The sequence below is a fragment of the Numenius arquata genome, chromosome 6, assembly GCF_964106895.1.
Source record: "Numenius arquata chromosome 6, bNumArq3.hap1.1, whole genome shotgun sequence".
In the NCBI taxonomy this organism is placed as follows: domain Eukaryota; kingdom Metazoa; phylum Chordata; class Aves; order Charadriiformes; family Scolopacidae; genus Numenius; species Numenius arquata.
Window position 1 is genome coordinate 11,512,189 of NC_133581.1, and position 144,179 is coordinate 11,656,367.

At 38.8% G+C, this 144,179-nt stretch overlaps 4 protein-coding genes across 5 annotated transcripts; 3 read left to right on the plus strand and 1 right to left on the minus strand.

The window, feature by feature from the left end:
• The first annotated feature begins 2,020 nt into the window (after nt 1-2,020).
• Nucleotides 2,021-6,584, plus strand: LOC141466252 (alpha-1-antiproteinase 2-like). Its single transcript, XM_074150083.1, has 4 exons — nt 2,021-2,686; nt 3,644-3,914; nt 5,540-5,687; nt 6,337-6,584. Exons 1-4 carry the CDS (start codon nt 2,038-2,040, stop codon nt 6,529-6,531), a joined length of 1,263 nt encoding a protein of 420 aa, XP_074006184.1. The 5' UTR covers nt 2,021-2,037; the 3' UTR covers nt 6,532-6,584.
• Nucleotides 6,585-28,010: 21,426 nt separating this feature from the next.
• On the plus strand, nt 28,011-34,087 carry SERPINA10 (serpin family A member 10). Its single transcript, XM_074149741.1, has 4 exons — nt 28,011-28,719; nt 30,168-30,441; nt 31,173-31,320; nt 33,881-34,087. Exons 1-4 carry the CDS (start codon nt 28,011-28,013, stop codon nt 34,070-34,072), a joined length of 1,323 nt encoding a protein of 440 aa, XP_074005842.1. The 3' UTR covers nt 34,073-34,087.
• A 3,543-nt stretch (nt 34,088-37,630) lies between these two features.
• Nucleotides 37,631-107,474, minus strand: PPP4R4 (protein phosphatase 4 regulatory subunit 4). The gene is made up of 25 exons (XM_074150081.1): nt 107,385-107,474; nt 106,827-106,900; nt 81,011-81,113; nt 73,055-73,202; nt 72,295-72,368; nt 70,045-70,151; nt 67,449-67,556; nt 62,851-62,972; nt 60,162-60,284; nt 57,424-57,593; nt 56,260-56,379; nt 54,334-54,411; nt 52,751-52,834; nt 51,292-51,474; nt 50,425-50,530; nt 49,469-49,616; nt 47,476-47,620; nt 46,526-46,567; nt 46,360-46,434; nt 44,008-44,083; nt 43,529-43,609; nt 43,094-43,187; nt 42,564-42,634; nt 41,326-41,464; nt 37,631-37,655 (listed from the first exon to the last, which is right to left on the minus strand). Exons 1-25 carry the CDS (start codon nt 107,472-107,474, stop codon nt 37,631-37,633), a joined length of 2,586 nt encoding a protein of 861 aa, XP_074006182.1.
• An 11,218-nt stretch (nt 107,475-118,692) lies between these two features.
• On the plus strand, nt 118,693-135,842 carry DDX24 (DEAD-box helicase 24). Of its 2 annotated transcripts, none has more exons than XM_074149264.1 (9): nt 118,693-118,812; nt 119,243-119,980; nt 123,017-123,394; nt 125,179-125,332; nt 125,721-126,236; nt 128,386-128,461; nt 128,754-128,942; nt 132,784-132,913; nt 134,687-135,842. In XM_074149264.1, the coding sequence occupies exons 2-9, from the start codon at nt 119,260-119,262 to the stop codon at nt 134,929-134,931; spliced, it is 2,409 nt and encodes an 802-aa protein (XP_074005365.1). In that variant the 5' UTR covers nt 118,693-118,812; nt 119,243-119,259; the 3' UTR covers nt 134,932-135,842. The 2 variants fall into 2 exon arrangements, with proteins under 2 accessions (XP_074005365.1, XP_074005364.1); XM_074149263.1 differs by having other exon boundaries at nt 118,696-118,812; nt 132,784-132,917; nt 134,691-135,836.
• The last annotated feature ends 8,337 nt before the right edge of the window (nt 135,843-144,179 follow it).

The window sequence follows — 144,179 nt, forward strand, 5'->3', positions numbered from 1 at the left end:
AGTACTGAGTAACAGATGAATGATTCAGATTGCATTTAATTATCTGTGAATTCAGAGCTGTAATAAAATGAAATTAATTCCATGAAAGTACATAAATTAACCGCAAAATGTGAACACGTCATAACTACATAGAGCAAAAATATCAGGTTAGGAAAAAATCCTCAGAAAACTGTAACCTATATTTTACAGAACCCTTACAGCAAAACCATGCTATATCCATTAGCCATAATTTTGAGGATAGGTCGGTCAAATTCCATGCCTACTTTGCATTCCAAATAAATAGAAATTGGCAGTTCAGTGTGTATATAGAAAAGTCCCTCTATCTGCTGTGTTTTGTTATAAATATTAAATGTAATGAGATAGGGAACAGGTGGTGACTTATGTTTAAAATGAAACGTTTCATTCTTTGGTATTCATGTTACTCTTAATAAATTATGACTGCAGCTGAGTAAATAGTTCACAGTGAATAATTTATCCAGAGGCAGCTTCTGAATTAGCCTGCTGGATATGTGGAAATAGGTTAGGCTTAGCTCTGATGCTTGTGTTTGGGAGTTGATTTCTTTCCAAAGTCTGACTGATACATTGGCTCACTGATAGTTGGTTTTAAATATTTAGAGCTGGAGCTCTTATGCTGAGTTACAAGTAGCTAGATATATTGAGAAGTATCATTTCAATGTCAAAATCAGAGGAGGCCAAACTATAATTTAAAACTACTGTGCACGGTAGTTAAAAATGTGGTTACCAAGAACCCTTATGGTTCTTCCATTTGTCAGTAACACAGTAGGTGTTATTGCAAATAGGCCTGCTTTTTAGAAATACTTATATCAAACACGTAAATGTTTGAATATTTGATTATAGTTCAAAAATGTTTTGTTGTTCTTATGCAGGTCTAACTGTAATTGGGTATTCAACTACAAATGCAAATTACTCCCTTTGGTGTTAGGGAGAAAGCAGGGCCGTGAGCATAGCACTTTCTGACGACGGTCTCTCAAGTTGAATCATGGCAGAGCAGAAACGTGCAATGGGTTTAATATGTCTCTCCTTGCACAAGTTTCAGCAATTCTGGCTCATTATCTCCCCAAATCCTTTGCAACTCTCCCACCGTTTCTTTGCCCTAGATTCCTCCTCAGAAATGAGACCCACTGGGACATTCGTATCCACATTGCCAAGGTCCGTTTGTAAGATCTTATACAGTGCAGAGTGTCAGCTCTGCAAAGGAATGTGGCTACCACGGCCAAGTGTAACAGGTTGATAAATGTATTGCCCTTTGACCACTAGAGCATCTGATAAAAATAAGGCCTTGTTCTTATTCATGACATTGACTCCTGCTGTGCTGAAAGAAAAGCCACTCCAATGATTTGGCTTGTCTCTTAAGATTCAACGTATTACTTCAGGTTCATATTTAAAGTGTTACATCATTTTTATTCATAAAGGGCTATATTTAGTTTGCTACTGAAAAGCAGCCACTGCCATTTGTCCTCTCTTGAAATAGGGTGCCTTATCAATCTGACCAAATTTATTTGAAGATCTCCTCCATGCCTGTTTGCTCAAACTCTGGTTGAATGTAGCTACTGATTGCTGCCCACTTGCATGAATTTCCTCTTTCTCCCTTTACTCACAAAAAATCCAGACTTCTTCTATGATGAGCTTTCCAGGAATTACCTTAGACCATTAGTGACAAAAGCACAGTGGTACCACAGCTGTTCAGTATTAGACATGGTGTGTTTTCTGATGGGATATGCTCAGTTCTCTGGCCTGCTGAGGGTGCTGTGTATTCAGCTAATCCATGCTGAATTTTGCCTTTGCAGGTATTTAGGGTGAGGGTGGCAGAACAAGTTAGCGGAGACTTGCCAGGAGGCCTGGGAAAATAAAAAAAAAAAAATCTGGCAAGAGTTGGAGAACATGGAAACTGAGGACGAAAGAAAGAGATAAGATTTCATATTCAGTGGGAATGACAGATTAACTATTTCTACTTAATTAATTTACTTACCTTAGTAATAGCTTCTCCTTTTCTCCATAGGATTTTAATACAAGAAGATGAAGATCACAGTCTACATAAGTTTGCTGCTGGCTGGGCTTCATGCTGTTGCCCATAGTCAGGTCCCACCCAGCCACCACAATGGACATGATCCAAATGAACATAAATACCGCATGCATCACAGAGGTGAGGCGATCGCTTGCCTCAAACTAGTGCCAAACAATGCTGACTTCGCATTTCAATTTTTTAAAGAGGTTACACTGGAGGCACCTAATAAGAACATTTTCTTCTCTCCTGTAAGCATCTCCACTGCATTTGCAATGCTGGCCCTAGGGGCTAGATCAACCACTCAGACTCAGATCCTGGAAGGACTCAGCTTCAACCTTACAGAGATTCAGGAGAAAGAGATACATGAAGGCTTCCACAACCTCATCCACATGCTGAGCCATCCCGAGAATGGGGTCCAGCTCAACATGGGGAATGCCATCTTTCTAACAGAGAAGCTGAAACCTCTAAAAAAGTTTTTAGATGATGCCAAAGCTCTGTATCAGCTGGAGGCTTTTACCACTGACTTTAGCAATCCCACGGAGTCTGAGAAGCAGATCAATGACTATATAGAGAGGAAAACACATGGGAAAATTACTCATTTGGTCAAGGACATGGATCCACAGACTGTAATGCTTCTGGCTAGCTTTGTTTTTTTTAAAGGTAAGTCCTCTAGGATTCACATTCACATTATTCATTCTTATCAACAGATCTAATGTCAGCTACCTCATTTGGAAATTGCTCTGGAGGAAATGCCAAACGCTCTTTGCTGGGCGGGGAAAGCCCCTAATGGCATATTGGAGGTGGTGAAGAGATGGCGAAGAGGTGGCAGGACCCTGCTCGGCAAAGGAAGGCAGCCAGAGGCCACACAGGCTTGTGTTCTCTTTGTGGCAGCCTGAGCTCGCTTTCATGAGTTTAGCTGTAACTCTGATTGCCCCATATTCTTCATTTTTTTCAGTGAAGGCGCTGAGACACACGCATGACCTAATCCTTTTAATGCCTCTCTTTAAAAGTCTGCATGATTCAATGGCCTAATTTACTACATACTCCTTTGGGTTTTTTTCATGTCAGTCTCCTTTATGTATGCACACTAACATTTATGTATGGAAGAAGCTAATAATGAACAGGGCAGGACATTTTAAGGAACAAAGTGGAAACATGGTGCATTTCTGATGTGAGTTAGATGATGTGCTCTTAAGCCAAACACAACAGCACTCAGATATGAGATCCTACATTAATTTTATCTACAAATTGAGGCTTATGATTAAAGTCAATAGAAATGAAATTCATACAGTATATGAGTATATAGATGGTGTCAGGTAAGCCCTTGACAACTTACAGAAAGGCCACTTAGATCACCTGAACAGAAAAGTAGTGGTAAGTACAAAGAAAATGCCTAATTAGTTCATTACTAGCATCTGAAAAAATAAAGTGAAATTGGAGTCTAATGCACTCTTTTGATCAGGTAAAGATTCTTGCCTTACTGTGTTTGAAAATTCTGAATTTAACAAATGGAGGAATTTTGTTCCTAGGAGGAATATAATTACTAGTTATAAATAACTCAGTTTATGATGGGATGGGACATGGGACATTCAGCTGCATTCTCCTTCTTTGTATTAGGCAACTGGGAAAAGCCTTTTAAACCAGAGCACACCGAAGAAAGAGAGTTCTTTGTGGATGCCGAAACTACTGTGAAAGTCCCTATGATGCACCAGACAGGCAGATTCGACTTCTATTTTGACAAGGAGCTGTCATGCACCGTGATACAGCTTCATTATAATGGGAGTGCTACTGCATTTCTGGTTCTGCCAGCAAAAGGGAAAATGAAGAAGTTAGAGCAAACTCTGGTCAAGGAAGTCATTCAGGAATGGTCAGACCACCTCTTCCAGAGGTAATCTTCTGCCAGTCAGCTGCAGCAGCACCTAGGTTTATAGTCTTCTTTCTTTTTTGGGAATGCAAACACTATGAACTTGCTGATTCTGGGAACTGAGTGGGTTATTTTTGGCTTGTGCACCCTAGCTGTAAAAATCTTGCAGCTGGTTGGTATTTAACTACTCTCTTGTTGATGCCTGAGTGACTTGCTGCTCCTCCCAGCAGAGCGGAGACCATCCTGATGAGCTCCCGGGAGTCCCAAATAGCAAGCCTAGATTGGCATTTCTAAAACAGCCCCTTGACTGAGTGGGAAGGTGGCAATTCTAAGGCAAATCGCCTACACTGAGGTTTCAGCTAATGTGTTTTACCTCTCATATGTCACTGACACACTGTGACTCAGACCTATGTCTAAACCTTAAATAAACCATAACTTAAACACTTTGTAGTAATGCATACATGTGTAATATGTCCTACACAAATATCTTCCTTGCAAGAGCCCTTGCAGCACACAGTGGTTGCTAGAACCGGCTAGTGATTAATTGTGGGTGTCCTGATTTTCTGGCATTTTGTTTTTGAAACTATAAAAATCTAATGAGGTTCTGTTAGTTCCTACCATTGACACTAGCATCAGCTAACACGTTTTACAACCCTGTTTGTCTGGGAGGGAAGAGACCTTAGCACCAGTTGATGAGTAATATCAAGTTAATACGTGCATAATTTACCAAGCTCTGCCCTGATTCACAACTAATAAGGCTGTGCAGTTCACACCCATAATTCTTGGTGCATCATTATAGAAATGCCAGCACAGTTAATAAAAAAATAATGAGTAGCAAATTGGATCTGAGCTAATAACGTGATACCTCAAATATGAAAAATAAAAATGTATAATTCTCAGCTGCAAAATCAGGAAAATCCTTATCTAAATGAATTTTTGGTGCAAGGTCCTTCAAGATCAACATAGGAATAAATTCTTCATGGGAGAAGCTGTAAGAACCAAATGGCAATTTCAGTTCTACTATTATGTTGATGCCAGTGCTAATACATTTGATCCCTTCATCTTCTAGTGCACTGGGCAGTATCACATAAAGGGTACAGCAGTGGGGTTTGGATCGCTTTTGTTTTGCTGTTCAACCCAAGCCGTCTCTGGGTGAGACAACAAAAGACTTGAGCTACCTAAAGGGTAATCACTGCAGTAGGTGACTTGGAAGCTCCAAGGATCCCTAGGCAGGGCACAAAGAGAAATCCAACAGGAAGCGTGCTAAGCAGGAGCTGCCTACAGATAGCCCACAGTCAAAGGCAAACTCGATCATGGCCAGGCTACAGGAAGAAGACATTTAGAGGACAGGGTGTCCAAAGGTGCAGGCAGCAGGGCACAGACCTTCCCTGGAGCCATGCCAAGTGCTACAGTTGTGCCAAAACCACTGCTTTGCTTCAAATTGCTGGGGTTTGCCACACATCTCCCCAAGCAGACTGTGTCCCACCTGAGGTCTCCACCTGCTTGAGCGACATAGGCTGTCACCGCCATACCTCATCTTCTCTGGATGTGAGGGGACACTCATGGGAATTAGAACAGCTTTCTTACTATCGTTTACCTCGGTGAAAAATCCTTCTCACGACCTTCTGTGTTTCTCTTCTACCTAACAGACTGTTGAGTCTCTACTTCCCCAAATTTTCTATTTCCGGGAACTATGAGATAACAAACACCCTTAGCAAGATGGGAATTGTGGATGTGTTCACTGACCAGGCAGATCTCTCTGGCATCACCGGAGCCCCAGAGCTGAAGGTTTCTAAAGTAAGTCCATGGCTGTTTGCCCTCTCCTTTCCTTCACGAACGTGTGGGAAAACCCCTCTGTGGTAGCATCCAGAAACACCAGCTAAATACAGCTCCCAGCTTCCCAGTTTGCCTGCAGCTAGGCTCACCCTGGCCTCAGCCTGCAAGCTTACAAGAGGAGTTTGGCCCTTGGTGGCAGTGGTTACCAGATCTGATTAGTTTACTGCACATCTGTTTTCTTTTTTTTTCAAGACTGTATCACCCAAGATTTCTTTGATAGTACCTGGAACATGAGAGGAACATCAACCCCCAGCTCCTTGAGAGGAGCTGCTAACACTCCCAGGCACACCACCGCCTGTCCTCTCACCCTGGAGACTCAGTTTCAGAGGTGCAGACAAACTCTTGGAAGCGGAGCCTCCAGTCTCCATCCAATCTTTGGGGCAGAGGAAAAATAGTCTGGGACTATTTTGGTGTTTGAGGAGATTTCTGTAGCTCTGTCCTGGTCCTCATTTAAAGCAGCCATGACTACAACAACAGAGCTCACATCTCTGCTGCCCCTAATCACTCGTCAGTGGATCCTTCCAAAGCACGGCTGCTTTAAAAGGGGTCTGATTCATCTCTCCGGTGGCTGTTGTCTGCCCAGAATGACTGTTTGGTTTTTCCTTCCCAGGTTGTTCATAAGGCTGCTCTGGATGTTGATGAGAAGGGTACTGAGGCAGCAGCAGCAACCACTGTTGAGATAATGGCAACGTCTCTTCCTCCAACCATTGAATTCAACCGCCCCTTCCTCATGCTGATTTTCGATAGAGACACAAACAGTACCCTCTTCATAGGAAAAATAGTTAACCCGACTATCACTAGCTGAAGTGACATATGAATTCTGCTTGCTATTACTGATTAAAGAAGATGCAAAACTGCATGACGTGATTTATTTCCATTTGTAACAGCTTAGTATATGGTTCTTTTTTAGCAAGAGTTTTCATTCTATGCCATTATAAAAATCTATTGGTATCGACCATGACACTTGCTTAAAAGGAAGCAAGGAAAATGTTTTAAATTCAGCTAGCAAAGAATGTCTTTTTTACTTGACTGGAAGCCAAGGAAAGACTTACGAATTGCCAGCATTCAGAGAGAGGCATTTGTATCACAACTGAAGACTCCTGCTTAATATGTGGTTGTCAACCAGAACAGCAGATAAAATGATTAACAGTCTTGCAAACAAAGCAGAAGTGGTTGTAACTTACCATAAGTAAGTAAACAAGAGATGGGAAGAGTTGGATCAACAATGCAGGGTCATGGGAAACTGAAGCTTCTAATGGAGACAGCACTGGGAATGTGAAAAGCTGTTTTCAACACAGAAAGAAATCTGCTTTCTTCAGCAGAAACCTTTTATCATTTTTGGTATTAATCTAGCAGCAAATATTCCTGAGTTTCTTGCAGCTCAAAACAGAGCAGGAGGATCAAATCTTGAACCTGAAGACTTTCAACCTCATATTGCCAATTCGACAGACTTGGATAGCCCATGTGAGTAGCTGACTTCTCACAGGTGTATCCATCAGTGGTCAGAAGGAGGATGTAGCTGGATGGGCAGGTATTTAGATGAGCTATTTAGATGGCAATTACACAACCATACCATCAGCTAAGATTTGTGGAAAATGTATAATGAGGATCTAGAAAAATGTAGATATTTCAAGCACTGTCGTTTTACAGCCAAAAAAGTAAGTAGGGAGCACCCAATAAGCAGATCTCCTGACCTAGGGGGTGGTGGCAGGCACCCAGGTAGGACATAGGGTAGCTTGAGGGCTGGCTGGTAACCACTTTCAACATACTTTTCTTGGCAACAGGTACCAGAAAAAGCACAGTTGCCCCTTTCTTACCTATAGTTGTGGTTTTTGGAAGGAGATGAAATGGTGTCACGGCATCTGGAATCGCACTGGGAGCAGTCAAAATGCTTGGGAAGCTAACACAGTCTCAGCAAGGTCTTGTGTGTCCTCTGTGAAATTGAGAGCAAATGTGATTTCATCGGTCTGGCACAAAGCACTGTCTCCCCTTTCACAGTCAAAAGGAAAGCCCCCTTTCTGCTCTTTATTCCTAGTAAAAAGCTCCTGTTAACTCTCACACATGGTGCTTGATGGTGGTTTTTGACTAAATAGGAACAGTCTCTGTATTGATAAGCATATGAACAACTCGCAAGCATTGATGGCAGGACTCCCAGTGAAGGAGATGCATGTGTGGTATTTCATCTTCCTGGCTCCTTCCTGCAATCACGTCCATCTGTTTGGGCGGCTTTGTGGCCCATCAACAATAATTCACAAAGCACTGTATCTGACTGTGCAGGTTTCTTGTCTTCCCGAAACAGGACCACACAGTGCAGCATCGATAGGGTCAGTCTTAGCCATTATCGCTCCTACCGTTAACTGCTGTTAAAGAACAGGCATTCAGCAAAGCAACAGTAAAACCTTTAGGGATGAGGGAGCTCAAAGAGGTGGGATCCCTACCTATGTATTGAGTTCCTTAGAGGCACAACAATTTGCACCAGTTGAAAAACTGACATAATTGATTTTAGTAGAGTGATCTTCAGTTTACATCGAGAAATGTGGAAGAAACAGAGATCCCAGATGCAGAGTTACCTGTGGCAGCTGCAAGACTAAATATTGCTCGCTCTCTTGTAAAGCATTGTGAGTGGATGGAGACATATACATAGAAATGCAGCATAGGAGGAGGAAGGTTGTCCCCATGTGGTTCTGGGAGAGATCTGAAGATCAAGATAATCCCTCACATTAGCCAAATCAGCTTTTGCAGGCTGTTAATCCATATTTTGGGAAAGAGATTCCTTTCTTTCTTACCCTCAGTATGTTGGTGCTCCCACAGACACATGTCCCCTTCAGAAGCAGGATGTGGGAATTCTGTTTTCCTCCCATATTCCAGGAAAATAAGCCCACAAGGCCATAGAAGGGAGGTGCAGGGGCAGATAAAGCTGCCATGCAGAACTGGTACTTCACAGCTTGTGTTGCCACTCTCACTGCATCTCCTGTATGATCTCTCTGTGTTTCTAAAATGCGTTGGAGAGGTTGCAGGGGTAGCGTGTGACACAATACCTGTGTGCTGGCCATGGGAAAACAGATCAGTGGTGACGAGAGGTGTCTGCCGTTCCCACAGAGGATCTCCTCCCAATGTTAAGATCGGTGCCTGGGAGCCATCTGCCAGACTTGCTTCATCAGGCAACGGCTCCTGGTGTATTGACATCGTGCTGTAATTTTCCACTGCAGGATCTGCCAGAGACAGTGTTGAAGAAGAGGCAGGCACCACACTTAGCACAAAAGAGCAGCAGACAGCTTGCTCCCTGCCTACATCCGTGCTGTGCTGCACCATTTGTTATGTGGCCCGTTCTCATTCCTCCCCCCCCCCAACAATCCACCAAGTCCTACTCTCCTAATCCTGCTCTCGTCGCTGCAAGCAACACCAAACAGATTTTCCCTATTACGCTCGCTTTTGACGTTTCCTCTCTGCACCAAGATCTTTTTCACAGCCTCCCACTCTCCCTCCTGCAGACTAACATTTTATCCCTCTCACCCATCCGCACCATTTGTTCATGAGGGAGGTGGACGCTGCCAGCTCGGCTGTAGCGCCTGCTCCACCAGCAGGTCCTGGTCTCCTCCTTCCCAAGAAACGGAGGGCGAGAGGCAACTGGGCTCCTCGCCTCCTGCGGAGCACCTCGAGGGCACTTACAGCAGAGCAGGGAAGGCTGGGCAAAAGGGCAGGACTTCAGGCCACTACACTATTCCCACTCAGTGTGATGGGCAGCATGTGGATATAAATGAGCCTGAGGTGCATCTCGGGAGCAATTAATGACCAGGTTCCTTAGCCATTGACACAGCTAATGAGCATGGGGACAGGACTCAGCTGTGCTTGTGGTGATCCCAGGTTTGGGCGACCCGGTTGTTCCCTGGCCAGATGTAATGCCCCGTTTCATTGATTGCACCAGGGCTATGCCATTGGCTGCAGCCCAACAGCCTCCAAGTGCTCCAAATATTCCAAGGACTTGGGGGTGTTGGTTGATGAGAAGCTCAACATGAGCTGGCAATGTGTGCTCACAGCCCAGAGCGCCAACTGCATCCTGGGCTGCATCAAAAGCAGCGTGGCCAGCAGGTCAAGGGAGGTGATTCTGCCCCTCTGCTCTACTCCCTGGCTCATACACTGTTTCTTGAAGGAGATTTTTTGGGTTACATTTTTCTCTTTTCTCACCATCATCCAAGGCTGTACCTGAAGGAAGGGAACAAAAACTCCCCTCGCTTCCTGCCCCACATCCTTCAGCACCCTTACAAACGGGAGTCAAGGGAGGAACTCCTCATTTACACTTCAGGTAAGTGTAATCTGATAGCTCTTTTTCAGCATGAAGTCATGTTTCAGCATGGGTCAACATAGCCTTTAGCCTTGCAAATACAGCAGCGTCGTTGCTTTTAACACAGCTACATGCTTTGTGTTAAACAGCACAGGCCTCAGTTCTCTGTGCTTGTCGGGCTTTGCTTGGACTTGTCTCCTGGCCTGCCTGGGGTTTTGGTTTAGCTTCTTTGTTTGTAACAGTAATTATTCAGCAATCAGGTGCTATTACCTAATTAGTTTAACTTTTTCCGTAGCTTTATACGATTGCATAGTGTAACATTTACATATTGTTACACATACAGATATTTCTGTAACTAGAAGCTATTAAGAACAAGTAGTTATTCTGCATAGAGTGAAGTGTTTATGGCCCTGAAATGAAAAATGAAGGAGCACAGGCATGGCAGGATGACAGCAGGGGACTTGAGAGTACAGGCGCAGGATGACACTGGAGGCCTCAGGACTATAATCAGCTCTCCAGCACTCACTGGTCATCACAGGATTGCAGCCTTGGGAGCTGGGTAAAACCAGCTTAGGGGACAACTAGGAGAACAGAGATTGAGTACCCAGTTTATGTAAAACACAGCACAGGTAGTAAACTCGGGTGTAATGTGGACCTGTGAACCAATGAAGGAAGAGCAAGGGGTAGAGCATGTGAGCAAATGTATAAAAATGACCCCAAGCAGACCCCAGAGCACAGAGGTTGCACCCACCACCCTTGTACTGCTCCCAGCGAGGATGCAGGACGGCCGTCATACCGGCCCCTTCCATCGACCTGAGGAACCGGTGGGGCAGAGAAAGGGTGAGCAAAACACCAGAGAATGCGGAAAATACTAAAAAGTTTGTATTAGTTTTAACTATACATAACCTGAGATATAAGCCTTAGTATTGTAAAAGCTCATGGATCAATATGGGACAAAAAGCAAAAGTTGGTGCAAGAGGAAGAGGGACTCAAAGCAAGGAGACAGTCCTGGGTGTCAGCCAGGTCCCCATCCTCCTCCAAGGACCTTTGCTTGGCCAGCCCTCTCATTAAGCCCCCACCACATGTCAGACCACAGGACTTCCAGCTCTTCCCCACAGCTGGGCAGCAAGACCGCAGGGGAAGGCTGACAAAGGGCCAGCCACGTCCTGGAGGGAGAAGATCTGTGTGGCTGCAGGGAGAGACCCTGAATGCCCCAACTCCCTCTGGGTAAAAGGGGACATCCCCAGGCAGGAGGCTGTGACCCACGCCCCAGGGACCTTCTGGCTGACCAATCTGAGGATAACAGGCTCTCCTCCACTCTGTTGAGGTAGTCAGAGGAGACCTGTCCAGTATTTCAAACCGCTTTGTTAATCTGGAAACCAAGGAAGGCAGTACAACAGGCATCAATATGACTCTTTTTATCTTATCTGATACACTGATACTCTGTTATTCAGTCACTAGGTATTTAGCAATTTGACCACAAGCACCTTTCCCTCCTTCCCCCCCCCCCCCCCCCAATAGCCATAAGAAATACGATTTCATCATTATTTATTCTGTCTTATCTTGCCTCTACTCACTGACAAGGGACAGCAGCTCACCAAGAGGAATTGAAATCACAGCTAAAAACTCTTGGAGGTTGCTTTCTTCATGGTTACACGGAAAAACTATTTAAAAACAAATCTTCCCAGCTATAAATGACTGTGACTGTCCTTCTGTGACAGCTACACAGAAGTTGCTGTGGCAAAACCCCTGTGCGCTCATTCATGTATGTAAAAAATCACCACTCCCAGAGCATCCAGCCCCTAAACGCTTTTGTTGCTGCTGGGGCACTGATGACAGCCAGCTTTTTTAAGGACAGCTTGTTGCAGGCCAGGTGCAAACGTGGTGGTGTGGTTTATTAGTTGTAGGAGACCAGCGTGAAAATCTGTTTGTGTTTGTGATCGTACTCCAGGCAACCTGAGTATTTGAAGTACTTGTGTTACAGCTTGATCTATTTCTATCCATTCCTGGGTTTGCTATGGTTTTTTTACACACAGAAGCTATTTACCTGTTAAACGATGCAGCTAAGAGATTATCAGACCACCTAGTGTGTTGAAATAGCTGGCTTCAAAGTGGGGGAGATAACTTTAACTAACGTAACATGTTTGGCCACAGGTAAAAGTCTAGCGTGACTTAATATTTGTATAATATCCAAAAATTTAACACAAGCTTTAACAATATATACTAGAGGGATTTATTTCTCATATTCTCAAAATGTATCCTGAGTTCCTCATACAGCAGTGGGGAAAAGATACACTTCTGGAGTGGCTTCGCAGTGGAACTGAGCTCAGCCCATCACGCTGAGCAGCGAGGGTGATGTCGTCCCACGTAGCCCACCAGCATCAGTCAGGGAAGCCTGTCTGAGTCAGTAGCCTTCCCAAACAGGCAGATCTCATATGTGTTTTCCTTTGTGAAGTCGACTTCCTCTGGTCACAGACGAAAAACTTCCTAATGATTCCAGATTTTAGTGAAATACAAAAGCTCAAAAGAAAAGCTCAAAAGTTCAAGAAACAGAGGGTGTGTTTAACTTGGTAGCTGCAGAAAAGCTCAGCCGCCCTGGTTAGCACGACGTTAGGTCCCAGTCCGATTGTTGGTCCAGGAGGGGTTCGTAATGATTCCGAGGGTGCAATTAAGCAGCTCAGTCTGCTTCTGCCCATGGCCACCAGGACTGACGGTGCTGGAGCCAAGCCTGGCTACATTTGAGGCCACTTAGGTTGAGAAAACAGGGGTATCCCTACAGTGGGGGCTGAGGATAAATGGGAGCTTGGGGTGGAAGGAGGCACGGGGTTGTGGCTCCCAGCCTCACAGCCAAGTGAAGAGCCACAGGCTGTGATGCAAGAGCCCCGGTGTCACCTGCCCCATGCTCCTGCCTGTGCTGTCCTTCCCCAGGCAGCACAGATGAGGATGGCAGGGAAAGGAGAGACTTCCATGAAGCTGAAAGTCTGAAGTCAGGAGTACAAGTGTGTTTGCTGCTACAGTCAGAGGCGCGATCTCCCCTGCAGAAGTACTGACTTCCAAATGTCCCCTTTAACCTGATGAGAGCAAACCCCACATTTTTAGGATGTGACAAGTGGGATCGCCATATCATTGCAGAATCAAAAATAGACACTTCCAGACTGCTAGCACATTGTGTTTCAGCTTAGTTCTGCCTACCATGTATATCATACCGTAACCAATGCAGGCTACATTTACCAACACGGGACATATCTCAGTGGCTCGTTAACCACTTACTTCAAGACAAGGTGAATCTCACACCCCATGCAGATGGAGAAGTGACCAGGACCATATGACAAGGTAGCACAAAATCTGGACATTTTTGAGATTACTGGGAGACTGTGATGATACCACTTTATAATAAAAGATTCTCCCCAGCTCAAATGCATCCACCAATGCATGACTCCTCAGCTTCCTTCCCCAGATCTGCAATTTACCACCATTCCTGAACAAACCCTGGCTAACAGGCAAAAGGACACAGCCCAGGTCCTGCCAGCTCTGCACCTCTTTGCTCGATGTCCTGGCATTTAGCTATGTTCAGTGTCATTGTATTTGTTTCCTACAGATGCATTGACACAAATGCATATGCACCTGCACATACAAACACACACGCTGCCCTCTGTTGTATGTTTTGTGGTCACAAAAGTGTTAACTGCTGTTATTATAATTAAACCAAATGACTGTACAGAAGATTGTGGCTAAGACACTCCCAACGTGCAGTGGACATTCTATGAAAAAATGCTTTGCTAGCTTATATCATTGTTTTCCAGTCTCTCAGGGTAAATTTAAGATAACCCTCATGTTTGCATTGCAGTGAGCATGCTGACTTTGCATACTTCTTCCACCCCCATGCCCTATCGCTTGGTTTTAAACTAGGAGATAAAACTCCGGGCAAAGACTCCATTGTACATCTTATTTTTCTTTTCAGCAGAACTGAAAAAGGGAAGAGGCATCTACCTTTCATGAGTGCTTAGGACCAATTTTCCAGCCTGGTTTCAGCTTTTGCTTTTGCAACCTCATCTGTTAGAGCTTGTTTGCTTGCAGGCTTTCAGTATCATGCTGGAGACTGGCCTCAACACCTGCATCTATCACATCTACTTGAACTAGATGTGCTCTTACCAACATAAACTCCAGCATGTGCATAATTAATTACTAAATTTGTCCTTGCCTGGGTAAGGACAGTAATACAGTTATGTCATTATACAACTGCTTCATGCGGAGACTGTTTATGCCACTTCCCCTGAGCAGCACGGGCAATACTGCTATAAGCACAGCTGTACCAGTACAATTGCTCCTACAGGGACTCTTGCACTGGCTCAGCTCTCAGTGAGAACTCAAAACCCATCACAGCATGGCTGGTCTGGGCATGCCTGGGGTAAAAGCTGCTCTGTAAGTCAGGGGTATGGGAGTCACACAGAGACAGGGCGGGCAACATATCCACTCCTGTGATGCCAGCTAGCAGTGGATGCTATGAGCTTTGCAAGGCTTCACATGTTGAATTTTGGTCAAAAAGGCAGAAACAGTTGCACTGATTTCCAAAAATTATATTTGATTAATAATTCCACCTTCACATTAAAATTGTATGCAAACAAGAAGGTTCTGCTATGATCTAAAGGATTTGTTTAAAGCAATATAGTTCTAGAGTCAAAATGTTCCATACCAAAACTTTTGTTCTAGTATAAGATATCCTTTTAAATTTGTCACATGGCAGAGTTCAAGCTGAACCAAGAAGTCACTCTTATGCTGGAATGAAAGTCCACACAAGGATTTAGGGCGGTAACATTTTCCCATCACAGTTCCAGTGCATTATTTCCTCATGTAGACAGCCCTATGTCAGTTAAATTTTACTGATACAATGATAAAATATATTCACACTGAAAAGGACTATTCATTTTCCTTTCTTTATTATTGTAATGGTCTGTAACTTACAGGTTTCTTTCTTCAGATGAAAAACATCAGTTCTCTATTTTTCATGTTTTCTTTAGTGCTTCCAATGTGCCTCTGCAGACGTCCCTCTTTCTGTAGCCCATCATGTTACACATTACCTGAGAAGAACAATTTGGTCTGGTACACAATAGCAGGAGTCTGAGCATCTGAGCACATTGTCACATATGGTCTACCTTACTCATATATATACAAGTCTAAGAAGGAGTTGAGACCTGACATCTGGAGCAAGTCAGAGGCAAAGACATTTGCCTATACAGTCCAACCTGTATGGAGTACAGACAAGATGGATTATCAGTGGGTCTGACCTACCACAAGTATCAAAGTAGGTCTAATGACTATGTTCTTACTATACAGTAAAGGGATCGCAGAACATCTTTGTGTCCAGCTTAGATTTTCCAATGCATATTATGGATATGATATACTTAAGCTATAAGATAACTAAGGTCAAGCCGAAGATGAGAGTTTGGGTGGCAAGTGTATGAGCCATGATGCTAAAGACTAAAGTCTGTTCTCAAGCTCTCTTTTGATGCAGAGTCCTCAATTTCATGCTATTACCGCACTGGTGTTCACAAAAGCACTTGCTTTCCTGTTGGTCAGAGAGAGGAAAGTCTTGTTAAATATAGCCACTCGCTCAATAAAATGTAGTTGAAATATCATATTCACCCTACGTTTATCTTCTACTGAATAGAAACGTTGGTTGACAAGAAGTCTGACCACAGGACTGGCTGTCCTTTAGAAGGACAATGACTGGAACTTGAAGACACCACTGCTCACTGAAGAAGAATGGGTGGTGAATTGTAATTTAAACCTCCTGTCAATGCAAATGCTTCCATGCTTATTACAATGCCAAAAAGAAAAATGAATACCCCCATCAAAGGCAAATTATATGATGCAGAAATCTCATATTCATTCTATAATCAGCTGCTGACCAAGGTTACTATCATTCAGCATGGAGTGACTTCAGTGGGATCCAAAAATTGTTTCATTATACAGGGAGGAAAATAGGTGCTTTCAATCAAAAATGACTAAGAAGGAAAAACGGAAGATGCAAGATGAGGCCTTCTGGGAGGTAAGAAGGATGTCTTCGTGTTCAGTGTGTTCAGTGACTTATTCTGATCTGGCCACAGACCCGGGAAGTGTCTGAAGACTCCAGCTCCCACGCTGGAGACACCACTCTCTTTAAAGGAATATATAATACAGTGTATTACAGGCTTTTAAATGCTTCAGTTTGGCACAAAACCCTGACTGTAGGAGACCGGGAATCTTTCCAAGAAAAGGGATATAGAGTAGTGCTGATATTGTGCTTATGGCTGTAGCACAGAAAAGCAAGACTAACCTAGAGCTGAATCTTCACAGAGGCGCTAACAGCAAAGGTACTTTAAGCTGGCCCATGGTCCATGTCCTGTGGGAACACAACTTTCTACTCCAAGTGAGTCAGCGTCCAAAGAAACTGCACTGCCAGGGCCAACCATGTGGCAAAATGCTGTTGTCACTAGCCATGTAACAGACCTTGAATGGCCAGTTATGCTTCATGGACTGGTGAAATCTTGAGCCACGTTTTGAGTGTCTCCCAGGGCCATTATTATTTCTGAGCACTGTTTGATAAAGTCTCAGCTTCCTGCTTCCTTGACTGTCTTCCTTTTCTTCTCCCTTCCTTCCAGCTGTCCTATCACAGTCCAGGTGTGGATACTTCTACAAAAATTGCTCAGCCTGAACACACCTCAATGCACTTTGTTATCCAGCAAGTCAGTATTAAGGCCTAACTTACCAGCATAAAAATAAATATCCAAAAGCAAACCTATGCACTTTTTTTTGTATATCTAAAAAAGATCTACAGATTCAGTGAAACCTGGTTTTCATAGCTGCTCTGGTGTGGATTCTCTGATGTCTAGCTCATTAGCTCCTCCCACAGTGCAAGCTGTAAAAGCATCTCTGTCCTAGATCAGGTCATTAAACTTCATGAAATTTGTATGAATTTGGTATGTTTCAGACCCGTATTGTTTTGTCAGATTGGATGCAAAAAGAGAATACTTTCAAAATATATAAAATGGAATGGAGGCAAGGGAGAGAGAATGAGACAGAGAAAGTATAACCCCAATTTCCTTTTAAAAAAAAAGCTTAAGATTCACTGAGTCACGACTGCAAAGTTGGATGGCACTTAAGTCAGAAAATATCAGGAACTGAGAAGAGCAACCAAATGCTGTAGTGGTTTAATGGAAACCTCTTGAAAGAACTATGAACTTTTCACCTACTCCCCATCAGGAGTAAAAGAGATTCATGCCTTCACTCCATTTCTCAAATCATTTTTCTAATATAAATTTTATTCTCACCGGCGATGTATGTGCATCCTTAAAAAGTTCCATTTCAAAGATGAGCAAGGTTGCTAAGTGACATTAGTGCTTAAATCAAGGAAACGAATAATTAACACCTCACATCTGGCACTGCCCACATATTAAATGCAATATTCTTATGAAACATAAAGAAAACCATATCTGAGTCCCCAGACAGCTCATAGACCAGGTTTGCTGTCCTTTTAACTATTTCACTGTCTAAATATTTTTCATTATGATAAAGAAACAATGGAAATATGTTACAAATTTGCAATGACAGTGGATTTTTAGTGTAATATGTCTGTTTCTTGAAAATTAATATTTTATATATATGAGATTGAGTGATAGACAAAAGTATCCAATGTCTCTGGCCTAACATTTGAGACTGATCATTATAGATGTCTCTTGTATGTAGCAGCATGTAATTTATTATCCTTTTTAACTCAAACTCACAAGAACTATGCTGTTGCTATATGACAGCTTCATATGGTGTTTGACGAAAATGTTCACATCTTCTTAAAGATTTGTTTATCTGCCCTTGCTTCCTCACTTTAGCTTTATTGTTTTCAGGCAAACTCAGCTATCGTCTTTAAAAATCTCAAGATTAAATATCCCAAGACCAGCATATAGAAATGAATAGAAGCAAACTAATTGACCTGTCTCACTGAAGACCAGGTAGAATGAAGTGCTGAAGCAGTTTAAACAAAGACACGGAGTCCTGTATGAAAACTGACCCCTCCTTAAATACTTTGTGAAAGCGCAGCTGGGTAGATACATACTTTCTCTAGGAAGAAGAGTTGCTTTTGAATACCCACCACACGCAGCCTACAGGAAGCCCACGCTCAAGCCATGGGAACTCGTTCCCGACCTGTAGTAGGTTACTGTATTCATATCCATGTTTAAATGGAAAAAAACCAAAAACAAAATACAAAAAAACCCAACAAAAACCAACAAAAAAAACCCAACAAACAAACAAACAAACAAAAAAACCCCAAACAAAAAACAAAACCCCAACCCCACAATGCAGAGCTCTTTGCCAGCCACTCCAGGCAATGTGGCTAACAATAACTTGCACTCATTTGGTACTTTAAGTAAACCTCAGCATGTTTCACAAGTGCAGGAGGGCATCTTCTGCTTGTCTTTACAGAGGCCAAAGTGCAGAGATTTCTTCATTACATCAGGTAATTGCTTTGGGCCAGACAGTCAAAGACTGCAGGTCACAGAAACTCAACTTGATTATCGTAGCAGTAAGGAGATGCACATGCAGTGCATGTACACACAGAATGCAGGTAAGGAATAGTGGGAAAATACATCATATTCCAAGTTCAGGTGATCAGATCATTGATGTCAGTATGTTCTGCCACTTTGAAGATGCAATAATGAGTTTTTTTCCCCTTAGACATACCAATCTCTTAGACACTTTGGAATTCCTGCCTTTCAGGAATTTAAAATAGAAATGCACTTCCATTTCACATCTACTGGAGAAACTTTGAGATGTCCTCCCAGAAGAACAGAAATATCTTCCAGTGCTGGTTGTTTAAGTCTGTGTTCTCCTGCCTGCCTAAGTCCAGCCTCATGATACAAACTTAGTAAGGCACAGAGAAGGGCAGATGTCCAAACACACAAAATTATCCTGCTTCCCATCAGAGAAGTAAAGGTTCTGATGACACCTGCTGGCTCCACAGGGACTAGGCAAACACCAGCTACCCCTGCTGCAGCTCCTGAATTCTTGTATGTAAAAACGCAGGCAAAATAAATTATAGGGAATGAAAATGTTCCTTTGCTGTGAGTCAGCGAACCACAAGAAACAAGGCTGGAAGTGACTTTAAAAGGTCATTTACTCCATCCCCTAGAATATAGCAGGATTCATGCTACTTCCATCATACCTCGTGGATGAAAGTTTTACCTGTTACTGAAAATTGATAGTACTTCTCTAGACACACTACTATAGCGTTTCATCATTTTTGCATTCCCCATAAAAGCTTCCACAGTAAGATGTCCTATTAACAGTCAACTATAATTGACAGGACAATTAGACAGCACCTGACTATGAAGCTGAAAATATAAAGGAGATACTTCAGCCCTACGTTATGAAATATGACGGCTTTACTTTTTTGTTCATCTGGTACAGTAACTCATTCATCCCACCCCAGGTGAGATGCAGGAATACACACCTTTCAAAGATGCTTTCACTACAGGAATCCTCCCATATGAACAAGTGCATAGGCCTAGTTCTCTCTGAAAAGGGTCGGGCTTCTGAACAGTCTAGGTATGGAGCCATCAGGGTGTTCGCATCCAGTTGATTTCAATTAGTGTGCATTCTTTGAGTGGGAGAAGCAGCAGCCACCTTGATGAATCATCTTGTTGACAAACTAAGTATGTTCAAGAGACTGTATAACGAGCTGTTTTATCACTGTTAGAGCATGTTTATGTGTTAGGAGTCATTTCACAGTCAGACTTCAGAAGAAATACAAAAAAAATCATTTCTGTGCACCTATCTATCTCCTGCACTACTCAGGGTATACTGGTATTTTGTTTAGTCTAAGAAACATGGAAGATGTTAGATCACATTCAGCCCAAATATTTTCCTAAATTAACACTTTTAACCTTAATTACCCTCATCAGACTCCAGCCTGGAGAGTACTTCAAACTGATCTCAACTAGCTCCATCAAGACAGGTGTACATACCCTGTGTCTCCCCTTGAGAAACCAAGTGGGTAGCCACTTTTTGGGGTCAAAAATTCACAGGGCCCTGAGTAAAACTTACCTATTTAGTTACTACCTTGTTTGAGCAAGGCAAGAAACTCAGTTCCAAAATTCTCTTACTGGGAACCTGGTACAGATATACTTAATTAAACCACCAGTTTCCCTCCTGGAATCTGATCTCTTGGTACTGCAGTCATGCGCATCGTATCTCATAGCCCGCTTTGAAGCTCAGCTGTGGTCAAGTCACAAACATTGCTAAAATGGGGCATGGCATGTGAAACAGATGCAGTACCTAAGCAAGCACTATTGCTGTACCAAGGAGCTCGTAACTGGAAGGAACCATAGTTAGCACAGGGAACCTAAGCCCAAAACAAACCAAATATTAAGATGACTGGTTGCTCCACAGTCACCGAAGGTTTCCTAAACCAAACTTGGGAAAGTAAATAAGATGAAGCAGGGGTGTTGCCAGCCCAAGAAGAACTGTAAAAGAATGAAAGGGGCTTATAATTATTCAGAAATCCTCTGAATATTTGGAACAAGCAGCTGAGCCTGCCTCTGCAGTACCTACCCCCAGGTACTCAAGAGTCACAGGGCTTTTTACAAACACATTGGGGAGAACCTGGACTACATAATCACTGCCAAGTTCTGCAGAGTTGTATATCCATCCAAAAACACCTTGTCTATTAGAGAACAGACAGTCTTTAGCTCAACTGCTGACAGACCAGTGCCCAGCCTCAGCGCTGTGCTGGCACAAGCTCCAAGAGAGATGCAACTGGGCACCAATACACATGTACTACCCTCATTTATTTTGGTCTCAGGGGTGGTTTTGTCTTAAACAGCAGAAAAGTGCAATTTTGCCACTGTGACACACCGGCAATCCTCTCCCAGTAAATCACTCCATGAATATGTATAGTTTGGCAGGGTGTTACCCATATGCTGTGTGGTGTTTTACTGCTCAAATCCAAGGGGCGACTTACAATATAAATAGTAGTTGGTGGGAGGAATACGTTACTCTCAATAGTATGTGGAAGATACTCTCAGCAAGGTGTTACCCAGCATGAAAAACTAGCAAGGGCTTCGTGAGTAACTAAAGAGGAAGACAATTCCCTCAGACCTCTGTACACAACCAATACATCTCATAGCAGCCTCCTTCTTCTTCCAGATAAAATGGGATTGATGTGGGGGTTTTTTGGTCCAGAAAAGATTTACCTGAGAGATTCAAAGACTTTAATATTTCTTCAAATCCTTTTTTTCACCACCATCTATATACAAGACTTCACCTTTTGAATATCAAATATCAATATTTTTACTTCTTAACTTAGCCTGGGCTGCCAGTGGTGACCATGCATGTCAGGGTCCTGGAGCGAGGGCTAGGAAGATGCTTAGTTGCTGTTATTATTGCTAATAACAATGCTAGTTTTACTGAGCACAAAAGTCAGGTATGGCTTTGTATGAATCAGGCTTTCTTTGTATTGTCTCCTTGGGCCACAACCACTGTACCACACTCTCCAGAAGACACACAGATTCAGAAGCACGTTGCAGCAATGCAGCTTTTTTCGACTATGATCAGATACAAATTCCTTCCACATAATGAAAATAAATTTGAATTTCAAGTCCAACTGAATTAACCAGAAACAACTATAGACTAGGAAGTAGAAAGAAAATATCCAGTTATCTGGACAGAGAACTGAAGTCCTGGAGTCACCGGAGCATTCACAGCAGAGCTTTTTATGCTTAGGGAATAGGCCATGTCATGTAAGGACTTTAATTAAGTAACTCCATCTTATGTTCCTATGTTCTTTAACACAATGTCTACACTTGAGGCCTATTATGACCGGGATTAGGAAGAATATTTTAAAAGAAATTAAACCAAGGAAGAATTTAGGTACATAGAATCTGCAACCCTTCATGTCTCTGTTGAACTTCTAAAGTGCACATCTCCGACAAGCGTCCTTCAGTAACGTGTCCTTGCAACGTGGACATACACCCGGACAGACCATGGGGGGCTACGTTCAGATCTTAAGCACTTCCTAAGCAAACCTTGCACTTGGTAAGCAAGCACTGTTCTCACTTCTATAGAAGTAATACTCATCAGCAACAATCAAAAGCCTTTTTGCATTGAGTCCTGGATGCCCAAGCCCTTTATGAGCTTTCTAAAATGTCCTCCTTTCCTCTGACAATACTTCCACTTAGACTGAAAATAATAATTCTTTTTTTCAGTTCAGTCGAAAAATAAAACTTGAGATAAGGGGACTAGTCTCTAAGGCAAAATTCTTTTTCTTGTACAATCCAAATCAGAATGAAACATTCTGTTTAATTTGGGAGTATTTTAAAAAGTAGTTTAAGAACACGAGAGGAAGATAAGGAGCTCCATGTTTATATCTTCTGTGGAATTAGGCCAATGATTAAAATAGTGAAGAGTTTAGATCATGCCCAAACTAGAGAAATTGCTGAATAAACTGTCTTAAAGAATGTGTCTTGCCCAATTAACAATGTTCAAGACCCAAAACAAGCCTGTCAAATCTGTCCAAGGATGACCAATTCAAAGTTTAAATTTTTTTCTTATTTCTCATAGCTCTGTACAACATTTGCAGGAATGTCAGCTTCCTCCATTTTGTCTTTTATAGGAGAAACATCACTCAGTGCTTATCACTCAGTTAGTTTTGACATACTGATATGTCACTGAATAGCTGGCATGCTCTTGAAACAGGGAGTGGAGCCCTGGTCTCTCCTCCAAAAGGAATGGCTGAATTGGAGGGCGAGGGAGCCGACAACACCCCTATGTACCTCCTCCCTCTCTCCCTCCCTCATGTTCCCTCCTGCTTCCTTGAACAGTGACCTATTCTTTTACAAAAGGTGGTATTTTAAGCAGGATTGGATACTGCTTCCACCACTGAGTAGCTCAGAGCCTGCCTGTAAAATAATTCTCATGGGCAATCGGATGTGCGGGGCCAAATCCTTTCAGGGTGCTGGATGCAGAGTTTACTGTTCTCTTGTTTTTCATGAAAAAATATAACTTATTTACTGGAATAAAACCTTCCCTCATTATGCCATTTATGGGAAACACAACACGTAGTGTTTATAAAGCAGTTAATTTATAACAGACAAAACCAGATTATCACTCTTTGGAAGAGCAAATATTTGTTGAAAAACTTCTATATGGGAGAGACATCTTCATCTCATTTTTAAACATAGTTGGTTGAGAAAAGTAACAGAGGAGCTACCTAATAGGTAAGACAAGATTTATATGAAGCATTTAGATTCTAAAGGGAAGGAATTTTATGTTTTTATATATACATAATTATATAGACTTATCAGCTATTTTCTAGATGTGATGTTTTAAATGGTTCTAGATCTTAATCAGCATTCTAATATATTTTTTCTCTTGCTCTAACACCTTCAGAAAAAAAATGCATTTGAGCAAGAAACTTTATTTCTTTGGTATCTGAGACTAATAGAAACAAATATATCTTAAAATTGAAAGAACATTTACTTTAACACTTGAACTGTCTACTATATGCATAAAGTGAGTTCTCTAAAATTAGCGGAAAGTTTCACTCAGGTCTAAAAATACAAGCCTATAATGTGCAAAAATATCACTTTATTGTTTCCAGAACTGTATTTCCTAGTCCTAGAGGACATGCTTTATTTCTAACTGTTACTAAAGGTGAACGATAAAGCTGCTGTAATGTTAACTTTCATTTGTGCAATCTCAAATTTGCAGTCAATGCTTAGCGCAATTGCGAGGTTCTTACCAGTAGCATTTGTGTTTGCCTGAGGATGCAGGACTCTTAGAGTGTCGAATGGTCTGGTCTGGGATGTGCCTGCAAACAAGGGCTTCTGTGTTTACCCTGTCCTTTCAGTTTGAAACCCATTTGTGTCAGGAAGAGCTCTCTGGAAGGCAACTCACTGCTTTCCCCATTCAGTCCATTCACTTCTCTCAGGGGGAATCTTGTGGCCCACCTGAGCCAAGGACTGTCCCAGAGCTCTCAGAGAGAGATGCAACTGTGACATCTGCCAAACGCAACACTCAGTTGTTGCGCAGGAATTGCACTATGCCCAGAAAAGATGGGGAAGAGCTGATGTTCTGCAACCTCTAGTGAGCAATGAGGCCTGATGCTTTTTTAGAGGGACTGCTGCTGTCAGAGAAAGCCCTTTCGCTGTGACTCAATGCAACCAAAAGCAAAATTTTCCAATCCCTGTCACTGTGCTAGAGCTGACTCACCAGTGTCCAAGGATACCTCTTCGAAGCAAGGATGACTCCCCAGGGAAAGGACCTCCTCCTTTGCTGCCAGGGCAGGCACAGCATTGCACAGTACAGGAGCAGTACCTCAGTGCCTGTGTTACTTCTCACAGAAGTGGGTCACTACGTAAGGAGCAGAAATGCCTTGCAGTTACTGTAATAGCTCTTAAGAGCACAGCTTGCAGTCTGTCAGGGGACAGTAAGCATCTCAACCCTGCAGAAAATCATACAAAACCGTTTGGCCAGCAAGGCAGCAGCTGAAGTCAGGTCATCCCCTTCCCTGTGCCAGCCCTGCATAATCCAGACACTGGGAATCTCATTGAAAATAAAGCAAGAGTTAATGGGAAAGAAAAATAAAGAAAAAATATTCACAACCACAGTGCACTGCATATTCTATTCTGTTCCCTGGCTGCCATGCACTTGAGAGGAGGCATAACACTCAGGGATTTCACTGCCTCCCGATTAAGTCATTACAGCCCATCTGTGTTGCACCAAGTACAGAACGTGACCTATTATCTCAAAAGAAAATAGCACACCACCTGAGTGCCAAAAACACCCTGTGACTTGGCACCCAAATGTCTCAGTACTCACATCAACATACCTTTTCAGGACTAACTCCCACAGCCTGAATCAGGCAACTGTGAAATTCAGCTGAACTCTGAATAAACGGCAATCAAATAAAACCAGCTTTCCCATATGCCAAATCACAAATTATACAAGGACCGTAATTTGCTGTTACAGATCCTTAACTTAAAAGGAGTAGTTAATAGTTGCCACGTGTTTTCTAGATTCTTGAATCACTAGTGATTCTTGAATCACTACTTCAATGATGGGCCATATAATCCATCTTTTCATCTCACTTATCCATTTGCGTGCCACTGCTACACAAAAGGATTCTCTGCAGGCTTGGTGGTCTTGAACATCCTGTTTAATTTACAATGGGAAAGCATGTCTCCAAAGACTACGGCCATTCAGGATTTTTCCATAAGGTGCAATTCGACACTGCTGTATGGGAGAGAAATTCATATACTGCTTTGATGGACAGATACATGATAAGCATATTTGCACTTTATGCTTTAAAAGTACATTTGCACATGCAAATTTACACAAGCAATGTCTGACACTAAAGTCTGCTTGAGGTCTTCTGTAAGATGCATCCCGTTCTCTCTAAATATTTTGTTGGACAGATGAAGAGACCGTTACCAACTTTGCTCAGAAATCACAACTTGGGTACAACTTGTATCTTTAGCACAGAACAACTGCTTCATCCTCGTGCTATGTGATGTTGAAGCATGGCATTTTCAGGGAGGAGATGACACTGACAAACCTTCAGCATTTGCTGGACAGTGAAGCATAAACGAACAGGGAATCCCATGGCATGTGATCAGGACAACGATCTGAACGGAGTAACAAGCAAGCTATAGCAGAAGGATGAGAAGTGAAATGAAATGATGAAAGGCAAGAATTCCTCACAGTTACATTGTATTTTCATTCCTGGGCCCCATAATCTTTCCAGGGCTTGGGCAGTACGGGCAGTAACATAGAAACTTCACATCGACTTACCAGAAAGAACAGTACACAGCAGGCTCTCGACAGAAGTACACTGTACAGAGCAAGGTGTTGCAGCTGCTAGATACTGAAGTCAGAACTTCAGCTTCTTCTCTTGCTGAGCTAGTGGCTGGCCTTCTTGAGGCAGCCATATATTATGATGTTATGCCTAGGGATTCAAACACAGTCACCGTAATGTCTCCTTGACCACTGCTGTGTACATTGCATACAAAATCTGGTATGTCTTAACAATATGTATCTAGGTTTTCACAGAACTTTGACGTTCTTTCTGAGGTTGCTTTTGGCAGTGGAGCGACAATCAGGTTCACTGGCAAAAGCTTCCTATGTCTAAATCATTCCGGTTTCTCCAGGGTCACATCAGCACACTCCTTCACATTTATAGAAATGCTTCACCTACTCCTTTTATACTAAGCTCTAGACATTTTATCAATACTAAAAATGAACTAGATAGGAGCTTCTTTATACTTGTCATGAGAGCATCTGAAGCCTAGCTCTCCAACAACCTACAAACCCAGTGTATCAAGGGAAGAGTTGACTGGGCAAGAGCTATGATTACAGATACCACTACAATCTGCACTGTCTCATTTATTCCCCAATTGAACTTCTCTGTAAGTGAACCAAAGAGCAAGATAAAGTATAAAAGCACTTAACTCGGTTTCTTTGAGCACAACAACCTTTTGATAGTAGTATCCCTGAAAGAACAGTTGCTTGACAAAGAGCTACTGGTGCCACATTAACATTAGGATCTTTGTTTTCCTTCACACATGGGAAAATAGCTCACCTTGACTAAGTGACATTACTGTGTGGTTCCCTGTTATGCCATGGCTACCTATTTCAAGACTGGGTGTTTTACTTGGTAAAATGAAAGAATAGGTAAAAGTCCCATAGGCACACAGTCTGCCTTGACTTAGACCAGCTTTGTGCAATCTGTATGTCAGTGGAGTTAATCCTGATTTATTCTGGTGAGTTTGGCTTAAGGCAGACTCTTAAAGACAGACTGGTTTTGTCTGATTTTAATTTTCTATATAACCAGATAAATACATCCTTCTAAAAAAAATTACTGGGAAAAGGCGTAAGTTACATTGGCAAGGCTCTGCTTTTCAAAGTTTGTAAAAGTAACACGCAGTGTAGAACTCCAGCATTCTCTGAGTTACATCTGAAACATTTTGAAAATACTTACATAAATAAATATTCTTCTGCATGGTTCTTCAAAATTGCCATTTCTGGGATAAAACCTAGTGGCTGTACTTTGATTTTTGTGTACAACAAAGAGGTATTAAAGTGTGTTTTAAAAAGATAATGTTTAATATAATATTCTCTTAACTGTCAAAACCAGATTGTTTTCTGGGTTGGCATTTATGATACTAGGAAAATCAGACACCTTCTGTGCTTCTCAAGTGGTTTCTTTTCCTAACGAGTTGAATCTTGTTGAAACAGCAAGCCACTAATATAAAACATGTAAGGTAACAAATATTAAGGGTTAACATTTCTGCAGAAGGGATGATAACTGCCAGGCCACTACCATTATCCAGAAAAAGATGGATCCAATAGGAATGTCAACCATGATTAAGATGAATACCATGGAGAACAAAATCCACGCACCAATGCCAGTGAAGTGCAGACAGGGAGCTACAGCTCTCTCAGGTTTCAGTAGGTCACCATCCACATTTTATAGGATTAGTCTGTGTTAGTGCTCTCCAGGGAAAATGTCATTTCCATAACATGCTGCCTAGAATTCTTGAGCGCATAGATGACATCAATTTCACAAGAGCGAAAGCTGCAACACAGGTCCAACAAGCTGATTTTTCATCTTTGAGTAGCATATTGTACTTGAAATCTGGGTTTTTGTAAAGGAATTATGAGTTAGCAAGGGAAAAATCAGTGAAACACTTCTGATGTGAGCCACCAGAAGATGATGTTATTTCTTCTGGGTTCACTTAATGATGCTGGAAACCTCTCTCTCTCACTGATCTAAATATGACCTTTCATATAGGAACCAGATCTTAAGTTTAGGGTATATTCACTGAAGATGCAGAAAGACCACCTTGCTACATCTATAACCTTTTGCATTGGGAATAGATGAACAAACTAAAAATTCATTGTGTTGCTTTCTCTTTTTTTTTATTTCTCCATTTTCTTTACTAGAAAAAAAGAGCTCATTATTGGATGTCAACATGAAAACAGGAATTTATCTACTTCTTTTAAGTGAAATATGTGTTGAAATCAGCAAGGCTGGCATCAAACCTGAAAGTCCAAAGAATGAAAAAGAGAATAATTTAATTGAAAGAAATAAAAATGTCAATATTTCTGAAGAGTGGCATTCTCATAAAAATATCTCCAAGCCTTTTGAACAGCGAGGTCTCGAAGACTTCACTCTTTACAACTTCACTGAAAATACTGCAAATTTTGGATTTAACCTCTACAGAAAAATTGCAATGACACATGATAACAATGTAATCATCTCTCCCCTTTCTGTATCAGCTCTCATGACTGCATATATGCTGGCAGCCAAAGGGGAAACACACAGACAAATAGTAAAAGGTCTAAACCTCCATGCTTTGAAGGACAAAGTAGATCACCATCATCTACCAGCTTTGTTTAAACAACTGAAAGATAACATCACAATGAATGAAGAACTTCTCCTTGTGCAAGGTACTCTTTCTTTTATCCAAAAGGACTTCAGACTCAGGGAGTCTTTTCTCAATTTAGCTAGGCAGTACTTTGATATGGAATTCCTCAGAGTGGACTTTCAAAACTTTACACAGGCAAAATCTGTAATAAATCAAAACATTAACAAAAGGACCAAAGGAAAAATCCCGGAGCTTTTTGAAGAGCTTGACCGCCATACTAAACTGCTACTTGTGGACTACATTGTCTTTAAAGGTAACTGTTGTTTTTATTTTGTAAAATGATTATTTATTAGAAGAATCAGGACTCTAACTTCAGCTATATTAGGGGAAGTTTAAATTCATTCAAGTGTCCGGTTTTCTCTACATCTCTATCTAGATTTACTTTCTTCTATTAGGTTTATTTAATAGGAACTTATTTTCATGAAAGGCAACTAAAATTCTTCTGTGCTTTCTTCCATACAACACAGTTTCAAAGACAATAAAAAATGCTGTATCAACCTATCTCAATCTGTCTCCAAATGATCCCTCTTCATGACTAAAAAGGATGTTTAATTTTCATTCAGCAATTAAAATGAAAAATTCTTAATCATGACAGTCTTTTGAATGCTGGATACTGGGCATAAAATCATTGACGGATTTTGCATAGTACACAAAATCATGAAAAATAATTTCTCTATTTCAGTAAAGAACCTTTTTCCCCAGAGGAACCAAAGTACCCCATTATATTACCTTACAGTGTGAGGGAAAGAAATAGTTGTGAAGGGCAGCAACTGTTCTGTGGAGAGGTCCTCTACTGCCAGATATCTTACATTCCTTTCCCTATGGTTGGGGTCTTTCTGATCACTGGCTTAGAAGACAGATACAGGGCTCCAAAAGGAGGTCCTGACAATGACAGGGAGCCAGCATCTACCTTTTACTCTGAAACAGCCATACAGAAGCCAGAGATACATGGTTAGGTAAAAAGCAAAGACAAAGAGCTAGGGTGACTAAAGGGACAAGAGGAATGCTGTGTCACAGCCACTACTCCAAAGCCCAAAGCACTCAGCAGATGCCATTCATGGAAACCCTGCTAAAATAAATGCACATATGAGAACAAAGAAAATTACCCCTCATCCATACAGCCTCCCTACAGACTAAGTTTATTCTTCAGTATTTACAAAAGTGCAGTTTGTCCAATGCCAAGGTCTACTATCCCTGGCAGAAAATCAGAGAAAATAGATAAATGGCTGTGGCTACATTTGAAAGCAACGGTAGAAATCAGAATCATTAGTATAGAAGAGGGCACATTCCAGTGCACCTTACAAGTCAGTGCACTGCTGAAAGCCCTTCAGAAAGATTGTATAATTAATTTAAAAACAGGATGTTGAACAGCTGGTAGGGAATTTCAGAGGAAGCAACGTGTTAATAAAAGATGGATGCTCATATAGCATTCAATAAACAAAAAAAGTATCAGTTCTGCACTTGACTGGCAGCTAATCAACCTTAGAAAATATTTTTCTTTCTTTCCCTGCAAACAAAGGAGTTTTTGTGGACTACTTCCTTTTCCTGCTGTAAAAAAAATTAAAGAACATACGATAAATATATGGCAATTTTAATCCACTTCAACTAGATACAGAAAACATCCTATACTTTAAGGGTTTCCGAACATATCGCTGAACAAGTCTGAATGCACATAATCATTTAATTTCTTTCTTTCCTTAGGCAAGTGGATCTATCCATTTAATTCCAAATTCACAGAAGTGGAGACTTTCCATATAAACAAATACAGAAGCGTACAGGTACCCATGATGTTCAAGTCAGATAAAGTTAATTCAACTTTTGATGAGAACTTAAGATGCACTGTGATAAAGCTGCCCTACAAAGGGAAAGCCCACATGCTGATTGTCATCCCAGAAAAGGAGGGAGATTACATTTCACTTGAAGACCATCTGACTGCAGAACTTGTGGAATCCTGGCTTGGAAACATGAAGACCAGGTATTGCGTTGACATCCATTGGCCTTAATGTATTTTACGTCTTGCAGCAAAGCAACAAAGCACAACAAAGATTAGTTCATCTTCTTAACCCTTTTCACATGCTGGTGTCTCTGTGGCATCAGGTATCTACAAAGTAGAGGTCTTTTAATGGCCTGCCCACAGCCCAAGCTGCACGTGAAAGCTTCTACTCTGAGATGATACATCTGTGACTCATCTCAGTTAGAAATGTCTCTCTGAGGGCACAGGCAAACTAGTCTTTCCAAATCTTTCCTTAGGCCTTCCCTTCTCTCTCTGTAAATTTAGCACTGCCAGGCGAAGCACACAATAAATCTAGATATGCAGTATATTTATGAAACCTTTCCTACCAGTGGAAACCCAGAGTAATAGGTAGTTTGAGTATAAAAACATAAACCCAAATTATTCCTGTGAAATGTGATTCCTGAAGTGACAATTCTTTCCACTGGTCAATAAATCCACGTGTCACCCTGGTATCAGGGCAGTGGAAGTGCTGGTGGAAGTATTTTATACAGAGAAGAAAATTATTTCTAGCATTTTTGGCAGTCAACAGGTCAGAGAGGATATTCTGCCAAAATAAATTCCAGCCGAGACTCTTTAATTCTTGCCTCTTCTTTTTACTGCATCAAGCTTAATTCCTGAGTAGTGTGCATTTCAGCAGTCAACTGATCTACTACATGGTCCAACTTCGCATTGACTATTTTTTTCCCCAACAGAAAAGTGGACATTTCATTTCCGAAGTTCAAACTGGAACAAAAATATAAAATGAAGAAATTGCTTCATGCTCTTGGAATTAAAAATCTCTTTACACGTTCAGCAAATCTTAGTCATCTCACAGATGAAAAATATGTAGCAGTTTCACAGGTAAGCCTTCTAAAATTACTTAGTATTTGGACTGTAATAGTATATAAAGGGCCCAGCCAAGAAACTATATAGGGACACTTATATGGACACTAAATAGGAAAGTATTCTTGAATATCACTCAAGTACAAGGTGTGTAGAAGTAAGGGGCAGTTACATTGCACATGTGCTCAACACCTTCCAAAGCTAGCTTATCACAGGAGGAAAGCTCTGCCTCAAGAAGAATATAGTTGGGGGGGAAGGAGTACAATTAAACAAAAACTGTGACCCAGAAAACCACTGTAAATGACAATTAAATGGCAAAAGCCAGAGCAAGGAAGGAAACCTAGAAAGGGGATCCCTTAACACACAGTACAGGAACAGGTATTCTTCTTAACAAATAAAGAACTTTAGAAAGCTCAAATAATAAAATCTCAAAAAGGAACAGAGAGAAAGAATAGTCACAGCGGTCTTGCCTTTTCTTCTGCATACCTTGGCAGAGAAAAAACAGAATCTCACAGCAAAGCCTTAGCACAACACAGTTGCAACCCAACTCATACTGATGTTCAGCTTCACACACTGGAACTTTTAAAGATCATCACTTAAACAGGCAAAGGCAAGGGTGGGGAATGGCCAAGAAAAGAGGAACACAGCTCCATGGAAAAAGAGGAAGAGAATGTAACTCAGTAACATTAGTTAAGGGAAAGCAAAGATGAATTTCAGGTGACTGGCAGAAAACAGAGGCAGAATGAAAAGCACAAAAGAATGGAAAACACCACACCAATATCAAGAAGGAACAGGTCTATGTGACCAGAGATGTCCTATGAAGAAGCAACAGCTAGTCGATACAAAAAAGAATTTTCTGATGATAGAGAATCAAGAATCATGATCAAAGAAAGAAGATAAAAGAGATACCACAGAGAGAAACTAGTGACCTCAAGAACGGGAGTGTGTGGAACAAGATGAAATGCAATTAACGCTAAATGAAAATTCATACATTAGAGTAAAAGTAACAAAATTTTGCAACAAGCTGGATTTATAAATAGTTGAGGAAAACAAGACTCAAATGAGATTAATTTGTCACAGGATTTAAAAACATAGCTTTATAAACCTATGTAAGGAATTCTTATAATGCAACTGCTTGTGGTTGTATAGCATTAATAACCTAGGAATGTAACTCTGAGAGAGACTTCACAGAATCACAGATTGGTTGAGGTTGGAAGGGACCTCTGGAGGTCATCTGGTCCAATCCCTTTGCTCACCTATAGCTGGGTGCTCAGGAATACACCTAGACAGCTTCTGAGTATCTCCAAGGACAGAGACTCCATAACCTCCTGGGCAACCTGTGCCTGTGCTCGGACACCCTCACAGTTAAAAAAAAAAAAAAAGTGTTTCCTGATGTTCAGTGGGAACCTCTTGTTTTTCCGGTCTGGTCCTGTCACTGGGAACCACTGAAAAGAGCCTGGCTGCATCCTCTTTGCATCCTCCCTTCAGGTATTTGTACCCAATCACAAAGAATCCTTCAAAGCTACTGGTGCTGGTATTACAAGTGTCCCTACACCAAACCCTTACAGAAGCCTCTGTGATTTGCCAAAACTGTTAATAGCTGGTATGATAAACACTTCTATACAACTTTCAAAAACTCTGGGCCCTGACCTATGGTTTTAAAAAATTTTGCTGCCTTAACGAAATAACTTTTCCAGGAAAATGTAACATCTTAAGAATAAATATTTAACAGAGAAAATTACAGTGATTTTCAGTTTCGTATAAACTGTTTCACTTTTGGGAATCTGCAGCACTTTTCTCCCTTCCTCTTGATCATCCAGCTATTTCACGCTGACTCTCAGCAGTTAACTCTATTGTGTTATGAAAAAAATAACACTTGAATAGTAGCTTCTAACCGATATTAGAAGCAATATGTGCATCAGCTACAAAGTGTCACCCTGTGCCTGTGAATCATGAGAGCCAGATTCATTATTTAAAGATGTTTAGCAGAGAGCTCAACACTGGTGAATTCCTTCAACTGTCCTCACATAAGTCATTCCTAGAATTAGGAATCTGGGAGTTGGGAATGCACTAGCTGACTAGGCAGTTCACCAATACAGACCCAAATACAGAAGAACTGAAAGGTACACACAGGCTGAAAGAACAAAAAGGGATCAGATCCTGCCAGGCTGCAATTTCAGGGGGAAGGGAAGGTCCTCAGACCAGTCCAGGACTGCACCTCATTGCTGTACATAGTCACTCTATGCTACCGAATGTACAGATTAGAAACATACAGGAAAATAGCCAGGATTGGTGCATTTGCCTAAGCTCTCACAAAATCAACTGTGGGTGACATATCAAGCCAGTCAGTGTTTGCGACTGATGAAAATACACCTCCCACTTTTGAGAAACTCTCCCTTGTACGGTCAGGTGTCAACAAGGAGCACTAGACAAATGCAATGGTTACTTCATGCTACCAGCTGCAAGAAGAAATCTCTAAGTGAGGCCTATGCTCAGAATTGTTTGTTTATATATTTTTATTTATTTGGTTATTTATATTTATTTCTGTCACATATTTTATTGCTACATTGCATTTCAGGTTGTCCAAAAGGCAGTAATTGAAGTGGATGAAGAAGGAACTGAGGCCACAGCAGCCAGTGGGTCAGAAATAACTGCCTTTACAGTGCCTCCTGTCATCAAAGTGGATCAACCATTCCTTTTTATGATTTTTGAAGAAACTTTTAGAACATTACTGTTCATTGGCAGGGTGGTTGATCCAACAGAAATGTGAATAAAGGTAACAGTTTCTATTCTGGGGTATGTAAGAGGCTTTATTTCTATTTTATTAATTATTTACATTAGAATAAGAAGACAGTGAAATATGAAAACGTGAAAACTTGTTTTTTTCTCTCCAGCTGGCAGTAGGATATCCTATTAATATTTTATTAATGCCCAAATAAGAAGCTAAATTCACTAAGGCACAAAGTGACAAAAATGTATCTTATAAAATCTACCATGCCAATTTAAAAAACCCACAGAACTTAACTTTTGAAATTCAACACTTTAGTGGTAAGTCTGAATGAAAACCAGAGACTGATATGCCAAAATATTCAGGAAGCTTATTCCCAAACACTGCAGGCTTGATACTCCTCAATGTTATCTTGTGCTGTGATGAGACTTAAGAGCCTACTGACCTCAATGTTAGCAGAATTTTGTCACTTATAAAAACAGAAGCAGGATCAAGCCCTAAATGAGAATTTACAGCCTCTGCCTAGAGATCTTTATTTTATTGCTGCAGAAATTGTACTGAGTCTATCATGAAGTCTCTATCCCCTGGGAGTGTGACCTCTTTCAAAGTGTTTATTCAGAGTATCAAATCACCTCATTTTCTCAGGGTACATGATGCTTTTAGAATAGTCTATTAAAGACAAAATAATTTTGAAAAAAAAAAAAACAAACGAGGTATTCTGAACCTGGAAAATCTGAATTTGAACTACTTCGTAACACCAAACTGTTCCCCTCCTTAAAGCAGAATTTCTGCGCGTATCATCGTCTAGATATCAGGGTGAACTATGTAACAGGACTCTACGCCTGAACTAAGACAGACTTTGGTAGGAAAAAACATACCTCCATAGAAGTGGAATAACTCTCTTCACAGAGTTCATCCTAAAATCCAAAGTTTTTCAGAAAAATATTTCCATTATCTAAATACAATTCACTGTATTCAAGTGGCGCAGTGATTCCAACAAAACAGCAAGATCTTTAACATTTACTAAAATTTAATTAGCAGCAGAGACCTATATATAAAGTATGAAACAATGCAAAAAAGCTACTTCTAGCTATATATAACTAACAAATCTAAGCATTACTCTACTTGCTTATACAGCCTTCACAAAATAGCTGCCCAAAAGGGGGCAGAAGTGTTTTCAAAATCATTTGGCACAGAAGCTTCAAAGGTGTCCATCAGTAAGTACACATAGACAGATGCATCCGCAAGAGAACATACAAAAGATACGTTACAGGGTAACACCTCTAAAAATCACCCCAGTTACCATTAGATGTCTACCCACAGCAGCCCAGACACTGGTGTAAACCACTCAGAAAAGGATTTAGCAGGCAGACTCTGGTATCTGACTAGACTGTGAAGGTGCATCCAACCTAACTCCACATAGCAGTGTGAATGTACCCAGAAAGAAAGAGAATCTCTTCCTTGCCTCTGAATGAATAAGGAGGAAGGCTGCTCTAGATGAGAACCACCCAATTATAACTGTACAGTCGACCTCCAGCTGCTATTCTGAGTTGCAGCTAAAAACAATGCTATGAAGGGTTCAGCAGTATTGGTGATGTCCAACAGAAGTAACCCAGAAATAAGCAGCCCCCAAAAAGACTACTGGGATGGAGGTCCATGGCGTAATGGACTGATGGAAGTATACACAAGACACCAAGAGTATTGTACAAGGAAGACATGCAGACCAAAAAAAAAAAAAATCTATATAGAGTATTAAAGATTACAGAGCAGGAATTTAATACATAGTAGGGTTATTGAGTGCAACACGTGTTATCAGCATTAAATTAATCAGTTAAAAATGACAGACAAACGGCAGCCAATAAGAAACAAAAGACAGACTGTATACAGAACTCATTACATGCTCATTAAGGGGAGAAATAGCTTGGATTCAAGTTTCTGAACTTACTGCATTTCTCTAGTAAAGGCATTGGAGTGTCAGACACAGTTTTGAGTCCTGTTCTGCAGCTGGGTACTGCTGATCTGAGTTTGGTCCCTGACAGAGGTCAGACTGAGAACAGATTGAGCAGTCTCCTGTGGCCCACGGGTGAGCAGCTGTAGCTGTTTTCATTAATGAGACAAAAGCAGAACCCAGGAGGAGCCAGTATAGGTTGTCTGTGTATCTGTATCATTACTGCACATTAAACATCATCATAATTGAAGAAGCTTTTAAAGAAATCTGTGATTTACAAGATCCTATTCCAGGCTGCAGAACAAACTGAAAACTTGAGTGTTTCCACAGAATCCAAACAATGTCTGTTTGGATTGTAACGACAGAGGATACACCTAAATCCAACTGCAGTGTAAGAAGCTTAAGAATTCAGACAGTAAAACACCGCTAAATCCAAAGACACATTTTGTACTTCATATAAGACAGCATACATCCAGCATTATTACTATTTAAAATAAATACCTTCTATAGCTAAATGCTTTTATTTATTTTAATTATAAAAGATGCCCTGAGAATTTTTTTTCAAGAACATGCATGTACAGCATTGTCCTAGGTTTTATTTTGAGTAAATCTTCATTCATATTTTACATTATAAAAAGTAACCACACACGCATATGCATTCACAGATCAGATCATCTTTATCATACACCAATAAATTTTAAAAACCACATATTTCTGATATCAATATATTTATGCTGCCTCCATTTTGAAATAGAGAAGCTGACAATAGCTTCATAGGCTCTCTCCCAAGTATTGGCATAAATAGAACTTTTTAAAATAGAATTTCATGTTTTCCCACAGACAAATTTTGATAGAAACATTAGCATCAATACAAACAAATGCAGATGACATCACTGAAGCATGATAGCTTGCAACAGCAGTTGATTAAAAACTAGATTCATCATTATAAATTATTGAAGTGAAAATACAATCTAAAATACTAAAAATTAAAACAAGTATTTATACAACAAAACTTATGAAATAAAACTTTTTTTTTAATATCATGTTGAGACATCTGCTTTTAGATTGCTTTGAAACTTACACAGGATTTTTAGGAACTTAGTACTTGTAAAAACATTACTTCCAAGCTCACAGCACAATGCTACTGAAGTTTATATTTTTTATAGACTGAGCAATGGTTCTGGACTTTGGTCTTAAATTAGGTTTGAAGATTCTTTAAAATGTGGGATTATTTTTTCATAGTCATAACAATTCCTTCTATTTCTTGCATAAAACATGGGTGCTAAGAATTGCTAAAATTGTAAATAAGCCAATTAAGTAATGGATATGTGCATTCTAAATCCAAGAATTTGAACTACAAAGGCATAATTGAAGAAAACAAAACCCTCTCTTTAGCTGCAGCAGTTAAGAGCACATAGCTGAAGTTATATTTCATAACATTTCACTACAACGTTAGAATTCTGCAACCGTTACATGACTTATCGGAACATATTATACAGCTTGGGATTTTAATTAAAAGATAAAAAGTTTGAACATTGCAAGACATTTTATTCATTCCAGGCATTAAAAAGTCCCATCTGCTGCTCCCACCTTATGGCACCATAAAGTTGCTTCCACCAGCCTCTGGTTCCCTTCTTTTTCTGTCAGGAGATCTAAGAGTTTGATTTTCTGTTTTTTCTTCATACAAAAGAAGAAACACACATAATATGTTGTTGCTATATTATTAAATAACATAACATAATAAACTGCTATTGCGTGTAACATTGTAATGTAACTTAGCTGCTGTACTTTAAAAATTAGAAGCTGCTCTATTGCACCCACTGAAAAAGCCAAAAGGACACATTCTGAGGGCATTCTTCAAAAGAAGGGTGTATTTCTCCATTAAGTTTTCTACAGAAGGTCATGTAGAGATCCCTCTAAGTGAGATGGTTAAGGTAGTACATGAAGTCTACTCATGGCTACAAATAATGCCAGAGGTCTCCAGCTTAACCCATGATAAAATCTGGGGAAAGCGGAGACAGGGAAAATAGAGAACCTTAGAGCTCTTTACAGCATTATTTCTAGGCCACAATGTCATTTGGGCAATTTCTGTATTTTTCACAGCCTTAATTTTTTAATCTTTAAATATATGTTCTTAAACTTCACAGAGTTGTAGCTACGTCAATTAACAACTGTTTGCATTGTTCAGAAATACTTCAAAGAATGGGAATTAACTTTTAGAACTCTCTGTAAATATTAATTTGCATCCCACCATTAAGTTTTTCAAGTGCATCTTTAGCATAGTTCTTGCATTTTCTATTGCCTGAGTACTACCCTAAGGTCTAGCAAATGACACTGAAGCTAATGGTAATTTTCTTATCACCAGCTTGTGAGCACTGGATCAAGACAATGATTTATTTTTTCTTGCATCTACATTATTTTCAAAAAGATAGAATATTTTAATTAGCACACACATCTCTGAAATGAGACAACAGGATGTCTGAACTTATGACCATGGTAAGTGAACACGTCTGTTCTCCACCAAAATAACTTTGGGTTTTGAAAAATTCCTGAAACATGAATGTATGCAATCAGAAATTCTTCATACCTGCAAACTGCACTATATTGTCAAAAGTGAACATTTGCCAATATTCAGTAGTCTTATGGAAAAAATTACAATTAAATTAAGCAATTAAATAATATTTTGTCCAAACATACATCACTTTGAACTAAGAATCATTAATTATATCTGTTGCTATTTTAATTATTAAACAACATATTACTGCCCAATCTTCCATTCTTCCCAAACACACGTAATTTCTTAGAAAAATAAACATACGAGAAGTTACCCTATCCATGTTGCAAAGCCAATAAACGAAAAGCTAGGACTTGCCAGAACTAAAATGGTCAGTGCAACGCTTAACCAGCATATATGTAAATTTACATAATGATGTAATCTAAATATATACTCAATTATTACTTTCTCAACAAGTCTGCTGCCTTACTGAGCCCATAGATGGTGACACTCATTCATGAGCATCTATTCAATTGCACCTCTCATTGTACAATCTTCAAATTCTTCTCTCAGTAAGAGTCATTTCCATCAACTGCTTATATATTTGGATATCAATTTTTTCCATTATTCAACTTCAAAAATAATGTTTCCTTGAAACTGACTTTTTTCAATTTCAGTATGTGTACATTTAGCACCAGGACTGACTTTCTGAACAAAAGAAAGATAAGAGAGGTACACCTAAACATATCTGTGGTCAACAAGATTATGCAGATGAACGCATTTATGCGATGTAAAAAATATGTCTAACTAATCTTTGTATCTAACTGCTTCATGAATATTAATCCATTTATTTTCCCGAAATCCTTGTAAGATGGATAAGCAACTGGAATTCCTACAATGGTTACTAAAAAAATGTGCAACATTTGAACTAATTCTGTGCTTTTAAAGAGAGGGAACAGAGGTATGGAGTGATTAGGGTGAAAGCACATGGGGTTCCAAGCACACCTAATATTTCAAAGTATGTAGCACTGTATGTCATTTTATGTACTCAAGATACATGTTCCACTTACTTTATAGATGGCTGAAAATGTCAGCATGTCTACTAATCTAACTGTTGAGTTTGAAATCATGCACTTTGAAATAAGTGACCACCTAATGATCACTTATAAAAAGGTCTGAAGTACTTTGGGTAATATTTAAGAGAAGGCATTAGACTCTGGCAAAGAGAAGAATAGAGTGCAATTTGACTTGGCACCTTAAGGTACTTCTGCTGTGAAACCACTGACTCAACACAAACAGTCCACTTTATTTCACTACTTATCTTCCAATCTTTTATCCAAAGAAATGCAGTTTTAAAAACAATAGGTCACTATGCAAGCTTGATTTCATTCCAGAATAAATTTATCTTGTACAGTGAAGGTGGTAAAATTCCAGTAGAAAGAATCCGATGTGATCACAAAGCAAGAGACTGTATCTTAATATAATGTATACAAGTAGCTGAATCCAAGCTGTTCAGAGAACATCTTTTTGCATTTGTTAAACTTTTGAGTATTTTATTTTAAAATTTAGGTATTTTATTAACTTATATCTGTGAGTAAAGCTCTGTGTGTGTGTGCGCGCGTACGTGTGGTGTTTTGGTTTGTTTTTTAAAGGAACCTTAAATTACTGAAGTGGAAAAATATGAGTTCATATAGATACTTAATTCTCCAGAAAGGACCACTCAAGAGATAAAGAGAAAACAATAGTGATAGTGATGTATCTGCCAAACCAGTGTAAGGTCTCCTCCTTCCTATCTAGTGTAGGCTCCATATCGCAGCTCCATTATCTTCAACCAGCAAGTCATAGTCTCACATTCTAGACTCTCCTCTCATTCTTGGTTTCTCATACCTATTCAGACTTCCAAGGCTCAACTTGCATTTCCACATACTTTTCAGCTTCTAGTCCTAGTTTCTATTACACTTAAGTCAACTTCCTCAAACAACTTCCCTTTCTTGCTATATCTGGCTCCTTTTCATTCTCCATTCTGCCTCGGCTAAGAAACAAAATCTCTGACAGCAAAGAGGAATCTCAGTTTGAGCCCCCAAAATTACAGCTAGTCCAATGACAGTAATTTAGAACTACAAGTTACAGCGTAAAACGAATATGCAGGCAATTAGCTGCTACAGTCTACAGAGATTTGAATGAGTAAGTACACATCACAGCGACTTTCTAAGACTGTCACACTTTTATCACAGGAACAAACAAATTCATCTTTGATTTTGTTATTGCAAAACGTTGAACAGTTTAGGCTGATGTTTAAAGAAAACTAGCCTGAGGGAGATGCCTGTGCCTAGCATTGAATCTTTTTTATCTAAGTCGTTAAGGTAAGGCAAAGAAAGCAGCCTTAATAACAAGTAGCAGTACCAGTTCATAACTCTCAAACTTCATCAGGAAATTGTTACATAATGATACATAAACATACATAAGCACATAAAAAGAAGGAAAAGGAAAAATTAAGTCATCTAACAATACATACATTCTATTTCTCCAACTAAAGGCAGCTAAATCACTGTGACTGTAGTTATTAGATACCAAGTGCACTAATCTTGACTTTTTTCCATTCCACCCTCCCCATAATGTACCACCTGAATGCAAACATGTGCAGGAGTAACAATGTGAAAGACTAATTAAAAGGGAATGCAATCTTAAAAACACTTGTAATTGTACACTTCACATTTCTACCCTCCTATTTCAGTATTTCAAAATCCAGGTGCAGAAGTATCATAAATATAGGCTTAATTTTACATGGCTCTTTTGAATTCCCCCTGAAAATGTTACCCATAAGCTTGATTTAACTACTTGTCACCCACTTACATGCTCATCTTTCGGGACTGACTCTCCTTATTTCCATTGTTCTTCTGGTCAGCTGAGCTAAATAAGTTGCGAGAAGAAGAACTGGAAGGGAAGGCAGCATTCCCACTATTACCAGTAGAATGAATCCGGAATGAATCATCTGAAATACAGAGTTGCAGTTTAGACAAAGCATTTTGTCTGAAAAAAATACACAGAGAGTAAACAGAATGAGCTGTTTTTCCTGTGGTAATAGCAGTATATTTCCTATGGCAATAATCCAAAAGTTTAACTTTCTGTAAGGGAATGGTTGCAACTTAACATTTCTTCTAGTATTTTTATGAAAAAACAGTAAACAAAAGTAACTAGAAGACACGTACTGGAAGAGAAGATTAATACATTTATTGTATGCAAACAGTGGGATTTAATTAGCCAATCTTTAGCTGCTTAAAATTTAGCTATTTTATCTAAGCTACTTGTCTACTGTCTGGACAGGGACTCTTTGTCAGGAGATGTAGTGACAGGACAAGGGGTAATGGTTTTAAATTGGAAGAGGGGAGATTTAGACTAGATATTAGGAGGAAATTCTTTACTGTAAGGGTAGTGAAGCACTGGAACAGGTTGCCCAGGGAAGCTGTGGATGTCCCATCCCTGGAAGTGTTTAAGGCTAGGCTGCATGGGGGTTTGAGCAACCTGCTCTAGTGGAGGTGTCCCTGCCCATGGCAGGGGGGTTGGAACTCGATGATCTTTAAGGTCCCTTCCAACTCTAACCATTCTACGATTCTATGATTCTGCTGGTAGTGAATGGAAAATGACAGGTTCCTCTAGGAAGCAATTAATCTTATCCTAATCTTTAATCATCCAAACTCTTCAACAGCAAACAGAGAGAGGGTCATTTCCAGACAGCAGTTTCTCTCCCCTAATTCAGCAAAAGTTATATGTAATATCCCTTCTCACGTAAAATGGGTGGAAGCAAATTGCAAAACCGACCTTTTTATGACATCCAAAATGCTGATCAAGAAATGCCAAACTCATTTTACTTTTACTACTGTTAAATGTAACTTTAAATGAACATGTAATTACAAAAAAAAAAAAAACACCTGAAAAAATTACTAACTAGGCTAGCATTTAAGTGCTCAAACGTATTGGTTGTCCATTATTCTATGTTCTTTAGGAGAATGGTACCTTAGAGTATGCCTTCTTAATGGGGCCCAAATATTCAGCACCCCCACAAAAAACTTATGTAAAATATAGTAACTTACCACTAAAGGATAACATACAACTCTTTCCCATTCCTGATACTGAAGATGTATAGCCTGTAGCAGAGCTTTTACTTAAAAAACAAACAAAACAAAACAAAATAAAATTGTTTAATACAGAAAAGTGTTCTTCTCAGTTGTATCATCCTGCTGTTTAATAATATTGGGGGTTATTTCTGAGTTTACATGAAAAAATTAAATGAGAAAGTTACACTTAAATTTCTTTAAGAAACATACGAATTTAGATTTAGCAGTTCATATTGAAAAATATTTTTAATATATGATAAAATGTGACATATTAACTTAAAAGGAATTCATAACAATTTCTAGGCATTAGTATGCCTTAAAGTAGTATTTCTTCCCTCAGTTCAAAACTGCATACCTTAATCAATTAAATAGAAAACTGAAAATTTAGGTCACAATTCCGTGAGCAGACCACTACTTTCACAGATTCATGAGCATATAACTTCACAATAGTTTTTTATTAGGTAAAGAGTTGCCTATCAAGTAAGCAATGAAGATAACAAAGATACTTAGGACACTTGTCTATGTTGCTGTATTTTGGATGTAGCGCTTGAGTACTGAAAGACTGGCTTCGAACCAACTTGGATTTCTTGTCTTCTTTGCCTAAAATTATAAGTAGCAAAAATTTTTAACATGGATATCATTGCATTTCCTCAGTAATTAAGAAGACTTTTAAATATCATTTTCTTTCAACCTATGCTAGCTGAAGGAATTGATTTAAATACATCAATAACAATGAGTTTTATTTATATCACCTATTTACATACTAAAGAATAAAATAAAACTAAAAACCATAGAAAACACGTTTGATTCTAGGAATGGAATCTTTTCCTATGTGCAGCAGATGAAACTTTAGCCCACAGATGCCAAGAGCAGCTTTGCTGGGTTTTAACCTGCTGATGTGAGATTAAAGCATTCTAGAAGAGTTTTTATAGAGTTCTTACCAGCTGATGTTCCAGACGATATTGCAGGAACAGAGAGAGTGATGCTTTTTGCCAACACCGATGATGTTTTACTATCTCTACCTAAAAAAAATTCCAGTATAAATACTTCTCTCTTAAAGCTTAACTTTAAATAAAGAGGACGTAACATATCACAGTCCTGAGGTAAACAGTAATAATAACTACTCTAGTGCTACTAACAGTTCAGAAATACCACAGAAAAGTACTTACATTACATGCCAAAATGAACAATACCAGACAACTAAAACTGTCATCTATTTTATCAATGAAGCAAAAAAATCTTCCTTCTAATATGGGGCTAGTTTTCATTAATATTTTTAGAAATATATATGAAAAAAGTTTTATTGCCATTTTCTGAAACTTTGCTATTTACTGTATAAAGTGTCTCTTTTCTGCTCCCTTCTCTTCTACCTTAGTAGAATGCATGCACAAGTACTATGTACATAAATAAATAAACTTACGCTTCTTTTCAAACATTTTATCATTAACATTTGTAGATCTTCCTTCATTTTGCTGCTTTTCTTTCTCTAATTGTTCCTAAAAAATGAATAATTTTCTTAGGTATTACTCAGAAAAAAAATAAAAAATACTAGGGATTGTTTTCAAGTCAAGTCAAAATAACAGTTAATTTCTACTCTCACCTACTAATAGTACAACTCCTAGTGAATATCCAGAGAAAAAACTAATAGCACAGAATGAAATCAAGGTACATAGTCTATACGAAAATTACACCAAAAAATGATGAAGGAAGCTCAGAGTTGAAGTTTGCATTTTATTAAAATTATGCGTTTGTGTTTTTTTTTAATTAAAAAGATACAGAAACTGGCAACTTACAATGTAAAATTTTTGTGCTACACAGATACTCTCATAATAGAACTGGCAATATCTTTAATTCAAACATACAATTCAATGAAAATGTTCTTCTCAAATGGTAAGGTGTGTCAAATGCTCAAAATGTTTAAAGGTCTAAAATGAACATCTACAGTTAATAAGCCTTCATGCAAAACAAAACCAAGTATTACAGTTCTTCAAGTTTAAGGAATTTATTTGCCTTTCTGTGATTTGGCTAGCCTTAGGATACCTTTTGAGAGCACATCCATTGACAGAATACAGTGTTAACACAGCTACATCAATAGTTTCAAAAGCTGGTACTTATTTCAGGATTATTGGTGAATAGATATCACTGCAACTTCAAAAAGCTATTAGCTCATTTTCTGTACAATGTTCATAATAAAAATGCCAAGTGAACTGTAATTGTTCTACTCTTTTTCATTTCACTCTAATTACTATCAGAGTTTAAAAAAAAAGAATGAGGTAATTAATTCAGGTCAAGGTTGCTGGAATATAGTGTCTACTAAGTCAATTACTAAAATTAAGGAAACTCATTAAGATATTCAGTATTAAAATCTGTAGCAGTCAGATATATTTAACTGGGTTCAACGGCTCCTCATCTGTTTGGGACTGCAACATGTCACAATTTACTGTGTACATCTCCAGTTCCTCAAAAGTGTGCCTCTCCCTGACAATGCTTTACGAGACTTTTGTGATACAGAAGGTATGCCCATATCAGTGGGATATATCATAAAAATACAGGTGCTCTCCTAAAGTCTAGCTGTAGAAATAAGGTAAAAATTAATATTATACAATACATGGTAACACAGTGTGCACTGGAGGCTATTTTGCCACAGCACCAAATGCTTTCACTATAAAAACATTAATTGTATCTACCTAAAAACTGGTAAAGCTAAGTTCAGGTCTTTGAATATGTGTAAGCAGGTCCTGAGAACAAAGCTTGACCCTTGGGCTGAAGCTAATGGGAGGCGGCAGGAAGCCCCTGAGACAGGTATCATGAACTGCAGTATCTATTGACCTCAAAGTGGGCCACAAACGTAGGTTCTGTAGCAAAGAGGAAAAAGTGACATTTTTTGGACAATCTTGAATCTGATCTGGTTCACTACAGAGAAGCTCAATTACTACAAGTCAGGGGAACTGTGCTAATCAAATTCGGCCTCTTCTAAATCCTATCAGCTTCTTAGCTTCTCCCACCTCAGGCTGGAGAGGAGGCAGCAGAACGGAGGACTGCAGTAATCTAATCTAGGCTTTGTGAGGATGCAGTAGGCTATGTGGTGAAGCACCTGCCACCAACTTTTGCTTACAGCCATGACTGAAAATGAATAGTTTTGTAAGTTGGAAAAGCATTCTGCACACTTCTCTTAAAAATCCTAACTTGTAGCTCCCTTTGCTTTATACAACCTGCACTAAGTCTCCCTCCTGCCAGGCTGCAGATGTCAACAGCCTTTCTTTCTTTCTTTCTTTTTTTTCTGGCTAACAGGAAAGCTTGTAACACACAGAGCCTCCTTCAGCTTCCTTGGCACAAAAGAACTTATGAAATGAATTTCTTTGCCTGTGGAAACTGTATGTGAATTCTGAGGTGTTTCATTATTCAATCTATTATGTATCTATTATGTTATACACGCCCGACAAATTGCTAAACTCCCTCAAAAATATTTCATAAGGGTGTGCTGAAGGGCCTGGGATTTTAGAACTATAGAGGCGTCAAGCATAAGTATTTTTCAAGAAATATCAGTTTGTCTTTCTAATCGAGACAGCAAAATTTAGGTAGTAAAGAAAAGGAAGTTACATGTTACTTTGAAGGACTTAACCCTATTGTTACGTGTAAAATGAAACCACACACAGATTATGAGCCTACCAGGTCTCTCCATAATATGCACTTTCCCTACCTTAAAATTATTGTCTCAATAATATTTAGCTGCAAACTATTAAAAAGCACAGATTGTACTGATAAAATATACCATTTCCAAAAGGAGATGTTCTTGTCTCTCTTTTTCTTGATCCAATAAATCATTTTCGTAAAATCTTTTCTGAAACTTCAAAATAAAATCAATAAAAATAAAAAATCACTACATGAAAATGGGAATTAAAAGTACTTGGTAAGTATTAAAGTTACGAGGTACTTACAACATCTACAGAGACCTCCATTCTGTCCAATTCTAACACTGTCTATAAAGAAAATCAAAACTTTATTTATCATTACTCAACAGCATGTCACATTTCAGCTAAAAAATTGTCCCGATAGGAAGCTTAGACTAGTGGTATACAAAATTAAACATGCCTTTTCTTCCTAAACATTTGAAGCGTATGATTGCATTTTTGTGCTATAACTGCAGTTAAGAACTGTCAAGAGAGTATTCTCAAGAGCCCTGTGGAGACTCACAAGGACTAATAGACTATCTATATGGAACTCAAAATACACTGAAGGAAAGCACAGGAGCACGAAGGTTTGGAGCATGGATCTAGGAACCAAGACTGAAAAAATAACTCAGGAACCTGTGAATAAGCCAGGATGCTCCAGGCAGGTGTTCCCCCAACCTCTCCTGCAGATTGGCCTTATGAGGAAGTCACCTACTTTACCTATTTCACTTCATGGCTTCTTTGACAGTAAGCATGGGCACCCCTTAAAGGTGTACTTTCCCATGAATATCCATATTACAAAGACATTTGTAACATTTCAATTTCCTGAAAATCCTGTATCTTTATATTGTAAAATAAATACATTAACAAGTATCTCTACCTCAAAGACTTGATCATTTTTACCAGGGTCAAACTTTAATCCTATCTTTAGTCATCTGCTATGTTTTCACAAATGGTCATTGAACCAAAATCCTGAATCCCAGTCACTAGAAAATAACTGCAGTATAAGTAACCAAGGATATACCAACTCTCTTAAACTTGACAGAATACACTTTACTACATCTTCTATTAATTGTTCAAAATTACATAACAAGCAATGGAATTCTTTAGTCTCCTGTTATTACATTAAGAGAATCAACAGAAATCATAACTTGGATCACCTTAACTTCTAATGATAACCTCAAGACAAAATGCTTCTGGAAAAGCAAAATGCTTACTCTTTTTACAATAGTCAGGACATCTTTGTCTTTCTCTTGACACAAAAGTTTCCTTATACATAATTCCAACTGCTGAAGTAAATGTTTATCTGTGGGAATCTTCAGTGTAGATTTAACTTTTGGCAACAAATAGCATAGCTTCATTCTACAAAACAAAAGTAAATATTCACCTTTTAATGCCGATGTTTAATAAGCATTATTAATTTTTGTTTTGCTAGCATTTGAGATAAAATAATTAAGTTAGTAGGTCTTATTTTCCAGAAATTATTGTCCCTTATATCTTGTTTCTAGACATACTGTAACATTTTCAAAACTTCTCCATAGATCAGGACTACTATATCTCAAAGTCACTAAAGATTTCTTTGGTTTGAGAGTGGGAGGGTTAACCTAGAAAGATCAGCAGACTTCTAGATTTTCAATGTTATCTACACACTTAATTCTATCAGGTACCTAAACACCCTGAAACCTGGTCCATCAATACAAAGGAGCCTAAGTCTTAGAGTGGTTAGGAATCAAGATGAAAGAAAAAGTAGTAACAGGCTATGATGTTTCAGAAGCTGTGAGCTGCTCTATTGACTGTGGATGCAAAACCCTCAAGAACAATACATGGTGATACTCTCCTCTGTTCTCAGAATCCACCAGCTTGTGATTAGAGACAATTCTGTGCCAAAGATGGTAACTTTGTGATTAGTAACATTCACAAAAATTTTCTTAACAAATTCATCTTACTATTTTTATACCTTCAAAATATTTTAATCTTCAAAACTTCCCATTAGAAAGAGTTAAACCACTCTGTAGAAAGCTAGTATACACCTCCCTAAGTTTCTTTCAAAATTATGAGCTAACAACTGTCTGACTTCTAAACTTCAGTCCAATACAGACAGTGCATTCCTTTTGCAAGAAGTTTTAGGACGCAATCCAGAAAAGAATTATGACAAAATTAATTTTAACGTTAGTTAAGGGATTGCAAGTTATTTCAAGTTTCCTTTAAATTTTAATAATGTATCGATAGAGCTTTTAATTAACGTGTTTGTTAAAAGCATTAGCTACTTCAGACTACACACAAAATTAGTTTATTGTTTTAATATAATCCTCTTCAGGAAATGAGGCATGAATGTTAACCTATCTGCACACAAGGGCTCAGTTTTTAGGTTTGAGATCCTGCTGAATTGAGATGTTGGAGTTATACTAAACACAAGATCTATACTATTTAAACAGTTTCACCTGGTAATAAACCGTACTTAGTGAAGCTCACTGAATGCACACATGTATGTGCAAATTATGCTTACATAAATCTCTATGCAACATTAGTACTAGATGCCCAGACATGTTAACGAGGAAACATGAATTATACACATCAAAAATATGTGATTAAAAAAACCAACTATTTTCTTATTGATAATAACTGCCTGGTTCCTATCAGTTTACTGAAGAAAAAAATTAACTACAAAAATAACAGAAAAACCACTGTATAAAAATGAATAACGTACCAAATTCCTGTATATTTTTCTATTCTTTTTCAATTTACTTTAACAATGAAGTAGAACACTTTACATAGGGTAAAACCTATGCTAACTTGCTGAGCTCAGACCACTGGAAAAACTGCTTGTGTGCTTTACTGTACATACACTGAAGCTGAAACGGATGGAAATTAATGGAGACTGTGAAGTTACGTTTCTCTCTCTACTCCCATGAAACAGAGTATTATTTTCTTCTCATCTATTGCTTGTTCGTCTGTCTCATTGTTCCTTTCACTCCCAAAACTTAACACTTTTGATCAGTCCCCAGACACTCAAACTGACCTGCTCCTGTGATTTTCCAACATCGTTCCTGTAGTCCCCTACATCTTTAACACTGGTCACCCTGAAGGCTCTGCACCTTTTTACTCAAGTCTCCCATTATTTAAACAAGACATAAAACATGTAAAAACACTTCTTACTATATTATTTAAAGCTTTTTTCCTGTACACTGCTACGTACTGTTTATACAGTACCTCACATTTGCCACTGGATCATGCGTAAGTTCAAGCACAGGTAGAAAGAAGTATTTACAGAAGAATGATTTTGAAAACAGCTCCATAATGAATTCACAAGTATCTAAAAAACGAAGTCTGTTCCAATAACTTTTTCCTTGGCCCAGTTCTGAAAAGTAAGAATCCACAGATATTACCTATTAGGTTTTCAATGCGAGCTAGAAAACATTTCAAAGGTTAACCTCTGACTCAAAGATGATAAGCACACTCATCACAAGGCACACCTTCTCAGCCTCTCTCAATGCTTTCTTTCAGTGAAAGCCTAACCTTCTGAATACAATGACAACTTCTGTCAGTGAGCATTTTGTTCCATAACACAACCTGCCTCTTTAACCATTTGAAAAAAGCAAAAACAGCAAGTGAACTAGCTACCGTGTTGAACACACGGATGCCTTTCAAAGCATGTCACAGGTGTATCAAACTTACCATGTAAACATTAAGGGTTGCTAATAAGAACTATTCAAACCTCTAATCTATCTTTAAAATACATAGCGTAGATCACAGAGTCAACTTAGGTGACTAACTCATTCATAAATCAATTTCTGAGAGGATTTATTCAGCACTTCTTAGGCTGAAGCCTCTAGAGAATTTTACTTCTATAGATGAACTCTGCTTTGTATATTGCAGTGCCTACAGCTGAGCAATCCTGGATTCAAGAAGTAGGGTTGGGGGGGGGGTCTTGGCATATTATAAATTTTCCACATTGCCTCTTTCCCAATTCCTTTGCATAAGCTCCACATACATTCCTGGCATATGCACAGTATGTTTTGCCTGGTGATCATATGAGCAACTGAATGTCTTCTAAGCATAATCCCACCAATGATGGCAGGAAGTTACACTGAATAAATATAACCACAAATAGATCTTCAGTCGAAACTAATTTGCATCTCTAACTAATCAAGGAAAAATTATCTTACGTTCAATCAGTTTCTGAATAACCTCATGCCTCTGTTCTTGTTTGCGATTGTAACGTAAATAAACACAGAGAGTTCGAGCAGCTGCTTTTTGGACTGGCAGGACATTCTTGAAAGAAATAAAGGGAACACAATTAAACATACTTGAAGCAGTATGAGTAAAAACACATAAAAATTCTAGAAGCAGAAAAAAATAGCTAAAAATTAGCCTAAAATTATACATTTTGGAAGAATTGGCAAAACGTAAGGGAGAATAACAAAGTTTGGCCAATTCATGGGACATCTACTTCTGCATCCCTTCTGCCTAACTTGCTTATTCAACTACTTCATAAATATCTTAAAGTATTCCATGTTTGGAAGACACCTTCTATGTTGTTGGTGCTAGAAAATGAAACAACATCTTTTACAACAGACAGTTTTACTCTTGAATTAATTCAATAAAATTTCAGACTAGTAGCTCTAAATCATCATTCAGTTTCAGAATAAAGTGTTCCTTCATAAAGAATGGAACACAATGCAAAGTAACATATGGAATCAGGAAAAAGAAGGCATATCTCAGAGGAAAAACTTTGGATTTACCTAGAAACAAAGTGATAATGAGCACAAGGAAAGGAAAGAAGACATGGATGGGAGGAAAAACATGACAATCTGTCCATTCACATTTTGCTCCTCAAATTGGGGGCAGTTCTCAGAGCAATTACTCAAGTCTCATATTAAAAAAACACAGCCTGATATACCATATGCAATGAGACATAGTACTTTAAGATTAATATAATATATAAAGTACTACAGACAGCAAATATCTAGCAGTCATTGCTCTAAATGGCGTAAACAAAAAAGAAACAATGGGAAAGAGACAGGAGGGCTCACATTTGTCAAAATGATTGTCAACATCCTGTGAAGAAAACGGTAATAAATTTGATCACTTGATATGATATGAGGGAGACATGCATATTTTTGTAGTAACTTCTCATGAGTTCTCCATTTTAAAGAAGTTGCTGCTCTCTGTTCTGCTGTTGTTAATGCAGGAATCAAGTCAGGAATAGACAATAACTAGAAATAAAAATATAAACAAAATAATTTTACATCTTCTAGCTGTATGTCATATTGCTATGCTTAAAAAGCACATCACAACAATGTCAACAGGGAATAGATTTTAAGAGGTCAATTAATTCTTCTCCTCAGGCATGATCAGCTACGCTGTGACCACTTCCAGTGGATATTAGTCTAACTTGTTCTTAGAAAAATAGTGATTGAGATTAAGCAGTGTCCCCTAAGCAGTAAATTCCAGTTAAGTAGTCAAAAAGCTACTCCACTCCTTAACTAAATACACTTTCATTTCCAACCCCTCCTCCTGACAAAGAAAAACTAATCACTGTTCTCTCTGTAACACCGTTTTACAGATATGGAGACCTTTAGAACTCTCCTCAGTCTTCTCTTTCTCAAACCAAATAAAACCCATTTTCCTTCTAGCCTCTTAATCTTTGCCCTTGTTCTTCTCAGCTCCCTAATTAATTTTAGTAGAAATTATACACCTTTTCTCAGTAGGAGGCAAAGACTTTACAGTAGCCAAGCTAAATTCTCTTTAATACTAAGCAAAATGAAACAGACTGCCACACCTGACATCGCACTTATGTTATATAAATTTACAGTTGTAAACACCTGACGAATTCACAATTTAAATTATACTCTCAATTTTTGTCCATACAAGAAAATAAATTTACTCAGTTCTTATATTGTTGGAATTTCTCAATTTCTCTATATGTTTAGGAAGCATGCTCAAAACAGCATCTTGAAGCAGGAAATGATCTTTTATGTTCCATTTTACAGGTCATTGAATAAACCATCATCCAGAGCCACATACAATTAAATTAGCAAAGTTGGGAGCTGAATACAGATCTCCTGAATCCTAATTCAGTGCCTTTACTTCCGGAAATAGGCCTCTGTCAGAAAATGGCAACCATGGGCAGCTGCCGCATCAATATAAAAAACCAACAGAGATTAAGTATTAGCTATCACTCCTTTAGCATGAAACCAAGTTTTAACTTAATGATTGTATTTCAAAATTTGACCTAATCCAGGAAATATGTGTTTAATTAGAACAATAACATGGATAAACTGTTCATTTTATATTAAGTCTAATCTTACAAAACTTTTTTTTCTTTTAAAGTTTATAAAGACAACAATAAAAAAAAAAAACCTACAGAACCTTCATATGTCTCCCAAGCAGAAACTAATCATGAAAGCCTTTTCATACAATGTATGTCTGAACAGCTTTGCTACTACCTTCATTTAGAAAGCAAATTAAAAAAACCATGAGAATACCCACCTTGCTTTCTGATCCACTGTTTTCTCCTCCATTAGTCATTAGTTCAAGGATTTCAGGAAGGTGACCTACCAGGGCATCTAACACCTATTTAAGGAAAAGCTGCATGAATGATGTCTGTAAATTAACTTGACTCAATTGTTAGCTCTCACCAACACACCCCTGCTGACATCTCCTATGCTACCGCTCTCTCACATCCATGTTTAAAAAAAAAAAAAAAAAAAAAGTTGCAACATATTTGCATTGATGAGGAATGAGATTTAAAACTGATGTTTAATGTAGGAAGTAATATAAGTATTATAGGTTTCAGTTTAGGAAAACAAACTGTAGTTTTTATTCATGTGAACACCACAGTCAATGCTTCTAAAACTATTCGCAGAATACAATATTTTAAAATGAACATTCATTCTTAAGAATAATCTGTATTTCATAGACAGTTAAGTAAGAAACTTGACAAACAAACTTTTTTTTATAAAAAAAAGATTTGTCAGCTGAATCTTAAAAGCAGCATTTCCTGCTTTAAGAAAAACTGCAGTTGATAACAGAATATATAGTCTATATTAATAGAATAACCCTGTTTTCAAATGATGTAATACTTGAAACTAGACTAGAAAAGTACATAATTAAATATCTTTTGGCACCAATTCTGAATGGGGTCATACATATGATAAAGCACCAAATTATTTTTTTATTATATAGATAACCGTATAGGGATCAAATCAAGGAATTTTTCAAAATCACCAGCTACTTCTGAGTCTCAGCCCAGGTGTTCAACTTGAGAAATCTTAAAAGATGGGTCAGAATTTCATAAACAATAAGTAGACGTTCTATGAATGCTTTCGATTTCCTTGAGAATGTCTAACAAAGAATACCAAACCAAAAAGGGGCACCTGAAAGCAAAACTTACTTTTCAATGCCATATCCAAAGATCTTACATAGGAAAAAAAAAGTAAAAATCAAACTACTGGAATAACTGGTATTTGAGGATATGGTGATTTTGTCTCAAACATAAATATTTCTCTTTTTTAGTCACAAAAATTCTCACTATATTGACTGTAATATAGCTATGCGATTCATGTTTTATGCAGGTTGAAACCAAGGTACGCTAAACCCAACTGTCTCAGAAACATTCACAGATTCTGTAGCAGATCTTGGGACTAAAACCCTTTCTCTAAATCTCTATCTTTGAACCATACAGAACTTTTTCATCATCTCTTCAATTGGAGAAATGAAAATGAAACAAAGCAAAAATGTTGAACGCTATCAGTGATTATTTTACTATAGTATCAAACCCAAATCTTTCCACAGAATTTGTAAGGTAATAAACAATATAGCAACTAAAACAATTTAGAACGAATATTTTTAAAGCTAATAAATTCAGTGGAGGTTTACTAAATTCAAACACCTTCCTATTTTCCTCCTTTTTATTCACAAAAGGCTGACATCTTTATGCAGTGTCTGTGAAACAGAAGTAAAAGCTGTTGATCATTTCAGTTACTGTACTGTCTTATTGCAGAATTATCAAACATCAAGATAATCAGCCTCAACGTAACAAGCAAAAGAAAGTTCCAATAAAAGTATATTACCTCCAGTGACTCATCCTGTAATAGTGTAACCAATTCTTTATGTATTGTATACACACCAGAATTTAAAAGCTTAGCAACCTAAAAAATGACAGTAAGACAGCAAGGTGAAACATTCTTTAGTTCCACGGCACTACAACAACTATACGACATGTGCTTACTTTCCAGCAAGCATGAAGAAGGGATGCAGAACAACTGTTTAATATCAGCCGTCTAAAATTGTGTACTTTCCCACTGATCACATTAAAAATGTTGATATAGAGAATAAGAATCAAGAAACAGGCCTATTACCTTACCATGAAACATGTTTTTAGAATTAATCCCATTTCACGTTTACCAAAAATTTTTAAGCCTGCACTGCAAGGCTAGAAAAATTCCTTCTGGAATATTCAAATGTTGTATTTCATGCTCCTTAGGAGAGTTAACAGTCAGTCTGCTATAAAATTGACAAAAAGAAAATATAAAAATTGGCTTAGCCTGTGTTGGATTTTAAGTTTCCCCAACATTTCCATCTGAAGTTTTCACTCCTTACTTCTTTGGGTTTTTTTACTGTGATTCATAAATCACATATGAATTTCTAAAAAACACCAGCAGTCCATCTCCACACTGCTAAAAAGGTTTTATAGCAAATATGAGAAAAATTTGAGGAATGAGATTCTTGCCTTATAGAATATTTAGATGATGCTTCTTAATTATTTTCTTCATTTACATAAGCCAAACGAAAACAAGACCTTATTTCTAATCAAGATGAAGCTTTAAGGAAATGGCTAAGGGGAGTTTATTTAAATTAAAAAAAAAAATAAATCCACCTAGCAGTGAATGCCATAAATTATTCATTTTTGGCTGTCACGTGGTTGCCTAGTTATGGTGTTAAAATTAAATCAACCAGCACTAAATGTACATTCAGACCAAGGTATAATTTTACAGGTTTTTTTGAATGAGCTAAAGTACTTTGCTTACATTCAGGCAGTACCTTAAAAGCATTAGACATCTAACTCAAAATATTATGTAGAATTAGATGCTCATTTTATAATTTCAGCAATTATCAGTCGTTAAGACAAGGTATCAATAGGTAACAAGAACTGGAAATCCATCCATCTTTCTTTAATGGTGGAAACAAAGCCAATTATGCCTCTACTAGTCATTTACATGTTTTCAGGAAGCTGCTTAACTTACCAATTTCCCTAGCAACAAAATGGGATAAAAGGCTACCTCGAGGACTGAAACACAAGGATTCTCAGTAAAACAGTATAAAAATCTTGAAGACCTGCCTATATGGGTTACTAGAATCAGGAGGAAGTGTTTGTTTATTTCTGGAATTCACCTCATACAGCTAATAGTATCTATGCAGTTGTACATTTTATAAACTTTTATGAAATAATGCAGTGGAACTTATGTAAACTGAATGGAATAAGAATATATATACTTTTACATTTGCATAAATTTTCAAGTAGTTTCATATTAAATTGAGCATTTAACTTAGATTTGATCCTTGTATATATTCTCCATAGAACACCGGCAGAGTAGCAAACTGTACAGTTCTACAGAAAGTTTTCTGGACCAGAAGTGCCAAGTTCCTTTCTCCCGTTTGTCTCATTATTTTCTAACAGCATTGAAAACCTTCAAATATTGTAATTACTACAATTTCTGATGTTTTTAGTACTGGACTATTATGTTTCTCCTAGCTTTTGCTCCTTAAAACCTCACCAGCAGTAGGTTCTTATAGCCGAAAGTCACACAACTTAAATAGACTAATGAGTGTATATGGGCTATATAGCGAGGTTGGAAGGGACTGAACACCTTTGACAAACTAAATTTCAACAAGTTTTCTCAAGTCTTGTTATTTTGAACAGTCAGAAACGTCAGTTTAAAGAAATAAACATAAAATAAAAACATGTAAGTACTAACGACGAGCTGTTGTAGACTTACTTCATAGAAGCTTATGGCCATAGTATATCTGACAGGAACTTCGGGGTCATGACAAAGGCAGAAGAATATAGAATATAGTTCTAAATGGAAGTTCTTTGGATCCACAAAAACAATCATGGCCTGTGGAAAGACAAGTCTTTTATTGTATAGCTAAAGGAACACACTATCAGAGATTATGAGATGAAAACATTGAGTCACAACCAGCAAGACACTTGGGAGATAACAGGTTGTGGTTTTAAAGAAGCAGCGTGGCATTTTTGATAGCTGTGCCAAAACACAGGGACCAGAAGAGTTCTAGAGTTTAGAACTAAATTGGATTTACATATCTTCAGACATGCTGCAGGCTTTTTTTCTGAAGCCGTAGATTAAAACCACAAGATATAAAACCTTAGTTTTCTAAATATTGTTTATGTTTCCATACACTAGTGGAAGCTGCAAACGGGACACTTCAAAAACAAAGAGCATTTTAGCAAGCAGCAAAGGAAGCATCTGAATTTCAACATAATTGTGTGTGTACATACCTTGGTTTTGGTCAAATAAACTAACAGATGTCTACCTATATACAGCATGCTTGTCTTTAAAAGGTAGAATAAAAATAACTGGCTCTTGGTACAAACATATTTTCTTTAAATATAAATGCAGAATGTCAAAATATGAAGTAAATTTGCAGAAACATGAGCGGTAAGTATAAAGACCTCACATAAACTTGAAAAGACTCTCCATATTCAGGCAGGAACATGACTAAAACATGAATCTTAACCATTCGGATTCAATCTTCAACTCCCTGGAATGCCACAAAACACAGGAAATGCAAAACCCTAGCTTTGAGTGGTTTGAAACTGGGGACTTTGTTTCACAGCCATTTTGTCAAAGCCGTTGTGCCAAGGGTTTGGAGAAAATACGTAGGAAAGAAAGAGATCAGTAACCTCTTAGAACAGGACTCTCAGCAAATCTTGCCAATAATTTTCTGAGGCTCTGCAAAGGGATACCTTTCCTGGTAATGCTTTTGGACAACCTCGACTTTAAGCCATTAACTTGAACTTTCCAGGAGAGAGCTAGGATCTAGCGAATAACGTACAATTTGTGAATAACTTCTCTATCACTCACGCAGTCCTATTAAGTGAATTATAGGCATGACAAATTATTTAACCTTAAATTACTTACTGGAAAATTGTAAGCACAGTTCTTCCTCACTGAAATATACTTCTTTTCCTGTTCCAGAGTTTGAAGTTGTAGTTGGTTATCATTGTGTCCATTTTCCTGCTGTAAACCCAGCGTGGAAAGCTTCTTATAAAATTCCAAAAACCGTAAATGCTGTTCAGGAGTAAAAATGCCTAAAAAAAAAGTTTACTTTCCTCATTACAAATGTTATTTACACTGTCCCCTCAAAAAATCTCATTAACAAATCCATCAAATGTGTTGATTTTTATCCCTCCTCTCCCACCTTGAGTCTAGCAGAGTATCATCAGTACACATTATGCAAAAAAAGTGATTACAGAAAAATGACAGCTAACTATAACAGAATGAATCTCAATTTCTGTTTACATAATTCTTTAAATACCCAGGACTTTTACTGTAGGATTGTAAATATATTTGTTTGTTCCACTAACACTGGTTTCTTCCTGATTAAATTTATACATCTTTATGAAACTCAGTCACATGAAGAACGCATTCCTGCAGAAAGTTGAAAAATTAGGCCATGTTACTACAGATAATAGACGTATAAGAATAAAACTAGAAAACATGGAACACACTGGACTACAACTAGCGAGATGACTTCAATAATTACAAGTAATTTTATAAGTACATTAGTAATAAGAGAACAATCAAGGACAGGCTCAGTTTTCTACTCAAAAGAGAGAGGAAAGCTGTCAGTGATTGGTACCAAGAAGGTTGAAGTGCTTAATGCTTTTATTTTCTTTCTCAAATTCCACTAATATCATCAGGCTCAGTAGAATTAATAACAGTGACAAAGATTCAAGCTTTAAGCAGAGAAGGATCAGGTCAGTGAATACTTAAACAAGAGACGTTTTCAAAATGTGCAGTGTCAGATGTGCTTTGTTCCAGTGTTCAGAAGTATTTCAAGTACTAGGTGCTGAAATCTTAAATAAGTGAGATATCAGAATGGAGATGAGCTGAAGCGGTACTGATATTTAACAGCTGCAGAGGGGAAGGGCAAGCCATATAATTACAGATCAGTCAGATTACTTTCACGTTTTTGAAAAAATTGGAACAAAAATCCAAAAATCTACTCATAGATACCTAAAAGAAAACAAGAAAACAAGTAGCAGCCAACATGGTAAAAGCAAAACTTGTCAAACTGATTCCATTTCCTTCTAGTACTGGATAATAGGACCTGTGAATAAAAAAGATGCAGTAAAGGTCATGTTTTTCACAAGCGAGATAAGGGAACAGGAAAGAAGGTGAAAAACTATACAGCTGCTGCAAAACTGCTTGGAAAAACAGTTAAGAGAAAGTTACCCATGGCTCACTGACAAGACGGGCAAATGTATAAAGAAATGTCTGTCCTACTTCTGGTACTGTTCAGTATTTTCGTTGTTTTTTTGGATGCTGGATTAGAGACTTCGCTTATTAAATATTCTGATAACATCAGCCTAGGAGGGAGACTGCTTATGCTTCAGAAGGTAGAGTTTTAAATGATCTTCAGAAACTCGACATGGTCTTAAAACTTTAGACTATTATTCCATTAGGACAGAGGTAAGGTACCATGTTTAGCTAAATCCGTATCACCTGCACAAGGCCAGGAAAGAGGAAGATTAACTAGCTGTGAGATTTATGAAAAAAAAAAAAAAAAAAGGCTTCATAGACAGCACTTGAGCAAATAATGTCAAACCATTGCAAACTGTTGTAAAAAAAAAAAAGTCAGTTTTTCATACTGAAAAACATAAACAGCAATATAGCTTGCAAGATACATGAAGTAACCCTTTCACTTTGTTCAGCTCTTCTAAGGCATAACACTTCAAGAAAAAATACAAAATTGCCAGACAGAGTTCAGAGGTGAAGAAAATTCAGCAATTAAAGTAATTCAACCTGAAGAATGGATGACTGGGAAGACATGATAAAAACAGGATGGACTGTCCTGGCTCTATGTTTCTGTAAGTAAGTTTGACACTGTGGAACAGCCTTTATGAGTTATTGGTAGTGAAGCAACAGTCACTTTGATAGTCTCTAACACACTCGTAAAGCGTTATTTTAAAGATCTGTAAGACAGATCAAAGGGTTTAAGAGTCTAGGAGGAAATTCTCTCTAATGTAAAACCATGATTCTGTGCTGTCCCTCCACAGGTAAGCTCTGTGTAGCAGGTATATGGTGGGCAGAATGTTCAAGCAAAGATCTGCTGTGCTCAAATGAAACCCACGAAAGTTATGGGTAGAGATTTGGCCCCAGCTGCAGCTGGGAATCCACATGCCGTTAGGTCTCCTTTCTCCCCTGAAGTTCCCTTTGGGCCACACTCTGTTCTGTGCCTCAAGAAGGATATCAAGCAGAGAGATGAACATACACAATTAACATCATACTGTGTTTTCAAAGGTTTCTGGTTTTGAAAATTCAGTCATCCAACTCACAAGCTCCAGAATGTCCAAGAAGGAATCAAAATAAATCAGTCAAACCAATAAACACAAACCACCATGTCTCCATCTCTAACCCTGTCTAAACAAAAAACTCTGTCCCTGCCTAGACATAAAAAAATCCAATAAACAGAGGACACCCAAAGAGGAAATTCACAAAATCTAATACATATGCAATAGATGATTTCAGACTTTTACTTCCACATTTCCTTTCCTAACTATCATTGCATTTGGTACATTCAAATGTGTCTATTTTCCAATTCTCCAATCTTCCCTCATTTTTAAGGTTTTTTAAAAAAGAACATTAAATCATACCATATAATCCATTACACAGCTTCCCTAAATGGAAAGATAAAGAAACCAGGATAGATTCATCTGCTTTGAAGGATTTTTCACAGAACGATTTCACTAAGGGGAGCACAGTTTGACTCCTATCATCTGAAAAACAAAATAAATTTTTGAAGTTAGCCATTTGACAACATCTAAAGAAGAGCACAGAGAGTGGACTTCCACAATAAGTTACAACATGCATACAACATACAATAACTAAACATGCATAGGAGTATTTTTGGCAGCCACTCAATAGAGGTAGAAAAAAGGTATAGAAAATGACAAACATTATCATAATACAGGTCCTAAATTTTAACACCTTACCTGTTTGTTTGTTTATTTTTAGGGAAAACGCATCCCCCCAGTGAAGGATGAGCCAGAGAATTAATGAATAGTCACTGACTTCTCCACCAAGAATACAGAGAAAGAAATAATACTGCAGTACTCCTACAACAGGGTTTCCTACAATAGTAGGAATACAGGGAGATCAAGATCGAACATGACCACAAAAATAAAAAGAAAAATGTGGATATGCTGGAAGTGAAATTTTTCAACCTACTGAGAAGAGGAGGTTGAAAATCTTTTGGTAAACAACAAATTCACGGAGAAAAAAAATAATTAATGGCAAAGGAAAGCAATGAAATCATTTAGAAATTTAAATTCAAATTCAAGCCTCCTTATAAAATAAAGGAATAAATGTTCAAATAAATTTATGTGTTTTGACTTGTTTTAAATAAACCCCCTGCATTTTAAAATGTTCGAAGTTTTAAAAATCCAAGGGAGCAGGATTTTTCAATGGTAGATCAATACCAAAACTCAGCAAATAATTATGTTCAAACAAAATATTTAGGTTGACCTGAAGAAATATTTTGATACTGTGGGAAAGAAACCCTAGGATATAATTTTGGGATATATTTCTACCTTCAAAATGCTCACTTTCTAGTTCAGCCACAAGACCAAAAACTACACAAACCAAATTTCGAGAAACACATTCCTTACAAACCTGTAATTAATCCGATTGCTTTCTCTAAGCTTTTCTCAATATCTAAAAGCAGTAGTTACAGCAACTGGGAGGTGGTGGGAAGGAAGAGTGCAGACTGGGAGGTGCAGAGAGAAATACAAACTTGATAGCATCAATGCAAAGGCTCAATAACTTGAAAAATAACCTACTATCATACTTACTGATATAAGCACTAACTGCTAAAAAGTCCAATTATGGTATTTTCCCCAAAACTACCTTCTTTCTTTATGTACTCCTCCCATATGGCTTATATGCAATCATGTATTTTAGTAACTCATCACTAAGTTCCTATACAGTAAATATTTGCTCCTCACTTATGTATCAGGAAGGAGTAGTAGAGTCAGTCAAATGGGAGTGGGAGTGGGAAACGTGGTGCAAAATACAGAGCTGCTAATGAAGATAAACAACTGAAGAGTTTGGAAAAAGACAGTATAAAGAGCAAAGTGGCAAATAACGAAATAACAATATAAAATTTTTTTTCATATACACTATCATGTACTTTGCTACTTTGCACATTTCCAGTTGTGAAAAAACCAAAACAACAGAGAGCAAAATTGATAGAGAGCCAGAAAAGCTGGCTGTTACTGTCTTCTATATCCCCCTGAAAAAATCTAGAGAGCACAGCTGACTGGGGGACAAGGCACAGCAGATACCCTGAATGTCTCCCTGTACTGGAGTGCTCACAGTAGCTCTCCTGAAAGTTTGCCCTAATCAATGCTGAACTGAACTTGTGATGAGAACCCGAGAGCCACGTGTGGAGGCAACCCACCACCTCTATGCCAAAAAAAACAGATACAACACAATTTCTCCTTCCTCAGATGAAGACACAGACACTCACCCCTACACCTGGAGAAACATGAAATATGCATGTTGATCAGAGGAAAGATATGGAGCACTGAGAAAAACACAAGCATCTACATTTTCTGCTTTAAATACAGAAAAGCTTTATAAAATACACACACTTTCTCATTGCAAAGAAGAAAGCTTTCAGGGCCATACAGCCACCAGTTTAACGGGATTTAAATAGTAATTGCTGATGCCTAGTACCTGTAAACTAATCAATTGTGCACAGTGCAGTTCATGGGACGTGAAGATTTTTTTTCTGTTCCAAAATTTACAAATGTATTTGATATATATAACTTGATGTTGAAATCTGCAAGGTTTACTGATACACACACAAATATCCTATCATTGCCCCAGTCTGGGTTCTTCAGCTCAGAAAGCAGGCTGCAGTCTGTAGGCAGGACTAGCTTTACTCCAGTTAAGAGGCAAAAACTATTTAATAGCAAAAAAAGCACTAGCAAATGTATTTGTTGAACTAACGTTTTGTATTCTGTGTATTCATAGCATTAAGTAAATACTAATAACCCAATATTCTTATCATTTGTACAGTAATTTACTCATTCCATTTCGTCACGTTACATCAGAAACTTCGAATAAGATAGCTGATTTCAGCGACAACTGGTTCACTTTCCTTAAAACTTACTGTGTATAAAGCACTGCAAGACATGAAATACGTAAAGGATAAAGCAATAAACAAAATAAAATCAGAAACGTCTGAAAAATGTAGACAGAACAAAAAACACAACATACATTTCTAAGATGCATTAAAGGACTAAGAACTGGGCGAGTAAGCCTAAATTAAATTCTTACCTGCATCAAACATATCGAGCAGATTCACTAACGTCTCAAAAGCTGCAAGGCGCACACTGCTGCCTTCATCTCTTGCTAGTTCCACTAACTCAGGAAGAACCACAGTTTTTGTTAGTTCTGTCCTGCAAAGTGAGGCAAGCAGTCAAGAGAAAACATATAATGAAACAATATTGCCACAGCAAAACAGAATTCTTCCTTGAAATACTCATTTAGATATTTTTTGTGTAGTCAAGAAGGAAAATTTGACAAAGTTGTAAGGAAATGAAAATTAAAGAAAAACTTCCAGTCAATCTCAGGACTTTTTTCTTTGTCAGCCAAAAAAACGTGCAAGTTTAAAATGTGAAACTTCATCACTAAAAAAGCATTCAAACTAGCTCGAAATAAATCACAGAAAATGCAGTCTGAAAAAACTCAAAAGGAGTCCAGCTACTTCACTGTCTCGCTAAGAAAACTCTTCCGATGAAAGATGCAGAAAATGCTTAATGCAATGGCCCAAAGCCAAAAATTATTAAATATGAGTCATGTTGGATTGAAGTGTCAGGAAATCTTAAGCTTCAAAGATGAGCCTCCTTTGCAGAGGGTAAGCAACTACTGCTCAGAGAAAACGCAGTTTCCCAACTAGTCCAAACAGTAGCTTTTAGGCTTGTTTTAAAGTAGTGAAGAAAGGGTTCTGCTTGTCTCTTTTTGCCCTGGTAATTACTAGCACTGTCTGCATGTGTGACAGTCCTGACAACTTGAATCTATACATTGGCAGCAGATTGCTGTATTAGGGATTGACTTAGAGTTTAATCAGAGAGGTGACTAAGGAGGAGTGAAATACTCTTGACACAGAAACGTATGCGCAGTAAGGTGACTGGCATAAGTAAAATGAAAAGAGATTCACTTCTTGGAGCAAAAGTATAGTTTATGTAAAAGCTACCATGCATATTTCCCATGTTCCAGTGTATAACTGATTCTTGATTGCTTTACGAGATTACAGTCTGACTATTAACAAGAACTGGGAAGACATACCCAGTATTTCCACTTTTTATTTCAGTCATGCTTTTTTTAATTTTTATTTATATTCTAGTGTTTGAATCTGTCTGCATTTGTGTTAAGAAGCCCACTTTGTTCTGTTCACATGTACAAGCTCTTGGTTTGCTTGCCAATTAGTGAAAGCTGTTGTAAGCACCACATCTCAAGGATGGGACCTCAGCAATTTATAATAGCCAAGGATCTGTCCCTCAAATGTTTATACTGCACAAAACATAAAACTGCAGGGGAACACTGATAAAATTATACTACGTGAGCACTAATCAAGATGACAAAATCAAAGCTATGTTTAACACTTTGAGCAACTGTGTACGAAAAGTTGAGAGTCTGAAGTCAATTGCATTCTTTAATACAGAACTAATCACAACTTCCAGGCTGCCAGATTTTAACTGAAATAAAAATGCCCAAAATACCCCTTCCAATCAGACTAAGGAAGTAACAGCTGTCCCTTTTGTAAATCGATATGAACAATAATACTTTCCAATGTTTATAATCATCATCAATGACCTCCAAACCTTACAGTTTATAATTGTTACCAGCAAATCAAGATGTAGCTTAATAGTATTAGTCCAAAAAGATGGTTAATCATTCATATAAAATTATGAGAAAATGACATGATATCATTGAGTGGTAACAACCCTAAATAGTAAAAATAAACATTGGGACTGTTGCCACATTATGCCTTCAACATTTAACTGAAAGTGTGCTTATTTCTATTTATTTAATTGTGTTTATTTTCCTACTAGCAATTCCTCCTCAACATGAAAGACTGCAATAGTTCACATATCAAAAATACCAACAGTTCACCATTTTTCATGAGATTAAAGATTAAAGCATCTAAATTATTGGGAAGGGACTAGGTAAAAACCTCACAGAGATAACAGTGTATATGGATACATTAATGCTATAAGTTGGGGAGGAAAGAATTAAAGAAAAATATACAGAATGGACCATTAGTTGATAACTATGTATTTAGCCCTATTAAACCGCTATTCTAGGGCTGGGTAAACTGTCAGTAATACTGTCATTTGCCACTGCATAACACCTATCCTGTTTTAAGACATTCAGCTCCCAGGTATAATAAATGCAATTTAGTTCATTTTAAAGACACTAAAAAGAATGAAGAAAATTTTATTTCCTTTCCAAAATGGTCACTTATTAGTATAAGACATAGCCACCTTGCTACAAATGAAAACAACTTTTTTGCTTCTTCTTTCACACTGCTAAGTATACATTGAAATTAAACAGCATTTCGAGGAGGAGTGAGAACTAAATGAACACGTTTAATTCTTATTTGAACACCTGGATGGACATATACCCATCTTAAATGTAAAAGAAAACTTCTGAAAGCAAATTCACACAGATTCACACACAGTGAGTGCTTCCTAGAGGCTACCACCAAAACCATTCTCTGTTTCTCAGTAGACTGAGCCACAAGGCAAGGAAATCTGTGCAGCTGTACATTTTTAAAACATAAAAAAATGTCTCAGCAATATCTGAAAGGAATATTCTCTAACTATATGCATACACTAGATATGAGTTATTTTACTCAGAATAACATACACTATATTTAAAAAAAAAAAAAACATGCTGTATTTTGTGTCACAAATAATTCTCAAAGCCAAATTCATATGATTACTTCTCAGCTCTTTACTATAGCAGAGGTTAACTGAGAAGGTTAGACAAATCCATGGAAATGCAGACGGCATCTCAAATAAGACACCAAAAAAATCTCATGGGATTGAGCAATAACAAATGAGAAAAGAGGAAGGCAAGTGATCGAGATAGACAAGAACATATGGCCTAGGAAGGGGCAGGGGAGAAAAGGGTCAGACAACAACCTAAATCAAGATCAAAAATCATGGCGGGGTGGGAAAGAAATCCTTTGCAAATATGTTTCTGTGGACTTCCATTTTGGTGACATCAAAAATCTTTAAACTACTATGACACTTAGAACTGTCTCTCCCTTCAAAACTTGGTAGTCATAAAAAACCAACAACTAGTCACTCCCCGAAGATAAACAGAACCCTCTCTTTCACTCATCTTTAATCTTCCATTCAAGAGAATTCAATTTTAAGATACACAGAGATGCATGAGACACAAGCACACCGTAAAAATAAATGCAACCTCAAGTTATTCATTAATTCCATTTAGTAAAATGTGTTTTAAATTTCTAGTTTTACAAATATCAACAATATTGACAAATACTAACTTTTTTTTCTGTAATCACAAGTTCTTCTAAAGGCAAAGCCATTCAATATAGAAAATATTAAAATGAGTTACCATGTTAACCTAGGTTTTGTTATAAAATAAGTACAAAAACAAATGAGTAACTTTACTGACATGAGTAATACTGCGTTTTCACATTATTCACATCCTTTGAACTTTGGATGGACAAGGACTTTGCAGAAGAGGTGTCCAAAGCACACATCTAAAATTATTTTGTATGCAATTAAGACAAGTTTATCCAGGGATCTATAAACTACTATCCTCTATGACCTTAACAAAGCAAAGTTAAATTACACGGCAGTAATGCTTAGTTCTTGCTGTGAATATTCATTCCCTATATCTGAGTAAGCTAAAACACTGCCTGAACAGACACTTTTGCAGTATTCCATGGCTGAGAGGTAAACCACATTGCTTCAGGAATTTCTGGTGTTTTGGTTTTGTTCCTTTTTTTTTTTTTTCCAATAACTCAGAATCTAAACCACAACATAATTCTCCATTTTAAAAAAATTAATCATTCCACAGCCACAGGAAAGTGTCTTTTCCACAAACACCAGTTCTAACAAACTGAAGTGCATATTTACCGTATATTTCAAATTGCATTTCACTTCCAGCCTCATCCTTGAATTTGCTCATAAATTCACAATTTCAAAAGCTAGAGGGACTCTCAAGATCTAATCTATCCCAGCTGTGTAACACAGGACAGGGAACCTTACTTGATATTTTCTTCAAGTCTGTAAGAGAAGTTACTGTCTTTTTCCTTCCTGACACAATTAACAGGTGGACAGACGTGGAATTTTAAAATATTTATTCACCCAGAGACCAATCCTGTGTGGGTAGTTAACATGTTTTATTTATTAAAATAAAAGTTCCAGACTTTTTCTATTCCTGTATGTGCAATATTGAAGGTTTAAGAGTAAAAGCTGCTACTGAACTGAAATTTGCTTACAAAACACATTTAGCATCCTTTCACAAAAAACTGCACAGTAATTATTAAAAACTGCTAATACTTGCCATAATCCTCTTCCATTTTTAAATAAGCCCAATGACATCAATGAATAATTAAGACGATTTGAGGAAGCTATAGATTAACTCATCATTTACAAAACACTGTTGTTTGTATGCTTCAGCAATTTTACTATCAGAGAGAAATAAAAATCTGAAAATGGAAAAGAGCCAACTGCCAACAGCCAATTCCTAAGAACACATCTGTACACTCCAAATTCATTACTAAGTATGCATGAATTAAGTTAGAAAGCTTAAAAGGAGTTTTTAGGTTACCATTAAATATTTTAGAGAAAGATTTTGCATTTAGAAGCAGTTCTGCAAACTGTACTCACCCTATTCCTTGAGCTATATGTTCCAATTGCCGACACATACAAGTTCTAACTTCATATTCCACGTCATGGCACAGTGATTTTACCAATGGAAGAATCTCTCTTTTAATACTAAAAATGTGAATTTTTTTTATCAATATACAGAACAAGAATATATCAAATCCACTCCGTAATATTCAAACTTTACCCATATATTACTTCTAGCGGCAAATTTTTTAAAACTAATTTATCACATATGGCAAATGATTTTTCTGAAAATTTGCACTTCTAAAATAATACTGTACATCAGACAAATATGTGCTACAAAGAAACAGAAAAAGGATTATTTACAGTAATTGCAATGTGCTCATATTTTATCTATTTTTTTAAAAACTACAAAAAAGTAGGTAGGCTTGGAGATGCTGTCCTCATTTAATAAGCATCTTCAGTACAATTTTCAAATAGCCACTGTAAGAATACAAAGAATTATATAAATGGAAGTGCAAATCCCAATTAATCGTCTCTAATACCTCATTGGTATACATGTATCACCAAAGAGATATATAGGAAGTAGAAAAAGAATTTAAGATTAAAAGCTTCGGCACTGCAATGCCTTTATGCAAGTAGACCCAAGCGTTCATGTTAAATCAATGGCAGATATAAAATAACTATTTTGAATTCTGTGTAAGTAAAAACACACACTACAACTTGGCAGAATCAGCCATTGTGTTTCCTTTTACTGTCCAAGATGCTGTCATGAGTATTCATAAAATATCTCTACCCAAATCTTTATGTTGTTGCAAAAATCAAGCGAAATAATATGAAGCCACAGACAATCAAATTTTCAAGCCAGCTTGGGCAGCCTCTGTTCATCCCAGTGAAAATTCATTCAGTTTTTACAAAATAATTTGGCCTCAAGTTTCAAAAACTGTACAAAGTCTTGGGAGTTTGGTATTTTAGAATACTCTGAAGTAGGAACTACTTCCAAAAAAGACTTGTTTTTAACTAGTTCTTGGAACAGAGGATAGAAAAACTAATGGTCTATTCCAAGGTCAGGACTTCTTCAATGCTCTGTAAAACTGAACTGCACTCATAGCCCACCACCAGGGGATTGATACATCCCAGAAAATTCTCAGCCACCTTCATAGTGTGTAGCTTCTTTACAGGAATGGTGCTACTATCTGAGGGATTTCCTATTTCTGAAGGGGAAGTAATCATATTAAAGAAATCCAACAAAAGGAAGTATGATTATTTGAACTTACTATGGCTAACACTTTTACAATTTCTCATAAGATTCTAAGTGATCTGGAAATTCACTTTATTGTTGTGAAAATATAACATCAAATAAATAAAAGCAATTGAAATTCTGCCAGAATTCCACAAATTTTGAAGACAAAGATCTCATAGAAGCCGTTTCCTCTTGTTCCGTCCCCTGTTACCTGGGAGAAGAGACCAACCCCCACCTCGCTACATCCTCCTTTCAGGTAGTTGTAGAGAGTGATAAGGTCTCTCCTGAGCCTCCTTTTCTCCAGGCTAAACAACCCCAGTTCCCTCAGCTGCTCCCCATAAGACTTGTGCTCTAGACCCTCCACCAGCTTTGCTGCTCTTCTTTGGACAAAAAGGCTTTGGTAACATTCTCAAAATATACTATTTTACTACACTGATTAACTTCTGCATGTCCAACAAGTGTAGTCTACACAGCAAATGAAGGTGTAGATAGCTTTCTTTTGGTTGCTTTTTGTTCTTTTTTATTGAAGAAAAAAAAAATCATAAATGTATTCCTACATGTCTTTTCATACGGTTCTGCTGTTCATATTTTCTGTTAAGCTGAATTCTTGCATTTTGGGGCAGACAAAATCATTACTGAAGAGGACTTCCTGAGCTAAGCATGATTTCTCTGCATTTAGTAGCCCTCAGTGGATTTCTTTTGTAATGCAAAATCACATGTATCCAATTGTCTGCATAGGAAATGTGTTTGTTAAATGGTCCTACTATCATTAAGACTGGATAAGAATGCACCATGCACCATACCAACTGCTTCGGGCAGGTAAATTATTCAGATTTCCTTTCACCATTGCTTCCCTGTCCTGCTCCGCTGCCCAAAGCTACAGACACTGAATCTAAGAGCTGGATAACATCAGGCAACCACAGTGGCTCCTCATACATTTCCATATAATCAGGGATTGAAAAAAAATATCCACATGTTAAATTTGGTTAGACAATAGAATGTTAAGAGTGGGATTCTCTTCTTTATGACAAGAAACTCTACGGTGATGAAGTTGTGCTTTGTGTCTGTAAATTGCAGAGAAATCCACTGTTTGTCTTATTTCCTAGTAAGAAAAACAATAGGGAATAATGGCATGAAAATGGCACCCATTCAAACCTGTGGAAGAACATACAAACTGGCTATAAACTGATGAATATCAGCAAGTCTTGAGTATGCTAGTTACATAATGTACATTTTTTTAATTAATAATTAATATCCAGACAAAGGGATCTGTAAAAAGAAAGCATTTACTTTTTGCAATAAAGTCTACTTTTCTTGTAGTAATTTTTTCCCACTAACAAAGAAATACTGGTGTATACTGTGGAATGAAAAATATACGTACAGTCTACTTACATATGAGCTTCAAATTTATTAGCTAGTTTTCCCATGATTTTACAACTAACTAAGCGGGACTGAAGTGTTTGAGAAAGCTGTGCTTTGGAAACAAGTGGATTCAGGATCTATATGAAAGAAAAAAGAAGAAATAAACACAGAAGAAATGTGAGCACTAAATAATGTATTCCTCCTCTTAAAAAAAAATAAAATCTAGGAAAACATATCCCAAATGTCATCTATCCATTTTATGGAATTAATTGGTACTAACACTAATGATGCCTATGTACATTAAAAGTCTGTTGGAAACACATATTTAATATTCAGTGCTACTTACAGCATATTAAACCCATATCTTGGCCCAAAGAGCAGTTTATGATTCACATCACAGCTACAGGTTTACATTTGTTTACTTGTGTCTTTATTTTGAGACTGAGTTGTATATGAATTATTATAGCTATTAGCTGGTAACTTTCTCAAAAGTTAAATATGCTCCTGCACAAGAAAAAAAAATTATGCACAGAAAGGAAAAGGAAGCCTCTCTTAAGCTCCTCCTCATAAGTTTTCCCAGGAAATACTTCTTTTGATGTAAAGTTTTGAGGCAATGATCCCTCTCAATTATGCATATTTTGGGAATCTGTAGGGAAGAGGTTTTGTTTCCATACAGATGCAGAAAACCTGCATCTTTAGTGGAGCTCTGCTGCCATTTGTTGGATCACCTCTACGGTGCCAGAAACAAAGGCAGGCCTGCAGAAGACCATAATTAGATATATTATTTTTTTGTCCAGAAAGAATCACAGAGATCCAGGTGCCAGGCAAGAGGCATATTACAGAGATATATCTCCTGTGTCTGCCACAGTCCCTCACTCAATGCCTTTTGCAGAGCTCCACAAAAGCATAATATACAGAGAAGGAAAGTCCAACAAAATTCTGAAAGCATTTTTCTCTGTTGAAATTTTGAGGTGAGAGAATCTTACCACCGTAAGGAGAAACAGATCACCTAGGCTAGAATTAGTACATAAAGTATGCTTCTAACTACAACACTGCATAAAGAAATATATCATTAGTTATCTACAAAACTGTATATTACTTAGTTGGGTTTTGAACCATGACAGCAAACACACCACGTCTAGTAATACTATCTCCAGTTACTGAACTAGACACCGTCTCTCCCCAACCCTACTGTGTTAGGCTGAACTTTGCTCTGAGATACACACTTTTCCTTATATCCTGGGAATCTATGATTGTCCTGTGATTTTTACTTAAAAAAAAAAAAATTAACAGCTAGAATATTTCAGGCTTTCTGATAGAAAGATCCTTCAAGTAACATAAAAGGCCCCCTTCTGAGATTCAGGTTTTGGTATAGCTGCTGAATCAACACTGCTTTATCACTTGTGATCATCCTAAAGCAAATTTTTGTGGAAACTTACAAATCTGTTCCTAGAATCAGGAGAGAAACTCCATTTTGTTTAAATGGTATCTTTAAAATTAGATTTTGGATGTGACTAGAATAGTTTGTCTTTTTTTTTTTCCAAACCTAACTTTTCACCCCTTAGAGGTTTATTTTGTAAACAGTACTGGATTTCAGTTGCCCACTAATTTTAATGAGCATTTTTATAATACAAAAGCAATTATACATTTAAATCCCCATATTGTTTTAAATTACAAGCACAGTAGAATATGCCTATTCCAAAGCTTTTAAATTTAACAATGAAATATGAATACTTAAACCAAAACTAAATAATTTAGCTGAGTAAAGGGGAGGGACATTATGACTTAGTTACAGATTTCCTTCCTCTTTCTTGAACTACACAGTGAAAAATTAAAAGTGTTTGCAGGGCATTAGGTTTTTGGTACAGCAAAAACAACTGAAATATACAATGAAATGGATCTCTAGCATTCAGTCCCATTTAGCAGAAATCAGGATTTTAGTCCAGTAACAAACAAAATGTAATTTCTTCATGAAGACACAGATACCATCCTGTAAACCAAAACAGGATATATGAAAACAAGTTATTGCAAATAATAAGTGCAGTGGAAGTGTTACAAGTAAATAGTCTTTATTTGCTTAAGAACACTAAATTTTTTAAGTGACCTTCCTGTCTTGCCTTTTAATGCATTCCTCTCATACAGTATGTTCTACCAGCATCACTGCCTTCACAGGCATAAAACTGCCACAAATCTTACTGAAGTGAATGAGACTTTCAGGGAACTACAATCTTACAAAATATTATTAATCTGTTGTTAGCATAAGTGGGAGAATATTATTACCTCGTGTCTGATAGTCTCCTTTGGTAAAGCTTCTATTACAGCAAGAAGAGTTTCTAGCCATGCATTGCTGACACCTGTTAGAAAGAAATGGGTTCTATGTTAAGTTGTACATATAACAAGTATAACAAAACACACATCAGTTTTACAAAAACAGTTCTCACTTTTTATGTGCACCTCTTCAAGGAGCTATGTATCTAAAAGCCACTAAATTAACATTCAAGACTTCAAACTACAAAGTAGGATAGGTAAGAAGAAAAATCTGTCCCAATTTATCTTTTCAATTCCCATACAAAAATAATAATTAACCTGTTTGTTTTGAAAATATAATTTTGCTCATTTAGAAGCATATTCTTTTCTTATGGCCACCAAAACTTTCTAGTTTTACAAGAGGCCATATTTTCTTTGTATACTACAAAGAGTGCCAAAGAATCTAAGAAAAACAAATCACCACAGAAGAAATGTCAACCATCCTCCATTTTCCCAGCCACAAAATTCCACTACTTCAGTAGCAGCTGGGACTCAGTAACAACTTTGGGATTTAGTCCTTCAGAGAAAGTGGTTTTGTTTGCTTCAGTCTGAATTATATTTAAATATCGGTATGTAAGTGGTTAGCATGAAAAAATCTTTTCATTCATGTAAGTCTAGAAACAAAGTTACAGTGATTGCATTCACTGCTTTACACAGTATTGTATGGTCATTAAGGAAACAAACATAAAAATATAGAAGTAATCCATCATCAGCATAATTGTACAGCCCTGACCTGCATCTCTGTGTTCCAGGTTCTGGAGAATGATGTGTAGGAAGGAGTGGGAGTAGGTATGAATGGACACCGACTCCTCTTGCAGAACAGTCAAAAATGAAACAGCAGCTGTTAACTGCATTTCCACTCCTGCAACGTGCAGCACCTCCTGTAAAATTAACAAATCATATGAATTTAGAGCATGAGGCAGAAATGAACTGAAAGAACATTCAAATTTTTACATTCACTTTTAAGTGTGAATGTGCAACAACCTGGATAAACTACAAAATTGGCTGTAAAATTATTTTCTCTTAACAGCAATTACCTGGAGATATTCAAATCTCTCATATTATAGCATGAACACTTTAAGAAAAATAGTTGTTTATAATATTTTTTGTACTTTCCATTTCATCAATGCATATGTATGGATTTTTTGACTTTACAAAACGAGACGTAAAAACAGACCAGCCAACAATTGCAATTCTGCTGTTAATGAATTAAAAAGAAATGTTTCATTCATCCAGTGAGACATACTAAAATAGCAGAAGGCAATTTAAACTTCATCCCTTGCCAACTGACATGGAACACAAATGAAAATATGTGTGTATATATATACATAGTCTTAAGAATAAAGCAGGATGTACTAGAATATTTATCTAGGTAACTCAGCATTTTCTAGTACTTAGCTTTAACACATAAGAATATAACAAATTAGGCTGCATTTAAAAGCATCAATTCAAAAGTTAAATGAAGATAATTCAGGAATAAAATATTACTAAATTTTTTGCATGAAACAAAAAGGGAATTTAGATTTCAGATTTATGCACATGCCAAAGAGCTTGCAGGATTCTTACAGTGACATAGCATTCAGTGTAAGTATGTACACATATAACAGCCAGGTGAACCTTCCATTTGTTTACTTCTCTAAATGTGTCTCTCTAAAAGTTCATTATTCTACTACTAAAGCATCACACCCATTTTACAAGTGATTTCAAACCCACAGAATCACAGAGTTTAAAGCCCATACTTCCTATTTAACATTCTATATATGTGGATTTGTTTCTTTTTTTTAAAAGTGTTTGAGATGAACAGTATTTTCTCACATCACATATCAAAAATCAACAATAAGCTGATATTTTATTTTTTTTTAAAAATCAGCCTAGACCAGATTGAGAAAAGATCCATTATGCACATAAGTATTATATAGCAGAGAAATTTTATTGAGAAAATACAGTTTGCAGAGAACATCTGAGAAATTATTTAGTAGATTTTGCTTACTTCAAAAAACAAGAAGTTTTCATTACACAAATGTCAACCATTTTGTGTGTGCAAATGTATAACTTTTAGTTTATCTGATTTCAAAGAGAATCATTACTTATTCTCTCAACAGCTATCTCAGTTTACAGCCCTGTTTATCTGTAACAGCATTCTCTGGACCCCTGCTCCCCCCATTGAAAAAAAGAAACAGCATTGCACAGTTTACCAATCCAAGTGTGATAAAATATTCAATAGCCACATAAACTACCCTCTTGTTATCTCCACAGCTTGTCTCTGTCCTTGTTCCTCCATTGCTACTACCACAGCCACAGCCAAGGATAAGGACACCTATCCATTCTGTAATTTGAATGTTTCTGGGATCAGAAGACCCATGCATACTGTTCTGGGATTTTGACGTACGCTTGTTCAAAAAACATCCCCAAAATAATCAAAAGAACTATCTACACGCTGTAGATGCTAAGACACCACTTCAGACCAGAACATAACGGAGCTAAATTCAATTTTATGTACGTATTTACTTTGTACACAATGCGAACAGGGTTACTTACCATCAAATACAGTTTCCAAATAGTCTCCTCCACAGATCCACACAACTCTGGATAATCATGTGTGAGAACACATTCTCTGGATGTGCCTCCTCATGGACCTCGGGAGACATTGAAATGTAAATTTCTAGATTGCTTACACACCTGCCTGCGCTGAATTTTGCACTCAGAACTGTACAGTTCCACACTTGAAAATGTATGGGTCTCCTTATTCCAATTTCACTCAACTCGAGTGACTTAGAGTTACTTAGTATAAATTTATTTATTTAGAAAGTAATGTATTTTGCTATGCATGGATCCTCCACAGATTCTCCCTCTGGAGGAAAAAGCTTTTCTGTCTTATTCAGACAAGCATATTTCATGGAATTTAAGGGTATTAGCAGGTTCTAATTCACCTCTACTTTAATGCACTTTATGTCCTGCAGCAACAGAATTCTCTTGAAAGAATGCTGCAAGCAGAAACATAGTCCATCATTTTAGTAAATGCATCAATATGACAGAAATCCTCACTTAGGACTAAAAAGACACAGAAATAATGGAGATTACAGAAGCTCAAAAATACAATGAGGACGGACCTTAAAAAAAATGTTACGTATAAGACAGGGTGAAAATCACCCCACCTCTTCTTAAACTATAAAATCAACTAGGAAAAAGAAAAGCTTTCAAGGGGAGATGGATATATTAAGAAAATAGGTAACTGTGAAAATGAGTTTGGAACTAATCAGACAGCATCAAATAAGAGTTGATGTACACGCTTCAACAAGAGTAGCCATAGTTTTCTGCAATCACAGCATTTGGAAGAATCTTATTAGTCAATCAGATAGACACCTGCAATCTCCCTGCACTGCGTCTGCTGGCAGTGCCCAAGGATGGAAAACAGGGAAAATAGTGCTATCATTTGTAAGGAGCCATTGGGTGCACAACAAGAAATGCTGAGAATGTCTAAGTTTCCCCTAAATCCGCATTTCAATGACTTCCAAGGTTCATGAGGAGGTGCATGCAGAAATCCAGAGTGTGGGGATCTCCATGCAAAAGAATCCATACAATGATGCCACTTCATTTTAACTATAGAATTTAAAAATCTGTTTTATAATCTCATGCCTATTTTAACATCTAAATGATATACAATGTATTTTTTTTATTAGCATAACCAAAATTCTGACACCCAATTTAATCATTACTTAGATCTGGCATATTTATTGATGTATTGTATGTTTAATTTTGCACATCTCAGACCTAAACCACACTTAAGTTAAATATATAAAGTGTCTTTGATATCATTTTAACTTAATTAGGTTTTAAGCAATGATAAGCAATTTGCATATATCCATTTCTATGTTTATTTATAAAAGTAACCAGGTTTATCAGTTTCTCACAAATGAAATAAAAATTTGTAATGTATCCAGCTAGAACATTCCTTCAATTTATTTCTTCCTCTATCTGTTTTAACCTCAGCTCTAATAAAAACAGTATTTATTTTTGCTTTTGGGTTTCTGCAGCTACGCTAAATAAGTACACTGGTTTCCCTATCGTTATACGGTGACAATAAGGATAAGAAAAAAAAATACATCAAGCAATTAATCATGCTAAATACTGTATTTCAGTTAAAAGTGCAGTGAACATGGGTATAACAGAACTGTTCTTCTATTAAAGATTAAATAAATATTAGATAACAGAGCACCACTGAAGAGCCTGCTTTATAAGAGCACAGCCACAGAAAGTAAGTTAACTCGTATGCATTCCTGAAAGTTTTAATTTATAAAGCTTAAACCTGAAAGGAACACTTAAATTTAGACTGACCTCATTATATTTCCCTCTTTTTACCTCTGCCTTGAGCCCATTAATTTAAGTTTCATTTAATTTACCATCTAGGAAGGCATTCAGTCTGAATTTAAGTGACACTGCAAGATGAAAAACACACTACTTTTCTCAGTTATTTGCTCAAAATATTTCTGTCTTCAATTTCTAACTCTTCTTTCTTCATATACTGTTTCAGTTGAATGTCCCTTTATATTATACAGGAAGATATTTTTATAAACTAATTAAGTACCACCTGATCTTAATACACTGAGCTCCAATTCCCACCATACAAATATTTTCCAGGCCCTAGGCCCTGATCATGCTAATCATCATCCTTTTAAATTTTTTCTTCATCCTTATAAAAAAGCTAAGACTAGAATCAAAAACTGTATTCCTATATTAGACTTTTTATTAAAGACAGAGAGGCAAAGACTACCAGTTCTCCACACCCTGATAAATAAGCATAAAAAAAAACCAGCGTTTCTTATTACTCCTTCACTTCAGGAAGAACTCTACTCTCAAAACAGAAACACCAGAAACAAAAATGGATTCAGTATGTTAAACAGAAAATTAATTAAAAAAAAACAACAAACTTTTCTTGAAACCAGTAGGCTGGTTTAGGAAAGAATGTGTTATGAGTGTCAGAATAACATGTAGTAGTAACTGCAAAACCTGGCTGTAAACTACGTGGTTTTCAACTAGGTTGCAACTTCAAGTCATTCTTTTTCTCAAAGTATTTTTTTTTATACACACATATAAACAAAATGCCTATTGACCTGCATCTTATAGCACAGAATATGATAACTAGAAGTACTTTAATGCTTTCTAAACAATCTGTCAATCTACACCAATCCTCAGTTCTGAGGACAGCTATTTCTTGGCCATTTGCTAAATTTAGATAATCAGACCAAAGTTGGAACAGCTCCTCTTAAGAAATAGGAGTCTCCTGGGATCACAGAAGTATCAGGAGACATATGAAGTTGAAAGGTGATGTCTGATACTCACAGAATCACAGAATAGCTGAGGTGGGAAGGCTCCTCTAGAGGTCAATTTCTCCAATTTCCCCGCTCAAGCAGGGCCACCTAGAGCCAGAACACGTCTAGCTAGCTTTTGAATACCTCCAAGGATGGAGACTCCACAACCTCCCTAGACGCCCTGTGCCAGTGCTCCATCACCCTCACAGTAAAAGTGTTTCCTGATGTTCAGAGGGAACCTCCTGGGTTTCAGTTTGTGCCCACTGCCTCTGGTCCTGTCACTGGGCACCACTGAAAGGAGCCTGGCTCCATCCTCCTTGCATCCTCCCTTTGGATCCTTATGCACATTGATAAGATCCCCTCCGAGCCTTCTCTTTTGCAGGCTGAACAGTCTCAGCCCTTTCAGCCTTTCCTCATAAGAGAGAAGCTCTGATCCCTTAACCCTCTTCATGGCCCTTCATTGTACTCTCTTCAGAATCTCCACATCTATCTTGCACTGGGGAGCCCAGAACTGGACACAGTGTTCAGGTATAGAAGAGTAGAAAGTGGAGTAGAGGGTGGAGTAGAGGGGAAGGATCACCTTCCTCAAACTGCTGTCAATGTTTTGTCTCATGCAGCCCAGATTGCTTTCCAGCAAAGGCGCATTGCTGGCTCATGTTCAACTTGGTGTCCACCAGGACCCCCATATCCTTTTCTTCAAAGCTGCTTTCCAGCTGGATGGCCCCCAGCATATATCAGTGCATGGAATATTACTGAGTACATCTGCCACATGAAATCTAAGATTCCTCTGCAGTAGAGCTTGCATTTAAACATCCTACAGAAGAATATTTGCTAAGTAATCATGTTGAGGACAACATATATGTTTGTTCCTCATCTTTCAGACAATCAGTTCATACCAAATGAGGAGAATATAGCTCATTAAATACTGAATTGTCCCTTGAGCAGCCTCTTTCTTAAGATTAGGAGACAGAGGGAGGATTCAGTTTAAGAACAATTCCACAGGTAGTAAGAAATACACCAAGTAGTTTCTCATAGTATGATATTTTTTTCTGGAACTCTTCTATTAATATATTGTTAAGGTAGCTGTCTTAAAAGTTAAAAAGAAAAAAAAAAGAAACCAGCTTAGAGATACATATCCACACAGCTTTTCAATTAAAGCAGCAATTCATTTCTTCAAAACTCGAGCAAAGAAAACAATGAAATATAAATGAGAATTTACTGGAACAACAAGTATTCATTTTCACATGGGTCCACTTTACTATTTAGTAATCGCTAGATAGAAAAACTGTATAATGTAAGCATGTGATTCAGTCATCCCACTTTTGTTACTAATATAGTACACTAATATCTTACACCTGGCAATGAGAATCTGATACAGACATAGCAAGAAAACTCAGAGCAGCTAATACAGAAGACTTTTCCTTTTCATCTCTAACATGCTTGAGAGAGAGAGGACGAGGTAACTGAGGAGATTCTTAACTCAGACTTTCAGTTCAATGTATTTTAGATCATCAAATTCATATTTAGCTTGAGTCAGTAACTAGTTACTCTTTCTGTCTTTTTGAAGCAAGCAATCTAAATACTCTTCTTAAGCATTAGTTGTTCGCAACAAGAAAATAACATTCCTGTTGGGAATTTGTGTTAAGAAGGGAAAAAATTTTAAATTGGGGGGAAAAAACACTAAATTCTACAAAGCATCCCAGTAAAATCATGACTGAATCACACTATCAAAAATGTCAGATGTATCTCTAAAAACTTATGGGGAAACTGAGTCAGTCCATTAAATTATGAACACAATTCAATGCTTGGAAAATAAAATTTCTACAAGAAACCCTTGTGATTTTTACCTCTTTTCCCATAGAAAAATGGGAAATAGCTGTTTTCAAACAGCTATTACAGTCAAACAGCTACTAACAAACAACATTCCTTGAGCTGACAATTTGTATAAATTAAAACCAGGTTTATATCAAAATGATAAATTGGATGAGACCAGGCCAGAGACTGTTCTAAATCAGAACTTTGATTTAATCCCATAAAAACTGTCAATGGCATCAGTAGAAGACTGACAATACACTGATCTACTGAAAAAAAAAAAAAAAACCTCAAAAATTTGCTGTTACCAAAATAAACTTTCAGATATTTTGCTAGCCAAAAGCAATGTATTTTTCCACTCAGCTTGTAGCATTTAGAAATCACTGAAAACCACTCTAACAGGCAGGCTAACATAAAGTCTTAATTCCTGTTGTAGCCTTACATAAGAGTTATTCAGCTTTAGAGTTACTAGGCTTTGCATTTGTGTTTATGATGCAGTTTGTTCCTATTTGGCTGAAGCTGCTCCTTAAACCACACCTTAAAGGAACTCTTTCACTTCTTCTAGGCAAGGGGTCATACCTGGGGGACAGTGGAAATACATAGATATCTATCTTCCTTAAAATCATATAATCATAGAATAGTTTAGGTTGGAAGGGACCTTTAAAGGCCATCTAGTCCAACTCCCCCTGCAACCAGCAGGGACATCTTCAACTAGATCAGGTTGCTCAGAGCCTCGTCCAACCTGACTTGGAATGTTTCCAGGGATGGGGCATCGACCACCTCTCTGGACAACCTGGACCAGTGTTTCACCACCCTCAGCGTAAAAAAGTTCTTCCTTATATCTAGTCTAAATCTTCCCTCTTTTACTTTAATGCCATTACCCCTTGACCTATTGCAACAGGCCCTGCTAAAAAGGGGCTGTTTGTCCCCATGTTTCTTATAAGCCCCCTTTAAGTATTAAAAGGCCACAATAAGGTCTCCCTGGAGACTTCTCCAGGTTAAATCATAAAATCATTTAGGTTGGAAAAGACCTTTAAGATCAAACATTAAGATTAAACAACCCAAATATCCTTTATACAAACACATATATATATATATATATATATATATATATATATATATATATATATATAAAATGACTATATAACATTACATGGCCAGCATGCATCTACCACAGCTAGCAGGTTCTAAAATGTGGAGGGCTGCACGTGAAACTTCAGACAGCTAAAAGCAAAGTATACTTTTCTGGATAGCAGCAGGAAAATCTAAGTGTTTGGATGGGAGGAGATTGAGAATGTCAAAATGACTGGCTGGTCCTCAAAAAGTTGTCAAAACACTGGTAAATCTTTAGAATATGTAAATAGTATTAATTCTGCTTTCTTTTCCTGTTGTAACATTTTTCAAAAAATATAATACCTGCAATACTTTGTAAATTCAGTGAACTAACATGGAAGATCTACTGGACATAGCTCTCCTAGAGAGTGAGTTTGCAATGAAAGTGGGATGTTTGTTGAAATACTTATACTGGCAGAAAGAGATACAGTCAAACCTCATTACACACAACTTACTCTGATTTTTGGTAAAACCCGACGAAGTGTTTCTGCAGGATTCTGTCGCATCAGGACTGGAAGATTTGCCACCACACTTGTTCCTTGGATATCCTGGCCAGAACTTACAAAAATATATACATACAACACATTACTCTCTACTGCAGTTATAAGCTCACAGCTTTCATTAAAAAAAAAAAATACACACAAACAACAAATTCACACTACACGGGTTATTCATATAGTAAGTTGAAAGGCATTACTTTTTTATATAATATGTAGTAGAAAACAACATTAAGAAAATATCAACCATAAAAGCTGTTATGTATCATTTCTAATATGGAATGTTCTAATTTTTAGTGTAGCTTTGGAAAAAATATAAAAGATTTGAAAGATCTTTTCAAACTGGATGATCAAGGCAATGGTTTTGTTGAAGCTTTTATATTATAACAATACAGGTGATAAAGCATAAGAAGGGGGCAAATAGAAGATGCAAACGAAAACTACACTCAGTGTGCAACATTTTAACAGTAATCTTTTTGCAGGGAAAACAGTCAGATGTATCATCAGATATATATTGACAAACATGATTAAAGAAGGATGTAAAAACTTGATTAGATTGCAGATATTGTACCTTTCTCCTTATTCTGTCTTTCTCAATGCTACCCCACAATTAAAAAAGGGGAAAAAAAAAAAGGCAGGATGTGAGGGAAACAGGAAACAGTAGGCAATAATGAAGAAAAGGCATGAGACGAAAACAAAAACTAACCAAGTCGATAAACCTCTAGAACAGAATCAGAAAGGGTCTGGATGCCAAAATTAAAAATCAAACTAAACATCAACACATCCTTTTTCCTGTTGAAATGCATAAAATCCATTTTACTAAACAAATTCAGACTTGGTCCAACAGCTAAGTAGCTCATTTTTAAATAAGCACACAAAGCTCAACTGTACAGGTGCAAGCATTTTTCTTAGTGTGACATTACAATTAAATGTGCAATATGATTATACACATAATTTTAAAAGAAATTCATAGTAAAACTAATTTTAAATACTTCCATATACCACTCTTCATTCTGTCGCCATTCCAAGTTTTCTTAGTGAAACAGAGACCTCATGGAGGGGACTAGGTACATAAATTGGTCACAGGACAGTAGATTTGCAAAACCACCTTCCAATGTTTTCCTGCCCCTGAAGTGTATTAGGGAATTCACAGTTCAGATGCAAAGCTTTCTGCAACATTTAGAGCTGAAAAGACCTTTACACATTCCATTAATGACCTATATCATCCTCAACATTCATGTCTTTCAGAAGATAAAATGAAATTACAGATACAGTCAAGTAGGCCAATTTAGACCTATTTTGTTAAATGCATACAAAAGTGTTTTAAAAATGAGAATGTGTTTGCATAATAAGCAAGAAGCAAAAGTAAAAGCTTTGGTTAAAAGCAATAGAGACTAAAATACTCCAGCACAAATACTGTAATATCCTACTGGAAAGATTTTTTTTTCTTTGCACCCTATAATTTCCCAGTGATTAGGTATCACCAACATTAATTTAATCCTGTTTAGCAAACTGCAATTTCAGTGTATTTTTGAAGAAAAGTGTTTTTCACTATCCTCACAAAGATGATATTCCACGTTAGAAGGCAGCACATTCTGAAGATTATGTATAGGCTGTAAGGCAGGAATTGAAATCCTCTTTGCAAGTTGGAGAGTAGCACACCCCAGTTCACTTCTGTGTGAGGTTTCCATGCTGCAGATGGGTGTGCTTACCCAACTCACTGACTACAAAACTATCACTCTGTATAAGGGTCTTAACACGGGAAAACCTCTGCCCCAACAAAACCTTCTCCTCCCAGAAAGAGTAAATCCTACTATGGCAAATAGGTCTCATTTTTTCGTACATAATAACACAAAGTCCCTGTAATTTGAAAGCATGTGTGTAAAGTATATAAATTGGAATTAACCTCACTTTAGATGGTGCGTGTCTGCCTCTAAGAAAATTTTCCTTTAAAATCAATAGAAATAGGACTCAATAAAGGGCAATTTATCTCGGCCTAAATAGATGAGATGGATAGTGTCCCTCAAGTGCCTGTTTCCCTCTACTGCCTAAAAAGGCAGACACAAAGACCAGCTCCCCTTCATGTATCTGCACTGTAAGTAAATGATGGCTCCTGCCCACAGAATCATGTTACAAGCTTTGGTCCTACAGGCATTCATGTTTATGCTTAACTTCACCATTGCAAATAGTCTCATTCGTTTCTCACATAGTAAAACATGAACTTGGTAGTCTCAGGTCAGCACAAAACTTCCTAGGCTTGTACAGTCCTCAGATTATTATCATAGAATCAGAGAATCCTAGAATATCTCAAGTTGGAAGGGACCCATAAGAATCATTGAGACCAAGTCTCTGCTCCTCGCAGGACCACCTCAAGTTAAATCATATGACTAAGATCACTTATAAAAACAGTCAAGAGCACTCACACTAAAACTGAGCCCTGGGGAACCCTACTGGTGACTGGCGCTAGCCTGACGGAACCCCATTTACTGTAACTCCTTGAGCCCAAGCTGTCAGCCTGTTAGGGTTGAGGTTGGACTTGAGGATCTTAAGGGTCTTTACTGACCTAAATGATTCTATGATATATCTTTAAGATTGCTCAGTGTTGAGTTAAGGGGTTGGACTCCGTGATCCTCATGGGTCTCTTCCAATTCAGGATATTCTATGGTTACAACCCCATGCAGCTCTATAGGCATGGGGAAGAGTGGCTGGAAAGCTGCCTGGAGCAAAAGGACCTGGGGATGTTGGTTGACTGCCAGCTGAATATGAGCAAGCAGTGTGTCCAGGTGGCCAAGAAGGCCAAGAGCACCTTGGCTTGTACTGGAAATAGTGTGGCCAGGAGGACTAGGGAAGTGATTGTACCTCTGTACTCAGCACTGGTGAGGCCCCACCTCAAGCACTGTGTTCGGTTTTGGGCCCCTCACCACAGGAGGGACATTGAGGTGCTGGAGCATGTTCAGAGAAGGGCAACAAAGCGATGAAGGGTCTAGAGAACAAATCTTATGAGAAGCGACTGAGGGAACTGGCGTTGCTTAGCCTGGGGAATAGAACACTCAGGGGAGACCTGAAACGAGGTTGTAACAAGGTGGGGGTCGGTCTCTTGTCCCAAGTAACAGGCCATAGGACAAGAGCAAATGGCCTCAAGTGGCACCAGGGGAGGTTAAGATTGGGTATTAGGAAAAAAAAATTTCACTGAAAGGGTTGTCAAGCATTGGAACAGGCTGCCCAGGAAAGTGGTTAAGTAACCACCCCTGGAGGTATTTAAAAGATGTGTAGATGTGGTACTCAGGGACATGGTTGGCAGTGTTAGGCTTATGGTTGGACTAGAGCGTCTTAAAGGTCTCTTCCAACCAAAACAATTCTATGATTCTATTCTATATTCAACTTGCCACCAACAGAGACCTCCAGATCTCTTGCTGCAAGGCTGCTCTCCAGCATCTCATCCCCCAGTTTGTACGTATAACCAGGATGACCCTATCCTAGGTGTAGAATCCTGCACTTGCTCTTGTTAAATTTCATATGGTTGGTGACTGCTCAGGAAAAGGAGCCACCAGGCAGCCAGCAGGAGCAAGGAGGGCAGATCTAGAGGCAAGGAGGAGCCAAAAGAAAAATCCAGTGTTGCACTGGATATGTGCAGGATTTCAGCCAAGTGCCTCCTGGACCTGTCAGAATCCCTCACAATGGTGGAGGAGCTGGTAGATGAACTCTGTATCTGCCAAAAACTCTCCAGGAACAGCTTCATGCCACAACGGACACCAGTCATTGGGGTGAACAGCGCCTTAGAATGCTGGAGTCCCTGTGGGGAGGATGCCATTTACCACCTGCTTGTGACCCTGAAGCATTCTGTCTCCCTGGGGCTCAGGTTACTATGAAACTTCCTAGCCTTGTATGGCCTTTGGATTATCATAGAATATCTCAAGTTGGAAGGGACCCATAAGGATCATTGAGTTCAACACCCTGCTCCTCGCAGGGCTATGTCAAGTTAAAACATATAACTAAGAGCATCGTCCAGACACTCCTTGAACTCCAACAGGCTTGGTGCCATGACCGCTTCCCTGGGGAGCCTCTTCCAGTGACCGGCCACCCTCTTCATGAAGAGCCTTTTCCTGATGTCCAGTCTTAACTTGAATTAGCATCTTTAGAAATGCTTGTGTGATTACAGCACCTAACTAATATACCTGATTTAGGACAAAATAGAACTTTCTTACTTCCCTGAGTTCCAGAGCAATAAAGAAGGATCCATCACAAACTCAGTCATGGGAATGACTGTTCCAAACAGGTGCCACATACCACGAATGCCAGGAACTAGTATTTTTGTCTCTTTTTTAATGGACCATATTCACCTTAAATATTAGAAAGATGAAAGAACTCAATATTAGAAAGAATCCAAACAGAAGAGTTATCATCAATTCTATGATGAGTAACACGTGAGCAGAAAGCTATGAACACTGTACTGAGTTATCACACATTGCAGTCATCAGGCCTGCAACATTTTGACCTGCTAACCAAACTTTGGGAATCATTCCCAGAGCAGAGAGTTCACCTTTATCGTACCTATACATTTACAATTATAAGCAAACAAAAATGCTGAGCAGCTGCGGATGGAGGTCAACACAGATGAAAGAAAAATACTCTGGTATTATGAATTTTAGTGTATTATAACAAAAATACTAATTGAAAAAAACCTCAACAGGCTGAAAACAAGACAAATTTAAGATACGTAATTTCAAAGTCAAGAGGAAAAGGCTTGACAGAGCATAGAAAAAAATCACCATTTCCTACATATTTTTAATATAGGTTATCTTTTTCTCTTGGTATCTTACTTTAGGAATACAGAAAATTACTGTATTTGTAAAAAAATTTGTAAAAAAATTACTGTAAAATAATCCAATACTGCATGTTTTTTTAAATACAGTGTGCATTCCAACTGAGAAATACTGTATCAGTATTTTTCAATTTTTTAATCCTCTGTTAAGACTACTACTGATGTTACATCATCTCAATTTTAAATTAAGCTACTGTGATTTTCTTAAAAAGCCCTTAAAAAGCACATTAAAATGTGATTCAAAACCAGCAAGAATGGATGAGAGTACAGATTTTCACACTGATTTTAACACTAGCATCGCTGCAATCTAATTTGGTAAACATGCATGAGCTCTCTCAATAATAACATTTCTCCCAGTAACTTCTGAACTCAGTGACAGTATTCTGTCAACTACTGAAAGTGGACTTAAATTAATGATTAATAACTTACCTATTTAGAGCTTGCAATATTTTTGCTTATTCAAAACTATTTTAATATCTAATGTAAAGCCATGAGTATTAAAGCCTTTCCTGTTTACGGCAGATTTCTCTGAGTATCACATACTAATTCCAACAAAGCTTTAAAGCAGAACTGAGAAATTCAGAGCCCCCAGAGTAGAAAAGGGTCACAGGGTGGATGAGGCCCACAACTTCTTATAACACGACTTGCAAGGAAGAGCTGAATACCTTTGAATTACCCAGTAATAACGCAAAAGGTCAAGGTAACTAGGAAAAGCTATTTCACAGATTTTTTTTTTTTTTTTTCCATTTTGTATCATGATGGAAGAAATCCTAACTAAAAACCCAACCAACTTTATCAGTCAGAAATGTAAAGAAAAGTGGAGCATTTCCCTTTAAACCAGAAATGCTCAGTATCTGGCTTGCTGCCAATTAAGAATGTGAAGCAGGAGGCATTTCAACACCTACACAGCCTGTAATTTTCCAACTGCGGAAGATTTTTCTTCTATTTCTACCAAAGAAGCTGCACCATAGATTTTCTTTATATATTAAAGACTTCAGGATTATAGTGAATTATTGCTAAATGCTCAGATTTAGACATTTTTGTACTAATAAATACTTTAAAATAAATGCTAAATCTTTTCTTTAGAGTCACAGTAAGCTCAATGTAATGAAGGTTCTATTCCTTTATTAACAGTGACAACTACAGAAGAACTCAGCAGAGCCCTATACTTAGAAGCAATTTAGCTCAACCTCTTTTGTGCTAGCAAAATCCACGTAGATAATATCATTTAAATATAAAACTTCAGGACTCGTCTTCTGAGTTCATCCTACAGGAGATCCCAGTGACTTTACAATGCTGGGAATCCTCAACCAGGGGGGAAAGCTCTCATGCCTGAACGCTTCTAATACTTACTGCAACACCAGCTGCTCGTTGCCAGCCGGTGGTACCAGAGCTGGTCTGGCTACAAGGCTCACTCAAGAGCTGGTACTTCTCAAGCACAAGGGTAGCACTAGGCCTCTCTCTCTAGCCCCTGCATTTGGTTTTACATGGGGTTTTTTTACCCTCATAAAAATGAAGTCTACATTATATTTGGGATTGCCCTGAGACTGGAGAAAATCCTCCTAGAAACCATTTACAAATATACAAAGGACAAAAGAGTGACTGGGAGTAGTCAAGCCTGGATTTGTGAAAGGGAAAATCATGCCAGACCTACAAAGTTGACAGGCTTCTACAACAAGATGACTGGTCTGGATGGTGGAAGTTGTTTAACTTTAGCAAGGCTTTTGACTTTGTCTCCATAATATCCTCACGGATAAGTTCAGGAAGTGCAAGCTAGATAAATGGAAAGTGATGTGGACCGAAAACTGGCTGAGCATAAAGGGTTGTGATCAATGCCAAGGTAGCCAGCCACCAGTGGTTTATCTCAGAGGTCTACACGGGGGGCAACACTGTTTAATGTTTTCATTAATGACCTGGATGATGGGACAGAGTTCACCCTCAGGTAGTATGCAGATGACACAAAACCAGGAGGTGGGGTTGATAGACCAGATGATTGTGCTGCCTCAACAAGCTGGAGAAACAAACCAAAAGGGATTTTACGAAGTTGAACAGTGGGAAATCAAAGTCCCGCAGCTGTGGAGCAATTAACCCCATGCACGAGAACAAGCTGGGGGCCAGCCAACTGCAAAGTAGCTTGGCAGGAAAGGACCTGGAGGTTCCAATGGACACTAAGTTGACCAGGAGCCAGCAATGTGTCCTTGTAGCAAAGGCAGCTGACAGCATCCCGGGCTGCACTAGGAAGAGCAGCACCAGCAGCTCAAGGGAAGCAATCCTTCTTTTCTCTTCAGCACAAGAAACTCATAGACAGACAGGAGCAAGTCCGTCAAAGGACCACTAAAATGATTAAGGGAATACGGCATCTGATATTTGAGCAGAAGCTTATACAACAGGGATATTTAGTCTCAAGAAGATAAAGCTTGAGGGCCTTATTTAATATGTATAAAAAGTGATGTGAGGCAGATTCTTCCCAGTGGTGCCCACTGACAGGACAAGAGGCAGCAGGCACAAACTGAATACACAGGAAACTTCACTTAAACCCTAAAAAAAGTTCATCAATATCAACAGTACTCAAACATTGGAATTAATTGCCCAGACAGGTGGTGGAGTCCCCGTCCTTAGGATTCAAAAGCCTGAGTTCGGGACAAGACCCTGAACATATTGTTGTAATTGATACTGTTTTGAGCAGGGAGGTGGACTAGATGGATCTCCAGAGGTCCCTTTCCACCACAACTATACTATGGTTCTCATATTCAGGACAGGTGTTTCCAGGTTTGCAAGCTTTTAGCAAGCTCAGGGCGGACAATAAGATTTCTTATATTTAAAAAAACTAACTAATTAAAGTAGATGCTTAAAAATCCAATTTGAGTTTAATTTTAAAAGTATTTTAAAAAACAGATACTGCAAAATAAGAACAAAAAAGTTTAAAAAGTCCCTGGGTACTCAATTAGAAAAATTTGTATCTGGAAAGGGAATGAAGGACTACAGCTCCTTCTACAGCACGAAGAAAGAAGATTAGTCACTGAATGTTTCCCAAGAGAATATCACCACAAAGGAGTTTGAAAAGAAGGAGACAGATTTACATCTCTCCCTCCGTCATTTGCACTAGCCTGCAAAACACAGCAACAGGAGCGGAATACAATAAAGACAACTGAGGCACAATGTTTACCCAAGCTCTACCTAAAGCCCTGTATTTATGAACTGACTTTTCTTTAACACTGTAGCTAACTCTTACCAAGTTCCGCAACAATGATTTGCTAAATAGCCCTTGTTGAACCAACCACTGGAGTCTGTGCTTTGCGTAACTTAGTTTTACAAACCTAGAAGTTCTGATGTATGGATGCAGCGGATTACAGTATCAACTCAACACCCCATAACTGACACTATTTTTAGTACAAGATTCCAAAACGTTCTTTGCTGGTCTAAATCTGCACTGGTTGAAAACAGAAGTAAAAATTTACCAACTTCAATGAGTGAGGGATTAAAATAACACAATAAAAAAAATTAATAAAGTATTCAATAACTAATAAGGTACTAGGAAAAAGAAATTCACAAAGAACACTGTCAAACATTGAAAGAGTGTGCCCAGAGGTTGGGGGTTCCTTGGAGACATTCAAAACTCATCTGGACAATGTCTTGAGCAACCTGATCTAACACCAAATTACATTAGACTTGGAAGTTGGCCCTGCTTTGAGCAGGGCATTGGACCAAATCACCTCCAGAGGTCCCCAACCACCTAAACAATTCTGTGACTGTGATTCATAAATCCTAAACTTAATTTCCTATTGATATAAAAGCTCAGTATCTGACAGGATTTAGCCTATTGAATAATGATTCAATAGCAATTCTCCTTCCAGGATTCCTGTTCTCCTGCACAATATACTGGTTGCCAAGGCAAACTAGAAATCCAGATAAATATTTCTGTAAATAACATAGACGTGCTTGGCCCATAAGACTTCCTTAGAGAATCTTCTTTACTTTTATTGTGAAGATTTTTATATAGCGATCTGTCCTATGCAGACAGTGAGACGCAGACTGAAAATTCATTAAACTGCTTTCTACTGGTTAAGCAAAAGTTTGCTAAGTAAAAACTAACATTTTACAAGTTTTATTTTTTAACTTCGTCTTTGTATAATTTTAGGGTTTTGAGAAAAAAAGGGGAAAAATTCTAGGAAGTAAAAATATGTCTTGAAATCACAAATATTGAGTGATTTTAAGACTGATTTTCATTTCAAGGTGAATACTCCTTTGGTAAAATACAACCTGGTATTTTCTGTAAAAGTACAATGCTTTCTTAACACCGGTGTAAAGCAGTAGCTTTCCTTTTATTTTATGTTATGTATGCTCACATTTTCTACACACTTCTGTAAACATAAATTATATAACAGGAGTATCTGAACATCTATTTGACACATGCTGGTAGTAAGTATATTATGAACAGACCCAGTCCCATGGAAGGATCTGTCATTTTATTAAGATAACTTCTTTTAAGAGCCTCAGTTGAACTGAGAAGCTTGAGCTGTACAAATATTAACACAGTCTTGAAACTATATATCACGTGGCAGATTTTATAGACCATGTAAGTGCTGTATAAAATTGTTTGTACATTATCCTCTACCATGCTTCAAATGACAAAAAAAAAGGTACCTGGAATCAAAGATGACGTTTTAGCTGATAATGTGCCCTAAGATTTGGTATTTTAAAGATACATGAGATATTTGGGGTATATTTTTAAAAACAAATACCTGATGTATCAAACTGCTTACATTTCTGGCATTGTACAGTAACTGCTTAAAAAAAAAAAAAAGTCTTCCTTCTCAAAAAAAGCTTGTACAAGAACTTAAACAACATTACTCATTTAGACGCACATATACATCATTAAAGCTCTATGTATCATATTAACTATTCTATATATTATAACCCAATCTAATGCATTAAAATACAATATTGGGGCTCCTAAGCTGAAAGTGCAAACTTTCTTCTCTGTCAGAAAACCTTCTGAAGATCACATTTAGCTGGGCACCATTTGTAACAGCCGCAAAGCTAATTTAAATTGTCGTAGAAACCAATGGCTGCCTTCTGTATGTACTAATACACTATAACATTTATGTATGCAAGCCTTCACATATATAAAATTTATGATTATATGCAAGATTCGAGAACAGGGATATAAATCAGACTGCACCTAAGTTCAAGATTGTTATAGGGCTGAAGCGTTAAGAAGCGTTTGTCTTTTAACCCTTCTCTCCTTCTGTTATCTGTCTAGCCAGAGCAAATAAAAAAAAAAAAAAAAACACCTTGTATTTTTAGGCTTCTATAATTTTGCTGAAAATAAGATTGAATAAAATGAATCTGAAAATGTAACTCCTGATTAATATCTATTTTCAAGAAGTCAGAAGTCCTGATATCACCGTATAAACATCTCCTTGCCATTGACATTGTAACCCTTTTCTATTAAAATCTCATTTTCAAAACCACTTTCTCATCCTGATCTTCCGCTTCAAATATATGTGCCCGTGGTTATCTTACAGCACATCTGAATAATGTCTACATAATCTATATATTAAAAAAGAAGAAAATAATCTGATCTTAGTACATATCTGAACACGCACCATTACACACGAGAATTCTAGTGCAATTACACTAAGAATGGAAAACCCAGATTTAGCTGAACACTAATTTTGTATTCATAGTAACCTTGTTTACCAGGATCAGTATGGTCAACTGAAGTTTCTTATTTCTGTTTGCTTGCTGAACAACTATGATACAGAGAAAGGATTTCTAATTCATACAAATACTTCTTTCTGTTCCTGAGCCAAAAAAAATATACTATGATGACCCAATAATTTAATCTTCCTGATATCATCACTTTCTGTGAGGTTAGACAGTAATTACTATGAAGAAAAATATTGAGCTTTTCTCCTTTGAATTTTAAGAAAAGTTTCAAGAATATAAAAAGTGCCTCAAAGGAACACATTTTTCCTCCCAAATATTATCCTAGTATCAGTATTACTATCTCCTAGAAGATAAGTGTTTTCTCTTCCTTAGATGACTTTTAACACATGCTGCATTTTTATGGTCTCCGAGTAAAATTCATCTTGGTGTTTTTTATTTTGAGTCTAAATTTGAAAAGTAAAACCAGTCTTTTCACCCCAAGATCAAGGTAATGCAATTTCCAATTCCTAGATGATACAACAAAAACGAGCTAGTAGCTGATATTATTTTCCCTTCTGCCCAGTCCTCATTCACTCAGAATTTATAATTTTCACTATCAACAAGATCTGTCATCTCACAGCATGTATAAGTTTTCTGAAAAAGTACAAGGCCTGTAATTATTCCACACAGAAAGCGAGAGAATAAAAAGTCACAGATGCTAACCAAATTCCAGAAGGGCAAATTACTTCTGGTGACCTAAATTTATCTTATAGTCTAATTTAGACACAGGATCTCTTTTAATTCTCCAGTCTTAATTTTTTGTATCAGTGTATTTCATCCACAAGGTTAGCTATTTGTGGCATGACAGAGATGAACACTTCAAATGACCTAGCAAGTAGTAAAATCCACTCAGTCTTCTTCAGCTCATGGGTCTTATAAGTGTGGGGCATTATAAACAATAGATTCAAAAGCTCCCATGTTATTACTTATCTGTGTATATTTCTATCATGCATTCTCACCCTGTCAGATCATAACATACTCCATCTTGTACCAATTCTTTTTTTTTTTTCATAACAACTCAATTTCAATAGTTGTGGAAGTCTTCTCAGAAATATTTAAAGATTCTTGCTCCAGAAAGCAGTATCTGTACATTTCAACCCCTCCTTTAGAAAACAGATTAGCAGGTCAAAAAAAAAAAATTGTCTATTTTTTTTCAAGATCTATTGACTGCTCTTAACAGAAGATATCACTTCTCTTCACCTCAACCCTTGCTATGAGTCATTTAAAACTGAACTATGCTATACTAATTCCATTAGGAACTCCTCTGCATACCATTAGGAAAAGCACATCAAAGATCAGGAAAGCAACTGTTACTGGTCTTTTCTGTGTAATAAGAGTTTGTTTTATATTGAAGACCATGGTAAAAGACAGAAATAACCATAACCTTCTAAGATTTAAAGTACAAGCAGGACTTTTGAGACATCTTCCAAAGCATTCAGACTTCTTAGATAGGCTTTTAAGATCCAGAACAACCAAATCTAAGTTGCTGCATCAACCACTCTAACATAGACAAATGGTACACTAAAACATACTTTGTGCATGAGTTGACCTTCCATTTTCAAAATTACACAGAACGGATCAAAAGAAAATGCAAAAGACCAGTAGAGACATTCTAAAGCATGCTGAGTACAGAATGAATGTAAGTACAGTGAATGAATGAAAAACCGCCAAGAAAAGAAAAATAAAAAAGGATACAGAGACTGAACCCAAGAGTTTGAAGCTATTGCTCACAGCATTTCCCCCCATATGCAAGAGAAATATATCTATGTATCTGTAGGGATAGAAATATATCTATATATCTATAGGGATATTTTAACTGGATATACTATACAATAATCTAAGCTGAATTCATGTTTCAGTTTGAAAACGGAGTAAAATTGTGAGCACTGAAAAATACATGTGAAATTTTAGAAACTCTTTTGAAACATTAGCTGTAGAAGCAGCTCTTTTTTCACAACCAAGAAAATCGGACTGTGATCTCTGAACAACTTCAACCAGTTAACACTAAATTTCTACCAAATTATTGCTGTCATACTCAAAGGGCCTAGTGACTCAAAGGAAAAAGAAATAATTAGAAAATGAACACAAAACTGTGAACTTACTCCTCATATAAGCTAGCTTTTAGGCAGATCAGAATTGGAAAGCCTTGCTTGTTCACCTTCTGTTCATTATTCAAATATTTTCAAGTAGCATTGGACATCTCCTTGAGACTGAAGCAGTTACATGCATCAGCAATACAATGTCAGCCAACTCTAGTGTTGTTTCCTCATCCATCAGAAACAACCATGGATCAAAGTCAGCTTTCTGAGGTAAACATGCAAATAACTAAAAATTACTTCAATTCCAAGCTGTTGCTGATTCACGTTGTGTCAAACAAAAAAGTGCTTTACTTGATTCATGTTCACTTTGGAAAGCAGGATGCAATTCAGCTACTTAATTAAAATGAAGAAAGAGAGAGAGTCATGTCTCAGAAATATATGAGATTTGTTCCATTGATGGCATACAGCTTGGAGTGGACAGATAATCAAAGCAGATAATGAATTAACAGACAAAATTGAAGTGATGACACAAGTCTTGCAAATTTCCAGCTCTCTGGCAGAATAATTTCAAAGAGCAGGTAAAAATGAGTATAAGGATAATTCATCTGTATTTACATTCCTGTTAAAGTCATTACAAGCACACCATCAGGATCCTCCTGCCTACCAAACTAGGTTTAGGTAATTATAACCCCAATAACGTTCCCTACCTTCAAAATTACTACAATGATCTTAAAAAGCCTTTTGTTAGACTATTTTTTCCTCACATACTCATATTTTAAATTATTTCTAACGGTACAATTATCCCAAAAAGAGTATGACATTCTGCAATGGAAAGAATAAATAAAGCATTTACCAGTAAATCCACCCACATTTCCTAAAATTAGTTCAGAGTCATCTCTGGAAGAAAAGAATATCTCTTTCCTTTGAATGCATGTCAAACATGCCCAACTGCATAGATCCTTCACAGCATACCAGCGTTAACCACCAGAATATCTGGCTTATTTATTTACTACGTAAGTATCAATATCCTTCTATGGAAGCAAAGGTAACATGGAAAAATAAAAATTACAGTAAGGCAACCATTCATACAATAACATTTACACACCACTTCCCCCCTCACCTTTGGTTTGTTGGTTACTGAAGAGGAACAGAATTAACTGTCACTAAAAGGTGTGGGGCAGTAAATTTTTAGTCTAAACTCGTTGTGGAATATTAAAACAATTTATTATTTTCATTAATAATACTTTTATTATGTATCTGGTATGGTATCCATGCAGATGGATACCTACAGGTGGAATTTACCTTAAAGACAGCGCACAGTGCTCAGAATGCCAATGTTATTTCAGTGCATCCAGAACTCCAAAGTTCTGTATGAGTATAACAGGGCCAACACAGTCTTTCCAGGTGTCACACAAACCAACTCAACTGCTATTAAGTGTGTAGTGTCCTGAAGGTAACGAGCTTAAGGTAAACCCTCAGCCATAGCGATGATGGCAATGAAAAGTAAAGTAAGATGTATGCACTTGCAAGGGAAGGAACAGCATTTGGGGAAAAATAAAATCAGTCATCTCTATGTTGGACTCAAAAGGGGGAGAACAGAATAATAAAAAAAATAAAAAACCCAACAAAAAAAACCCCAAAAAAATAGTAACCGCATCCTTCACCAAAAAGCATGTAAAATGAGTCATGAACACCTCAAATGACCTAAGAAGTACTAAAATCTACTTAGAAACTTCTTCAGCTCATGGGTCTTAAAGGTGTCAGGCATTATACACAATAGATCCAAAAGCTGCCACTTTCCAATTGTTCATTTAAAAAAAAAAAAACAAACCAAACATCATCTACCTGGACTTATGCAGTGTTTGACACTGTCCCACATGACATCCTGGTCTCTAAATTGGGAGACACAGATTTGATGGATGGACCACTTGGTGAATAAGAAACTAGCTGGATGGTCACACTCCAAAGGTTATGACCAACGGCTCAATGTCCAACTGGTGACCACTGATGAGTGGCATTCCTCAGGGGTCAGTACTGGGACCAGTGCTGTTCAACATCTTTGCCGGCAACATGGACAGTGGGATTGAGTGCATCCTCAGCAAGTTTGCTGATGACACCAAGCTGTGTGGCACAGTCGACACACTGGATGGAAGGGATGGCATCCAGAGGGAACTGGACAGGCTTGAGAGGTGGGCCATGCCAACCTCATGAAGTTCAGTAAAGTGCAAGGTCCTGCACCTGGGTCATGGCAATCCCAGGCACAAATACAGGTTGGGCGGAGAATGGCTGGAGAGCAGCCCTGAGGAGAAGGATTTGGGGGCATTGGTGGATGAGAAGCTCAACATGAGCTGGTAATGTGCACTCACAGCCCAGAAAACGAACTGTATCCTGGGCTGCATCAAAAGAATCGTGACCAGTACATCGACAGAGATGATTCTGCCTCTCTACTCTGGTCTCATGAGACCGCACATGGAGTACTGCGCCCAGCTCTGGGGTCCTGAGCACAAAAAGGATGTGGACCTGTTGGAGCAAGTCCAGAGGATGGCCATGAAAATGATCAGAGAGATGGAGCACCGCTCCTGTAAGGACAGAATGAGAGAGTTGGGGTTGTTCAGCCTGGAGAAGAGAAGGCTGTGGGGAGAACTTACAGCAGCCCTCCAGTATCTGAAGGGGGCCTACAAGAAAGCCAGAGAGGGACTTTTTACAAGGGCATGTAGCGATAGGACAAGGGGTAATGGCTTCAAACTGGAAGAGGGGAGATTTAGATTAGATATCAGGAAGAAATTTTTCACTATGAGGGTAGTGAGGCACTAGAAGAGGTTGCCCAGAGCAGTTGTGGATGCCCCATCCCTGGAAGTGTTCAAGACCATGCCTGATGGGGCTTTGAGCAACCTGGTCTAGTGGGAGGTGTCCCTACCCAGGGCAGGGGGGTTGGAACTAGGCGATCTTTAAGGTCCCTTCCAACTCTAACCATTCTATGATTCTATGATAAGAGGAAATAGTCATACTCTTGGGTTAAAACCTGTACTAAAGCAGCAGGTTACTTTTAAGTAGCCATCATTCTTTTCTCCATTGATTCAGCAGTTAGCGCTTCTTGTAGTTGTAAAAAGCAAAAATAAACATAAATCTTGCCCTGAAGACTATACCCTAAATAACTTCTAGCTCTCAAAATGGCAGGAAAACAGGTACCCTAATCTTGAGCTTTAAAATGAAATTACATAAAGGAGATTAACTGTTCATAACAGAAGAATTTTGGTGCAAGCAGCAATGAGTCTGTGACTCATGTTTTGCTATTTAATATGGACATAAATCCTCCTCCTCCTCAAAAAGCTCAGTTACAATTTCAGCAGTGAAAATGGCATCTTTTCTGTTTCTCCGTTGAAAGCTAGCATTTTTATCTCAAGGTCTGCACAACACAGTAAGTAATATTACCATGTAAATATGTATTTTAAAGCAGATGCCCTTCACATTTCTCTTTTACATATGTTTATTCTGTCACAGACAATACAATTCATACTTACAACAAAAATATAGCATTTTTAAGCATTTCCTTACTGTCCCTAGTCTAACCTTCTCAATAGACTCTTGGTAACAGAAGTTACCAAGCAATTTCACTAGGAGGAAAAAGAAAAAAAAGAAAAAGGAAAAAGGAAGGGGGGGGGGGAGGAAGAATATATACTACTTTGGAAAGTCAGACCACAAACTGGTCAGCTGCACTTCTCATGCAGCACAGGCAAACAGTAAATCATCCCATTTTGCAGACATAATCCTTTGCAAACAAAATGTATTGGTACTACCAAGTGCAACAGCACCTCTCCTACTGTGCAGCTCTGTTTATGTCAATTGAGTTATCAATGCTTCGACTCAGCTTGAATCCAACTTTCCTGCTCTTCTCCAGCTGGTAAAGAGAAATGTGTTGGAGCTATACAGGCAGCTTCGAACAACTATTCAATCTTAGCTAAACTGATGGCTCCAGTGCTTAATGTTGTTCTTTGTTGTTCAACAATAGTCATCGGGGAGAAAGCTAATTGATACCTACCCAAATTAATTCACTGTTTTACTTCAGGAAAGGTGGACTCAAAGCTTTTTACTAGGGGCACAACTGACAATTTGTATACAAAGCTATCCTCATGCACAAAAAGAAAAAAACAACAAGGACATAATTAACAGTTTGTACGTAAAGCTATTCTCATAAGCGAAACAACAGGGGCTCCAAGATGTTCCGTTTTTACCCTTCCTCATGCTCCTGGACTGCCAAAGAAAACCCTGTCACAATTTTATTCAAAGTTACAGTGGACTACCCTTTGAAAAAATAAAAACAAGTTCTATCATTCTGATTTAAGATACACAGGGGAAAGAAAAAAAAAATGTCCTTTTTTTTTTTTTTCACCATCAAGTGGAAGACTTAACTTTAAAAACCTATGAGAAAAAAGCCTTTGGTAAAAAATGTCTATATTGATTTATTTGCAAAACCAGAAAAATTCTCTTAAACTGAATGATTATTGAAAAATCAATAAGGACAAGAGGAATGGATAAATTGCCTTTTTTTTTTCCCCATTAGAAAGAATGTAAGACTATGCTCTTTGAGGCTTCAGTCTTTCTTCATCATTATACGTTATTTTGACTTGATGATTCCAGTCATTTTTATTCATATAATCTTAGAAAAAATGTAAGTTTAAAAAAAAAAAAAAAAAAGTCTGAAGACCACCAAATACCTTCCTGGCTACTCTAGGTAGATAAAGTCAATAAAACAAGATCCCTAGTTACTATACTCAGCTTGGATTCATACACACTTAAAATGACGCAATTCCATTCATGTCAGTTCATCTATCCCTGCTTACACACAGCCTGAATCTGACTTTCTTATGCTATAGTAAAGAACAGGGGAAGAACAGGAAAGTAAGAATTACAGAGAAACGCTAGGACTAAAAATCACACTGTTTAGTGTGTTTCTGTAAATAAAGTGTGTAATTTTGGAATTATACAATGACTAAGAAGTACTGTGTATCTATAGGGTCTGTTAGGAAAGGGGTAGGTATGCAAAATTCATCTGTATGTGAGAGGTAGATGGGCAAGATGTTAACTATCGTCGGAAACAAGTTCAAGAAAGCAGAGCAATCCCCTCGGTCCTGCTGTGAATTGATACGACTGACAAGGAATGACTCAGCTAATCTGCACAGCAGAGTTGTACACATTCTCAGAACCCACAGCCACGCAACAACATGGAATAAAGAAAACTGCTCCTCAAACAACTGCTACCAAGATACGGAGGAATATATCCAGAGCCTGATATTTTTATTCCCTAACATTAACCCCTCATAGGGTAAGGCTTTGCAAAAAGAAACATGCAGCAACGTATATTTGAATGCAAAAGAAGCAAAAAGGTAGACTTTAAATAAGAATACCTGCATCAACAAGAGTCCATTCAAATAATGACATGGATATGAAATACCTGGCACATTTTCCTGCTTGTATAAAAGTACCAGCCAGCAGCAATAAAGCATGCCTCAGACAGATGTATCTAAGAGACTCAGCAGAAGTTTCCAAGTGTTTTTTTGTCTCTTTTCTCATTCTGTTTTATTATGACTCATAAAGCAGAAAGACATTTTCCTTCCGTAGACAGGGGTGTTTATCTGATAGGCTATAGGGAATTAACATTCAATGGGACACAACTCCATATTGTCAACAAGTGTCTCCATGAGACCAGCAAGGTCATTCATGCAGAGAGGTGCGACTCCAAGAACTGCAGTGAATGTGATATCCATGAAAAACTAGTTTTAACAGACTGAGGCATAAGAGTTTGAGAACCCTTATTTTCAAAGCCTGCAGAGGATACTGTTATTGTTCAGATTGGAAATATCCATACACAACGTGACGCAGGAAGGCAACTATACCCTGGGGGGAGCAAGGTGGGAATCAAGATGGACAAATACCAGTGACATGTTACTTCTCAAAGTGTGAGCTTTGAGAACAAATCAGTACGTATCTCATCACTATCATGTGCAAACTGGCTGGTACCAGTGACATGTTAATTCTCAAAGTGTGAGCTTTGAGAACAATTCAGTACATATCTCATCACTATCATGTGCAAAAGAAAAGGTTCTTGCTACTTTTGCATCACTAGCCTATTTTTAAAAATCTTTCCCTGAGGACGTAACTGTCTTTGGCTAGAAATGCCACTTGTGGCACCAGTTTTGGAATCTGAAGTGACCTTCTTTTTCAGACATAGAGTCCTATAATTGTGTATAATTTAAATATCTGGTTCTTTAGGCATAATACGGTTTTTGCCAGGCTATGTCAATAGAAATCCTCACAATAGAAATCACTTGCAATTTCCCTTCCAGTTTGTCTTCAAGACCTAAGGAGAACCTATACAAAAAGCTGCCCCTTAAAGATTAAGTAAAACATCCCTACTGAAGAAGGAGAACTTCTCAATGAATAATGAAGACTTTGAATTGCTTAGTCTCAAGAACTGCCTAAATTACTATCCTGTTTTCCCAGTGTAAAACTTCCTGTTTAAGAGATGAAATAACCCTGGTTTCTTTTCTGTGACATAAAGCTTTGGGCTCTGAGGCTTGACAAAGATCCAGTGTAACTTTACTACAGTACTGGCATTTGGACTACCAGCTGGTGGAACAAAGACAAAAACATTAAGATTATGAAAGTTAACTCTAAAAATAGCTAAACAATAGCTAAATAAAACAGTTCTACAAGTATACCCCAGAGAACAGGATTAATTTTAAAACTCAATGAAGTTATTTCTTGTCTCTTTCCAAATTATTCAACACATAAGTGAGGCACAGACACAGGCCCAAGCCAGCAGTCGTAGTTCCTGAAGTCCTTAAATCATAATCAGAATTTCACCTCAGTAAAGCAACTTCCCTTCACACCAAGTTTACGAAGTACAGCACTGGGAACCAATATGTAAGGCAGTGTTATCTGCCTTGCTTTGTGGAGATTCAGAGGAGTATCTAAAAGAGGTCTGAATGTAAAAATATGCGGTGTATCAGCACTAAGAATTATTATTCTGAAGAGCCTCAGAGTACTCAGATTTTTGGGACAGGTAATGGTGCAGGCTACTATCCCAACACTCACAAAACAGAAATGTCTACTACTGCTTTTAAGGTAAGAGTAGCTGGACCAGTACTAACTGCTGCTTCTCCCTGTCAGCAACAAATGAAGCCGAGTCAGAGTGCAGGACCATGGAAGCATCACACCATGACATGTGAAGGGCTCCCTATGCCTACAGCAAAGCAGTGCTCCAAACACCAGGAGTTTCCAAGAAAATCTGCTAGATACTCGTTTCAGTCATTAGCACGTGACAGTCATTCTATTACAGGGCACCATCGTAGGAAAGTGTTCTCAGACTTGCCATAAACGGGCAGCTTGACTTACTCTTTCAGGACTTCGTACCTTTGATATATTCGAACACAAAACACTACATTTTCCTATCTACATCCTCATGCAGTTTCCATTGGATGCATCTCCAGGTCCTGACATAAACTAGTGGAATACTATTATCTCTTGCCAAATCAGGCAAAGAATACAAACACAAGTTAGTAATATTGAGCAAGCATGAGGATAAAAGCTCCTTACAAGTATAAAGTGTTGTTATAAACACTTGGGAGTTTTCTCAGGAAGGTGGCATAAAGGAGAATTATTATACTTACACATTAATCATGTGCCATCTCAAAATGAACTGTGCAGCTGTTAAAGTTATTTATTAAATGCCAGTGCTCATCTAAACAAAAACAAAACAAACTCAGTCTCCTGCTGGGCAACATGCTATTCCTGTATGGGGTCTGTCATGTAGAAAGAAAGAAACATTGTAAATATTTAGCTGTATATTCCTATGTAGATCTTTTCTAGGAGAGCATGATAAGGTTTCCCCAGGGCAACAGAACAATTTTGAGAAGTTAAGAAAACCCACAGTTCTTTCACTTGTGTTTACTATTTAAAAAAAAAGGCATCCACACAGCTACATAGTTTCACCTTATTATGTCATGCACAAAGATGATCTGAAACATAAATATTACTGACATCTCCAGAGGAGAATTTGACAATGCATAAGGAAGAGATACCACCCATCTCACACATCGCAGCTGTCACACAGACTTCCAGAAGTCCATTTAAAGTCTCATTAAATACACTACAGCTGATACTTTTATACTCTCTCCTCGTTTCAACCAGTACTTGACTTCACAGATTCAAAGTATAGATTCAAGATTAGTGTAACCCAAACTAAATCTGTTCTGCTATTGATAGGAGTGATCTACCAGCTGTGACTTCTCTACTCATACTCCCACTTATAGTAGCGCAGCAGTCATGCAATTGCACATTTTGTAGGAAGCAAGTACCTGAAACATTTGTTAGAATTAGTATCGGTTCCCTAATCTGACCAAGGCTGCATGGCTGCAATAGCATCAACGCTGGCTCACAACATTTATCAGTAACATGCAGTCAGGTAAGGAAAGGAAGGAAGAGCTACTCTTTCTGATACAGAAAGAGCTTAATTCAGCTTAACTTCACTGTGAAACCACACACCAGGAAACCTTAGCTTGATGAAAACCATAAGCAAGCCAAACGTGGTGCTAAGTCTCAAAGCCATTTCACCCATTCCTGAGCACTGTTCCCATGCTGCTACCCAATTCCTTTGTGCTGGCACAAGTCTGTTTTAAGGTGCACTAAGCCCTGGATCACACAATTGATGTTTTAAAATTAATCATTATTTTCATGGTTTGCCTCAGATAAATTCCCCAACGTGCTGTGCAGGCACAAGGGCAAACATAGCACAAACAGTGGAACAGGGAGAGGAGTGGCACTGCCACCTGCCTGCACTGGCTGTGGTCTGAGAAACAAAATTGAAATGAAGATTTTTCTCTCTCCTCTTTTTTTTTTTTTTTTTTAACGTTTCTCAGAGCACTATATTAACTCTGCTCTATATCTTTCCAGCTGTTTCCTCAGTTGTAGTTTCAACTCAGCAAATACGATCGAGAAAGTAACCAAAGAAGCAAATCCAAAATAATAAAAGTATGTGACTTAGCATCATTTCAGAAGACTACAGCTATACCTTTCACTTTAAGGTGAAAGAATCGATTCCATAGACATTAATTTATTTGTATAACAGAGTCAAGGTCAAGCAACTAATTTATGTGTCCAACTAAGTGGATCACGAATGAAACTTTCATAAAATTTCAGTTGTAATTTACAAAATAAAAGGGAGAAAAAAAAGATTGAAGAAATACTCTTTATGTTAGTATTTAGAGCTTGCTAGTATCATTGGAAGAATTATTTTCCTATGTGCTTAGCATGACAGCTGGATCTTTCAGTATACTAGCTATGCATCAGGACCATAAATTCAGAAACTATAAAATCAGAATAGAGTAGCCAGTTTTCATGATTATGTAACACCAAAAGATATGTTTATATTAGAAAATCAGCTCCTACAGTTACATTTAAATGAAAGCTTTCATTTAAATTCAAAGGTGAGTTGCCTGAACCTACAGAGAGAAGAAAATCTCCAAAACAAACACAATGAAGACTGAAAACTGGAAGAAAAATTAAACAATCTTTTAAACAGTAGTGGTTTTGACAGTTACAATTGACAACATGTACTGTATTAAGAAGATGTTTAGAACTTGAGAATACTCTAGCTAATCAAAGATGGCTACAATAAAAAAAAACCAAAATAGAGTTGTACTTTAAGACATGCTAATTTTATAGGCATTGAATTCTTTCCAATCTGGATAAAGTATCTATTGTGTTTTCAGAAACTCTGCTAAATGTTTTGGAGGGGGATTGTGTTGTTTTCTAAACTGAGGGATAGGATCACTCCAAAACCAAAGTACAGTATGTTCCCAAAGGACTGAATAATTCAATCTTCCACCTTGATAATTCATTATTACCCTGTTATTTTGAGTATGACAGAAATGTCAAGGCCTGTAAGCTTTAACACTAAGCAGGCACAAATAAACAAAAAGTAGCTGAATACAAAATAATACAGTACATACAACAATGTAAAACCCCCCTAGGGAAATCGATCAGAAAAGTCCTCAGAAAACAAACCACTCTACAGTGTTTATGCCAGTAAGCACCATTGTATCCAAACCAGTTGCACATCAGGCAAAGAAGACAGATTTTGCTGTTGACTGTATGCCATAAAAGGGTGAGCTACAGTAAGACAAATAAAAATCAGTAATAACATCAATCAAACATCAGCAAGCGTGGAAACTAAGACTACAGGCAAAACTTGATAGCAGGAATTAAAATTGTTGTCACTGAGCTCCTTATTGTCACTGTCCTGGTAGAGGTCAAGATGCCCTGAAGTGGAATGCAAACTATTCAGTCGCATCAGTGCAAAGTCTGGCAGCCTGTCTTAATGTGCTGATGGTTTTATGATGTCATCAATCTCGACACTGCCATGGTTGAGATGTACATAGATATTTTGCTCTCCTTGTTGTTCTGCTGGGCCAGCAACAGGCAAAACGCAGTCAGAATACAACCCTTCGGCAATTCCAGTTAGACCCTCCAGAAACTCTCAAGCACTCAGGCTGAAGCTCTAAAATACAGATTCTAGACACTCAGATGCTTCTCCCTCTTTAGGTACCTAAATTCATTTGATTTCCATGGCAAGTTCAAAAACATCCCTGGCAACCTGGTCTAAGGAAGCCCAGTTCCTCAACCAGAATCAAGGTTAATTGACAGTACAACAAATGACAGCCCAATTTGCTACTGCATTCTTATTAAAGTAGAACTTGCTCGGTCTAATTGCAGAATGTTACCTAATTAAAACTGAGTACTCTGCACAACAGTGATCTAAAATTGAAGTTCACCCATGCTTGTACCATATTAAAGTGACTCTGGCCACCAGGAGAGGTACTGAGTCCTTTCCTTTTCCTTGCAAAACTGTTTCTATATCCATATGATGAGCCAAATCAAGGAGTGATTTAACTACTAAACATACAACAACTCTGCATATCAGCAGACTAGAGTATCCAAGTGCAAGGGTGGGCAGGAGACACTGGGGGCAGGTTTTGGAGGGAAAGGAGGATGTGAGAAGGGAAGGAAATGGTTGGGCTGTTTTGTTGAGAATTAAAGCCATTAAAATGTGAGGACTCTTTTTGGACTTTCACAGAACATAATCAGTAAACATAGCTTTGCTGTATCATACAAAGGTTTCACTCAGTATTAGTCAGCTCCATTGTACTGTACAAGCAACACTATAGCTATCCTCCTTGGTAAATTAAAAGTCCCCAACTTGTAGATTAGGGTTACATAAAAGACAATGTGACACAACATGAAGTATTTTGATACTATTTGTAGATACTTAAGGCAAGAGATTTGCTTTTCATTATTGTTCTTGCATATTTTTTAATGTATATGGATACAGCATCGTCCTTTCCAAATGGAGCGCAACACAGACATCATTAACAATTCTCTTCAGTCTCATCAAAGCAATTTTTATAGTGAGATTTTCAGAAAAGAATAATATCAAGGAGAGTCCCACATAAGGGACAACCTGAAGGACAGCAAATAATGCATGTGTGAGAGAAAATGAGGCATGAAAAGACCAGACTGACATTACTGTCAAACAGGAACAGGCAGGGGTATTGTATTATAATAGATTAAAAAATGCCAGACAAGCCAAAAATACATACTTTTGTACACTATATAAAAGATACTACTTGTGCTACAGGCAGCTTTTCAACTCCGCTTGCTTATACTCCAATCAGTACAGGGAAGGCAATATACTATTTAATAGCAAAAGCTTCCACTGGATTATTGTATTAACATACCTGGACAATCACAGCAAGTGATTGCCTTACAAAAAGCTTATCAAGCAGAGATGAAGCTACCTTTCAGCAATGAGGACAATGCAGAGGCAAAAAACGAAAACTTGATCACAAGGAAAAGAATATTATGTGCCCAGAGCAGATGCTCAAGTAGAGAGAAAGCAGATGAAGATGTCAGAAGTTCAAGGCCAGGTTGAAAAGCAATTAGTAAGATGAAAGATATGAAGTGGAACCTTTTACCCTTTAACAAGGCAATGATCCAGTAAAGACATATTGCTGGAAACATGATCTTTAATTGGGAAAAGAGCAAAGAAATTTGCTGCCACACAGGGAAAGGAAAAAAAAAGTCAACTGTGCTGATTGCTGTGAGATAAAAACCAGAATCGATATGCATCCTTTGCAATGATATGCACCACATGCAAACTGTTTCCTCTGAATTTCCCTAGAGTCAACAGACTGCTTTGATTACAGGAACTATTAGCAAAGCAGGTTTTAAAATTCACTATTTAATAAAGTTCAGCATTAAAAAAGAAAACATAAACAAAAGTTAGTATCAAAAGTAGCATCAGTGGACAACAATGTTTACCTAAAAATCATGCCATGCACCCCAAAAAGAGAAAATTAAGGCACTGAAAATATCTACTATAAACATTGAGGACAGGCATAAACTAGAAGAGCACTTAAAATAGCAGAATAAGCAAACTGAGAGGGAGCTGCAGCTGGTTCTCCAATTACTAGGCATTGTTTAAAAATGCATATTCAAATCAAAATCCCTCAGAACATTTGTACTCTCAAAGATGACTTACACAGTAGTTGAAAGATCTGCATTTTAAACTATCATAATTTAAGTTGTTCAAGTAGCCGTAAATACTTCAAAGAACAAGAAGAAGGAGGTAAAACGAAAAACCAGAGCACAGGGAAGTATTAATATAGTGTCTTCTACAGTATTTCCTAAGGACTATAAAACTAGTCTCTCAAGTTTTCTCTTCTGAAAGGCCAGGCATACACAGCATGCTCAAACAGCTCTGTTACCAGTCTGTGGTAACTGCTCACGCCTTAGAGTGAATACAAAGTCACTGAATGATTGGTGGTATTAATGTTAACACTCAGGGAATCTTGAAAAATCAACTGCAGAGGAAAAGAAGATGAAGTACAACTCAGTATTGGTGAGGGCCATATTAGAAACTCAGAAATGTTTATACATGTACACAGGCATCTTATTCCATGCATTTTTTTAAAAAAACAAAAACAGTGCCTATTTTTATCTTGTCTATATGTTTAACACAGCAGAAAGTAAAAAACTACTATTGAAAGACAGAAAATAGAAGGAGTGAAGAGTAAAGCAGTAAAAAAGCTGTATGTAAAGCATGATGGTCAGCAACATTTCACAGTAGTATTTTAGGAAATACCTGAGTAGATAAACAGCTCTTTCAATATCACTGAGTTCTTCATCAACTGTCAATCTTTCTATTTCTTCTGGTGTCTGTCAAGCATGAAATAGAGATTATGAGTCTACAGTGCCCTACTATTTCGTCATTTTAATCTTCTTAAAACAACCCCTTCCTCCCCACATATCCAGGGATAGTTCCACGAGTAATTTGAATTTAATCCTTGAAATCTCCAGCCAACATTTCAAATTCAATCAAATAAATCTTTCAGAAGGAAAAGATGGAATGTAATAGAAGTACAGCTTTATGTCAGACACTATCATTATTAATCACTTAAAGTATAAACAAGTCACATACAAATTAATCTAAAGACCTAAATTAGTCTATTTTTTCCCAACTTAATATTCTTACACCGAAAATACTAAGCCCCTGCTATATAGAATTCGATACTTTATTGCAAAATGACTGAAAACAATTTTCAGTATTCCGGTACTGTAAAAAAAAATAAACTGTAGAAAACAAAACGGACACAATTCCAAATGGGTTTTTTAAAGCATCGTTCTATTTTGAAGTATATACCTTCAGGCTCCTGCGGACTGGCCTCTCTATAATAGTTAGTTCCTGCAGGTCTTCTATGTATCCAAACAAATTGCTCTGACTAAAATCCATTTTGGAGAAGAAGATTATTGGATGCATGTAACAACTAACGCCTTTGGCAGCCGACGTTCGTTCTCTGCCTCTCTCCCCCCGAGCCGAGTCTCTCGCACCGAGGGAGGCAAGAACACCCCCTCCGAGCCGGCCGCCCGCCCGCCTCTCCTCAGCGCGCACACTGCGGCAGCGCCCGCCCGCCGCCGCTCGCCCACACCGCCAAACTTTCTCCGCTTGCCCCGGGCGAGCAAGGGAGGGTGCGGGGACGGCGCCTCCGGTCCCCCCGCCCGGGTACCTCGGCGGCGAGGGAGGGGGGAGTTTCAAGCCAAGCTTCCCCTTCTCGCCGGCCGCGGTGCCCGGCTGCCGCCGCTGTTTCGCCCCCCACCCTCCGCCCCGAGAGGAGGGACGGTCGCCGCGGTGCAGTGACGCTCCCCACCCACATCCCCATCCCCATCCCGCAGCCCCCTCAGCTGCCCGCCCCGGCACCGCGGCAGCCGGGCCGGGCTGGGGTAAGCTCCGCGGCCCTCACGGCGCCGGGCCCCCTCGGTGGGGCCGCCCCAGCACCGCCCAGCCGGTCGCCGTGGGCAACGCGGCGCTACAGCGGCCTCCGCGGGGCAAAACGGCTCACGAACAGGCGGGGGGCGCCACCGCCCCCTCAGCCGTCGTTACTCGCCCGCGGGTTCTCGCCCCTTGCCGCCTCAGCCCAGCTTACCCCACCGCCCCCGCCCCGGCCTGCTGTGGGGCTCCTTTTCCACAGCCGTGGCCGCCATGGGCCTCCCCTCCCGCAGCTCCAGCCTCCCCGGAGCGCCTGTTCCATCCCTGCGGCCCCCCGCGGGGCTCCGCGTCCCCTTCCAGCCGTGGTGGGACCCCTGGCCCATGTCCTGCCCCGCTGCCACTACTTCATAGCAAAATTGCACAGGAGAAACCTATAAACGTGCCGATTTTAATGAAAAGTCCAAAGCGGCTTCCTCCCTCAATGAATGCTTTGGTACTAATCTAAAAAAAAAAAAAAAAAAAAAAAAAAAAACCAACCACCAAAACCCCAGGAAAAGCAAAAAGCCTTTGGCATCCTTGGCAGTGGATTGTGAATCTACAATGAAGACATCGCTTTCACTCTTCATAACTTCTCACTCTTCACCTGCACAAGCCGATCCCTGGCTCAGGGTACATACGGATGGTATTTACAGTATGGATATGGATACTCTTCCCAATACCCGCAGTTGGGCCTTGGATGCTGCAGGATTTATCATTCTGGCTCACAAATACGAGAGTAAATTGGGGGTACAACGGAAAGTATTTATTTCAAAATGAAGGTATGCCATTTTCACCCCTGACTGGTAGACAAATGAGCATGGAAAACGTTATCTTTTTTAAAAAACAATTAGGAGGGCTTTGTTTGGGGTGGGCTGGTGATGCAAAATGCACACTGGACAAGAATCAACACACACGGTTGCGCTAAACGTTTACTGAGCAAAGTAATTCTCGTAGGCCTCAAGACAGCGGCCTTTGAAATGATTATATGGGACATAACTGAACAACCACACACCAGGAGTTAAAGAAAACCTGTAAATATTGTACAAGGGCTTACTTGAGTGGGTGCAATGTTTTGCTCTTACTGTGAAATGCCAGCACAACCCAATAGGTTTTGTTGATAAAGTACAAAAATCATTCCAGAAATTCTAAGGATTAGATAATACTATGTAGTATATTGCCCAGAATTTGAATTACTTTTGGTTTATGATTGGTAAGTACCTCAACTTTCATCTAGTGAAAAACAAGCACAGTCCTTTGAGTGTTACTTCTCTGTGTACCAGCTAGGCCAAATCCTGTGCTCAGTTAAACCAGTAAAACAGTAAAAAATTAAAGCATCTCCATAAATTTCAAATGTACAACAGAAGTACTAGCAGAAACATCTAACCCAAAGTACATATAAATAATTAAACTGTTACATAAGAGAAAACCAAAACCATTCAGAGTTTCAAGGCATGATGACAAATTAAGATGAGAAACACTATTTTGAACATCTCCTTTGCATTCTCATTTTAACCAGGGAACATCATCAGACAGCAAATATAAAAGTTATAACTGAACCTAAGTCTTCTCAGATTAGTTTACCAGCTAGCTCCACAGGGAAAAAATAAAAAAAAGAGTTTTATAAAATGTTCTCTTCTCAAATTCAGAACCCTGACACTCAGGCTTCTGCCAGTGATACGTATGAGGAAAACATACTGAAATCCCAATCTCAGTTAGGAAAATCCTTTTGCAAGTTCTTTCAGAGCCAATTTGGGGTTATTTCACTTTGCAAATAGTTCCCATGAATCTTAAGGATCTTACGAGACCAAAGACATTTTCTTTTGCATGCCTCGAATTAGGAACTCATTGCAGTTTTCAAATCAGGTATTTCATAACTCAGTTTTAAAGACTGAAGCATGTGGAGTTTAGATATACAATTAGACTGATTTATTGTATTATGTTTTACATAAATTTTGTAAGCCACTAAAGAAGAGGGTTTTTTATAAACATGTAAACAGCTCCCTTAATACCTTTAAAAACCTGTCCGTGTAACTCAGTCCAGGAAACCCTGCAGGCATGACTCCCATTAATTTTAAAATCAGTAGATACGTCGGAGAGATACACAAATATCATGGAAATGTAAAAAACAGAAAAAAAATAATATTAACTTTTTCTGTAAATTGAATACTGGACCAGAATAAAGATCACAGAAGGAATTAGCTTGCCCAGATTCAATACAAACATATCTCCTTTTGACCCACACATTTGCCAGATAGGAAAAAAAAGGTTGCATATTTTGTTCCAAAACCATACATATAGCAAGTAATCCTCTCTGATAGTAAATCTACAGGCATATTCACCCCAAGTGGTTTGGCATTCTCATCTGTGATGAAAGTCACGCATGACTTCCCTTCCACTGCTGCAGCTTTCAGCTCCTCCCTTTTCCACTACTCTCTTCTCCCAAATAAAGCTCTACTTTCAGCTTCCTTCTAACCTTGTCACAGCTATTGTAGTAGAATGAAGAGCTATTTCATACTGCTTTTGTGAAATCCAGAGTGAATTAGAACCTCCATTTTAACACAGGATCTGTGTAAGCTTCCAAAGCCAACACAGGGCTGATTTTAAATAATCCTTCATTGATGGAGACAACTGCAGAGCACCTGGGAAAACGGCACTCATAACCTAGCGGAAGAAGAGAAATAATGTTATTCATGCCTTCTAGAGCAATAAACTCTAAATGCAATACAGACAAAGATTAAAAAAAGAGACAAAATAGATGGGAGGACTTTGTACCTGAAGGATTCTTCAGGTACACTGACGACCCAAGGACTCTCGGGTGAAGGGATTTCTCACATTGCACAGATGCACAGTTCTCCTTTCCTGCCCAGCAGTTAGTGAGGCATCTGCCTTCTGGAAATTACTGTGAAAAGGCTGCAGTTCTTACTTTACCTGTTACACGTTCCCAAAGATTTAACCTGTAAATCAGGTTATTCACAGAGAAGTTGAAAATTTGGGAATTCTCAGCATGTATTGTAATGCCTGAATCAGTTGGAATATGAAGGAACTGGTTTGGGGGATATAGAAGGACATGCCAAAAAATGCTTTCAGGCAGAATGTGTGCACTCCAGATAAAAAGCCAGAACTTCTTATGCAACAGTGTCCTGGTTTGAATGACACAGGATTAATTTCTCTTTCAGTAATTTCCTTTGCAGTAAGGTCTCTTCTAATGCTTGGAAAAACTGCACTTTTAGAAGATTCTAGTGCCTGAATTCATGAAAATATTTACTTTATAGCCGGCCAGACTCTGTGGGATTCAAGGGCTCAGTGTTTTCAAGCCTTGCCAGGTGCAGGGATGAGGAGGAGCACTCCTCAGCACTGACCCAGGCACTTAACCCAGGCTGACCAACAGGATTATTTCATACCATGAACGTCACGTTCAATATAAATTAGAAACTTTGCTGCGTAGTCTCTCTATCTCTTGATGGCTGTGATCTTAAGAACTTCTTGCCCTGGTGCTGGACCCCTGAGCCCTTCCCTTCCTCCAGAAGCCACAGCGCTTGCAGTGTCCAACATTTGCTGCCCCTGCTGGGAGCGCACTGCTTCCTGCCGATAGAATGGGCTGAGTATAATTCTTGTATATCTTATATTGGTTCTTTAGTATTGTTAATGTTAGTTATTTAGTATTGTTCTATTAAATCTGTTTATATTTCAACTCTCAGGTTTCCTTGTTTTTTCCCAGTTCCCCTTCCTGGGTTGGGAGGGGTCATCAGGTGATGCAATAATTGTCTAAATTACAATAAATTGTTGTGGGTTGTTCAAACCATAACAAATGGCCAAACCAAGAAAGCAGGAAAAATTCAGCAGAATCTTTTTGGATTGTGGTGGGGAAAAAAAAAATACATTTTGGGTCAACTTGAAAGTAATGCTTTGTTTCTGGGGTGGTTTTTTGCCCTTTTTTTTTTTTTTATTTAGGCTACTGAAGAGTCTCTGTAAAGGTCAAAATTAAATTAAACATTTCATTCTTCATTTCCCTTTTTTCTGTTCATTTAATATTCCACAAAAGTAAATACCCTTTCATAGCACACACCATGTGGATTATGCACCGTGTAATCACAGTTCTGCTCAGGACCCAGCACCTAAACTGTGCAGAAGTTCAGTTCAGTCCGTTGACCACCAGCGAGAGACAGCCAGAGCTGGATCAGCTGTTGCTCACCATTTCCAAATGACCAACCTCCGACTGAAATGGCTTACCTTTTTTTTTTTTTTTAACAGTTCAACAAACCCACAAAAAATGCAGCTGTAATGTTCCATCTAATGCCTTAGCCTTACAAACCAAGATTTTTGATTCCACTTGTACTCCAAGTAAGAATGTCTCCACAAACAGTGGTTCTTCAGAAAAAGTCCGTGTCAAGGCAGACCTGTAAGAACATTAATCTACAAGAAACAAACAGAAAAATCTGGGTCTGCTTCAGAACAATGGTTGGATTGTAACATACAAAAACCTCAGTAGGAAAAAATATTATTTAGCATGTTTTCCAGTTTGTTGCTAAGAAACTGTTGCTTCATTTTCCTGTTGTCATTTGCACAAAATTTCTGATTGTTCTTTTGCCCCTTTGGTCATCTCATAGTTACAGCTATGAAATTAACAGGTTATAAAAGAAATAATGCTGGAATGTACACATGCTTTCATGGTCTGTAAACTGGTCTCCTGTATTCTCTCCTGTAACTTAGTACCCTCTAATAAGAGCTAGAAAACCCCAAAAGACTATTTCACAAGAACATAGAAAAGATCCTTAAATTTGTTTTTGTTTTTATGTAACATATAAAGTGGATAAGATTGCAATCACTGCATTCTTCATGTCTTTCTGTAAGAACTAGTAATGTTCTCCTCCTACAGTGTCTAATCTGCTACGCTCTCCAAAAGCAGTTAGTAGCACATGCACAAAGACAGAATAACAACAGAGCAAATAAAGTGCCATTTTTCCTCATATCTTCCATCTATTTGTAGGATTTTTGACCTGAGAGTAGGATCTAATAACAAAATATTGTACAAAGTTTAAGTGAATTATTTTCTATTGTAAAAAAAATAACAGGTTTACTTTTCTTCCCCCTCCCCCCCCCTCCCCCAAATATCTGCATAAAGCAGAATTTATTTACATTTTAGGAATAGGAACAATAATGGCAAAAATGTCAGTGCCATCAGTATTTCAGTAGGGAGGTCTGTACCATATTCTACCAGCAATTTTCTCAACCCTTTTCAATGAGCAAGGAACAGAAAACATCTCTGGAGCCAGTAAGAGATTAAATGGTACCGGGCACAGTACAGGGACTGGAGCTCAATCTTTACAGGGTGATATTGCCAGTGCGGTCTCCGAGGCCAACCTGCACGCTTCCACAGGGTTCCCTGGTTCAGGCCAGGCATTAGTGCCCATTCACCATGGGCAGTAAGGATGCAAGCACCCTAACTCCAGAGAATAAGAGAGTTTACCAGTATGGAGATGGTCAAGCCACACCAGTCTGCCTCAGAGCCAAAGACTGGCACTGTTCTATTCATCATATTGAGGCAGCCAATGAGTCCAGTTCCCTGCTATGACAACAATGAACACTACCTGTCATACATATGTCAATCTTTATATTAAAACTAATAACTTTTTGTCTTCAAGTATTCTTTACTCATTGGTTGCCATAGAAACTTCAGATTTCCTACCTAAAATTACTGTTGGCCATTTTAGCAAGTTTCTTCCTGTGCCAGTGTTGTCCTGTACTTTAAATTATTCTTTTTTTCCTGGTATTTAAAGACTGCAGTCATGTCTGCTCTAATCCTGGGTTAAACAAGGTAGTGTTAGCATTTAGACTTCACTTCTAAAACAGGCTATTTATTCCCATGATCATCCTCTTCGGCATCTGCTGCAGTTTGACTTCACCTCTCTTGAATTAGTGTCCAGAATGAAAATAAAAAATTCAGGGAAGTAATGCCTCCTGTGAAGATTAAATGTCTGTACAGGAGTTAGTTTACTAAATACACTACATTGGCAGCTCACAGTTATCTTTTGATCAAGTAATACATGAGGTCATTCTCATCTACAGTGACGTAAAACTAATTAACTCCCATCTTAATGGTATAAATTCAGTATTAGCCTTAGCTGAATGGTGCTGCACTTTGTATGAATAAATTCATCCCGTTATTCTGGTCTTCGAGGTACTTTCAATCTGCCTGATACCATAATCCCCCTCTGTATTAACAACTGTTTCATCAGCAAATTTAATATTGTATCACAGTTATTAATGAAATATGATTACTCCACAAGGCTTTAAAAAACTCCTTGAGTAAACTCCCTGTGCTCCCCCAAACGAAATATGCATTTCCCTTTCCTCTTTAGCCAACTCATTTCACCTCAAAGTTCTCTCCTATTCCTTGTTATTAATCATTTCTCATATATAGGATGTTTTGAGGATGTCCAGATAGATTAGATGAACTTTATTTTTCTTCCCAGTAAACCAGTTACCCTATTAAGTGACATGGCCTGACTTCCCATTTCCCTTGGTTAACCAATACAACCTTTTATTTCATTCCCTGTTATCTTCACAACTTCCTTTATTATTCTTCCCTTCAAAATACATTCTGAAGTACCTATTGCATCTGACTGCATTTGCAACCATTGCAAATGCTTCCCTCATCTTAAATGTGGGTGTCTTTGCTATTCTTCAATCACACAGAAAAAAGAATCTTCACCTTGATTGTATCTATACTTGAAAAAGTCTTTGCTATTGTAACTACAGGTAAATGTGCCAGTACTCAACTCTCATGCATTGAGATTATCTTGCTCTCCTGGCTTTATGAACGCATTAGCTGAAGAAGCAGCGCTACGTCTTTGATAAAGCATACTATATACCAAAAATGCTTCACAGAGATAAACAACTCATCTACAAAGTTAGAAGAAAGAACAAAGAGAGAAAAAGAAAAAAAAAAAAAAAAGCAGTGCAGGCAAAGGGATATATGTTTTCAAATGAGGTTTAACAACAGAGAAATAATAAATTGGCAAAAAATAGGAAAAGCATTCCAGAATGCTGCAGAAGAAAAGAATCCAACCTAAAACTCTCCTCCAGTTAACGACCCATCTCCCAGAGTTAATATTTTTATGGTGCTATGCCTTAAGATCTTGTCAGTCCTAGAACGATTTTCCAGAACTTCTGAGAACAAAGGCCTTGAGCCTGACAGAACCAAGATTTTACCTCCCCACTTCGGGACCAGGATGACGAGCGTCATCTCTCATGCTGGAAAAGACAGAAGAGCAAATTCTACAGCCTGCAAAGCCCTGGAGGCTTCAAGCACCCCACAGGCCAGTGGTAACTTTCTTTTATTAGCAGTAACGGCTATTAAAATCAGTTGTTAAGCAGATACTGATCTTCCTGCAAGAGACAAAAAAAAAAAAAAACCACGAGAGAAACCAAAGAAACAAACAAAAAAAAAAAACCACACAAGAGAGAAACCAAAGAAACTGATTACTAAGTGAAAGCCTACCTCAGTTGCTCACAAGCAGATTCAACTGTTCCTGGTCCTTGACCTACCTCAGAATAAATCTTTCATATTTTACAAAACACAAAAACATTAATTGAAAAAACATATAATTTCTAGTATCTAATACTGCATAGCAGGGACCAAACCATGATCTCTGGGCTACTGATCTGCAGGACCCCAAATTTGCAGCTGGAAAGGACAGAAGGATCTGTTGTTAGCTAATGGTCTGTAATAAAGACATCAAACCCCTCAATTTCTCTTGGGCCCTCAGACATAGCGGCTTAAATAATTTGGAAATTCCTGATTATTGACTCAATAATCAAATATGCATGTACTGAGTTATACAAGCATACAAATAGCATTAACTATTATTAATACATGTTATTCTCTTCAATTCACAACTTCCTGTTATTTAAATAATTGCTGATCTAAAGAAGTCGCGGGGGCGGGGTGGGAAAGGAGGAGCAGACTTTTGTTTCATTTCTTGTTTGTTGACATTTTAATCAAGAGCTCACTTCACTGTCAATAATGGAACTCACTGGTAAGACACAAATGCACACTTCTTGTTGACAAAACCTTGTCACAACACACCAAAGCTGTGTCACTTTCGGGTTACAGAGGCTCAGGAACATTAATGTTACTCTAAAACTAAGCAAATGTTTTGTTCCCTTGGTTATCCCTTCTCAAAGCAACTCAGAAAACTAGTGCCTCTTTGTATAACCAGTTCACACCATGGCAATAAGTAGAGTTGCCACCTCTGTGTAGGTAAGACCATTCTAAACCTCCACACTCACTACAAGTAGGCATGTGCCTTCTTTCAAATTAAGATTTAGGCACTAATTCTGTCCCTTATTTTATAAATAGTAGAAAGACCTCAATACTGATCAAGAAGAAAAGTCAGCTGCATCCACAAATGGACTCTTGAGAAAAAAAATTCAGAATACTCTGATGCCCTGTAAAAATATGTCCATAATTACATTAAAAAGCATAATTCAACATAATTTGGCAAGTTATTTCCCCGTTAAATCTTTCTTTCGGGACAGAGCTGCAAACTCTGAAACTATATTAGGACAGATTAATGGCTAAGAACTCTCCTGTCCACATTTCTTATTTAACTCTTTATTTGGGATAAGCATTAAGTCAATCACACCAGAATTTGAGAGTAATCACCAGAATTTGAGAGCAATCATTTTCTTCTGCTTCTGCAAATTTGCTTTTGCTAATATCCAGTAAAATAAAAAGAGATAAAGTGGAAAGATTGTAAACTAGCAAAATTGTCGCTTATCAATTTGAATCTACACAACTTGGAAGGAAAGATACTTTTAATGAAGGAATGCAAAAAGAATGCTGAGACCCCTCATTAAGCTTGGCTGTGAAGATGCAGTCGCAGCTTCTATCAGTGAGCAGCACCATCAGTCATCGCTATCTCCAGTTCAGTACTATATAAATAAGGTTTGCTGGTTGAAGCATTAAAGCTACCGTATCAAATCCTGCTCCCTGAACTCACTTTGGGACTCACTGCCGATTTCAACTAATTTCTTACAGAACATGACGAACATAAAGAACATGCTCTTTAGCCTTGCTCACATGAGGATATACACTGGAAGCAACTCCTCATGTTGTACATTGGCAGATCTGCATTAATGACGATTAACTGGAAGTGAAACTGTCCTCAAATATGTTTAATATGCTTATTTCTGCCTTTGGCCTTAGCACATTAAAAAACCCAAACAAACCCTAAAGCAACCCTCCATTTTCCCATCTTCTCACAGAACCAAGAAGCACGTGCAGATACCACAAAGAAGAAATAATTATTGTTGTAATTGCAACTTAATTTACAGTCCTAGTCTCTATCACCGAGAAACCTCCTTTTTTTTCATCTTTCCCATGTCTCATAGCAAAAGAAGCTGTTCAGAGCATCTGCCAATCTTTTAGCAGAAATAAAAATCTTCCATTATCATAGTATATAATTTATGACGTCTTCTTCCTACACCAAGATCGAGCTGCAAAGAGCACGTGATCACATAGGAGGAAAAAACCTCATGCTGTGACCTCAGTGGTATGCTTGCTTCTATAGTTATTTGCAACTTTTCTCCAAATTGTGTTACTTTACCCACAATACTCTTCTAAACAGGGAATAACAAAGAGCACATTAACACATAAGCAAGCATGAATAACAAGTTTTTTATTGAATGAGCAATGCTGATGACATTCAACCTTAGCCGCTAATTTTAGAATTGAAATTTAAGAGGCCCTTTAAGCATTTTTTCTTGAATGAGACCTATTATGCACTAAATAATACATAAACGATCTATAGAGATGCTGATATTTTGAAAAAAAAATTCAGTTGCAGGAAAGTAAACAAATTTTTCTATTCCCTGTCATGGCTGCAGCAGTATGTCTAATCTACACTTTAGCATTATTTATGCAAACAGCACCATAGCTACTAATGTACTTGTGAAAGATAAAGGCAGAGCCTGATTATAAAGAAGGTATGTCCTCCTCCACGCTGGTGAAGTAGCTGCCACCATCAGCATTGTCAGTCCAAGGGGGACGGCAAGCCACAACTAGCCTGCTGTTTGCTTTGTTTAAAAGGTAGGCTGCAGTAACAAGTTAAGTTGAGAGCAACACTTGCAAACAGATGCTACTCTCCAGTAACCCAAAAACTGGAAAAAGGAAGTATCCTCATTCCTTCACGTTAGTTGCTTAGAGAGCTTGTCTCCCTAAGCTCATCATACTCTAGAGGGAGTCTAGAGCACCCTTGGGGGCCATGTTAGAGCACCTGAATGAAGGTCTTGCTGAGAGCAGCCCTCACCCCTGACCACCACACGTTTTACCTCTGGGGGAAACACCAGACGCCGTCGGCTACACAGCACCAACACTCCCCCCACGACCCCAGCCAGCCGCTCCGGTGAGGGATAAGCCGACCCACCGGGCTGCCAGGGCGCCGCGGGCTCGGGCCCGGCCCCGCCCCTCCCCTCACAGCCGAGGCCCGGAAACCTGGCCGTTACCACAGGCGCTCGAGCCCTCCGCTCCGCAGGGCCGCCGCCCGCGAACAAAAGACACCCCAGAGACCTCCCCGCAAGGCCAGCCGCAGGGAAGGCGGATCGGAACCGCTGGGACGTGCCGGGCGGCCACCCGCACCGAGGCACCCTCCGCAGCGCGCATGCGCACTCCGCCCCGGGGAAGCGCTCGCCGGCGCCGCGCAGTGACGTCACGCGACAATGGCGGCGCCCAGCACACGAGGCGGGCGACGGTGTTAGCGGTGGTCGGGTCGGACTGGTTAGAGCTCCACTGTCCTTCCCTATCCCGAGGCTCCAGAGTGTGGTAAGCGGGGGGCGGGGGGAAGCTCCCTCTCCCCGGGGCTGCAGGTCGGTGGGGGCCCCTCGGGCCTCCCACGGATTCCGTGTGTGGCGGCGGAGACCGGGCCGGGTCATGCCACACCACACCACATCACACCGGGTCTGGCCGTACCCTACCGGGCCTTTGGCGGGTGGTTCCCGGGTAGGCAGGGGCGGGAGCGCTTCGCGGCCTTCGGGAGCTTATTCCGGCCAATTTAGTTTTATCTTCGGAGCTGTTCCTGGAGTGCGGGTGTAGGCCTGGCCTGCTGTACTTATATCTAAAGCCATTCATATTATTTCCCGCTAAACGAAGAGAATTGTTCTCTGCGTTCCCGTGTGTTTGAATAGAATCAATGTAATCCTTGCTCTTTTGATCTGACGCCCTGCTTTTTTACATACCCCACCCCCTCTCCCAGTTTCTTTTTAGGTAAAAATGAAGACCAAAAAAGGAAGGAGATTTAAATCTTCCTTTAAATTAAAGCAGAAAGGCATTGAAGTAATAGGAAAATGGAAAAATGTGCCAATCGACCCCAATCTATTTGCTGATGAGGACTTTGGAGATATAGTATGCTTGGAGGAACTTACAGAGTACAAATTAGTGAGTTCTTCCAAAGTGGGCAAAGTAAAAGAGAAGAGAAAGGCTGAGAGTGTTTCAGAAGAAGGCAATGAGAAGGAGGAAGAACCTGTTGTCCCTCCCAAAAAGAAAAAGAAAAACAAAGATTTGAGAAGCAAACCAGATAAAAGTGGTGATCCTAACACAGCAGAAAATGATGTGCCAGTTGCTAAAGAGGCAAAGTATAATGAAATAATCAAAGTGGCAAATTGTGAGGACCATGGACACGTGCCTGAGAGCACTTCAAGCAAAAAAGATGCTCCAAAGAAAAAGAAGGTACCTAAAAATAAAGCTTCTCAAGCTCAAGAAGCTCTTCCATCAGTAACTACTTCCAAAAAAGTTAAAAACTGGACAACAGAAGTTTTATCTGTGTCAACTGATCGCAAAGCTGATGTGTCTGCATGGAAAGACCTGTTTGTACCTGAGCCAGTGTTGCGGGCCTTGAGCCACCTGGGGTTTAGTGCTCCAACTCCTATCCAAGCCTTAGCCTTGCCTTCTGCCATCCGGGATGGTATGGATGTTCTTGGTGCTGCAGAAACAGGTACAAATCTGTTAAACTGGTGTATATGCTGGGAGCTTCCCTTCTCCCATCTTTAAATGCAGCTTATTGTTATGAGTTTTTATATGTAGCAGAAGAAGCATTTATATGTAAAAGCTTGTAGCTTCTCCATATCCAATATATTGGTAATGTTTCATTGCGAAGTATTAAGACTTCGTATCTTACAAACACAGGATGTTCCATCTTTACAAAATACAGTGTGCAAAGCTTTGAAGTCTCAATGAGTTATTATGCTTTTGAGAGAAGTCTTTTTATTTCTGCTGTTTTTCAAATTGTGTCCTATTTTGGGAACTGTGAGGCAATACACTGCAAAGGGCAGAATTACTGAAACAAACAGAGTCATGTTCCAACAGCCTAACTTCTGTGGGTGTCCCGGTGCCAAGGCAAAGCAGAAAGCTAGCTTCCTCTGAAGATGATTCAGTACTGGCTTAGAGCGGTAAATAAATACTAGGCGCAGTGTTAGGCGTTGTGAATATGGCCTAGGCCTTAATCCTAGCAAAAAAGGCTCACTCTGTGCCCTGTCTCTGGGCTTGGCCTGTACATTGTCACCAGCCCTTCTTTCTGCTTGTGCTTGAAGTATTACATTGATCCATTAACAGGAGAGGTATTGTCTCTTGTTCAGCTTGTGATCAGCTCATGCCTTTGAGCGTTGCTAGCTTTTGTGAAATTTGTTACAGCTTCTTTTTTTACTTAAACAATAGCTGTGAAGTCTCAGAGCATTAGTTTCCCTCTAACTTTTTTTGCTGCTCAGCTTCATTTGAAGTTTTGTCTTATTTAGCAGTGCAACATTTTTTTCCCCATAAAAACTAAAAATAGAAAGCACAATTGGAAGCTGCTTCGGTTTAAAGGCTTTGCGTTCTTTTCATCTGTTCCAGTTGCCTTATCTCACTGCTTTTCTTGTAAAGCCATTTACTGCTCTGGAACATGATGGTATAGTAACTAATAAGATATGCAGTCATTTGCATTTTTATTTTAATTAGAAGCTAGGCTGGTGCTATTAACTTTAATAAGATTAGAAAGCCCCACAGGGAGTGTTTCTGAAAATGGAACTGAAAATTTAAATGGCATATTTGTGCTGCAAAAGAAGTGCCATTTTCGCAGTGGTGGAAAGCAAATCCCTCTCTAGCTGCAGAATGGAAAGCGCGTTTGGTGGCAGGTTGTGTTGTTGCTGTCTAATTTTTTTGCACAAACATGAGGTAGTAAGACTGTGTTTTGCTCATTTATTCTTTCATGAAAAGGTTCTCTCCAGAGAGCCTAGTGCGTAAATGGTGTTTCTGTAGAAACTTGAGAGAGGATGTGAACAATTGTCTGTTATGAAGTTCTGCAGCTGGGAGAGGCTGAAACTCTCCAGTTCTTTTTTCTACATCCTACAGCTTACCTTAGGATTGAGCCTGAGGGAGGAAGGTGGCGGGTGAAACAACCATTAAACTTCCATTTTTGGTAGCAACATAGGGGAGAACGGCAAGATTTTTATATGGCATTAGGCCCCTGTGGAGATCAGATGCAGAGCATGTCAAGGCTTGCTGGTTTTGGAGTGGATCTAACCAGTTCCATTCATTAACAATGTAGAATTAGTGAAGTTTTGGCTTAAGGAACTAAATTTTATCTCTGTAAAATCTTATAATCTAAAACCATTTAAAAGAGCATGAATTAGCTTGAGCTGTAGTGTCTAGAGATACCAAGATAAACTTTTCTCCTGGTTTTGCAGGCCTGGCTATGGTATGTGATGTGTATGTTGTGAAGATAACATGCCTTGTGAGGTGATAATTTAATTTGTGGGTGAATCTAGTGCCAGCCGAATAGTCCTGATTATCACAACCATAATCTATCTGGGTGCAGTAGTGAGATTTGCACCAGTCAAATTGAATTACGTTTACTTCAAGATCAGCAGTGTTCTTCACCTTAAAAACAGATGTTCTGGTAATGCAGAATCTTATTGCATAAGTGCTCTGCAAATGCAGATTTTAAACATTTTCTGCTTCAAGTGCAGAAGTCAGAAAAGACCTCCCAGACATTCAGAAAGGTCTGAATGCGAGGAGTCTTTGCAGCAGTATGGATAATGATACTGGGCTTAACCGATTATTAACTAATACTAAGGTTCTCCTCTAAATAGGCAAAATTCTGTATTGCTGAATTTGGCAAATTATTATGGATTTGTGATGCGGACAAAAGGTGCTCAAGGAATTGAGACGGGATTTCCAGAGGGCTGCTTTCCAGTGGTAGCCTGGGAACATTCCTGTAACAACCGGAATGGTGCAATAGTATCCTGTGCTCTGGATGCTGCTTTTGTGATCAATGAACTGATATTTATGAGAACCTTAACTGGGTTCTCCTAACGTCTTAGTAGTGACAGATCGTTCAGACGGGAATATGTGGCAGGGATGTGACTTGCAGTTTGGTACAGTCAACCCCTGAAATTAAAGTTAGGGGAGCATTTTTGTATTTGACAGCCCTTTTCTCTCTGAAGTTGATTATTTGTTTTAAATCGGATTTATGTGTTTTGATTATAAAAATGTGAGATGGTGGAGTATGTCACAATACAGTTTCTTAGAAAGTCATAAACACAGTACTGTAAACTGAAGATGGAAGTGAATCCTTCAAGTACGTTCCAGTTTGTCCTTGGCCTCATTTGCTAATCCTTTATTTGGAGAACATTGATCAGAACTGTCAATTAGGGCATAGTATTCTCCTTACGGGCATACAGTTCTTTAAAAATATCTTGGCTGCAACTGCAGCTTTTAAAAACCACTTTCAGAACAAATGAATCTGCCTGACCTGCTAGAGGTTGGAAAAATACCTGTTCCCCAAGAGGTACGCTATTGGCGACCTCAAGCATATGTGTAAAGGGAACAAGAGAAAAGTTGCTATTGCTGCAAGTTTTTGGTCTTCTAAAGATCAAAAGTTTGTGTCTGTTGCAACTGTATGTTTTAAGAACAGTGTGCAATTGGCTGTTGCTTTTCTCATCTTTGCAAATAAATGACTTGTCAGTGTGTATTATTATTCTTGTTTGTTTTTTAGGAAGCGGCAAAACGCTTGCATTCGCAATTCCAATGATTCACTCTGTGCTGCAGTGGCAAAAATCAAATAGCTCGACAACCAGAAATGACAGTGTTTCTAAAGAGTCCCATCAGCATCATGATGAAACAAAATGGGAAAATGAGGATGAAGCAGAAAAACTAACCCATCAGCAGGTTGAAGATAGTGGAGATGAAGATGATGCATCTTTCTCAACAGGCTGCGTGAAGGTGCTGGAAAACTTTGAATTTGATTCTGGTGACGAGACATATACTCTTGGCTCCCATAAAAAGAGACCTCTTTTAGGACTGGTCCTTACTCCCACAAGAGAATTAGCTGTACAAGTAAAGCACCACATTGATGCAGTTGCAAGGTTTACAGGTACGTAGACCCCACGGGCCATGCTCCCAGTTTGGGTTTGGATCTTGGCATTGGTGTGTGAATTGACATTGGCCAGAAAGTGTGCCGCAGTTTCTTCTGCATCATAAAATTGGGGTGGCTTTCAAAGGGTTAGGGTTCAAAGTCACTAATATTTGAAAAATGTATGAAGATTCTTCAATGAAATGCATGTAGAAGCAAACAGTTAATGTAGCATATTTTGATTTAAATTGTTTCTTCCTTCAAATAGCTCTTGACTTGGGCTTTAGCAACACAGAATCAGTACACAGATACCCAGCCACAGCTAACTTTGTCCTGGTTTTGGATAATACAGGTTATATATAAAAAAAATCATTTCATTTTATATATATATGTGCATTTTTAAAATATATATGTATATCATAAATTCCTTTTTTGACAGGTATATCAATCTATATAGATAATAGATAGATGTAGTTTTATCTATATATATCATTTTGGTCTTCCTATCAAAAAAAGAAATAATGGCCGTAAATTTTATGGGTAGAAAGCATTGCTGGATATCTGACTTACCTCCTGGTAGCCAGGCCACAGCATATTGCTGGGTAACATGCCTGAGGAAAGCAATTCAGTCTTGTTTCTTTCTCTTCCAAACCAGTGGTCAGCACATCTGTTAAGTGAATGAGTGAGAATGGGAAACTATTGAAGATGGAGAGAATTGGGAAACAACTCCCCCCTTCTCCAATAGTAGTAATTGTTTATTTATTGAAGAGGATAAATAGTGCAGTGAACGGCTTTTAAGCACATCTTCCTTTGGTGTCTATATGGCCTGCTGTGCTCATCAGTCTACAGGTTATTACATGGCTAATTTTAACTCCTAGCCTGAAATAATCATAGAATTGTTGGAAGAGACCTTTAAGATCATCAACCGAACACCGACAAAAACCATCACTAAACCATGTGTGTCAGTACAGTTCTGATAGGAGCAGTGCTGTTCGTTTTTGTAAAAAATCTGCTGCCCAAGTGATGTATAGTTGCTGCAGCAGGAGAGAAAATACGTTTTGATGTGGGCTTTCTTTATTATCTCAAACTCACTTTGAAAAAAATATCCCCACCTGGAAACATGGGGTTCCACAAATAGTAGAGAAGAGAGATCTCTGGTAGCTTGGATACTGGAGTAAGTTGCACCGTAGCATTGAGTTTGTCATGGGTCAGTGTATTCTTTGAAGAAGTAGGGTGAAAGAAGCCACGTATGAAGTCTGTGCTTCCAAAGATAAACTCCTTTTAGTGCCTGAGCAAATTGCTTAAAACTAACTTAGAGTCTCTGTGCTACTGTGCAGTCCAGGGAATCATTAATTGTGAAGGAGCATTCTTGTTAGGATTATTCCATAGTAAATGAGCAGTTATTAGCAAGATAAGCATTTCTCAGTCTTATTCCTGGAGGGGCCTGCTGTTTATTCATAACAGGAACATGATTGTTCGTGCAGATAAAATTGACAAAACATGAGATTCTGAAGTATGGGTAAACAAAGCTAACAGCTATGGAGGACATGCAAGATTCTTCCTGCAGTTGAAAGACAGGTGCACTAAAAGACTATTTTTGCCGTCTAACTATAATGAAGATTTTTCTTTAAAATTGAGGGCATTGCTGCATGTTCAGTGTTATATAAAACTCCTGAAGTTTCCTGGCCAAAATGTTTGCTGAAAGTTGCGGTATAGATTTTTTTAAAATACGTATTTGAGTCAATATATGTAAAGACATTTGCTGATAAATTAGTGAGATAAAAACTGTTATTTATATGTTCTAGGCATTAAGACTGCAATTCTAGTTGGAGGCATGGCTGCACAGAAGCAAGAACGTGTACTGAATCGAAAGCCAGAAATTGTAATTGCAACCCCAGGCCGTCTGTGGGAGTTAGTTAAAGAGAGACACCCACATCTTTCGAATCTTCGACAGCTCAGGTAAAGACGTCTTTCAGACCAGCTGCTTGATGCTGAACTGGGCATCGCTGCATCCTGATTCTTTTTACTAACTGATTAAATAATTTAGACAATGTCACATCACTTATTTCTTTGCCAAGAGTTTTTTATTGAAATGCATAGTGGTTATATTGATGGAAGGAAACGTCACATAAAGCAAGTAGCAAAACCCCGATTTTTCCTTCAGAACCTGATTTTTGAAAAAGATATGTGGAAGGCGACTGTAGCTACCCCAGCATATCTGGTGTTCCTTTGGGGTTTACGTGCAGAACTTCCCTTACATGTTTAGCAGGAAAAGTTCTTTTGAAGTGTATCAGATTTTTATTTCTCTGCACAAGTGTATTTTTACTGTTTGTTTTCTATTTGACAGGTGCCTTGTGATTGATGAAGCAGATCGAATGGTTGAGAAAGGTCACTTCTTAGAGCTGTCTCAGTTGCTGGAAATCTTAAATGATTCACAGTATAACCCTCAACGACAGACTTTTGTTTTTTCTGCCACTTTGACTTTAGTTCATCAGACTCCCACAAGAGTTTTACAGAAAAAGAATGCTAAAAAGATGGACAAGAAGACCAAACTAGAATTGTTAATGGAAAAAGTAGGAATAAAGGGCAAACCCAAAGTGATAGACTTAACAAGGAAAGAGGCCACTGTTGAGACTCTGACAGAAACCAGGATCCACTGTAATACAAACGAGAAGGACTATTATCTCTATTACTTTCTTCTGCAGTATCCAGGGAGAACCATGGTCTTTGCAAACAGCATAGACTGTGTAAAACGCCTCAGTTCTCTCCTCGCAATCTTAAATTGCGATCCTCTTCCTTTGCATGCCAACATGCACCAAAAGCAAAGGCTGAAAAACCTGGAAAGGTTTGCTGAGCGAGAGAGGTGAGTTGACTTTTTTGCTCCCTAGTAGAACAAAAAAGAAATCATGTATAATATAGTGGGGAGAGGAAACAGCTCTGTTAGAGTAGGAGCAGGTTGGGGGAGTTAGCTGGGGATGCGAGTCCTCTGTTTATGAGCCCAGGTTATTAATGATTAAGGTTGAGGTTTCACAGTATGTTTGAGGTGATGAACTGGAGCGAGGTCAGTGGAATGCCACCAAGATGGTCAAGAAGCACTTGCTCTGCAAGGATGAGGACACTGGGATTGGTATCACTTGGGAACAAGACTTTGTGGGGTCCTACTGGCAGGCATCTGATATCTTAAAAGAAGGTTATCAAGAAGATGGAGCCAGGCTTTTCACAGTGATGCATGGTAGGAGAATGAGTGTTAAGGGGTGAAAGTTGAAACAAGAGGTTCAGGCTGGATGTAAGAAAGAGCTTTTTCTCAATGATGACAGGCATTGGAACAGGCTGCTTGTTCTTGGAGGTTTTCAAGGTTCAGTTGGATAAAGCCCTGAGCAACCTGGTCCAACCTTCTAGTTCATTCTGCTTTGAGGAGGAGGTTGGTCTAGAGACCTCCTCGTGTCACTTGGAGCCTGAATTATGCTGTTGTCTGGCAGCTCATTGCTGCTGAAGGAGCTGTCACTTGCCCTGTTTTCAGCCATATGCTTTTATAACCACCCTGCACACCTCTCTGCCCCTGTGCCCTGGTTCTGCAGCTCATTTAATGCTTCTGTAAGTTGTTTCATCTCACTAAGCCACCTGAAAACTAACCACTTTTAGCTGGGTTAGGTTTTTGTGGGTTTATTTAGGTGAATTAGCTTCCTGAGGGTTAAGGAAGAATGGAATGCAAGAGAAGGGGTAGTTGTGCCTTTCAGCAGCGGTGGGCAGCCAGGTTTACCCAGGCAGGCCTGCCCTGCCATTTTAAGAATTATTGTTCCTGCTGGCTTTGGGATGGCCTTTGGGGAGGAGGTTAGTGGTCTCGATACTTCTGTAATCCAGAAGCCTCACAGTTTAGTCTGCTGTGAAATGCTGTGTGCTGTCTGACTGCATGGGAATTTGTACCTTGGTAATAGACTTAGGCAGGGAGAACAGAGGTTGAATTTCCACAGTAGATCTGCAGCAAACCATGGCAAAATGTAGTATCAATAGCATTGACCTGGGCCAGGCAGGACATTTTCAGGGACTGCAGATTTTCAAGGCAAGTAGAAATCTATGAGACCATCTATCGTGACCTCCTGCAGATGGCAAGCCATGGAATTTTCTCTGCTTATGTCTGCTTTGAACCTTGTAGCAATAGGATATGCAGTCAGATGTCATAAAATTTTAACAGATTCCTGTTACCTACAAGTAACTTGTTTCAGTTGCTGGGAGATTTTTTTTAAAATTAATTGTTCCATACCGTAGGGAGATTTTTGTCTCTGTAGTAGACTGTTTATATAAAAGAATTTTTTTTAATAGCTCTTCCTTTCTGGGGGTAAGGAGAAATGCTAATTGTCAGAATAGAATCCCTCCCCTTTATATTTCTAGCTTTTAATTTATTGAGAGAACTTATTTGAGTGCAAGTTGGTAGAAGGTATTTCAGCCCCAAAAAGCTGTTAATTAAATCTATGTTAATAACGTGATTTTTCTCAACTGATGAAACTTGTAATAACCTGTCTGTCCTGCCAAAAGATCAACTGTGGTGTTAATGGTATGGTCATATCAAGCTAACTATTATTTTTAAACCCAGCCTGGGCAGAGCACTGAAAAATGTAATGAAGGGGAGCGTACCCTCCTGCCAAGTGGTTGGATTAGGTCATTGAATAGCAATTTGCACTAGCATTCCTGAGCATTGAGAGAGAATAAAAGCATAGGAAAATAGAATCTAGCAAGATAGTGAATTTCTATATTGGAAACAGAATATACCTGCTGAAGGTAACATTTGCATTTTTTTTACTTTAAGAATTGCTATTTCAAGACTGCCTCTGATGTAATATTGAGCATCGTTTTCTGTAAGGGTAAACAAATAGCATATTTCCAGCACATGATATAGTACAAATCTGTTCCTTAAATTCCTGTGGTAGAATTCTAGGTCTCTGTATGTGATGTTCTTTGGCAGATGGTTTACTCTTCAATTTTATGTTCATTAAATCACATTATCACTTCCTCAGCTGTGTCCTCCTGACAACAGATGTTGCGGCTCGTGGTCTTGATATTCCCAACGTGCAGCATGTCATCCACTACCAGGTTAAATATTTTTAATGTTTCTACTTTCCTGTCTTGGTTTTGAAATAAGCTTTTGCTGATCCAAACCCTGAACACTATAAAGCTGTGATTCTCAGTCTTGTGTATAGTATAGTCCCAAGTATAGGGATCTAATCCCTATTAATTTAACTGTCCTGTAGTGCTTTGCACTTAAGGGTCTCATTGCTGCAGTGACTGTTCATGAATGTGTGATTATATATGAGAAATGACATAAAAGATACGATTCTCCTTCCTTTCCATGGCCAGCTTCATGTTTTTTCTGAATATAATGCAGGTCCCTCGTACTTCTGAGTTGTACGTACACAGAAGCGGCAGAACAGCCCGAGCTGCCAATGAAGGCCTTAGCCTGTTGCTGATCGGCCCTGATGACTTGATCAATTTTAGGAAAATTTATAAAACATTAGAGAAGAGTGAAGAGCTGCCGTTTTTCCCAGTGGATTCCAAGTGCATGATTTCTATCAAGGTAAAGAAACAACAATCTCTTTTCAGTCTGAGTAGTTGCTTGCTTACTTATATTACTGCATTACACATCATGTTGTTTCCACATTTCAGATGAAACTTACTCTTCAGGACCTGGATTTGAAAATGAGGTTAATCACACTCTATCTTTTTTTAAGCAATATTTGTGATTTCTCCTCAATAACTGGCCCAAGAAAGGTGTTCAAACATAAACATCACTTACATGTTTCTTGCACATTGTTATGTAGAGCTTCTCATGACTAGATTCCCCAAAACAGTACAGGGAAGGGAGTATGTTTTGTGGCTGGGGAGCTGGGATGGCTCTATTAAGTATATTGCTTAAAGCCTCTTGTGTTACGAGCAGACTAGAGAACAGTATCAGATTCAGGGATCTTCAGTGATCTTCACCTGCCTCTTCTCAGTTGTCTGAGTTGTCTGAAAGCATCTAGTCACCACAGATTTTCTGGTTCTCAAATAAGAGGCCATTTCATGTCTCAGCATTCTCTTAGCAGTTTGGGTGACATCAGCCGTGTACAAATGGGACATATTTAAATACTGCATTTGAAAGAAATCCAGATGGCGTTGGAGTGTCTGAATAATGCACAGTCACCGAGAGCAGGATTAAAATGCAAGCAGACAGATAGCGAAACAGGTATCTTCCTTATAGTATTCTGGTTCATGCTTATACAGTTGGCTTGGACTGAGCCCGGTGTCCACCCCAGTGGCAACAGCGGTATCCTTACCTTGTGAATAATGTCAGCAAGTTTCAAAGCCCAGACTTACTGCAAATGGCAACCTCCCTCCCCACACCTCTCAAGTGGATGGACCGCCAGGCAGGGACTGGGGGAGAAAAGTCCCTCCCACTGTAAGAGAAGATAAAGTTTGTGACCACTTGAGGAACCTGAAGTCTATGGGACCTGACAAGATGTGTCCCAGAGTCCTGAGGGAATTGGCTGATGTAGTTGCCAAGCCACTCTCCTTGATATTTGAAAAATCATGGTGGTCAGGTGAAGTTCCCAGTAACTGGAAAAAGGGAAACATTGCACCCATTTTTAAAAAGGGTCGAAAGGAGGACCCTGGGAACTACCAACCTGTCAGCTTCACCTCTGTGCCTGTGAAGTACACATGGAGTACAGGGAGGTGATTTGACACAGCCAGCATGGCTTTCTGCCTGACCAACCTTGTGGCCCTCTATGATGGACTGGGTACATCAGTGGACAAAGCAAGAGCTACAGATGTCATCTGTCAGGACTTCTGTAAGGCCTTTGACATGGTCCTCCACAACATCCTTCTCTTTAAATTGGAGAAATATGGATTTGATGGCTGGACTGTTCAGCAGATAAGGAATTGGTTGAATGGTTGCATTCAGAGGGTAGCGGTCAACAGCTCAATGTCCACATGGAGATCAGTGACAAGTGGTGTCCCTCAGGGGTCTCTGTTGGGACCAGGACTGTTTGATATCTGGATCAATGACATAGTGGGATCAAGGGCACCCTTAGCAAGTTTGCAGATGACACCAAGCTGAGCGTGTGGTTGATGCACCTGAGAGACAGGATGCCATCCAGAGGGACCTGGGCAGGCTTGAGAAGTGGGCCCATGTGAAGCTCATAAGGTACAACAAGGCCAAATACAGGGTTCTGCACCTGACTCAGGACAACATCTGGTATCAATACAGGCTGGGGGATGAAGGGATTGAGAGTAGCCCTGCTGAGAAGGACAAGAGCCAACAATGTGCACTCCCAGCCCAGAAGGCCAACCATATCATGGGCTGCGTCAAGAGAAGTGTGGCCAGTCGGTCAAGGGAGGTGATTCTGCCCCTCTTCTCCTGTCTCATGTGACCCCACCTGGAGTACTGTGTCCAGCTCTGAAGCCCTCAGCACAGGAAAGACATGGACCAGTTGGAACGGGTCCAGAGGAGGCCACAAAAATGATCAGAGGGCTGGAGCACCTCTGCTATGAAGACAGGCTGAGAGAGTTAGGGTTATTCAGCCTGGAGAAGAAAAGGCTCTGGGAAGACCATATTGCAGCCTTTCAGTACTTAAAGGGTACTTATAAGAAAGATGGGGACAACCTTTTTAGCAGGGCCTGTTCTGATATGACAAGGGGTAGTGGCTTTGAACTAAAGAGGGTAGATTTAGTTATAGGTATTAGGAAGAAGTTTTTGGCACTAAGGGTGGTGAAACACTGGCCCAGGTTGCCCAGAGAGGTGGTAGATGCCCCATCCCTGAAAACATTCCAGGTCAGGTTGGACAGGGCTCTGAGCAACCTGATCTAGTTGAAGATGTCCCTGCTCGTTGCAGGGGAGTTTGGATTAGGTGATCTTTAAATGTCCTTTCCAACCCAAAGTATTTTATGATTCTATGAAATGGGGTATTTAACATGAATCTTTCAGGAGATGCAGTTTTCTGAAAGAGAAAGAAATGTGTCCACAGACTCATTTTTCTCCTCTTGGTAATAACAAAGAGAATTTGATATTTTTTTTTCCCCATGTTTTCCCCCACCCCCCTCCACCTGCCAAATGTTTCTGGTTACTGAAAGAAATCTGTTGTTTTTAGAGTGTTTCTTCAGAAGTCCCTTTGTGTTTCTTGATGAGTAGATTTTGGCTCTTATCATGCTCTGTCAATTAATGGGCAAATAAATATTTTTTTCCACACTTAAATTTTCCTGCCACCATCTCACGATCTTCTCTCCTATGCATAGTAGCGCTCCTCTCCCCAGAAAAGATGTCTTTGTGGTTGTAATTCCAGGACTCCAGCCTCCTAGACTCTTCACATGGTGTGGTCTCATTTACGCTTTGCCCTGGGCTTAATTACAAAGCCATTTTAGTTGGGACTAATAGTGCTGCTGGTTCCCTTTGGCACACTTCTTTCCTGGTTCTGCATGCCTTCATTCAAGTTCAGCAAAAGTCTGAAGGTATTTTACACTCAAGAGGAATAGAATTGGTGAACCAAAGTAGAGGAGAGACCAAAAGAAGACTCAAGTTTTGCAAAGATGGAAAAACTATTTAAAATTTCTTTTAATGATCTGAGGAGAAGTGACTGACTTTTTTTATTAGTCAACTGCAAGTTTAATTTCCTTTCTCTCTGTGTTTTAATTATCCTGGCGGTTTTGGCAATGGTCAGGGTGTCTTGCACAGGGTTTGTTTTGTGCGACCACAGACACATTCCAAACAGCAGAACTTGCTGCTGGGTTGATTATTATTTACTGTCAGTGCAGATTTTCTTTCTATAATGAATTAGGTTTCTAAGACAGCTTGGCCCAGCTGGAAGGCTGCAGGTCAGGTTAGGTTTGCTTTGCTGGACATCTTTGTTCCACCTGTGTGGAGCTGGGAAAAAGGATAGGACATTTTGTCTTGTGCCTAAAGAAGATCAGGTGCATTTCTGAAAACATGAGTAGCTCTTTCCATATGGCCTGCAAGAGTTTACTTCTTCAGAGTGGGATGAAGCTAGCAGCTGCCCCTTATTGCTGAGGCCAGTAACTTTAAGATCCAGCAGTACTATGTAAATATGTAACTTGGAAATGATTGGTATCTGAATCGTGATTTGTCCTTGATGTCTCTGAAGTGTTTGTAATGATTTGTTTAAAGAATGAGGAGTTAACGTTCAGGCATGTTTAATAGCTTGAGGTGTTTCAGAAGTCACCTTCTACCATGGATCTGAAGATGGAAAACACTTTAGCAAATGTTGACATGTCTTTACTACATGGGGCATCTGCTGGGACAGCAGTAGGAAACAAAAGTGTCTTTGCACCTCAGTAATTGTAATGCATGCTCTCAAACACTGATTCTGTCAAGGTGTCCCACACTTAAATCTAATCATAATGTCTAAAATGTACTTTTGTTGCAGGAGCGGATGAATTTGGCACGGCAGATTGAGAAGGCAGAATTTTTCAACAGTCGGGCAAAGCAACACAACTCCTGGCTCCAACAAGCTGCAGAGGCTCTCGAGATGGATCTTGATGATGACATGTTAATGGGCAAGTAGAAGTACTTGTTTATGGCTATGCTCAGTTTGTCCCATAGCACTGGTGTCCAGAAGAAGCCCCACCACGGCAGAGGAGCTCTGAAAACCTGCAGGGCAGAAGGGGAAGGGGTGTCATTGCTTAGTGCATGGTGTTGCTGGTGTTTTCTGGATGACTGCGCAGCAGGTAGTGCTGGAGCTGAGTGAGTGAGGTGTGGCAATTCTGGCAAGCCACAGACAAGTCCACGTGTCATGGGACAAGAACTGTTTAGCTTCTGACAAACATTTTAGGGTAATCCAACAGTCCAGTATCTCCTGCTTGAATCTTGTCCCCTTTGTGTCAAAGAAAAAGCTGTTACTCCACTTCTGCTTCTCTCTCCCACCCCCACATAGCCAGGCAGCAGGACAGGAGCCTGACAGCTCTGTGTGGGAACACCCAGGAAACACTAGCAAACACCAAAACTTACGTGAGCCTTATGTAGGTTGAGTTGTGTGGGCTAAATGGCCAATACTTACATTCAAGTTACAGAGGCTTTTGGTGGTGTGTTAGAAGTGAATAATTTCTTATATTTTTAAAATTAAATGTTCTGCAGGCTGTGCCTGAGAGAATGTGTAGGGCTTTGCAACTGCAGGTGCCTATTAGTTCAATGCCATGAAGCTTTGCACTGCTTAGATGCACTGTAAAATGCCACATTGTGTTCAAATTTCAGGAGGTGAAGGTATGATTTCCTATCAGTTCTTTGAAGGCATGCTGAATAGGGATGCTGTCTGTGTCACTTCAAATTAAGCTCTCTCTATCCTGCTAGCTGCTAAATATGCAGATGCCTTGATTTTGAAGCATGTTCAGATTAATTTTTTTTCTTTCCTTTATTCATGGCTGGACTAGCTTGTTCTCAGCCATTTTGCAAGAAAGCACTAATCGTCTCTGTCCAAACTGTTCAGGAGCTTTCTCAGATAATTAGCGCTCTGCTGCCTTGTTTTGACATAATCTGAGTATGCTTGTGCTTTGAAATGAGTTTCTAAACAGCACATCCAGTCCAAGTAAGTTGTGGCTCTTGAGTGAAGCACTTTGTAATTGCCACCCAGAATTTTGCCAGATTCATGCTTTAAAATGTATTCAGCCTCCAAAACTTCCATAGCTTGTTGGAGGCCAATTAAAATCTCAGTCATTCTTCCCATAAATGAAATGCCTCTTACACTGTTACAAAGGATGTAGTAATGTACTTTCAATTTACATTACAGCAACCTTAATTTCATTTATTTTCTCCTGGTCAGGCCTGTGACCATATTAACTATCTCCAGTCTTTTTTATTCCTTTTTTTCTCCTACATTATTAAATCTGGGCACCTCATTGTTTTTTATGTATGAGGAGGAAAGGGCTTCCTTTTTTCCAGGTGCTGAAATGAGGTATGCATAAAGTAACGAAATACACAGAAGCAGCTTCTGTCTGAGCTAGAAGCCCTGGGTCAATACCTTATCTTCTGAGCCCCCTTTCCTTTTTTTCCTGACTCTGTTCTGAGTTGAGAGCCAACTGAATGATTGAGCAGAATGATATGTGGGGTATAGTTACACAGTAGTCAGGATTCTTCTTGATCTTGTTATCTTGTGGACAGCCTGGGTTATCTGAAAGTGTCACAGATGACTGGAAGAGTGTATGGGAGTTGAGTGACCTTGTTAGAGAGAGAAAAATGAGATTAGCATCTGCCCCTAGCACTACAAAAGCCTGGTGAAAGAGGCCAATGCAAGTTCTTTTGTTGTAACATTCTGTATGTTTGATTTCTGCCCCAAGGAAGAAAAGCTAGTGAGCAAGAAGAAAGCCAGGAGCAAAAGATGCTGAAGGGGATGAAAAAACAACTAAAACATATGTTGTCCCAGCCACTGTTTAAAGTCCTTATGAAAACCAAGTACCCAACACAGTCTGGAAAATTACTTCTGCCTCAGACATCACTGGGTATTTCAGAATCTGCTCTGGGTACCGTATCCAAACAACAAGCCAAGAAGAAAAAAATCAATAAAATTAAATTAGATAACTGAGCAAGATCACTCAGTGCAACAGAAGCAAGGACAATCCTTATCAAAGCTGTCCGTGCTTATGGAGAAACTCAGCTAGAAGACACGTAGTATCAGAGGATGTTGCCTGTGTGGAAGCACAAAGCAAAGTGTTGATTTAAATGACTCTGTTAACATGCAGTTACTTACTGTTGAATCTTGTCTTGGATCTTGTTTTCTTACGTTCTTTCTCATTTTTTCTTACTGTCTGTATTAATAGAAGTTAATTAGTTTTTAAATAGTTCTGTTTATTACTCCTCTTTGTGAGATGGGTAAAATTCACTGTGGGCATACTCTAATGGTAAAACCTGATTTGATTTTTAATGTCCTTACAGGAAAGGGGAAGGTAGGCTGTATAAAGTCTGAGTACAATCTGAGCTGATGGTAATAGAAGGTTTGAATTTTACTGCAGCCAGTTCAGAGAGAAAGGCAGCAAATACAGGTAGAGTTACCAGCAGGTCTACAATTCTGGTTATGGAAATTCCTCCCAATTTTCTTTCTCTTCTGATAATATGTCTCTGTTCTGTTCTCCACTGGGTCTAATTCCCTTAGTCCCGTGTTACATGTTTTAGGAGATGCAAAAAAAGTCAAGGTGGCAATGGGCCAGGACTGACCTTGGGAGAGGTGTAGAGTTTTAAGGAATGAGTGTTGTTACTCATTGTTTTATTAATTAATATTTGGAGTTAAGTCTGTATTTGAAAACGTTAGAACCATGACCCTTGCTTTAATGGAAAAGATGATTATGTTGCAAAATGTCACTTTGAAGAGTGCTTCCTGATAATTATGCTTTTAAATCATTTTAACCTGACCTGGGCAAATAATTTTTAAAGCTATTTTAAAAAATGTCAGAAGAATATATTTTGAATTTTTGTTAAATTATATCTGCTATAAAACCCAAAGCCTGTGTCTGTTTTCAGTCACTTGAGATTTCCAAATTCCTCATAGCTGATGCCCTTTGCACTTAGCAGCCAAGGAGAGGGGAAAAGCACCCAAAAGGTAAGACATAGCAGCGGGATCGGTGTTGGTGGGAGCACAGGGAACCTTTACCTGCCAGCTGTAGATCGGGCTGAGTTTTTTTCTCCTATACAGTATAGAACCAGTTTCACTGCCTTGATAGGAGGCATCAGTTTACTCAGCTGGTCAAAGAAATTTGTCTGTGGAGTTGAGTGCCCCCTCCAACCACTTGCCAGTTATGCGAGAACAGCAATCTCTTTACTCTTTCATCGATGTAAATAATTGAAGACCTCCCTACTCCTCCATCTCTGGAGGGCTTTTCTCTTGCTTCCTTGCATTACTGAAGAAGAGCTGTGACAATTTAATCATAAGCACACAGAGTTTATCAATTATGCACAAAGGTTTTCTTGCAATGCACTGTCTCATGCCCTTTGGAGTAGAGGGGGTAAGTTTTGGTGGGGGAGAGATGGTAAGGTTCTTTTTCCTCACCCATGTAAGAAGATGACACATTTTTGGAGTTAATGTGACATCTGAAAAATAAGAATTTAAAGAAAGTTCCTTGTAAGGAGAGCTGAAAAAAAAGAACTGAAGAAATGCAAGCATGCCCTCATTCCTTTTCTGTCCCATTTTAATCACATTCTTACATTATGGAAAAGAAATTTGCATTGGTTTTGCATCCCTGAAGGGACTGAAGACCAGGTGGGCATTTTCTGCATCTTGTAATATATTTCTGCTTACAGTTCATCAGCAGAATCAAGGCCAGATCCTGACACGAGCTCTGCATCTCCTCCCTTGTCTGAAAATCTGCATGAGGTTGGGCGGTTTTGGCAATTTCTAATTCCATGTGATCATGAGGAGAACTGAACTGGGGGACTGAATGTATTGTTATTTCTTCTCCATCGCTGCTGTGAAGTTTTTCAGTCGCTTCTGTTTTACAGTGTTTAACAACCGAGTTCTCACACTCCCACCCCTCCGTCTAGCCCTCAGCCCACTGTCTTGCTGAGTCTCCCCGAGATGGAGCATGACACTCCTGCCCTCCTCCTCGCCTTTGTGCTTGCTGGTGGCACGCTCTGCTGCTGGTTTTCTCCTGCAGCCTCTGATGTGCTCAACTTGAGCTCTTAATTCTTAATGTACTGGTGGTGCACCCCCACAGGAGCTCAAGCTGAGCCTGGACCCTAAAAATATCTCTGTGTCTTAAAAAGAATACTTGTCTAGCGCTCTGAAAGCTCTCTTGCTCTGCCTTGTCCTTATCTTAGCAGGGTACCCTGAGCCTTCTACCTAGAGGAAAAACCTTATACTTGCTTTAGCTAATTTAAACGAATTATTAAACAGTAACTGGAAAATATTACCACTCAGCTGCCTTCCTCCAATGTGAACTAGGTTACTGCAGGAAGAAAGGAAGGCAAAGGAGAATATTTTCTCCAGCTCTGATCATTTGCATGTGTATCACTGGTGCAAATTAGACATGAAGAGTTTTACATCAAGTACATATGGGCAATTTAATTGTAGTATTTAATGAAATATGCAGGACTGAATAGTTTCTGTAATGCTCTATTGCTACAGCAGTTACTCTAAGGTTTCAACCAAGTAATCTTATGTTTTGTGGCAGTTTATGTCTGCTAAAGTACCATTAATTCAAGGATTAATTAAGTCTATTTAGGCTGTCACAGCAACATCCAAATAGATTTTTAAAAGCATGAGTTCAGCAGAGTGTTGGAAGAGGCCAAGCTGGCACAGAGCAACCAGTACTACATAATAGAAAACTGAAACCCCGAAAGGTTCTGAGCCTTCATTTTTATTTTGTGAATGCGTGGGGCCAGTTGACCTCATCCTTGTCGCAGAGTTCCTGGTGTGTCATACGCCTGTCAAGAGAAGGAAGAGTCCCTGTAGTTTAAGACATCTGCTGAGGAGATAGTTTGGACAGGATCTCACATATTGGACAGCAGAGTTTCCTGACAGTTCCCTACCCTTTTCTTTCTCTGCTCCCCTGTATGTTAATAGAACAGCAAGTTAGCAAAGCAGAAGCTGGAGTGTTGCCTTTGCCATATGCCAGCAGCCCAGGCACGCGGCTGGCCATGTGGCACCGGGGAGGTAATTCGCACCTTGGTGAGGGATGGCCAGGGTACTGCACGCTTACGGCAGTCAGTCTGTGTATCCAGGTCTCTAAGGGGGAAAGAAGACAGGGAAAGGACACTTTTTGACGATCTCACCTCATACTGCCTGACACCAGAAGGCAAATCTCATAAGAAACACGGTACTTTCTGGGATGTTACTGCTTTGTCCTGTGCTAGCAGGGTGCATTTTAGGTGCCTGAGCCATTCCAGATTGTTTGATGGACGGCTTTGTGAAGGAAGGAGCTCAGAAGACTGCGAGTTCAGTGACTGGTAACAGACTGATCCTGTAGCAAGCAACAATATGTGAGTAATATTCAGTAGTCCTTGCAGAAAAGTAGGATGTTGTCAGAGGTCATAGGATTGGGGAGAAGGGAGGCACCAGGCAGAAGGGCTCTCTTTTAGGAAATGGTCCTGATTCTGTAACCCTCCATAGATCCCTCCCACACTCCCTTCAGATACTCCGGCAGATCTTTTTCTGGCCTGTGTGAGATTTCCTAGTCCAGCTTCCTTTTGTGACAGGTACTTCAAGGCTTCAGTGTTTTCTCAAGTCAATCAAAAGCTCCTCGTGGGGTTGGCCTCACCGAGTGGCTAAGAAAGAGGAAAATAATCTGTGACTCCTGAGGCAAGTTCATCAGCCTGGGTAAGCAAGTGAACAGAGCTGCTACCCTTGTTTCTCTTGCAGTTCAGCAGCTCTTGCTGTGAAGCTGGAAAAATTTGTAGCCTGTTTCCAGAGCAACCAACTTTAGATGGTACAAATTGCCAAATTTCTGTAGGTGAGATCTGCACTTACAGAATGCAGACCCAAATGCTGGGTTGGAAAAGGAGAAAGGGCACTGCAAAGTACACGTGGGCTTTGGTACCACTGGGCTAATTAGAGGGCTGATGTTCTTTTATTATTGATGTAATTATATCAGTTTAATCAGTAGCGTGGATGTTTTTATAGGACTAGAGTTTATTTTCCTTTCCTCATGGAAATACCTACACCAGTATAAGCAGTTTTAGTATTGACAGATACTACAGATTTACACATGCGGGCCACCATAACAGGGTCCAACCTTAGGATCCTGCTGATTAATGTAAAGTCTGAGTGAAGGTTTCCAATTCCTTTTTTATTAGTTCTCCGGTTACAACTCGAGCTGGGTTCCTCCAGAGGGGGACCCGTACCCCAGATCATGCCCCTCAATAATACCCATACCACCCAGCCAAGTCCAATCACTTAATTCTGACCAATGGTCTCCTGATTTCTTACTGGTTTTCACTATTGCTGGGCTGGCCACCTTCTGAAGTTACCTCATTCTCTTGAAATTGTTTCCTTGGTTTCTAGAAAAGAAGAAGAACCAAAACATCTATACAAAGACGGCTTAATACCAGAACTAGGGTAAGCACTCTACTCCTGTCTTAAGAAGGTATAGAGGATAATAATTTAATAATAAAACATTGAGTCTCGTGGCTAAATCTTCTTCACTGGCCAGTTGGTGCCACCTGCATACACAGCACCAGTTTATGTATCTGCCTGCACCTCTTCTGGTTATATTTCCTCAGCTCTGACCTCAAAGATGGTTTTCTTAACAACCTTTATAACAGTTATTAGTACACCACCCAAGATGACATGGGCCATCTCAAACCTTTTCCTCTTGGAACGGAGCATGGGGTGATTGTCACTCTATAACTGTGGTGGATACACCAAACAGGACACTGTCCTTGATTTACAGTCTCTGATGGTCCGCTTGGTCAAGGAGGTAACTCCCTGGTCCAGGTTGCTATAGAAGGAAAATGACATAGTTCTGGGATTTTTTTCAGCCTTTGTAAGCTTGAATGGTCCCAATTTCAATCTCCAACGTAGGATTGATGGAGTCTCATGGAGTTGATGGTGGTCCATCTAACTGATATTCTTTGGGCGGTTGTTTAACATGAGACCGGTGAATCCAGTTGTCCTTTTCTGCAACCTTTACAGCAAAGAAGTTAATAACCCTCCCATTTAGTGTCCAACTTTGTTTTGAAAGAGTGGACCTTTATCATTACTGCATCTCCAGACTGGATATCATGTACTTGCCTTCCAGCTGGTACTGGTTGAAACCATCTGGCTTGTGCCCTCTTTTCTTGTAGATGTTTTTGTATCCCTGATAAAAATTTGGTAACTAGTTCATCTCCATCTAAGAGGCTGGTCCTAACAGGTACAAGTGTCCCAGGTACAGCTGCCAAACACTATTTCTGCTGGTGGCAACCCTAGAGGTTGGTTGGCAAGGGGTATTTCTAATATCCCATAGCACTATCCTAAAACTTAGCCCATTTCAAACCTACAAGTTTGAGCAATTTTGGTTTTGAGAGTCCTATTCATTCTTTCCACCTGTCCTGAGGACTGTGGATAATATGGAATGTGTAGTTGTTGCTGTATTCCTAACTTTTATACTGTTTAGTATTCCCACTGAAAAATTAGAACCCCTATCGGATTCTATGATTTCAGGTATTCCATATTTGGGAATGATTTCTCACAAGAGCACTTTGCCCACTCTCACAGTATCAGCTTTCCTGGTGGGAAAAGCTTCTACTTATCCTGAGAGTTGATCCATGATTACCAGCAGGTGCTTAAATCCACTCATAAGTGGCATGTCAGCATAATAATTTTGCAGTCTTTGGAATGGGAAGTATGTTCATGGTCGTCCTCCAACATCCCATTTGGGTTTTGCATCGGAAAAATTCCAACATGTGGGAGAAGAACTCACAATCCTTTTTACTGCCATATGTATTCTGGGGGCTGCCTGCATTTTTCCAATCTGGTTAACAATTGCTGTCATCCCTCCATGTGTTTTATCATGAAACCACCCAGCCAAAGTCATTATATACTTTCTTGGTAAAATGGGTTATCCCCCAATAGTCCAAATTCCAGTTGCATCTTTCACAGCCTCCCAGTTTTTCCACTGAGCCCATTCTCCCTGAGTAACCTCTGCATATATTTGGGCTGGATTACTGATCTCTGGCCAATCATCAGCAGAGGGCGTTGTTATGGTGGTATACTCATGTATAGGTTGGTGGGCAGCAGATTTAGTTGCTTGAACTGCCAATTCATTAATTATTTCAATTTTGCTGGATCCTTTGGTATGAGCTGGATAGTGTAGTACAGCAATTTCCCTTGGAAGCTTTATAGCTTTCACCATCATTCAGATTTCGGTTCCATTAGAAATATTCTTTCTCGCCGAGGTAAGGAACTTGTGTTCTTTCCGTAGCATACCCATTGCATGACACACTCCAAAAGCATATTTAGAATCAATACAGTTACCCGCTGATTACATCCCCACCAGGCTGCTCTTGCTAATGCAGTTAATTCAGCCACTTGAGCACTCACCAAGGGTTGTAGAGGTTCTGCTTGAAGTACCTCTAAGTTTCTTACCACAGCATAGCCCGTGTGGTGTTTTCTATTCACATAGCATGAAGATCCATTGGTGAAAAGGATTAGATCCCAGTTTTCTAGAGGTTGATCCTGCAGATCGTCCCATAGGCAGCTGGAGTGAAACACTACTTTAGTACAATGATGATGTGGCTCATCATCGGAAGGAACAAGCAGTAAAGTTGCTGGATTCAAAATGTTACATCTTTTTAAAGTAATATTATCCACATTTAAAACCACTAATTCATAGGGATGTGCTCTCTATGGGGACAATGCTTGTGTAGCATGTTAATTAAGAATCACTTCTACTTCATGCGGGACATACGCAGTCATTGGGTGACCCAGGGCTAACGGTCTGCTTCTTTCTCTGATAATCGCTGTTGCTGCTGTTGCTGTAACGCAGGGATTATTCCCTGCCACTACAGGATCCAGTTGAGTTGAATAAACCGCCACAGGGCGGCGGTGTGGACCTAGCTTTTGAGTAAGGACCCCGCTGGCTGCTCCTTTGTTCTTATGCACAAGTAGTTCAAAGGATTTGGAGAAATCCGGCGATCCCAGTGCTGGAGAAGAAGCTAAAGCTCCTTTTATAGTTTGCAAAGCCTTTTCTCTCCCTGGATCGCACCGTATAGGCTCCATATCCTCTGCCTCAGTAGCTTCTGTCAACAGTTTATTTAACCCCCCTAGCTGCGGTACCCAGCGTCGGCAGCATCCTCCTGCACCTAAAAACCCTAGCAGTTGTTTCATTGTTACCTGTCAAGGTATTTCTACAATAGCCTGGACCCATTCTGGGTCTACTAATCTTTGTTCTCCTTTTAATGTGAGTCCTAAATATTTTACCCTCTGCTGATACAGCTGAAGCTTAGAAAGAGATGCACAGTGACCTTTTTCTGCTAAAGCAGACAACTAGTATCTTTCAAGCAATCTCCATATGTCTTACTAGCAAGTAACAAATGATGTATATGTTGTAAAAGTATAGAACCCCCAGGTATTATAATATTTTTCAAGTCATCTTTAAGCAAACAGGAGAATACCACAGGAGACCCAGTGAACCCTTGGGACAAACAGGTCCATGTTAGTTTGTGGCCTTTCCACATAAATGCAAACATATGCTGGCTGTCTTTTGCTATAGGAATACTAAAAAATGCAGCTCTTAAACCAATAACAGTAAATTATTTTGCTCAAGCTGGGACTTGTAATAATATTGCTGATGGGTCCGGGACCACCGGATGAGGTACAATCACGTGTTGACTTACTGCTCTAAGGTCCTGTACAAACTGATATTCTGGATTACCTTCTTATATAACCTACTTTTGCTTACAGGTAAAGTAGGGGTATTACACCCCTGTGTAATGCAGGGGGACTGCATTATCATAAACCCACTTTTTTTCAGATATTGGTTGATTTGTTTCTGAATACTTTTTTCAGCTTCCCTGGGAATTTGATACTGCCTGATTGCTACAGACTTTTCTCCCTTTGTTTTTATGGAGATCGATTGTGCTGATTTCAGTAAACTCCCATCCATTCGAGAGGAGCTCCCCAGTTCTGAAGGTACTTTAATAAGTTTAGGTGGAACCCCAGGAATTTTTAGCAACTTTTTGACAGTGAGACAGACCCCTGCTATTAGAAGTTCTATCTATCCTTTCTGGGGACAGACCGATCTGGGCATTTAGGAATTGTGATCACCCAACAAACACATAGGAGATTCTTCTGCGATCACAAATCTTCCTCACACCCCCTAGCCACCTGTCCGTGGCAGGTCACACCCCTCAATTATACTCATACCACCCAGCATCTGATCCCCAAGTCCAATTACTTAATTCTGACTGGTAGCCTCTTGATTTCTTATTGGGTTTCACTGTTTGTGGGCTGGCCTTCTTCTGAAGTTACCTCATTCTCTTGGAATTGTTTCCTTGGTCCTTATCTTCTTCATTCCGCTCACATCTGCTGGATTCAGCAAGTTCTGTGCTAGCAGCATCAGTTTTATCAAAAAGTTTACTCTCGGTCAGCTCTTGTGGCCTAAGGCTTCAAGTACTTTATCTACTGGTGCTAAGCTACTAACGCTAAACAAGACTATTCAGAGAGAAGAACAGTTATTCAAATTTCTTCTATAATACAGGAATATATTCCTATTATATTTCTGTACCGATATTGGTAATAACAGTGCTGTAAGGTCCAAGGTATATGGTGCAGTCATTTCAGACTGCTTCTTATAGTGTGACTTCTAAGCTGCCTCAAGTGAAGTCGTTTCCATCCTCAGTTCTGAGAAGACCTCACACTGTGGTTTTTTGGCAAGTTAAAAAATTAGTGAGAATTAAATTTGCTGAAATATTTCCCACTATTTTTCTTCCTTGTTTTCCTAGGTTCTCAAAATCTCCTAAGTTCCAGCTGGGAAAAAAAAGTTTAACTTGCACATATATACATGTATAAACATGAGTGGAAATTATGCCCCTTTCATAATAGAAGTTTTCAAAAATCTATTTTCTAGCACATAATTTGATTATATACGTGTATACACATACACACAATGTGACATAGCTTTTAGCTAATATAACTACATATATTTATAAAAGAACAAAGTACTGTGATTTCCTCCCCTCCAGGAGCTGTTTGTCTCATTTATTAAATTAGGTATACATTTACCAAATGATAAATGAATGCAAACTGGAAAAAATGTTGTCATCACACATTTCGAAAGAAACAAGAAAATCTCAACTAAATCTCAGCCAAAAAAGTGCACCCTCCTTTAAGCCTTGAAATGGGGTATCTGATACTGACTTATC

Coding starts and splice junctions, on each gene's coding strand:
- DDX24 (XM_074149264.1), top strand. CDS start 119,260: ATGAAGACCAAAAAAGGAAGGAGATTTAAATCTTCCTTTAAATTAAAG. Junction 119,981..123,016: donor TCTTGGTGCTGCAGAAACAG/GTACAAATCTGT, acceptor TTTGTTTTTTAG/GAAGCGGCAAAACGCTTGCA. Junction 132,914..134,686: donor TGATGATGACATGTTAATGG/GCAAGTAGAAGT, acceptor TTCTGCCCCAAG/GAAGAAAAGCTAGTGAGCAA.
- LOC141466252 (XM_074150083.1), top strand. CDS start 2,038: ATGAAGATCACAGTCTACATAAGTTTGCTGCTGGCTGGGCTTCATGCT. Junction 2,687..3,643: donor TAGCTTTGTTTTTTTTAAAG/GTAAGTCCTCTA, acceptor TCTTTGTATTAG/GCAACTGGGAAAAGCCTTTT. Junction 3,915..5,539: donor TCAGACCACCTCTTCCAGAG/GTAATCTTCTGC, acceptor TCTACCTAACAG/ACTGTTGAGTCTCTACTTCC.
- SERPINA10 (XM_074149741.1), top strand. CDS start 28,011: ATGAAAACAGGAATTTATCTACTTCTTTTAAGTGAAATATGTGTTGAA. Junction 28,720..30,167: donor GGACTACATTGTCTTTAAAG/GTAACTGTTGTT, acceptor TTCTTTCCTTAG/GCAAGTGGATCTATCCATTT. Junction 31,321..33,880: donor AATATGTAGCAGTTTCACAG/GTAAGCCTTCTA, acceptor ATTGCATTTCAG/GTTGTCCAAAAGGCAGTAAT.
- PPP4R4 (XM_074150081.1), bottom strand. CDS start 107,474: ATGGATTTTAGTCAGAGCAATTTGTTTGGATACATAGAAGACCTGCAG. Junction 70,152..72,294: donor AGGAGACTATCAGACACGAG/GTAATAATATTC, acceptor TCTTTCATATAG/ATCCTGAATCCACTTGTTTC. Junction 56,380..57,423: donor ACTGTGCTTACAATTTTCCA/GTAAGTAATTTA, acceptor GTCTTTCCACAG/GCCATGATTGTTTTTGTGGA.